General features: G+C 35.0%; 7 protein-coding genes and 4 long non-coding RNA genes across 47 annotated transcripts in view; 4 read left to right on the top strand and 7 right to left on the bottom strand.

The window, feature by feature from the left end:
• The first annotated feature begins 5,759 nt into the window (after positions 1-5,759).
• Positions 5,760-7,263, top strand: LOC147508272 (uncharacterized). The gene is made up of 2 exons (XR_015216335.1): positions 5,760-5,870; positions 6,623-7,263. It is a non-coding gene; the product is annotated as an uncharacterized LOC147508272 (long non-coding RNA).
• Positions 7,264-20,679: 13,416 nt separating this feature from the next.
• On the bottom strand, positions 20,680-22,722 carry LOC147508271 (deoxypodophyllotoxin synthase-like). Its single transcript, XM_086600841.1, has 4 exons — positions 22,583-22,722; positions 22,066-22,453; positions 21,270-21,591; positions 20,680-21,129 (listed from the first exon to the last, which is right to left on the bottom strand). The coding sequence occupies exons 2-4, from the start codon at positions 22,431-22,433 to the stop codon at positions 20,881-20,883; spliced, it is 939 nt and encodes a 312-aa protein (XP_086456967.1). The 5' UTR covers positions 22,434-22,453; positions 22,583-22,722; the 3' UTR covers positions 20,680-20,880.
• A 1,844-nt stretch (positions 22,723-24,566) lies between these two features.
• On the top strand, positions 24,567-28,280 carry LOC147508270 (vacuolar protein sorting-associated protein 32 homolog 2-like). Of its 5 annotated transcripts, none has more exons than XM_086600836.1 (5): positions 24,571-24,643; positions 26,058-26,143; positions 26,257-26,348; positions 27,776-27,890; positions 27,972-28,280. In XM_086600836.1, the coding sequence occupies exons 3-5, from the start codon at positions 26,290-26,292 to the stop codon at positions 28,191-28,193; spliced, it is 396 nt and encodes a 131-aa protein (XP_086456962.1). In that variant the 5' UTR covers positions 24,571-24,643; positions 26,058-26,143; positions 26,257-26,289; the 3' UTR covers positions 28,194-28,280. The 5 variants fall into 5 exon arrangements, with proteins under 5 accessions (XP_086456965.1, XP_086456962.1, XP_086456964.1 ...); XM_086600838.1 differs by lacking the exon at positions 24,571-24,643 and adding an exon at positions 24,671-24,694; XM_086600837.1 differs by lacking the exon at positions 24,571-24,643 and adding an exon at positions 24,674-24,710.
• Positions 28,281-38,250: 9,970 nt separating this feature from the next.
• LOC147508269 (uncharacterized) lies at positions 38,251-45,119 on the bottom strand. Of its 32 annotated transcripts, none has more exons than XR_015217986.1 (13): positions 44,773-45,084; positions 43,921-44,076; positions 42,407-42,512; positions 42,195-42,306; positions 41,970-42,115; positions 41,667-41,720; positions 40,585-40,685; positions 40,380-40,486; positions 39,659-39,836; positions 39,315-39,405; positions 38,876-39,221; positions 38,567-38,756; positions 38,251-38,482 (listed from the first exon to the last, which is right to left on the bottom strand). XR_015217986.1 is itself a non-coding variant. In XM_086600822.1 (13 exons), the coding sequence occupies exons 3-7, from the start codon at positions 42,622-42,624 to the stop codon at positions 40,468-40,470; spliced, it is 570 nt and encodes a 189-aa protein (XP_086456948.1). In that variant the 5' UTR covers positions 42,625-42,642; positions 43,921-44,076; positions 44,773-45,119; the 3' UTR covers positions 38,251-38,482; positions 38,567-38,756; positions 38,876-39,221; positions 39,315-39,405; positions 39,659-39,836; positions 40,014-40,137; positions 40,380-40,467. The 32 variants fall into 32 exon arrangements, 15 of the variants coding, with proteins under 15 accessions (XP_086456948.1, XP_086456952.1, XP_086456957.1 ...); XR_015217987.1 differs by having other exon boundaries at positions 41,970-42,094; positions 44,773-45,083; XR_015217985.1 differs by having other exon boundaries at positions 42,200-42,306; positions 44,773-45,083.
• Positions 45,120-45,850: 731 nt separating this feature from the next.
• LOC147508268 (uncharacterized) lies at positions 45,851-46,860 on the bottom strand. Its single transcript, XR_015218002.1, has 2 exons — positions 46,649-46,860; positions 45,851-46,200 (listed from the first exon to the last, which is right to left on the bottom strand). It is a non-coding gene; the product is annotated as an uncharacterized LOC147508268 (long non-coding RNA).
• A 1,738-nt stretch (positions 46,861-48,598) lies between these two features.
• Positions 48,599-50,963, bottom strand: LOC147508267 (replication protein A 70 kDa DNA-binding subunit B-like). Its single transcript, XM_086600820.1, has 11 exons — positions 50,838-50,963; positions 50,669-50,753; positions 50,461-50,582; positions 50,302-50,383; positions 50,091-50,223; positions 49,854-50,017; positions 49,651-49,771; positions 49,195-49,572; positions 49,000-49,089; positions 48,829-48,918; positions 48,599-48,677 (listed from the first exon to the last, which is right to left on the bottom strand). Exons 2-11 carry the CDS (start codon positions 50,716-50,718, stop codon positions 48,672-48,674), a joined length of 1,236 nt encoding a protein of 411 aa, XP_086456946.1. The 5' UTR covers positions 50,719-50,753; positions 50,838-50,963; the 3' UTR covers positions 48,599-48,671.
• Positions 50,964-51,194: 231 nt separating this feature from the next.
• LOC147508266 (uncharacterized) lies at positions 51,195-56,586 on the bottom strand. Its single transcript, XR_015217981.1, has 8 exons — positions 56,253-56,586; positions 55,501-55,744; positions 55,282-55,409; positions 54,984-55,148; positions 53,183-53,362; positions 52,735-53,073; positions 51,460-52,302; positions 51,195-51,362 (listed from the first exon to the last, which is right to left on the bottom strand). It is a non-coding gene; the product is annotated as an uncharacterized LOC147508266 (long non-coding RNA).
• Positions 56,587-58,430: 1,844 nt separating this feature from the next.
• LOC147508265 (leucine aminopeptidase 1-like) lies at positions 58,431-64,135 on the bottom strand. The gene is made up of 10 exons (XM_086600819.1): positions 63,717-64,135; positions 62,973-63,384; positions 62,674-62,868; positions 62,190-62,415; positions 61,490-61,616; positions 61,256-61,351; positions 61,069-61,146; positions 60,112-60,172; positions 59,732-59,919; positions 58,431-58,860 (listed from the first exon to the last, which is right to left on the bottom strand). Exons 1-10 carry the CDS (start codon positions 63,930-63,932, stop codon positions 58,732-58,734), a joined length of 1,728 nt encoding a protein of 575 aa, XP_086456945.1. The 5' UTR covers positions 63,933-64,135; the 3' UTR covers positions 58,431-58,731.
• A 689-nt stretch (positions 64,136-64,824) lies between these two features.
• Positions 64,825-81,409, top strand: LOC147508264 (uncharacterized). Of its 2 annotated transcripts, none has more exons than XR_015216333.1 (3): positions 64,825-65,032; positions 80,239-80,300; positions 81,166-81,409. It is a non-coding gene; the product is annotated as an uncharacterized LOC147508264 (long non-coding RNA). The 2 variants fall into 2 exon arrangements; XR_015216334.1 differs by lacking the exon at positions 64,825-65,032 and adding an exon at positions 78,298-79,066.
• A 9,629-nt stretch (positions 81,410-91,038) lies between these two features.
• On the bottom strand, positions 91,039-93,383 carry LOC147508263 (anaerobic nitrite reductase HB2-like). Its single transcript, XM_086600818.1, has 4 exons — positions 92,909-93,383; positions 92,695-92,809; positions 91,681-91,797; positions 91,039-91,375 (listed from the first exon to the last, which is right to left on the bottom strand). The coding sequence occupies exons 1-4, from the start codon at positions 93,001-93,003 to the stop codon at positions 91,214-91,216; spliced, it is 489 nt and encodes a 162-aa protein (XP_086456944.1). The 5' UTR covers positions 93,004-93,383; the 3' UTR covers positions 91,039-91,213.
• Positions 93,384-121,441: 28,058 nt separating this feature from the next.
• LOC147508262 (uncharacterized) overlaps positions 121,442-125,391 on the top strand; it is a 9,854-nt gene continuing 5,904 nt past the window's right edge. Inside the window, exons 1-4 of the mRNA XM_086600817.1 lie at positions 121,442-122,360; positions 123,053-123,393; positions 123,515-123,607; positions 124,483-124,609. Of these exons, the coding sequence (XP_086456943.1) occupies positions 121,524-122,360; positions 123,053-123,393; positions 123,515-123,607; positions 124,483-124,609 (1,398 nt within the window). The 5' untranslated portion in view covers positions 121,442-121,523. The remainder of the gene's footprint in view (positions 122,361-123,052; positions 123,394-123,514; positions 123,608-124,482; positions 124,610-125,391) is intronic.

The following is a 125,391-nucleotide window of genomic DNA, read 5'->3' as shown; positions in this document are numbered from 1 at the left end:
AATCTCCAGTCTCCTAAGACCTTTTATGCCTCCATTTGCAAAGATAAAAATGTCATCTGCAAAGAGCAAATGGGATGGCCCAGAAGAGAAAGCCATATAGTCCACATGCCCATTTGTATACATCCAGTGAAGTGCCCTGCTGAGGACATCCTCTGTTAGGTCAAAGAGGATAGGTGATAGAGGATAGAAACATTGTATTCTACTATTCTCCACCCTAATAATAATAAACCTGGAGAATATCACACTCTAGATTAACAATACAATTCGGAAGAGACTCACGATCCAGATTCTTCATAGCCCATTTTGATAAGCTGCTACTATTGAAGTCATTCTCCAATTCAGTTCAACATCTTGTGTTGGATTTGAGTAGTTCTGGATCACTGTTTGACAATCCCCTTCAATTAAGAAACAACTTGCTTGAAGTGAGGCTGCAACACTAATGACAGTTTCAGCCGCTACTAGTTCAGCTTCCTCTGCATCTTTGGCTTTGAAAATTATGTACACCACTGCTACTGCTTTTCCTGATTGATCCCAAGCAATGACACCAGCAGCTCCAGCTCCCCTCCCTCCAAACCTATCATATGAAGCATCAAACCTTAAGTTAATGCAATCTTCATTCACAATAGGCAAGTTATCTAGCATATTAATAGAATGAGGGATGAGTTCATAATTTTGAGAGGCTTCCTCTCTATCTCCATTCTCGTATGATGACATGCTCTTTCTCCACATTGCTACTGCTTCTCCAATGATGTCTGCTCCTGTTAAAAACCTTTTTATCAAATTTGTAAGCATTTCTTGCTTCCCATAGGCTCTGAAGCGCAAAGTATACAAGAAGTCCTTTACCAGCAACTTCCTCTATGCTACTCTTAGACCAATTGATCACTTCATCCGATCCAACCATTCTCTCATAGACCAGGAGTTATAGTTATCCATCCTAAGATTCATAGGACTTGAGAACCACATATGTCTAACCAATGCACACTTAACAAACAAATGCATTGGAGTTTCAATACATTCTTCGCACCAAGGACAACTTAAAAAACCAGTAACCTGTCTGGCTTCCAATAAGTCCCTAGTTGGCAGAGCTTGCATATACAGCCTCCACATGAAATGCTGCCACTAACCTGCTAGTTTCAATTTCCAAATCTGGCATACAGTTTTCTTATGAAAAGAAGAGGAGTTTTCACTCCACTTCTCACCACAGAGGAAGTTATATGCAGCTTTGATTGAAAATTTGCCATTAGAGGCAGGATACCAAATAAGTTCATTGTCATACACCTCTGGCCTAATATGAATGGTTTCAATCAAAGAAATAACATGCTCAGGTAAACAATCTTGCATTTTTGGGATATCCCGATTATGTCCTCCCTCAAGAATAATGTCAGCAACCATCAGATTCTCCATGCCCATTGGTACAACCAAATGGTCCTCAAGCACTATGACTTTCCCATTAATTTGTAACCAAGGGTCTTTAAACACCTTTATCTCATGTCCCTGACCAATATGCCAGAAGGGTCTTATTTGGTTTTATTATATTGTTTAATTTGGTATAGAATTATCTCTCTTGTGTAATTCTTTGTTAAATAAATCTATTGAAATTTTAAGTTTGTGACATTGTTGTTTGGCCATGATCTGCTACGATGTTATAGGTATAGGATATTTTTTTATTCTTCCACTCTTCCTCATGTATTTATGGTGTTTTGTCACAGATCTCTCTGTATGTATGGATCTCCCTCACAACACTCCTTTTCTACTTCACTTTGTATTTATATTCTTTTTATTAATAAAATTCAATTTTTAAAAAAAAGTTTGTGGAGAGACTATTCAAGAAATAATAAAGAAAATGTTAGGATCAATTTTGACAATAATTGTTATCTTCTAAATTTTTTGTTATAAAAAAAAAATGTTTGTGGGGGAGACTATTCAAGAAAAAAAAATGTTAGGATCAATTTTGGCAATAATTGTTATCTTCTAAATTTTTTGTTATAAAAAAAAAATGTTTGTGGGGGAGACTATTCAAGAAAGAAAAAAAAAATGTTATGATCAATTTTTACAATAATTGTTATCTTCTAAATTTTTTGTTATAAAAAAAAATATTTGTGTGGGAGACTATTCAAAAAAGAAAAAAAAATTGTTAGGATCAATTTTTACAATAATTGTTATCTTATAAATTTTTTGTTATAAAAAAAAAATGTTTGTGGGGGGAGACTATTCAAGAAAGAAAAATAAAATGTTAGGATCAATTTTTACAATAATTGTTATCTTCTAAATTTTTTGTTATAAAAAAAAATGTTTGTGGGGGAGACTATTCAAGAAAGAAAAAATAAAATATTAGGATCAATTTTTACAATAATTGTTATCTTCTAAATATTTTGTTAAATAAACTAAGCATTTGCATTCATATGAAATAATGTAAACAAATCATATCGATCTATAAGATGTAACAATTTTATTGAAACTTTGCTTAGGACCCCGATTACCTTGAGTCGCCCCGGCTTATAAAACACTCTTGTTTTCTCACTATCAAAATTTTCCTTTTTCTGAACATGTCCATTTTACCATCATTATTTGTTCAGATAACATAAAATAAATGTGTTGTTATTTCGTTCTTGCCATTTTAGGGTTTGGCGGCAGACAGTTACCACCATTGGATGTCGTTATAGCTAGAACTAAAATTAGGATGATCATCTCCTCTCCTGCTACTACTCGGATGACGTCGGAATGGCACAAAGCAAAAACAACAAGGGTAAGTCTTTCTCCGTTTAACTTTATTTCCGCGTGGCTGTTAGAATAGAAATCATTTTTTTTTAATTCCTGAAAATATAATACTTGAGAACCTACTCCTGGTTCTTAAAACAAGTAATAAAATTTTCTTTTGCAGGAAAACCGAACCGGAGGTATGAAATGGATTGGACCAGGATGCACAGACAAGGAAACTAGAGCTCAAAAGCTATTATTGGCAAAAGAAGAAGAACTCACAGTGGAAGAGCAATTATTGACAAAAGAAGAAGAACTCACAGTGGAAGTCCCATTATTAGCAAAAGAAGAATAACTCGCAGTGGAAAAGCTATTACTAGCAAATAAAACAAGAAGAACTCACAGTGGAAAAGCCAAAAAAGCTATTATTGGCAAAACAAAAAGTACTCAAAGTGGGTGGTAATAGAAATCCTGCATATTCTTTGAGCATTGGGGTGGCAAGGGGTGGCAGTCACCAGGGGACGACATCTCCCTTGAAAAGCTTGAGAAGGTAATGTATAGTAAGTTGGAATGCTTAAAGATTAGGCTTGTTTGTTGCTTTTGATTTTGCTTCAATTCATATTCGCTTGTTGTTGTTATGTAGACACTTGAAATGGTAGAGGAAAAAGAGAAGGTCTATTTAAAAATGAAATTTGAAGGGGTTGAAAGGGTCAAGGAGTTTTGCACAAAAAATAACAAAATAGGTATAACTAAAGAATCTAGTGTGATCGCTTCAATAGTTGTTGTCCTTACTTCTCTACTATATAATTATATACTAGATTTTGGACTCGGGCATACGCCCGGGATCTATTAAATATTTTGTGTGCCGAAAAGGCTTTACAAAATGTCTCACAAATTTTCGAATCATAATATATTTTTATTTAAAATAAATCGAAATATGTTAATGAACAGCGATTATGGTGCATAAGTACTTAGAAACTAAGGGATCAAAATGAGATAGCTTATTCACTTTGTGGTTTAGGATATTAATCCATAATTTTCAAATTGAATTATCTTAAACTCGATCTAGCTTGTATAATAGTTTTTTTTTTTTTATGTTTATGGTGATTTAGTGATAAATCATCACCGCTCGGCTTACGTACAAATTTGTACAAATCACTAAAATATCTATCAAATCACTAAAACAGATTGATTGTTTTATCATATCCTCAAAGAATACACTATTTCCACTTGTAAAGATTTATCACATAAACGTGTTCTACGATGAATTGATGAATACAATTTTTTTTTTCAAGAAAATGCGTTCACCTACTTAGAATACTCCTCCAAGTATTATCTCTTTTTCTATATGATTGTTTGTATACATGCAAAATATACTTATTCAATTCCAACATGAATAACAGAGAAGATCATGTCGTTCTAAATGTATCTTTATATATATATAATAGCAGTCCCTTTTTCTGCTCTCTGAGGGTGTCCACTAGGCAAATTTTAAGTACCCACTTTACTCACGCTAAATCAGGAGAGGAAAAAATAAAAAAGGAATTATACCCCGCGATTACAAGAAAGGGGAAAAAAAAACTGCCCGAGAAACTGGCTCAAAATAGAAAACTAAACCAAAAAAAAAAAACAACCCCGCGATTTAAAAAACCAAAACCTTTCTTCTTTTCTCTTCCGCCGACCCTAAAAAAAAATTCCCAGCACTCAAAAACCCAAAACCTTTTTCGAAAGTTCTCCATGTTCAGGAGTGGCAGTCCTTTTAGGAGCCGAAGCCCTGCATATCAGAGGAAGAGGAGCTTGAGTAGGGATGACGAGGTTGTTATTCATAAAATGAAGGTACCCGGTGATACTTGTTGAATGTGACAAGATTAACAAACTTCCGTAAGGATGGGCACCCATCAATCTACGGCAAAAAATGTGACTGATGGACGGAAGGTTTCTACAAGGCAATATTTGCGAGTCATTGGTGTGTTCAGTGTTCGATGCATGGAATGAATTGATATATGTGAGTCTCATCTTACAACAAACAACTCCACCAAATTTAAAGTAAAAGTTTTGTATTTGCTTGGCTTCTTTCTTTTTTCTTTTTTAATTATCACTAACAAAGGAAGAAAACATAAAAAAAAAAAAAAAAAGTCAACAAATGAAAGAACAGGAATCAGTAATTAATTGTAACCCGTAGCATATATAAATTTTGTTTAAACTTTTATCTTCTTTATGATCATGGACATATCAAACATAGTAGGGGGTGTGGATTTTACATTCAAGTATAAGTGAAAAGAAGTTATTCGATAAAAAGAACTCACTTTTAATTGTGGTTCAAAAAAATATAAATGTTCATGTATGGCATCAATTAGCATCTCAAAGGAATGTAATTCCTTCCTACCTAATCTTGTTTGCATCTTTTACACATTGAAGGGAAATACAGTTTAATGCAATTTTTTTTTTTTTTGCACTTATGTTAATACATGCTAATTAGAAATGATGAGTATATTATGAAAGCTTATTCGATGTATAATTCATTAATTAAGTCATCACCTTGGTCTTAATGGATCAGAACCGAAGTGTAGATGTTTATAAAGTCCACTTTTTTCACAAGAGATCTTGGGATTAAATTAGAATGAAAGGCAGATATGTTGGAGATTGTGATACCAATAGGATTATGATGTCGATCTTAGAAAGAACATCGTTGAGGTCTTGAGGATTATGGTACTAATAGAATTTGAGTCGGATGTAGATATACTTGAACCAAATTGAGCGTCTGATCTCATTGTCCATATCCAATCGTATATTAGAATAAGCTTTTCGAGTACTCTGTTGATTCCAGGTATGTTGTTCAATACTATGTGGCTTATGTATTTGACGTTCAAATATATAGCGACTTGATAAAATTGCCTGAGTTAAGGTACTGACTCTGTTCAGAATAATGGGTTTTGACTTTTGAATGTATCATGTATGTTGTTTTGTTATTTGAACTAATTTGATTATTTGTTTTTGAAGTAATTATTTTTTATGAATTCAAATTTATCAATGGAAATTTACTGATAGGTTACATTTTTTTCAATGTCTAGGTTACTGAAGAAAGCTTTTCAGTTCTTTGTAATGCGGATGTCGCTTTGATTGTTATCTCTACCAAAGGAAGAAAAACTTTTCGAGTACTCTGTTGATTCCGGGTATCATTCCATTATTTTTTACTCCCTTCAATTTTCATTTCTACTCGCTTGAATTTCATTCCATGGAAATGTATTTGGAAATGTGCCCATTATTTACTCCATTATATATGTTCAATGGATAATTAGTGCCACGCTGGCACTTAAATCTAAATGTTAAGTTTCTCTCTTTTTCAAATTCAGCCTCTTGATTACTTTACCAAGAACAAACCAAATCTTAGTTTCAAATTTGTAATTTTTAATAATAAATAGGTATGGCATGTGTTGAATGGAATTGGTCAAAGCGTTTGTTAAAATGTCTCACAGTCACTTTTATGTAGGGCTGGTGATGGTGATCCTTCACAACATTTGCAACAACTTTTTGCAACAACTTTAGGTTCGTAGTAACAAAAGTAATGGTTTGTGAATCACTATTGAATTGGATTGCACATAATTTGAGATTAATGAAGAAAACTTACTTTGATGTACTCATAGCTAAGGTAGTTACACTCTCCTCTCTTTTTATTCTTGATAGTGTGTAACCCCTTCATAGCGTACTTGCAGAGTTTCTGCTCCCAAGAAGCTCTAATATTGATCATGGATTCCAATGGTTCAAATTTAAAATTATACCTATTTTAGTGATTAGAAAACATGTTCTAAAATTTTAAAATGTGTGTCATAATTTTATCATCTAAGTTGACCCTTAATCAATTCCAGTATACAAGTTTGCTTTTTGATCAATTTTTTTTTTTTTTTTTTTTTTTTTTTCTATACAGGTCAAATAACAGATAGCAATGAATATTCTTAATGTAAGTTCTTAAAGATTTTGAACAAAAATATTCCACGTGAGCAGTCAAATATTCTAGCATTACTGATTCCTTGGCTTACGACATGATGTTGGTTCCATTTCTCGGCTTTCAAATTACTAAAACTATTAAATTTTTGTACATTGTCAACCTTTGATTTGAAGATTTTTTTTTTTTGATAGGCTACTTTGCTTTTGATCTTTATAGTATATATCTACTTTTAGGATAATGTTTTTTTACAATATTTCTTTTGGAATACTACTCACTATCTACAAGGAAACTAAGGCCATCAATAGATCTCCGAGACTTAACTAATAACTCAATGTTTTTCTAAACTTTTGGCATGAAGCCCTTCATAGGATCGCATAACCTATCTCCCTTCTGATAGAGAACCTATCCCTTTTGTCCGTCTTTCTCCCTTGCCTAAACTTAAGGTGACCGTTATATATGTGATTAGGCCGGATTCCTCTTTTCTTTGAATTCTTTTTCAATACCGAGCTCGCCTATCATTCTAATACCACTGAACAATCGGATTCTACCAAAAAGATGGAAGAAAATATTTAAATAGAGACGAAGTAGGATTTGAAGAAGACTTGGCAAGCGGGGGAATCGAATCAACCCGAACTTATAATGGGCATAGTGGGGGTGTAAACAATTTGGTTTTTTTATGAACATGGCAAAGTCTACAGGGGACAGTTGGAAGTCCATTTTATATAGCCCCTGAGGTATTAGCTGGGGGCTACAACCAAGCCGGGTGATATGGAGTTTGGGGTTATTCTTTACATTCTTCTCAGTGGGATGCCACCATTTTGGGGGAAGACTAAGTTGAGGATTTTCAATTCTGTCAGGGCTGCCAATTTGCAGTTTCCATCTGATTCTTGGGATCACATATTTGCATCTGCCAAGGACTTGATCACTGGAATGCTCTGTACTAATCCCGCCCAACGTCTCACTACTTCAAAAGTTCTAGGTATGTCATGTCTTAACTGCCTATTACGATGTAGTATCTGTTATAATGGATTCATATTTTAGATTCTAAAATTCTACTTTGGATTCCAAGAGAATTGAACTTGCTTACCTGTATTTAGTTTTTCACCTCTTGCACGAAGTAATCAAATGAATATCTATCTGTAAGAACTTCACTTGGACTATAGTGAATTAGCGATTGTTTGATCGACCTTCATTTTGGTATCTTCCCTCCTATGTGTTATAGGCCGATTGGTCCTTTATTTAGTCGTTTTTAATCAATACTAAAAAAATATACTTTGTCTTCTTATACTGAAAAATAGACGAACAAAGTAAAGAGAAACAGCCAATTACTATGGTATAAGACAATTTGACATCTTATTCGTTCGAACTTATATTTCCATTGATTTTGTGTTTTTAAACGTAGTGTTTGCTTCTTGGATTATCAAGTTCTTATACACTCTTGCGTTTTCAGTATCACATTTTTAATTGATAGACTATTTAATTTTATTTTGTTGTCAAGGATGATATTGTGTTTTGAGGATTGAGGACCGTATTTCAGGGGTGGACTTTTTCTTCCTAAGGGTATTATTGCTTCTGTCTCTCTCTTTAGATTCTAGGCCTCAATTTCATTTTGTTATATTGTTGTTGCCTTTGATCGTGTACATGTACATATGAAAAGATGTTCGTATACTTTACAGAGAATAGTGAGCCTGTGCAAATTATGCATTATGTTCATGAAGATACTAGAGAGCATCTTGATTACTATGGCGATATAGCTAGACTGGGATTTGACAAGTCATTGATGGCAATGATAATCTTTGTATCTATCAAATGTCTCTCATGGTGGCAAGACTTTCTTCCGTAAATCAGAGGTATGTGATTGGAAGGATATTCCTCAACACTACTATTTACTTATTAGCTATTATTCCAATTATAATTTCTGAATGACACAATCAGTATATTCTTTGCCACCTACAAACACCAACCGAAGGAAGATACATGGTCGAGTGTGCAAGGACAGGTTATGCCGTCAAACCACTTAAAGGGAATGCTCTTCTCTTCTTTAATGTGCAACCCAACACAGCACTAGATGAAAACAGCTCAAATGCTAGATGCCCCTGTTCTTCTTGGTGAGAAGTGGTGTGCCACTAAATACGTTTAAAACTTCAGTATCTTCTGGATAATTATTTATCAGTGGTTGTTTAGATTTTACATTTAAATAATTATTTCCATTATGGATTTAATTTGAGACATTGATTTATTAAAAACATATGTTGTTATAATTCATTTAACAAAATTCATAAATATAGAAATAACAGAACATGTTGGTAGGACTTGGGTTTTTGTAATTTTAATTTCTTATTTCGTGTTCGTATGCAGCAACTTGCAAGGTTAAGAATGTCGAAATTGACAAATTATGCGTCCACGGAATGATTACGTCACTCCTCTTTGGTGGCTGCATATGCTTTTATCTTTTCAATTAACATAGGTGAGGCATTTTTACTGTGTTTTCTTCTCCTTTCATAGTTAGATGGTTTAGTTAATTGTTTATTGCGGCATTTATGATAGTTTTTATGTATATCAAAATTTCTTTTAGTAAGAAAAATTTTCAGTAGGAAACATGAGCTATATATGACTCTTAGTTTAGGCTTGCAAATAGTGCTCCTACCACCGAAGGTACATAGCCAGACGATGGGAAGATACCAAGACATTGAGAAAAACCATGAAGAAGAGAGGAGTTAAGAATTCCCCGGGGTGTTGTTTTGTTGAGGTGGATGATGAGGTGGTTCATAACTTCATTGTTGGTGATAAAACACATTACACTGAATATAGTGCATCTATCACTACTCCAGAGTTCATACACACTATTGAGCTTGCAAAAACTTCAGCGTACCTAACATGCTCAATGGTTCACTTTAGAATTTGCTCTAAAATCTCGGCAGATACCATTACCAAGAGGACACCCTCCTTCACCCATTTACTCAAATGGTTCTGCCACACCATGTTAAATCTTTCCTCACTTAGTACATGAATGATATACCTTTTTAGTTTATCAGAAATTCCATATGTGCATATGAATATATTTATTTGTTTGGTAATTCAACATAATAGTAAACCTTCGGAATTAATTAGTCTAAATAAATCCAACCTGAACGGCATTTTCATGCAATAAATATTTCCTGTCGAGATTATTTAATATTTATCGATATGCGTGATTTAACAATGGGTCGAGATGTCCACGGGGAGTCCGTCGTGTGATATAAATATAATCGAGGTAAACAATGGATCGAGAGGCGTCCATTAGAGCTCAACATGCAAGATAACCAAGGTAATTAAAGTGCCTACCAAATTCATGTTCTTTATCTCCGACGTAACTTATTTTCAGGCCGTTAGATATTAATGTGGTTGGATTATCCAGATTCGTGATTGTTATACCATCAGCCATTGTCTTTGTTTCATGAGAAGTAGTTTTGTGTTACATCCTGAAATCTATTGTAAATCCACTTAAATAACCAAGGTAAAGTGCCTACCAAATTCACGTTATTTTTCTCATGGTGTAATTTATCAGCTCCATAGATATTAGTATTTATGACTATCCACAATATGTGATTGTTATACCTCTAGCCATTTCATTGTTTCATTAGAAGTGATTTTTATATTACAACCTGAAATCTATTGTAAATCCAATTTTCAACTTGCTGTGTGTTTGAAATTTATTTTCCAATCCAAATAATAGGAAATTGTCCGTACTACAAATCAATCAATCTACCTTTCTCGATTTCTTGCAGAGAAAAACAAAATAAGTATGGGAAAAGGTAGGGTTCAGTTGAAGAGGATTGAGAACAAGATTAACAGACAAGTTATGTTTTCGATCAAAAAGAAGGTCTGGGTTACTAAAGAAAGCTCATGAGATCTCAGTTCTTCTTTGATTGTTTTCTCAACTAAAGGAAAGTTTTTCGAGTACTCTACTGATTCCGGGTATAATTCCATTCGTTTTTACTCAATGAATATCATTTTATGGAAATCTATTGATGCCCTACAAAGAGTGCTAATTGGAATGTTTTGGATCATGGATTGAATGTATGTCTACGAGGAGCTTTTTTTTATGGGTTAAGTAGTATTAACACACACTCACACACACACACACACACACACACACACATGAGCCAATTAAGATTCCGCCCCCACTAGATGGGAAATTAGCAGGGTCTCCCCTCAAATACACAAAAAAAAAAAACACACATATGTCAAGCTATGAGGCGTTAGGGCAGGATGATCTGAGCATTCCAGTCATCAAGTCCTTGGAGGATGATCAAGTATATGGCAATGCAAGGCTAGAGTTGTGTCTACAACAGACCGCTTTACTTCTCATAGCTATGGTCGATAATGCTTGCTACCGAGAAATTCAGAAGGTACATTCGTCATTTCAACCACTATTTATGGATATTAAAGAGATTTGTAGTCAATCAAGAGAGTTAACATCAACTATTTTATTCTAATCTCCTTCTTAAGCATCTTCTATTGTTCGCCTTTGCTTTGATGATCGCAAGGTAACACTCTACTTTGTCCTCCCTCCTCCCCTAATAAGCCATTTGGTTTTTCCTTTTTATTGACAATTTGGGTGAGAGGCTATATGAAGGGTGCGACCAGGCTTACATCCTCAAATTCGATAGGGAGACAACCATCGTAGGACTGCCCGATTGAAACACAATTGTTAGAAGGGAAAACTGGTGTGCGATCGGAAGACTATAGCTTGATTCTGCAGGGGGAGGAATGGGCAGGTCAGCAGACCAACAACCTAAAAGAAACGCCAAGAACAAAGCAACCGGTGGCCAAGCCGGAGGAATTGGGAAAAATGGAGGGGGGAGAAGAGGTAATGTGTAGAGGGAAGGAATCATGCAAGGAGTATATCAAAAAAATTCTGGCTGCTATCCCAATTAGAGAATTGCAGGGTTGATATCAAGAAGGGGCTGATGGACTCCACACCTCTTCACCATCGACTTGGATCGAATTTCATTACACCGAAGTTTTTACAGCCAACTCCTTAACCACAAGCGGTTGAAGCCACGGGGGAGCTATGTTAGCAGTGGTACGGTTGTGGAGGCACGTTAGCAATGTTAGCATTGTTGATAGTACTTACTTTATATATATTTCTTTTCTCAACTGTGTGATAGGTTTTGGAAAAATTGGGTTCAAAGAAGAGCCCACTTGAGTTGCGTGACTTAAGTAATTAGGTGTTGTTGGTTCTATGTCTTTGGATAGGGAGTAAGAACAACTTATCCGTGTGTGATTAGGGGTTTTACGTGATAGGTCTAATTTTTTATTTCTTTTAACTTTTTTTTTTTTTTCTTTATAGGGGATATTGTGTACATGAGTGTGTAAATGTTTATAAGAATACTATAAGATAGAGTATGAATGTATAATGAAAATTATAATTTTGTTTTCATAAAGGTTTACATTGTGTATATGGGAGCTCCCACTAAGAGCACATATTCACCTCTAGCACACCACTAGACCATTCTAGAACAAGTTCTTGAGAACAGGTACAATTATTGCATATTAGTTAATTAATTCTTCACGTTACTTGGGAATTTCTCTACTTTTTTGTATCCCGATTTAATCACCTATGATTATTTTTTCTGTAGTTTTTATTTAGTTCGGTTAAACTTTTCAGATTCCTTGGTTCATAGCTACAAAATAAGTTTCAATGGATTTGCAGCCAAACTCATTGCTAGAGAGAGGAAAAAGCTTGACAATTAGTATAGTACTTAACTTCGATTTTAATAATTAAAGCATAGCATCTTACATGCTCTATTAGAGTTGCTACGAGAGCAACGTCATAGTGGGCGTCATGGTCCTCCACCGAAAAATGGAAGGGCAGTTGCGATGGAGGCAAAAATATTACATGCAACAAGTATAATCCCATTCTTAACTGACGTAGAAGTCTATCCAGTATAAGTAACTTTTGTCCTAATGTTATTTCATTCACGTTTTGCTAGGTATGAAGCTAATATAGCAAAACATTTTGAACGTTGCCCACCTTAATTTGGTGTAGAAACTACCATATCCTTTATTTAAGGGTTTCTAGCATTGAATGAGAGCTTATATATAATAATTAAATAGTTGAGGTTTTTCACATTGATTCATTGTAAATATTATGTGTTTTGATTTTCAACTCTATAAAGGTTGAGATTGACCCTATAATTGGTAGCGAAAAAAAACAAAGATTGGCCCAATAATTTGACAAATATCTTGCTTGGAACAGTTAGTAATAGGATACTTGATGTTTAACAAAATGGATTATTTTGCTCAATATCATTTTCTTTGGGGATATAGTTGTGCGTGGCGAATAATGATTATAGTATGGATCACAAAAGTGAGTAGTCGATGCTTTCATTTCCAATGCACTAGATCTGGGCAACTATTGGCGAATGAATGACTACAAACCAAAAGTTTTGCACTGCCAAGGATGGTTCTAACCCCAACTCCCCAAGATGTTGTATGCACCATTAGATTGGGCATGCGTTCGCAACATAGGTAACATTTCATCCTTAATAAACATTGATATTTTTCTTTTCAAGCCATAAGTAGTTACCTTCCTTGCAACGTTCTTATTGTACTATTGCTTATATTTTTCTTTATGCAAATATTATGAATATTTGTTATTCATAATATTGTTATTAACCCTTATTGATGTACTTTACCAAGCTGTGAAGGTGAATAGATTGTCCATAGGTTTATATTTCTCATTGTTATTGTCAATCCTGCTAGGCAAACATAATTCACTATCCTTGCAGGCTATGTACGTTATGGCGTCTATTCAACGACCACATCAGTTTCACCTACCCCGCCATGGGAAGGAGACTTTCTGATAGATGCAACACGGAGACTGCCCCTGAAAGGCTATTCATCGCTACTTCATTCACCGACTGCATAGTCTTCTGTCATCTAGAGATATTCTGCCACGCACCGCAGCATGGCAATGTTATCCGTACTTATTTCGAAGTTTATCCCATAACAAAACTTGGCAGCCAGTTCAAATGACTCTGCTCCACCAAGTATGTCAGGAAGAACAAGGACTCAGAATTATGGCAGAAGATGTCAAATATTATTCTTGCTCTTGGACCTCCATCTTAATTCTAATTCCTCCATTGCCTAATGAATGGCCCATATCATCACCATCAGAATTTATTCAGAGCCTTCAATGCCTTCAATATTCCCAATCTAACACGTACGAATTCTACTTATATGGGAATTAACATCTTTATATTCAACCCACCATTTCAATCTGATGGCCAACATATACCTCAACTATTCAACCAAGTGATCACCGAGGCCAACCTCGGTTTTCCTCTATATTCATGGAAATCTCTCGGCAATTGAACACTACTAAGTTTCATTAATAATGACGAAAAGAGCTCCCAAAAATCACCTCGGCTTGAAATATATGAACTCGATCCTCAAAATAGTCGACGTCCCCGCAAAATATTATACGGCTTCAGCCGACGGACCCATATTTCCCTCGAGTCAAGAGTTGCCATGGGCATGCACCCCTATTAATCCCTCACCTTCTTCAACTCTTCTCTACCAATGTATTGCATCACTACACCGTCATGAAGGAAATATTTTCTCCATTGCAAGATTGCATGGCGGTGTGTTTACGGGTTCGAGAGAGTAGTCACGAATAGCGGATGGATTTTTTGCGGAGAGGGGATACCTTTAAAACGAATTCTAGCTATGTTCGTGCCATATTAGCTTACGATAACATGCTCTTCACAACACACAAGGATCATAAAGTTCGGTATGGAGCGTGGATAAAAGATACAGTATTTATGTCCTTCAATTTGGTGCATTGTTAAATTTAAGTTTGATAGCTACTCCAAGAGCAAAACTGGCGAAGCTACTCCAAGAGGTGCATTGGTGGCAGTCGAGAGGGCGTGGTTCTATCCTTGATCGGACATAGATGATGTTGTTAACCGCTTAACTATGGGACCAAAGCGTGTAGGGATTGAGTTGGGTCATAAAGGGCAATGTCGTAGAGCAACTCATCGAGGGTTGGAACTGCAATGACATCTTATTCACATTGGCGGAATTAGAAACATGGCACTATAGAGGATTTTCTCAAGTCCAAGTCGCAGGAAGGTGTGAGGGTCCTGCTTTTGATATGGGATGATCCTACTTCAAGAAGCATCTTGGGTTTGATTCATTATTGTACCCGAACTTCACTGCCTGAGTAAGATCTCTCTGGACTAGCAACGAAGTATACGGTATAATTCCCAGGACTACATAACGACTTCTTCTACCAAAAGAATCCTATTTATACTTAACTTCCTAAACAAACATATCTAATAAGAATCCTATTAATACTAAACTTCTAATAACATAATAAAACCTAAACAAACCTATATAAAAAAAAAAAAACCCCCACGATCCTCCTAACACAAAACAAAAACAAAGGTAAACTTTCGGCTTTTTTCTTTTAGTCCTGATTTACATTAGTTTTACATATATAACTCGAAGTTTTTTTTTTTTTTTTTCATTGCATGCAATAGAAGATATTTAATCAAGGCTTCAGAAAGAGTTAACAAAATAGATAAGGTAAACAATTTCTTTTCCAGTATCTTATTTAATAATTTTGTTGATTTCTCTTTTATGATTCAACTGATGATAATATTAAAGTTTAAACACATGAGATATTAGCGTCTTTTAATTCAAAATTATATTTAACTATATTGAACTTAAGACCTGTATTAGTGTAACAACCACTCACTATTAACTGTTCGCGTGGATACGGATCTCCTGAGATTGATCCTTCACTCATGGACGGCTTCGATACTCAAAGAAAGATGTTCCGGTATGTCACATGAGCCCCCCTCTTAAGGAAGTAAAGTTCCCAACACCTATGAACATAAGCCAGGGAGGACCGCATTTGATGGGCTTAGTGCTCTTAGCTAGACTAGATTTCTGTAGTTCTTTCTACGTCCATCGGTACAGCTTCTTAGTCATCTCTGGATTTCATGTTACCATGGGCAGGACCGATCACTACGCTTAGAGTATAGGCACCACAGGCTGAAATAGTAATCACTTTCTTTTTCAGCTATCCTTACCTAAAGGCACCGGCCGGTAGGGTAAGTCAGACCTATACTAGGAGTCTCAGAACCAAAGAGATTTAGATGCATAACTGGCCGGGCCTCCGATTCTATTATCCGGGATTCAATCCAGAAGAAGGAGATACTATGAATAATAACAATGAGAATAAATATTATTCACCTTCACAGCTTGGAATCTATTAGTGATGAATAATAACTCTAGAAATCAAAGTTTACCCTTCATTAAACCCCTCCCCCAAACACTACAAATCAATTTCTTTCCTCTCTCTCTCTCTCAATATTTGCCGCTTACTTCTGTAAGCTTGGCCCTTCGTGATAAGTTTAATCGGACACCTAGAGAAGTCATTAATTTCTCTCTTCAAGCTCATTAAACTTTTGGGGTTTGGCTAGGAATTTTTTCAGGTGAGATCTTTTTGCTTCAAACCCCACCCAGAACTCTATCGTCTCAAATCAAGATGTTGAGAAACCCTTAACAGAACTTCCATGATCGCGAGGTAAAATCAAGCTATTTTATTATTAATATTATTTTGAAGTTGTTCTATTAGGAGTGTTGATTTTTATTTTTTGGGTTTGGTTCTGAATTTCTGATGGTGAAGATTAGTTCCTCATATTCGTTATATATTTCCAGAAATAGAATTTGAGATCTCTGCAATCGAAGGGTTTCCAACACTAATTTTATTGTGTTCAATCTTAGAAATCTGGTAAGTTATCTTTTCTTTCATGAACACCGTGATTCAGCTATTATTAGAACTGCACCAGTTTATTTTCTTTACACTGATTTTAATCAATGTGTTCTACTTTCTTAAAGCAATTTATCGTTTGTTAATTCGCCACACTCAACCACTGGAGTCTATCATTCGAAATCTCGATCTGCAAGTATATTTAGTATTTTAAGTAAATTAATTTGACGAGCATGCTACCCCTTCCGTTTGCCATCAATCTATACCAGTCAGGTGTTGAAACTTCTGACCTGTTAGACAAAAATTTTGAGCTTTTTAGTATTTTATTTTCCATTAGGTATGGTGTTGTAACGACATTAGTATTGAAATGAAGATTGATTTTATCAAGTTAGGTGTTAGTTGTTAGCTTAATTGTTTCTTCTAATACTTTCTATTTCATTTTGACTTTGTGGGCTGTGCACTATCTGTGCTATTTTCTACGCACCAAGGATACTTTAAATACTCGAGAGTTTAGATTGATACTTGATCATTAGCCAGTATTCTTAGCTCAAGTTATTAGCAATATGGAACGCACCGGGCCAAATAATTTCCAATAATTTTTTCGATATATGTTCTGTTCAATATTGCATTATGTGAACGAATATCTAACATAGTCTTATATCTGTGTTTTGCATGACCGTAAGACTTCATGAGGGAAATTATTCTTATGGTTCTGATTTAATGAAACAAGAAAAATGTTGTTTCATATATCTTAATTATTGTAAAAGCAAGCATTGGTCCGAAATCGGACCCAGAATTGAAATCGATTATTTTTATACAAAGCTTCCTTGGTTACATTTCATGTATATTCGCAAATAATTCTTTCTACTTATATAAGAGGCATCAAAAGCTGCCGTTTGTGCCCTTCGTCCTCTATTTTTTCGCTTTTCTTTCCTAATATCTAGATTGGCCCCACTGCCCCCACAAAACCTTCGCCACTGTTTTTTCTTTTGATTTCTTTAAATAAATGTTATATATATACGACAGGAAAAACATAAGTGGTGTTATTAATTATTGTCATTAGTTTTTCTTACCAATATTTGTTTTAATTAATTTTGAACCTGATGCATGTAAAATCAATTAAAAAATTGTTGATTCCTACCCAAACGTTTATGACTTGGGAAATGCTAAAATGCCACGAATTAAAATCATAAAACATACACAATTTGGAAATAGAATCACAAATTAGAGTATGACGCTATTACTTATCACATGTTATTATATCATTTCAAGGTATTTTTTTGGATCCCACAAAATTAGAAATCGGAAACTGGAAACAACTGGTAAACCACAAAAAAGAATAATTAACCGGAAATCAGAAATTGGATACAAATGCATTGAACTAACCTCAAAGAATAATGGATTAATGGGAAATCAGAAATCGGATGCAAATCCATCGTACTAACCTCAAAGAATAAATAGCTGGAAATCAAAATTTTGATGTTCAAATGCATAATTAACGAGAAATCAGAAAATAGATGCAAATGTATTGAACTAACCTCAAAGAATAATTAGTATAAAATCGGAAACTAGATGCAATTGCATTGAACTAATATAAAAGAATAATTAACGTACGGGAAATCAGAAACTAGATGCAAATGTATTGAACTAACCTTAAAAGAAATTAACGGGGAATCGAAAACTGGATGCAAATGCATTAAACTAACCTAAAAAAAATAATTAACGAGAAATAAAAAACTGGATGCAAATGTACTAAATAACATCAAAGAAGAATAATTAACGAGAAGTTGATAACTGGATGGAAATGTATTGAACTAACCTTAAAGAATAATAACTAATGAGAAATCAGAAACCGGATACAAATACATTGAACTAACCTTAAAGAATAATTAACTGAAAGTCGGAAACTAGATGCAAATACATTAAAATATCTAACCTCAAAAAATAATTAACGAAAAATCGAAAACTGGATTTGCAAATGCATTAAACCAACCTCAAATAAAAATAATTATCGAGAAATCAGAAACTGGATTTGCAAATGCATTGAACAAAACTTAACGAAAAATCGAAAATTGGATTTGCAAATGTATTGAACCAACCTCAAAAAATAATTAACGATAGATCAGAAACTGAATTTACAAATGCATTGAACCAAACTTAAATAATACTTAACAGGAAATCAGAAACTGGATACAAATGCATTGAACTAACCTAAAAAAATAATTAACATAAAATTGGAAAATATATGGAAATACATTGAACTAGCCTCAAAACATAGTTGTATTGGGAATGTCTCGACAAGTATAGTTTTACAGTTAAAATTTAGTTTATAATATCTATTTTCGTATGATTGAGAATGATTTGCCATTCAAATAGCTTCAATATGATCTTTGTTTCATTGGGTATTATTATTGAACTTTAATTAAACTTTTCTTATTAAACAACTATTAAACAACAAAAAGAAGTCAAAATGTTTTATTAAGGGTGGGTTCTTTCTTTTTTATTGAGAGTGGGTTTTAACGTTGCAAGAAATTTAGATGAGTGATTAATATAATATTCATATTTTATAACTATGCATAGTTAAAAATAATTTTTAAAATAATTTAATATAACAGTACCCGTTCGTAGGACGGGTTCGAAAACTAGTTGTTTATAAATAAAATTAGTTAAGTACATATACTTAAAATTTTGTTTACCAAGTGCCAAATACAATTTTGTTTTTGAGTTCATTTGTGTTTTCCGATGATATTGAATACAAAATCTAGATTGTTATAGTCAGCAAATTCCAGGTATATGAAAGAGTTATGCGAATAATATTTTGAGTGTTATAATTCGGTATATCTCACATAATCTTTAGAGAATGTGGGGAACTATTGGAAATTGATTTTACACCCTATAATAAGTTATTAACTAAAGAATATGTAGTGTTTTTGAGGTCACGTTAAGGATATATTCGAAATAAGTTGGTGCTTTATCATAGACACTAAAAGTGTATGATTTGTAATAGAGAATTAGCTTATACAAATCACCTATTTTTTTAGCAATTTTTTTTATTTGATCAAATATATAAGAATTGGAACACTAAAAGTGTTTGATTCGTAATAGAAAATTACTTTTTACAAATCACCTATTTTTTCACAATTTTTTTTTTATTTAATCAAATATATAAGAATTGGAAATTAACTCAAACTCTAAAAATATAAGAATTAGAAATATACTCAAACTCTCCAAAGAGATTACATGTACGTGAGATTGTAGGTTATTAGAAAGTACTATATTTGATATTATAGTGTCACATAAGAGAGAGAAAATACTAACTCTTATATTAGAGTGCCACATAGGAGAGAGAGAAAAAAAAAATATTCCACTGGATCTAGTATCTGCTTTAGTATATAGACAAGGGAGGACGCATCTTGTCGTTATTGTTAGAGCATCTCTAGGTGGTAGTAAATTCAATCGCATCCTTCAAATTTGAAGGAATGTGTTGGAATTTGCCGAAATTCCATCTCTAGGTGGTAGTATTCGTGGTCGCATCACCTGTTTGTTAACATTCTTGTTTGCAAATTTGGCAATTTGGATGCGGATGCGGAGCGACATTGGTAATGTCGCACACCATTGCAAATGTCGTCCAAATTTTTTTTTGATTTTGACCAAAGACCACGCTTTTTGATGAAATCTTGCTGGCCACTACTAATGTCGTCACGAAGTTTTTTTTTTTTACATTTTCAATTTTGTGCGACAGTGGGAATATCGCGTGAGTTTTTTTTTCAACTTGGGGGCGACATTGGTAATGTCGCGCGCAAGGTAGCCCTATTTCAAATTTGCGAATGAAATTTGCGACCACCTAGAGTTGGTCGAAATTTGCGACCAGTTTCTTCATTCGCATTCTTCAAATATGAAAAGTATGCTATACCACTACCTAGAGATGCTCTTAGTGTTTTTTTATAGCGCCCCGTTAATTTAGTTTTTAACGACCACAGGCTTTACAGTATGATTTTTGAACCACTCTTCCTTTTTTACTTATCAGATAACTTTATTAGCTATCAGCCTATTAGACTTTATTTATTCTTCAATCACATATCACTGTGAATTCATTTTTTTTTTTTTTTTTTATATTTTATTTATTCAAACATCAGAATGACACTTACACAATTTGGCAATAGAAATAGCCAATAAGTTTGAGTGTACTTGGTTCTTTTTCTAGCAATATTAAAAATATCCGAAAGGTGCGCTTCTGAACTTGTATTGACATCTCACTATCTCAGGATCCTGAATAGAAGGAAGAGTTCATAAAACCCTTACCCTTTTATTATAGATAAATAAAAATAAATAAAAGGAAGAAATAATTGTTGATGCAAGTACAGCATTCATGTTTTACAATCACGATAGTGACCATTATTTTCCACAGAGCATACATAGCACACACAAATCAGATATAAAATTGTTCTCTAGGGTGGAAAGGTGATCTTTATACACCACAGTAAGCTTTCATGGCAGAAGCGTGTTTTAGGCCTTTTCTGTCTTCTCCCACTATGAATTGGTGATACCCAAGATGATTGAATGGCTTAAAGAGCAAGGGGTGTTCTTCATCAACCAGCTCCTCTGGAGTTTGTGTTATACCCTTGGCGTATGAAAGCAATCCTATAGAGTATCTTATAGCATCCCCTCTCATCATTACGCGGTGAATAGGATTGTGTAATCTACAATTGCTCCATGCCTAGTGAGACAGCATTGCCAACTATTAGCGGATATAAATCTTGATTCATCAAATAATTTAAAATTTTCAATAACATTAATTGATATATAATATGCAATTAAACTTGATTGATTCAAAGATATAATGGCATGCAACCCCACCATGCAGGCGTCACCGATCATGACAACGTAGGAAGAAGGCGCTGGCTTGACACTAATCCATTCTCCTTTCTTGGTTTGTACCTCCAGTCCATGGACTTGATTTTGGTTGAGTATGGTTAGAAAACTTGCATCTGTATGCGTGTCTATCCCCAAATTAGGCTCGTTCGTCTTTGGTGCCATGTATCTCATGGCTCGAAGATGGTAACTTGTTGATTTTTCAGTGGCATTGAAGTCACGTTCTAAACCAAAGCTCTCGAAGATCATTCTCTTCACCATCAGCTCCAACTCAGATACTTGTCTTACGTAGGAACAAAGAATATCACTGAACCAAGAAACATATGACCAAGTTGAATCACAAGTAATAACACACTATGAGTACTGTTATACTACTACTGTACCAGTAAATAACTATGTATATGTGACATTGTGAGTGTGAGTGTGGGACTCTGGCCAATTGGAACAAACCCATTTGCATTTTGAGGTAACTCGTTTGTATTTTGCACCACACGATTTGAGTATTTGTCGGGCTCGCTGTGCGGATCAAGATAACTGACGAGTTACTCACTCAATGAAGGTGGACTGAACGCCTGGAAGGTTGCCTAGCACATTTTCTTTAAATTTTATTATTATATTGCAATTCGTCTCGATAAAATTTGAGTTGGGTATCTTGCAACTCGTCTTGAAACAGTTGAAAGTATACTGAGTAGTGAGTACTATCAAGTATCAAGAGGTTCTTAGAAAGAATCATGAAAAGATATAAAAAGGCAAAAATGTGAGGATTAAAATTGTGTTATACCAGAAATTAGAATTGCCCTCAGGCCACATGAGATCAGTGAAGCTCTGAAGTCGCTCAATAACCGGTACATCATCAAAACTAATGCTTTCCAACAGAGGCATATTAGAATAGGAGCCATTATAACCTTCGAAGACGTCATTGAGAGTGCATTTATTCTTGGTCTCCGAAGGGAGACCAAACAACTTTTCCAGTTCACCTAGCATTTCTGGGTGAAGCTGAGTACCGCCGAACGCTGCTTCAAAGCATCCATATAATTCAAGTGCCTGGCGGATCTCATCTCTGACCAAGCACCAAGAAGGTGTTCCCGGTCTCAAGTCTTTTCTGTAGAAAACTATAGCTGGAATCTTGTCTGATGATATTGAGCCCATTCTCCTTGCTCTTTTCTGAGCTGCAAGGTTGAAAATCCTTTTTGAAAAATACAATGGAACTTTATAACAAAAAATCTAAGGCATTGAGTTTTCTGTACTTCTGTTATCTCAAGGAGGAGAAAGGCCCATCTAATTTACCTGATACATACCTTAATATTCTCAGAATCAACGCCAAAAGACCTAGGTGGAGGAAGGTAGCTATACCACAGACTATCTTCAGAGGTTTATTGCACACTAATCTGACCTGCTCGGGGCATTATATATAGAAAAAAGAAAAGAAAAAGACATTAATTTGATCTATTTTATTGCTAATAGAATTGGGATCTATTCGAATAGAATTTGTTTCATATTGATCATGCGTCCTCTGTGCAAAAACATTAATTTGTTTCATATTGGTCATACGTCTCTATATGCCAAAACATTAATTTGTTTCCTATTGGTCATATGTCTATGCAAAAGTCACATCTTTCTATGCAAAAACATTAATTTGTTTCCTATTGGTCATACGTCTCTACCGATCCACATGGCAGAACAATTAATATAGAGAGGTGATAATAGAAATAAATAGTAGATATGCAAAGAGATTAAGGGGCTATTTGTTTTTTTGGGTTAAGTTATAAGAGGGTCTTATAAGACCATGTGTTATAAGAGGGTCTTATAAAGTGGTTTGTTTTTTATTTTAAGTTTCTCTTATAAGCACTTGTAAAAATAGAAAAAACAAATACATAACATCTTATAGATGGTTATTTGACAAATATAATCCTACTTTACATCACATTTAACATGAATAGATTAATTTGAAACAAAGATATAGTTTGATTTTCGATTTCAAATCAATTTTAATAATTAGAATATCGATTTTAGGAAACTACTTTAAATGGCAGTAGTGGTAGTAGTCTTAATAGCACGGTGGTGGTAGTAATGGAAGTGATGATATTGGTCTTAATAACATGGTGGTGGTAGTGGTAGTAGTAGTAGTAGAAGTGGTGGATATCTTAATAACATAGTGGTGGTGGTGGTGATAGTCTTAATAGTACGGTGGTAGTGGTGGTGATGGTAGTGGTAGTGGAGGTGATGATATTGGTCCGATTGGTAGTGATAGTGGTGGTGGTGGTGGGTTTTAATAAAGACGATGGTGGTGGTGGTGATAGTCTTAATAATAACTGGTGATAGTGGTGGTGGAGGTGATGATGGTGGTGGTGGTGGTGGTGGTGGTGGTGGTGGTGGTGGTGGTGGTGGTGGTGGTGGTAGAAGCGATGGAGTTATTTGGAGAAGAAGATAATGAAAAGAAAGAAGAGATAAATGAGGTTAGGGGTATATGGATGGAGAGTGTTTGAGTCATTTTTGAGTTATAAGACTTATAGAATTGAAGTAGATCTAATTTTGGAGACTTATAGAATTGGAGCCTCTTATAAGACATTTTAGTAGAATACCTCTTATAAGAATGAAAAACAAAACAAAAAATTTGGGCCACATCTTATAAGAGGTTATAAGACCTTTGACCTTGAAGTCTTATAAGAGGCAAAAACAAATGGCCCCTAAGTCTATAATTCCCAAAACAATAAAATTAAAATAGGTTATATATATGTTTCCAAAGTTCAGTTTTGTAAAAGGGGATGGTTATATGAACTCCACTTCAAGTGACTCCATAAAAACTCCACCACTAAATATAATGAATTAGAAGTTGATTTTTGGTGGAGATGTTCTCCACCCAATAGAGATCATTCTAGCAAAAAATCAGCTCATTTGAAGATGTACAACCTCGTCAAAAATCATTTATAATGTTATGGGATTATCCAACAGCCCATATTTTTTTAATTTCGATACAAGAGGTTAAATATATTCAATTGAGTTGATTTTTTGTGGGGGTGTTTTTCATTATGTGATGTATATCTCTACAAAAAATTAGTCCTCAATTAATCTTGTAAGTCCACTTTTAGGAGTGGAGTAACTTTGGAGTCACTATAAAGTGGAGTTCATATAACCATCCCCTTTGTAAAATCCTGTATTTTAGAGGTTTTACTGGGCCACATTAAACAATTTCAATTTTCAAGAGAGTTGGACCAACCCAGAATTAGGACCCATGATATATATACCCAATTTGGAAAGCTCAAGTGCCTTGAATTCTCTATGGCATATCATCACCCAAGAAGAAGAAATGAGGATGATTATTACATGAATTTTTCTGCACGCACTCACAAGTATTAAAGGCAAGTCTTCTCTACTTGTTTGCCTACTCTTCTAGGGCGTAGTGCTAAAATGTTCGTTTTTTCAGTAGTATGTTATTTTGGATTTTCATGTTTTGAGTGATATTTTTATTGAGTGGATGATGATGGAACTATGCTGTTTTGTGTTCAAGTTTAGCTTCGTCAATACTTGGATACTAGATTATGAGAATTGTTTGTTTAGGATGTTGATTTTGCCTTGTATTGCATATGTGCCGATGATGATTTGTATTATAAAATGTAGCGGTTGGAAATGCATACTAATATGTTGTATTAAGAATGTCTAGATGTCGTCGATCTTGAATTGATGTGCTTATATCTTGACTGATCAACTGTGACTATCCAAAAACAAATAGTGTGTGAATTGTGATATCTGAAATAGTTCGTAGTGTCCTTGATAGTGTTTTCGTGTGATGTCGTTCTGGTTAAGTATACTATTATCTTTGAAGGTGCGGTTAAATACAAACTTGTTGCTTGGTCATAAGAAGTGATTTTTATTTATATTTGTTGAGGACTTCTATTGTGTGAGTATGTGTTGCTTGGAGTGGTTGTTTAGTGCTGATTTTTCTTTTATAAAATTGCTTGTGCTGCGAGTTGTCAGTTGTATCAATATTAATAGATTGCAGTATATTTGGCATATGTATAATTGTATTTCCCCATGGGTTCGGAATACTGCCGAGACTATGTACCATAGTTTTGAAAAATTACATAAGCTGATGTATACTTGTATTTGGTGCTTTTAGTGGGTTAGTTGCTTTCTCCTGCTATTTGTGAAGTGCCCCTAACATGTTAAATCTTGCATCTTTGCACTAGCCCTATGTCCTAGAAATATAGACAGGCTTGTAGAGTTGGTTCGCTGGGCACGTGGTTTTTACACCCTAGCGAGAGAGTTGGCTAGTTTACTTACTTAGAGAGTCTGTGGACATGGACACTCAGAAGTTGACTTGGGATGTTTTTCCTATACATTTGTTTAGTTAGACATTGGAGTTGTAATTTTGTAACCTTTCATGTTGTATCGTTGTAATTTTATCATTGTAATGTTTCTATATTATTATATCAATAAAATATCTACTTTACTGATAAAAAAAATGTGGTACATGTTTATATAGTCAATTGAAAAAAGACAAGAGGGTATAATTAGGTTGATTGCGTGGAGTATTTTGGATATATCGTCAAGTGAAAGTTTGGTTTCTTCTAAGTTCTAATGGTAGCAAATTACCAGTACTGCCCTTACATTTTCTATAAAAGCAGTTTAACTAAATCAGACTCACCCCAAGTTATCACTGAACAGGTCTATTGTACCATTCATTAATTATAGTCTCAGTGAAGTGTTTCTTGGTATTTCCTTATTGTTGTTGTTTATTTTTCGTTAATGCTCTATTTTGTTGTTAACATGTAGCTGCAATAAAATGTCTGAAGAAGAAGAGGCATTATGAGTATCAAATCGAGAAACTTGGAGATTTACAACTACGTATTCATGAACAGGTTGCGATGTTAACTTTTAGCCGAGTTTATAGTTGTTTTCTCTAGTTCCATATATCCGGTACTCTTGGAAATGCTTGATGGATTATATTTTGAAAGTTATGTTTTCGGTTTAGATTATTTCTCTCGACGGTGCAAAAGCTACAATTATGTCTGTCGATGCTTTGAAAGCCGGTGCAGCCACGATGAAGCCTATTTTGAAAGCAGCGTATGTCCCGTTTAACATTGATGCTTTAATTTTTAACTTCAGTTTCCATGTATATTTTTCTGTTATTGAACGGCTCAATTAAGTGCAATGTTACTATTTTATCCACACAATATGAGGATGTTGTTCAGATTGTAGATAAACAACGTATACTTGAAACTTGCATGTGTCTACAATCATTGCATATCATTATCAAGTTTCGCTTTGCTAGGTGTGTATACGTCGTTGGTGCCAATGGTGTTTCACTGTTTTGGTAGGATGCCACATTTGCCACCTTAGGTTTTCAGTAAACCTTACCACTAGTGACCTGTTTGGATTTTAGCCGTTACTCTTTAACTGTTATTGTGGTTCTAGTAGAACCGTGCAACTAATGACTAACCTCATGTAGAGTGATCAGTGTAAGGGGAAAAACCCTGCGCGAAGATTGATCTAAGTCAGAGTTTAGAACTCTATTTTTGTGGACTTTAACTTATGATGGGCAAAGCATTGTTTGTTACTTGCTGAGCTGGTTTGTGTAAAGTTTTTGGCCTTTGGCCCATCTTTTGTTTTGTTTGCTTATGTATTATAGGGTATCTAATCCTTTAACTGTTTCCCCCTTCTCTGTTTTAGTACAAATTTATAACTTTGTCCCAAAAAAAATAAATTATTGGAAGAGGTTGATTAGATCTGATGATATGGGTCTACAAGTTTTATGAAGCCTGATTCTGATCTGTCTTAGTCACTCTGGTTTTGCTGCTCCCATATGCTGTGGTCTTGTACTCGTCTGGAAGAACTCTAGCATGTATCGTGAGTTTCCTCTAAACGATTTAGACATGGTTCCTTCTTTTTGTCTTCCTTTGGGTAGTAAACCATCTGAAGATACATCTACAGAAAAGTTGTCCAATCTTAGTACCCCCTGGCCTCTTAATGATTCAGTGTAACATCCTCATGCACCCTTCTACGTTCACACACCCACTCACATATTGACATACATATTGGCGTTGTGATAATTTGATCTATGAAGCAGTGGGGTGTAGCTCAAGCACTGTAATCTCTACTATCCTGGAAACACTCAATTGATTTGTTAATTACAATCTCTGCATTCTTGCACAGAGATCTTGTGATCAATTATTGTTTTATGGCTAATTATATCACAAGCTTAGAAGCAGACTATTAACCATGTTTATCCTCTTAGAGCAAGTTTAAGCAATTTCTTCCTTCATATTTATCTTGTGTGTGGCCAATCTCGCATCTTGAATACACTTCCACAATGTTTATGCTTCTAAAATTTTGCATGGGGTTACCTTTGGATGTTAAATTGTTAATAAATATCTCAACCTTTTAGTTTAGTAGTTTTTGTATTTTCAGGAGGTTTATCTGACGCACATATTTGTGTAGGTATTTTAAATAACCGTAGAGATTATAATCTTTTTTGTTTTCTCTTCCTCCAGTAACATTGATGATGTTCACAAGACAATGGATGAGATTAATGAGCAGACAGAGAATATGAAACAGATTCAAGGTGCATTGTCAGCTCCAATTGGTGCAGCTGCAGATTTTGATGAGGTTCTTCCATTCTTTAGTATTTTATACTTCATTTTGTATCATTTTGTCTGCAAAATATTCTAAAAGTTATCGTCATTACAGGATGAGTTGGAAGCAGAACTTGAGGAATTGGAAGCGATTGAGTTGCATGAACAATTTCTTCAGCTAGCAATAACCACCCCTGAAGCATCGGAGTACGTTCCGGCAGGAAGGCAACTAACACATCCTATTGCTCAGAAGAGGACAGCTGAGGAAGAGGAATTTGCTGTTTTTTACGATTGTGAAGAGGAATTTGCTGCATTACAGGCAGAGATGGCATCTTAAAGACATTTGTGCTTGTTCTGTTATACTTACTGTATGAACACATGGAAGAAGTCGATATGAAAATGTTGGATATGTTAAAAAACTTTGTATCTGATTATTACCCCCACTTAATCTTCTAATATGGTGAAAATCTTTTGAAAAAAGTTTTGAAATCATTAGCCATAGATTTTTTCACTTTTTTATCTGGTCACATGTTTTTCTTCATCATTTGTAGGAATCCACTTAGTTAAAGATATCGTGTAAAGATTGCTTCAATTGTGTGACTAAGTCTGCTAGTTGCTCAATTATTGAAATGTGTTTTTATGAGTTTTTTGTCTTTATATATATATTATAGCTCTACCCTCTTGAATTGAGAAAGTGTTTGAATTGAGAAAGTGTTTTTAGAGTGTCCACGTGTCAAGGCTAATTAAGAAAAAATAGGAGATAAAATAGAAAACAAATATTTATCTTTATTCTTAGATATATACTAGATTTTGGACCCGGGCATACGCCCGGGATCTATTAAATATTTTGTGTGCTGAAAAAGCTTTACAAAATGTCTCACACAAATTTTCAAATAAGAATATATTTTTATTAAAAATAAACCGAAATACGTTAATAAGCAGTGATTATAGTGCATAAATACTTGAAAACTAAAGGATCAAATTGAGACAGTCTTTTCACTTTGTGGTTTAGGATATTAATCCATAATTTTCAAATAGAATTATCTTAAACTCGATCTAGCTTGTGTAATAGTTTTTTTAGATTTATAGTTATTTAGCAGCAAATTTTCGAATCAGAATATATTTTTATTGAAAATAAACCGAAATACGTTAATAAGCAGCGATTATGGTGCATAAGTACTTAGAAACTAAGGGATCAAATTGAGATAGTCTCTTCACTTTGTGGTTTAGGATATTAATCCGTAGTTTCCAAATAAAATTATCTTAAACTCGATCTAGCTTGTATAATAGTTTTCTTAGATTTATGGTTATTTAGCGGCAAATTTTTTAATTAGAATATATTTTTATTGAAAATAAACTGAAATACGTTAATGAGCAACGATTATGGTGCATAAGTACTTGGAAACTAAGGGATCAAATTGAAATAGCCTCTTCACTTTGTGGTTTAGGATATTAATCCGTAATTTTCAAATGGAATTATTTTAAATTTGATCTAGCTTGTATAATAGTTTTATTAGATTTATGGTGATTCAGCGGTAAATTATCACTGCTCAGCTTACATACTAATGTGTACAAATCACTAAAATAGATTGATTGTTTCCATATCCTCAAAGAATACACGACTTCCACTTGAAAAAATTTATCACATGAACGTGTCTATGTGATAAATCTTTTCAAGTGGGAGTAATGTATTCTTTGAGAAGGCGTTCATGTGATAAAAATATTAGTAACTATGCATAGCTACAAGATATAAAAATTATATTAATTACTCATTTAAATTTCTTGCACCACTCTCTATAAAAAGGAAGCACCAAACATTGATAAAACTCATCGACTTCTTTTTATTGTTAGGTTTAACAATATAAGTTTGATTGAAGTTTTGTGAGAATGCCCAATGTGGCGAAGATAATATTGAAACTACTTGAATAGCAAGGCATTCCCAATCACAATAAAAGAATTATGATAAACACTACTTAAAATGCAAAACTATATTTGTCGAGACATTTATTCCCCCTACATATAATACAAATATGTTTTAGGGTTATTAGTTCAATGCATTTGCATCAAGTTTCTGATTTTCCATTAATTATTCTTTGAGGTTAGTTTAATGTAGTACGTTGCATCCAGTTTCCAAATTCTCATTAATTATTCTTTGAGGTTAGTTCAATGCAGTTGCATCAAGTTTCTAATTTCCCGTTAATTATTATTTGAGGTTAGTTCAGTGCAATTGCATCCACTTTATGATTTCCCGTTAGTTATTCATTACTGTTAATTCAGTACAGTTGCATCCAGTTTTTTATGTTTCGTTAATTAGTATTTGAAATTAGTTCATTGCATTTACATCCAAGTTTCAATCTCCCGTTAATTACTCTTTAAGGTTAGTTCAATACATCTGCATCCAGTTTCTGATTTCCGTTAATTATTTTTCCAAGTTAGTTCGATAGTTTACAATTTCTATACAGTTTGCATACATGTAAAAGTCTGTTTTAATAAACTCACTTTTGTTTTGGGTTCCTAATTACTCGTAATTACTCATGTGAGAAGGCTAAAAAAGCGGACATTTATGCTTTGAGGTCAGTGCAATGCATTCTGATTTCCAGTTAACTATTTTTTTAGGTTATTTCAATGCATTTGCATCAAATTTCTGATTTCCCGTTAGTTAATCTATGATTTTAGTTTAATGCAGTTGTATCCAGTTTTTGGTTTTCCGTTAATTATTCTTTGAGGTTAGTTAAATGCATTTGCATCCAATTTCCGATTTTATGTTAATTGTTCTTTGAAGTTAGTTCAATGCATTTGCATTAGGTTTCTGATTTCCCGTTAATTATATTTTGAGGTTAGTTCAATGCAGTTACATCAAATTTATAATTTTCCGTTAATTATTCATTTAGGTTAGTTCAGTGCAGTTTCATCTATTTTTCAATGTTTCGTTAATTAGTCTTTGAGATTAGTTCATTGCATTTGGATCCAGTTTCCGATTTCCCGTTAATAACTCTTTAAAGTTAGTTCAATACATCTGCATTTAGTTTCTGATTATTTATGCTTTAAGGTTAGTTCGATGCAATTATATCCGGTTTCTGATTTCTCGTTAATTATTCTTTGAGATTATTTCAATGCATTTGCATTTAGTTTCTTATTTTCCACCAATTATTCTATGAGGTTAGTTCAATGCAGTTGCATTCAGTTTTTAATTTTCTGTTAATTATTTTTTGAGTTTAGTTCAATGCATTTGCATCCAGTTTCCAGTTTCTCATTAATTATTATTTGAGATTTGTTTAATGTATTTGCATACCGTTTTCAATTTCCCGTTAAATATTTTTCAAATATTTGCATCCAATTTCTAATTTCCCGTTAGTTATTATCTGACGTTAGTTTAATGCAATTGCATCCAGTTTCCGATTTCTAGTTAATTACTTTTTGAGTTTAGATTATTGCAATTGCATAAAGTTTCCGATTTTCCGTTAATTATTCTTTGACGTCCGTTATGTATTTGAATCCAATTTCCAATTTCCTTTTAATTATATATCTAATATGGTGTGTAATACCAACTTCTACTGATCCATCTGTAGTGTCCTTGCAAACATGACATAAAAAGTCAATTATGTTTGATTACTATGTGGGATCATCGAAGATTATCCAGTTCCCGATTTTCCATTAATTATTCTTTAAATTATGCATGACTCATTATGTGAAATCTTTAAAGATTATCTACGAACGGGTGTTGTTATATTAATTATTCTGAAAAATATTTACAAATATGCAGAACTATTATATATTAATATTATATTGATCACTCAACCAAATTTCTTATAACGTGAAAACTCCACTCTCCATTAAAAAAAAACTCACTTTTGATAAAAACCCTTCACCTTTATTTTGTTGTTTAATAATAGAAGTTTGATTGAAGTTTTGTGAGATTGCCTAATAAGGTAAAGTTCATATATATTGAAGCTACTTGAATATCAAGGAGTTCCCAATCATACGAAAAAAGATAAGATAAACACCATTTTAAATGCAAAACTATACTTATCGAGACATTCCCACAACATATAACACAACTATGTTTTGAGGTTAGTTCAATGCATTTGCATCCTGTTTCTGATTTTTCATTATTTATATTTTGAGGTTAGTTTAATGCAATTGCATTCAATTTCCAATTCCCGTTATTTATTTTTTGAGATCAGTTTAATGCAATTGCATCAAGTTTCTGATTTCTCGTTAATTATTCTTTTCGATTAGTTCAATACATTTGCATCCAATTTCCAATTTCTTGTTAATTGTTAATTGTTCTTTGAGGTCATTTTGATGCATTTGCATCTAGTTTCTGATTTTCCGTTAATTATTCTGTGAGATTAGTTTAATGCATTTGCATCTAGTTTCCGATTTCTCGTTTATTATTTGATAAAGTTGCATTTGCATCTAATTTCCGATTTCCAGTTAATTATTATTTGAGGTTAGTTCAATGAATTTGCATCCAGTTTCCAATTTTCCGTTAATTATTTCTTGAGGTTAGTTCAATGCATTTGCATCCAGTTATTATTATTATTTTTTTTTTTGAGATTAGTTCAGTGCAATTGCATCCGTTTTTCGATTTTTCGTTAATTATTCTTTAAGATTAGTTTCACGCATTTGCATCATGTTTCTAATTTATAATTAATTTTTCTTTGAGGTTAGTTCAATGCAATTGCATCCAGTTTTCAATTTCCCGTTAATTTAATCTTTGAGGGTTAGCTCAATACATTTGCATTTTCCGATTTTCCGATAATTATTTTTTATGTTAGTTTGATGTATTTGCATCCAAGTTTTGATTTTCCGTTAATTATTCTTTGAGGTTAGTTTAATGCAGTTGTATCTATATTCCCATTTTATATTAATTACTTTTTAAGATTAGTTTAATGCTTGTATTTGCATCCAGTTTCTGATTTCTCGTTAAATATTATTTGAGGTTAGTTCGATGCATTTGCATCTAGTTTTCAGTTCCCCATTAATTGTTTTTTTAAACTATAGTTTCATTCAATATTATATATTTTTTAAAATATTTGTCATTATTGCTTTCCCGTTATTTTATTTATTTTTTCATTTTCTATTATATATTTTGTGATGTTATTTTTTGTATAATTGTTTTTAACTATGTTTTGAGGCCGTGTTAAGGATATATTCGAAATAAGTCGGTGTTTTATCATAGACACTGAAATTGTATGATTTGTAATAGAGAATTAGTTTATACAAATCACATATTTTTTAGCAATTTTTTTTATTTGATTAAATATATAAGAATTGGAACACTAAAAGTGTTTGATTCATAATAGGAAATTACCTTTTACAAATCACCTATTTTTTAACAATTTTTTTTATTTGATCAAATATATAAGAATTAAAAATACACTCAAACTCTCCAAATATAAGAATTAGAAATATACTCAAACTCTCCAAAGAGATTCCATGTACGTGGGATTGTAGGGTATTATAAAAGACTATTTTTAATATTATAGTGTTACATATAAGAGAGAAAAAACTAACTCTCATATTAGAGTGTCACATAGGAGAGAGAAAATCCTTCATTAGAGGTCTCTGCTTTAGTATATAGATAGTAGATTATAACTATACCCTTACAAAGACTCCAGTTTTTTTTAAACTCTATTACTAAATATAAAAGCAATTTTTTCTAAATTCTATTACCAAATATAAAAACAAGAAATTGGGCCCTAACACCCAATTTTGGAGAAAATGAAGTCTAGAGGACACGGTTTTTGGTGAGTAACTCACAAGGACAAATTCTACCAATTACTAACTCATGAACCCACGATTTCAAATTTTATAACCCTCAAGGACTAAATAAGTTGGCCCGGCTATTTTACTTTTTTTAAATGCCAGTTATACCCTTTCGTGAAAATAACCCTCAAGGACAAATGACCCCGATTTAAAATAAATATTTTCCAATTTTACCCTTTCTGTCATTTTACTATGAACAATGAGTGTTCATACATTCTGCTGGTATATGAACAATGATTGTTCATATCCAAATAGGTGAATGTACCTTATACAATATATTGATGTATGAGCATTGAATGTTCATACCCAAAGAACTATGAACATTGAATGTTCATACCCAATCAATGTTCATATCCAAAGACTATGAACACTGAATGTTCATACCCAAAAGGACCAAGGACTATGAACATCGAATGTTCATACCCAAAGGATTATGAACATTGAATGTTCATACCCAATCAATGTTCATACCCAAGGACTATGAACATTGAATGTTTACTATGAACATCGAATGTTCATACTTAAAAGACTATAAACATTGAATGTTCATACCCAATCAATATTCATACCCAAGGACTGTGAACATTGATTGTTCATACTCAAAGGACTATGAACATTGAATGTTCATATCCAAGGACTATGAACATCGAATGTTCATACCTAAAGGATTATGAACATTGAATGTTCATACCCAAGGACTAGGAACATTGAATGTTCACTGTGAACATTGAATGTTCATACCCAATCAATATTCATACCCAAGGATTGTGAACATTGATTGTTCATACTCAAAGGACTATGAACATTGAATGTTCACTATGAACATTGAATGTTCATACCTAAAGGACTATGAACATTGAATGTTCATACCCAATCGATATTCATACCCAAGGACTGTGAACATTGAATGTTCATACCCAAAGGACTATGAATGTTGAATGTTCATACCCAAAGGACTATAAACATTGAATGTTCATACCCAATCAATGTTCATACCCAAAGACTATGAACATTCAATGTTCATACTAAATACACCAGGTCGTTTCGTCTGGGACAGGCCGTTAATTATTTCGTGTTAGGGGTATACTTGACATTTCATCTACCCAATCCGTTTTTTATTTCGCGTCAAGGGTATACTTGAACTTTCATCTACCCGGTCCTTAAGAGTTACAAAAATAAAAAGGTGTCCTTGAGAGTTACTTTTTCGGCATTTTTGTCTTTGAGAGTCACTCCCTGATATAAAAAAGTAGGATATAAATAAAGAAACAATCCCATCTAGAGTTTCACATACTCTTTAACTTTTTCTAAACACTATAGCTAATTATGAAAAAACAATCACATCTAGAGTTTCACAAAATCTCCAACTTTTCCTAAACAATATAGCTAATTACGAAAAAAAAATAGTAACAAAAAAACTAAATTGTTAAAAACAATAATTTCCGCCGAAAACGATTTTTCTAAAACCCTTTCGATTTGATGCGACATCCACTGTATGATTTAGATATTTATTCATAGTTAAGGATTCAAAAAAACACAATTACGACCACAATAATTATGACATATTCTAATTATATATACTAGTAAACGGGCACGTGCGTTGCACGTGCTAGGAATGAAAAATGGGGCGGAAAAAAATGAAAGGAAAGAATTATGTATTATGTATAATGTAAAATATTACATATTAAATTTGTCTGAATGAAACTTCAATAAGCGAAAAAAAAAACACTTGAATACGTTAGTTTTATTTTTTGTTTGATACGATTTTTGCTGCTTTGCCATGCTGCGAATAAATATATTTGAAGAGGTATTTAACGCTGTAATTTAGTTAGTATGTAATTAGTATTGTATATGCCACAAACTAATTTACCTAAAAAAGGATATTATGTTGAGGAAATTCACCTTTGTCTTTGCTAGTTGTGTAATTCTCTTGTAGAGTATTTATATGTGATGGAGGAACATTGTTGGATTCATATGAGTGTACTACACAGAAGATATAAGAATACTACATCATGTTGTGCAACATAATGTGTATCCTTAACTGAAGATTAAAATATCTAAAGAAAAATGCAAGAAGAATAACCTTTTTCTTATTATTGTCTTCAAAATGATCTAGCGAATCCATTAGCAATTGTTTTTTTGTCGTTGAATATTTTGGTCTGATTAAATAAGTAAGTAGGTTGGACAGAGAAAGAAAATGTTGCCAGCTAAAAAAAGCCATTTTTTTTTTAAATTTAGAAACGTTCACATTTAAGTCGGATATAATATGTGGACTGAATTGAATGTGTAAATAATAGTTTTCGATAAGATGGCTATGTGGTAAGATGGCTATGTGGCAAGATTGAATGATTCAAATGATGGAGGGTTGAATTTTTTCAATCCATTTGTCTGGAGGCGCACAGAAGTAAGAAATTATGGTTTCTATTCTGCCGTTGAATTACATCTAGAGTAAGCGCATATTTGGACTGATTCCAAATATTTCAAGTTAGTACTCAATATCGTATCGATGCTTGATGGTTTCAAAATAAATTTAGCAATCTTGCCATTTGGAACTTTGTTGTCGACTGCCATTTGGTGGTGACGTTGTGACTTGGTTGGCGACATGGGTTTGTACTTGGTAGTGTGTCTTGGTTTTCCGAGGAGCATTGTGTATTGATTGCATTGGATGAATGGTCGTTTTATGTAGCATTGATTTCAGATATTGAGTACTAACTAACCTACGAATAATCTCTTGACATGGGCTGACGGTAGCATGGACAATGGCAATGATGCAGAGAATTATATAAATATTGAGCCAAATGGTAGTCTCGTTGAACAGTTTCGTCAAGAGAATGTAGGCAAAATATTAACTTTTCCATTAACATTACCATTACGTTGTTCCCTATTTGGTAATCGTTTGGTTTCATGCCATTTATGAGTATCTAATCCTTCATTCTGAGACTTTTTAATTTTTCTTAGCCATTTTGCTTTGAGCTACCAAGGCATGACACACCCAACAAAAGCTTGAACTGCAAGTTGATTGTGAATCAGGTTAAACTATATGATTCCTCACATACGGAAAAACTGCAATATGCATTATATTTTGTTTGTTTTATGTAATATATGTTTCCTAGGGGAAATGGAAAAAAGTTATTCATAACTGTCAATATTTTATAGATGTCAGGATAAAAAAATTCATAGTGCTCCTCACGACTGGTGAACCTTCAGATTATTCGTTAAACAAAGCGAGGAGCATCCAATCCACACACGTGGTATAGTCCATATATGCACTGGAGGAAAAGTGGGAATACTGTGATAGTGGGTGCACATTTGTTATTGGCACTGTGTTGCTCTCCTCGTACTACATGGGATGATGGGAAATGGAATTTGAATCTTGATGGCATGATGATGATTGCGTTTATAACGACCTGAGGAGACACCAATGATTGGACACTAATTAGGCAATTCGATAGTCACTTCCCAAGTTCTAATTAAAAGGTCGAGAACATGCTATAAGGGCATAAGTTAAAAACAGATTTAAAAGGTTGATTATAATGCGCGTAAAGGCTATTCGAGGAGAGGAAACACTCATACCAGAGATACATCGCATGATAATAAAATGAAACAATAAAAACATGATATTAACTCAAACAATGATTTTGAACAAAATTTTCAGTGTGGTGCGTGCAAAGAAGCTAGATAGAAACGAGCTCTAACGCAAAGCGAAGGGACTAATTTCCCCAATATTATCTAAGTTAAAGGATTCGGCCAAAGGGAGCATCTAAAGCACAGCTGAAGTGCATCGTCGTATTAAAGCGTTGCAATGGTAAACCGTTCCTTGCATTTTGTTGTTCACCAAGCACAATCCATATCCCATACTCTGCGACACCAATGATTCTATTGGCCTCGTCAGAGTCGCAATCCATTGTTAAGGGAAAAAAAGTCAGGCGGACTGACCTGCTTATTTTGAACAAACTGGGCAAAGTTTAAAAGAAAGAGGTTAAGACGTGGGGAATATAAGGAAAGCTGGTCAGATGATGTGCCAATAGAACTATACTAATTTGGACTCCAAAAGAGGTCAGTCCACATTTCGCAGGGAATCTGCATAGATCAATTTTAAAAAAAAGTCTTGTACAGTTTCAAGATGACATATTCACTACTTCATCTAACTGAGTTTTCCATTTCCAACGTGAACTCCTTACACTACACCATAACAGGACATTAGTAACGGATACACATCCGTTACAAAAAATATTAGTAACGGTTATCTTGCGTTGACACAAATGCGTGACAAATGAATAGTAATGGATATTAGTAACGGATATTATCCGTTAGGAATTTTACTAACGGTTTATAAGTGTTACTAAAATTAATTTCAACAACACATATCAACCGTTACAATTAATTAGTAACAGTTATTAATTTAGGTAAGGATTCGTTCCCAACATATAGAAGGGTTGGTAATTACCCCTCTCCAACGTTTGCTTTTCCGTTACTACAACTGTTTAGTTAAAATATTTCTAACAGTTTTGTATCCGTTACTAATACTTTTTGTTTTTTTTTTTATAAAAAATTGAATTTCCTCGCCCTTTTTTGTCAGCCCACCTAGAATGCTACAACACAATCTTTCACGAGCACCACATGCAGCCTTTTCACTCTACAATATATTAAAAAAATCTTCTATTCATCCATAAAACTAACAATCTTTACCATACATATATAGGATTTCCAATTAACATAGCCCAATCACAAATACAACATATGCAAAAGAAGACTATAAAATAGAGCTCCCATATATATACCACCATCTGCTACATCATCACAAGACATTTCTGTACACAGGAAGAGTGTCGATGCGTTGAATGCCATTATGGTAAGCTGCAACATGAATAATAAAAAAAAAATCAGTAGGAGATCAACAGGTATTGAGCAAGATTTTCCATCTGGAAACCTGAAACTCACTTATGTCAATTTGAAGATGTACACAAAACTGTTCCTCTTCATCCTCAAATATTCTCTTGTGATGCAAGCTTTTAAGAGTTCCTTCCTTCTTGTTAACCCCAAACTTCTTCATTGTCAAAGTTGCATGATGGCTCTTGCTCTTGTCATCTTTACGTACCCAATACTGTTTCTGATCTTTCTTTGAGGTCACCTAGCCATCATACAAACGAAAGTTCAATCTCAACCCCTAGTCTTTCTAAAAGACTCACATGGGATAATAGCAAATGGAAAATAAAGAAAAAGTAGGGTAGTTTTCTGAATGAAACTTACTTCTTGCAAAAAAGTCAGCAACTCCTTTTCTGTCAGGACATTGGAAGCCCATCAATCCAAAGAATTCAAGTACATTCTCACGTGGACCCTGGTACACAATCTGACCATCTGAGATTAGAATAATCTCATAAAAAAGGTCATAAGTCTCTAGAGCTGGTTGAAGGAGCGAGATGACGGCAGTCCCTTGGAGAATATGGATGGTTTGCCTCAAAGCATTCACTATCTGGAAAGTTGTTGAACTATCCAAACCTGTAGATATTTCATCCATGAACAATGCCTTTGCTGTCCAAACCTATAGATATTTCATCCATGAACAATGCCTTCGCTGCTCCAGCAAGCATTTCCCCTATAAAACATTAGGCAATAGGGCTTTAGAATAAATGGTTCAAAGGGAAGTCATATGAATGGAATTCTAACTACACATCAAACTATGTTCTACCTATTGTGACTCGCTTCATTTGTCCACCAGAGATACCTCTCAACATATCATTTCCCACCAAGGTATCAGCACATGCATCCAATCCCAAAATCTGAAGTTTTCAATCATTTCATAAAACAAAACGCTATATCTTAATCTAGGTACTTCTCAACATATTATTTATATTGTTTTTTTTTTAATTATTATTTATATTGTCAAGAATATAATTATTTATATTGTCAACATTTTAATCTAGGCTCATGCGTACCAAATTAAATTCCTTACACAAGGCAGGCGGCAAAACGCCAAGTACAAATCCATGCAATATTTTGTTTTATTTGTGGAAAGTAGTAGTTAGGTCTTACCAGAGTACCATTTGAAACGGGGACGCAGAATTCCCTCAGCACCAACAACTGTTTACCTATCACTAGCAATGGAGGGAAGGCGAGAACCCAAAATTGATGCATAACGATATACAGTGCTTAGGATTCTTGTGTGCTCAATCTGGCTATGCAAATCATTTAGCCAAGCATATGCTGTTACCTACAGAAGGAAAGAGAAACAAACATAAGACAATGACGAGTAATATCTCGGATTTGACAATTCAGCCAGTCGGCCCAAATCCTATGCTTACTCAGAAGTATAATGCTTCTGCTCATATATAAGGAAATAAGAAATAATAGTAATACATAAAGTCTAGAAGAATGGAAGTCCCAGTACAGAAAGCGCAAGTCATCTACTGAAGCAGCTGAAATGGTAGGCACCAAATCTGCTCCATTTACAACAGAAGTAATAAAGTGTTTGCCCGACTCTGCCAGATCCCATGTCATACAAATGCAAGCAGCTGCTAAGTTAAAATCTAATCAGTTATGAAGATGGTGAGAAAGTTGTTTCCAACAAACAACTTTATAGAGAGTGAGCTTCGATCTAAATTAAATCTAGAACAGAGCAAACTTTTTTCTTGGTTTTGTTTTGTTTGAAAGCTGTTGCAACTGGGACATGAAAAAAAAGCAAAAAAAGAAACAATAAAATAGTGTCTGGAACAATTATTACAAGTCAAACATATATTGCACAACGTACACATACCTGGAGAAAATACAACACACGTAGCCACTGAGAAATCCCGTTGCTCCCTTAATGCATATGTTAGAAGTGCTACAGTGCCTCCGCCTAGCTAATGAGTGTCCAACGATCTAAAAGAATCCATCAAAGAAATTGTCTGTCAAAGTGTACCTTTTCGAACAACTGAAAAATTGAAAAGAACCTACAGCAGAACTTTAAATTTTAAAACCTTAAGCTACGGGCGGGATAAAGTTTCTTTAGAGTGGGAAATCCATAACAAGTTATATCCCAGCTGCCACCATCTGTACATCCAGGCTTGGTACCGGAAGCCTAGGGCAGTTAACAAACCAAGGAAAAAAATTATATTTGGGACTTGGTATATTAGGGATACGGAAAAATTAAAAAGATTTGGACATAAATATTGAGCGTTTGCTGCATTTATTTATTCAGTTTGAACAACATGCTATCATGGGGTAACTAACAAGTAACAAGAGTCTTCCGGCAATCGTTATCTATATTTTAATAGATGGGAATTTCATTATGAAACTTCCGATTTTAGTAACAATATAAAAATCCCACCAACCCATGTTCTCCAATAACAGACCAACATAAAAGAGACACATGCACATCGTTTTACCCACAAATACCTATGTGACATGTTTATATATATTCCAAAGTCACCATGATAGTTCAGCATTCATCCGCAATCTTTGTATATTGCTAGAAGTACCATCAAGAATACAATGTATAGACTGAATACTATATATATTGGATGATAGCCCTCTCCATGTATGCACTCTGTCTGATCCTACACATTGAATAGTCAGACCTTGAAATATATACAAAGGAGTGATTTGCAAGAGTGCATCCAAAAAGTGTACAGTAACAGTACACACCACAGTTCAATTGAAAGATGACTGACATTCATGTGTAGTCATGTGTATTGAGGGTTGACAACCCATACCAAGCATCCCCAACAAACATAAATGCTAGGCCGATGGATGTGCAATATCTGTTGCATTCCAACTTCCCACCAAAAGAACTGTCAAACATATACCACCATCAATGTCGAGTCACCAAATAGAGAGTCAGCAACCTGCCCATTCTCAAGGACTGACACTTACTAATGTGGAGGACTAAACTATTTCACCAATTTAAGACTTTTAGAGAGCATACTTTCCATAAGCAATCCCATTTCTATGTTAATCCAGTGCTACCACATACCAAGCAAATGACACAAAAAGAGGACTGAATTGTATTACCATAAATAGTACTTCTAAAATTTTAACAAAATCGGGTAAAAGCACTGACCTCACCACAATAAAAATTGATGAGTTAACCACCCCCCTGGAAAACATAATTTGGCTACAGAAAAAAAAATATAAAAATTGCAACATCAAATACCAACATGAGACTGGATACTTGCACGGTATTTGAATATAAAAGAACCCTATGCGACAAGGCAACAACATCAACTACCAAAACTAATCAACAGGAGACAAGGCAAGTTTGAACACTATCAACTACCCAAACTTGTAACAATATGAATAGCTTCTAACACATGTTTACAAGAGCATCACATGTTAATAAGATTGTGCCAATTTTAATAGTTACCTCACCCTTCCTTGATATCATACAATGATAGTCACCAGCATTTGCGACAACAACATGGTTGTTCAGAACAATTGCAATACAAGTTGTGCTTCTAGAAGTTGGCCCAGAGAAATCTGAGTGGGAACCTGCAAAGTTTATTAAAAAGCCTAGTAATTAAATAACAAAGGTGTGGCAACCAAGGAATAAAAACCTCACAGATCTCACTTCAACAAGTTTAATAGTTACCTCACCTTTCACTACCCCACATACAATCCCCCCTGGAACTGCCATTGCTAATGCATGTGACAGACTCCACCAATTCATCAAAATATAGACACTAAATTACCATATGGCACATCTACACATTAGCAAAAAAAAAAAAAAAAAAAACTAGCATAACATTGATTCTACATTCAAAAAAAAAATGACAAGCATCACAGCCAGAATACCACCATTACCTTGATATATTAACCACCAGCCCAACATGTTGTATACACATATATACTTTGTTTAGAAAGAGACGTCCAAGAGACCCCCTCCTTCCTCCTTTGTTTGGGCTTGGAACTGGCAATGCAAAAACTTTCTTACGTTTGCATTGGCAGAGTAAGATAGGGGTAAATATACTCACAACCCTTGTCAATGAAAATAACATTTTCTCAAGCACAAGGATATTCATTCAATAATTTTATATTACCTAGATAAATAGTATAAGAAATTAGGTATGCGAGGCGTAACAAATTAAGTTTTAAATCATAAAGGAAGACGAGATAGAATTGGAAATTAACAACATGTAGAAGCCAATTTGAAGTAACTAAGTGGTAAACATGCCAATGAAACAATAAGCCTTGAACCATCTGACCCAGCTGGTAAGTGATAGGCAACAAGGCAAATAAAACAACAAAGATGAGACTAAAAGCTAAAATCGGAAGCTACAAGATGCATATGTCTGAAATCATGCTATACTATATATATTACTACTATCTATCCACTTTCAAGATGCACACCAACTATTTAGTAAAGACCATAAACTGACCACACAGTGCATACTGCAAACAAAAATCATTTCAAACAAAGCAGTCAGCAAGTTCTAACATAAAAGACTAATCTAACACAAATCGTATAACCATGAATGGCATAGCTTCTATTAATGATGACTAAGAAATAAAAATGTTACTTATAGAGCGTCGACTATGTTCCAAACTTATTTAGTTACCAATTCCCAACCCATAGTTGCACACAGAAAATGGGAACTAATAGTAAGCCCCTCCATAGAAAGAAACAAATTTGTGAATCACTCCTCACATGGCCCATTCTCCTTTGTATAGTTGAATATAAAAAAGTTGAGTATATGAAATGACCAGTTAGCATAAACCATTTTTCTATTAGCATAAACCAATTTTTTGTTGAATCAGTTTGTATATGTGAGCGGGCACCCAAGTTTTACTGTTGCAATGGTCTAATGGATCACTTCAAACCATAGTTGAAAAGAAAAGGCATTCTCAATTTTTACGCAACAAGAATCAGCAGTAAAGATGAAGTAAATCATGATTTTCCGACTTCAAACAACCATAAGCTTAAATGCCCATCTGAAGGGAGAAATATCAAAGCAACAACTGTTTTCAGCACCAAAATAAAAGTAAGGCAACTACCTTTTATACAAATGCACTGAGGTTCACTATGAGCACCTCCTAGCTTACCGTTAACAGAGCCTCCTCATTTGTTTCCCCTTCTTAATTTAGCAAGAGTTAAATAAATAAACTATCTTGACAATGACACTTATAACTCTACCCATTACCCCTATAACTACCCTCTATAATATGCTCAGCGTTGCTTTCGAAAACATTACTATTCTGTACAAACAGAATGAACACTTCACTCTCTGTAATACAATTGAAAAATACAAAAACATCATGAAAATATATGAGAAAAGGGGATAGGATTCTAATAAAAACATTTACATATAAAAGAGTACCTTTGCAATTTCCATCCATCTCAGAGGCATTCAAGTTCATCTCGGAATCAACTTGACTATCTGCTACATCAGATGGGTATGCAACTTTCGATTTGGGAGAGATATTAACGTTTTCCACAAAAGCTGGACCACCCAAATGCAACTTTAGTACAAAAGCTGTATAAAAAAAAAAATAACAGCTTATCAAAGTGAATAAACTAATGTCTTAAACTTTTCACTGCAATTCTACCACACTCATTAACTTCTAACTTTACCAACAGTTTGACATTGCAAAATTTAGAAATCAGTACAAAAGGGCATTCATTTAGTCATGGCTACTTAGGACAAGAAAACTTTAGGTTTGAAACCTCGCTCAGTGGGGCTTCAACGTAGGCCATGAATTAACAAGAAAAGAAAAATCAAACCCTACAATTCCCACACATTAATATACCTCAACAAATTGCTATAAATCAACAAAAGATAAAATAGAGTTCAAATACTTTACATATTTCCATAAACAAAAAAGATAAATCAAGAAAGTTATTTTCCTTGCCCTATATAATCCTAAAGTTTGGAGTGACATAAAAATGGAAATTTGCATGAAAGGGGTAAAATCAAACTAACCTAAAAAAAAAAAAAAAAAAGTCCTCATTTTAACTTTTACAAACAATATTATCAAAAACCAAAATCCCTAATTTATCAAAATCAAGCAATAAAACAATGTCAATCCATAAATAGAACTCCCGTGAAGGGGATAATTAGGAGCTGTATAGAACCATGACTCAGCAAATATATCTTATTAATCACAAATTGAAAAGGGAGAAATCGAGGAAGACAACAAGGAAGAAATCAGAGAGGAAGATGATTACTTACCGTGGCAGTCGCGGCGGCAACCCTTTCCTTCTTTTTGTTTATGTTTTCTCTTAGATAAGGTCTTAAGGGTAGTTGACCTAATGAGCGCAAGCTGAAAATAATCCCGCTTAAATTTCCGCCTTTTTTTATTTAGTCCGATATTGCTATTTGTTTTGTTTTTTAACAGTGGTAACACTTACGTATCCGTTAGTTAATAACTGATATAGGTCACAAAATTATTCAACTAATTTACTAACGGTTACATGACTTAGTAACGGAATACTAACTGTCATTAATTTACTAACGGCTGAGTAAGTGTTACAAATGAAAAAATGCAATTGTTAGAAATTCCTTCATATGGTGTAGTGTTAGTTGAGTTATTTTTACCCCCAATTACTCTATATTATCAAAGCAAAATCTGAATATTTGTTGCTCCACCATTAAACAATGTTGATAACTTAAGGCAATATATTTTGATATATTCAATAGAACAGTAACATACTAAGAAGTGCATCCCCCAAACTTGAAATAATTTATATATGTAGCCCAAGTATCTAGAAGAAGAGGCAAGAATGTGAAGAAACAATACATGCACATGCAGAACATACATAGACAAAGAAATTGTAATCCGAAAGATGCATAGGCAGAACAAATACAAACCAATGCATTTATTATGCATCTACTCCAAAAATACAAAAACACAAACAAATTTTATTTTAAAATGAAAGACACTTAGTATTACAAAAAGCATGACCCTTGGAGTCTATAAACAAAAGGTTAAAAAGAGCAACAAAGAACATCACCAAAATGAGCAACTAATAGAACCCAATATTTTTCATGCTCATTAGTAAACATCCATAGAAACCAAAGACAGTGGGCTTTAGTAAAACCTTAAGAAGGTCTTTGCGCGGAAGAAATCATCCAGTCTTCCTAGCATAAGCGAAAATCCCACCAAAGCATCAATAATAGACCCTCGCATCTCCGATAGGCTTCAACTTATATTCCTTTCCGGTAGTATGATTAATCGAAGGTTCTCCATAAGCTCAGCAAATAACAACATCACCAATAGAACACTCATCACACAACCTCCCTCGATTCGGTAGTAGAACACTCATCGCAACTGAATTCCTAAAGAATATCCTTGCATAAGACTCCTCCACAACCGCCTTGACCCCTGCAGCACCAAGTGCAACAGGGGCATGTTCCCTCGATGACCCACAACCAAAATTCTCTCGTCCAATTTAGATTTGAATTAACCTGTTTCAATGAATCGAGTTTCATAAGTAAAGGGAAGACCAATGAGGGCATGAGATCCAAGCTTGCGACATGCGATGGTTCTTTCGGGTGCTTATTTGAAGTTAATGCTGGATTGAAAACTGAAGCTGAAGTAGTCGCCACTGATTGATCGCTTCAGACAACGAATGAACTTTTCTTTCACTGTCTACAAACCTTTTGAAAAAATTCAGTATAAAGCAATGCTCAAGGAACAATGTTAGCTTTGTTAGACAAACAAAAAAAGAAAAACATAATACATGCCCAATATGCATTGAATACATTGCCCCAAACTTTGTCAACAGGTCGTGTGGAAATATATGGAAAAAGGAAAGGCATGCACAACGCTCTTAACTTTTAAGCATATTCTCTAAAGCTTACCAAAACTGCTACACAAAAGTTTTAGTACCTATTACACCTATACATTAGCATATCAGCATATGGTAGGTGGGATCGACCGAATTCAATATTGAATTGAATTTAAGTAGTCACTACTTACTCATTTTTCTTTCTTAATAATCTAGTGATTCAGTCTTCGCATGGGCAGTATACCCTTGAATTTGTTTAGGAAATGAAAAAAACCAATAAGGTAAACCAAGTATTGATAAGGTGAGAAAATTTGTACTTTGTACTTGATCATCGACAATGTATTGATAGGTTCTTCTTTAATAGTGATTATCCCCTATGATTCTATTCTTGTTGAGCATCATGCATCGTTCGTTATCGACGTCTGCTTTTGCTTATATCTCGTTCTCTAGTACTATGTTAATAAGAAAGCCAAACCTTTATGAGAACGAATTCAAAGCACGACAAAACTAATACCAAAAAACTAATTGCAACCAATATATTAGAATAGAACAGTAAGACTTGATATATAAGACTTGATTGCAACCAAGTTAAGAAGCAAGTATCGGCTTTATATATAAGACTTGATTTAATTCTTCTTAGCTTCATAATCTAGTCACAACAAATTGCAAAGATATTGTATGGATATTGTGCTCATTGAATGTCTTTCAAAGAAAATGTAGCATTATTTAAATTGAAACAATCCCTTAAAAACTAAACTCACCTTGGAGTATGATACTGAAAATGAAGCGCGCAACCACAGTAACCCTGTAACATGCAGAGTAGCGATATTAGCGAATACTTAAGATGGGAAAAGAAGCAAAAAGTAAAACCAAAAAGAAAAAAAAAAATCAGAGCAGTGAAATACCTGTATGAGGAAAGCGAGATTACCTAGATCCTTGCAGTGATTAATAGGAGTCGATGTAAGATCCCATCTAAACTGAAACCAAATCAGAACCTGACTAAACATCTGCTGAAATTAGTGGACTTCAACAATGAGAAAGCTCCCACTGTCTCCTTGATCTGGCTGTCCTGCGACAAACCAATTTGCGCGACCATCTGACCAGACATGAACAGAACGCTTCGGGTACTAAGAGGCTCAAATAGAGCAGCACGAAGATATTGCAACATGTCATGTCTAAGAATTCAGTAACAGCTGGGTTGCCTCCATAATATCTCCTACCACCTTTTCTTGCAAGTGGGGAAGTGTGCACATTCTGTACATGAGGCATGACATAGTGGAAGCATTTGTGTCCCTTCTAGCATGTCAGAAATTGGAAAACTTGTCTGCCAAGTATCTTGGATCTTTATCACTTAAATCTTGAGCTGGAATTCAGGGTGAAGCTGCAGTTATTTTTAATCACATCACACCATGAACTTGTAGTTCTGCATCGCCATGGTGTCCGCGGAACTCGGATAGTTGAGATGGTGTTAGAATATTGAACCGCCATGGATCCACAGAGATATGTATGAAAGCGTTGCAATGGTAGATCGTTCCTTGCATTTTGTTGGATCGAAAGCACAATCCATATCCCATACTCTGCGACACCAATGATTCTATTGGCCTCGTCGAAGTCGCAATCCATTGTTAAAGGGAAAAAAAAGTGGATGACCGCTTATTTTGAACAAACCGCAAAGTTTAAAAGAAAGAGGTTAAGGCGTGGAGAATATAAGGAAAGTTGGTGGGATGATGTGCCAATAGAACTATACTAATTCATGGTGCAACGCGACGGTGTTCATATGCATGGTACATCACCTTTGTGGCCCACATGCAAATTGACTTTAAACCGTAGTTATTTTGCATTTAGAGATCTTTTGTGCCAATAGATAGGCTTTTGGAAGACTGGAGACGTCGGGTCCTCCAAAATCCTTCAACACTGCCAGTGAGATTGCTAGATTAATTAAAGTTGTGCAATGAGTTCGACACCGTACCTTGATAAACAGCTACTCCTGCTGCAATAGTGCCTCCAGGTGACTCTAATGATTCAGCAGCAACATGGCTATTTTTGGAATCATCTCTGACAGGGTTTGATACAAAATAAAATGAACCATTGAACCCCCTTTTATTAATAAAATTGGCATACAACAATAACACAACAATAATCTTTTTTGTTATAAATCTAAACAGTACCACAGCACACATATATCGTAATAAAAGAACATCAACCATCAAAGGAGTTTTTGTAGTCTAATCTACTAAGTAAATATTAGGATGTAAAATTAAATAAAATGGAAAACGGACGATGCTGCTATTGATCTGACCCATCAGTAATTGCCTAAGAATTATTTGACGACTTCAATCTTCAGTCCTATAAACAAAGTGAATTTGGATATTGTTTTAGTTAGTACGAATAATCATGTAGAATAATAGTGGAATGATATATATATATATATATATATATATATATATATATATATATATATATATATATATATATATCTTAAGTCAAGTTTTAATACCTTAGATTCTTTTATCTTGCGCACCCTTTTAGAAGGAGTTCTTATAGCTGAAGTCTGGGAAGGTTCATTTGATATGCCAATCGAGTATGCCTTTGACAAATAAATAGAAAGAGTATAAGCGAATGTTTTTTTTTTGTTTAAAAAAGGAAAATATATATAGAAGTAACATACCATAGAAGCTTGCTTCTTGTACTTTCTCTTAGACCGTTTTTCTTTATTTGAGGGTTTAGGAATATCGGTTGACTTTTCCAAAGAAAGCTCCTGCTATACAAATGTTTAGAATTAGTATAAATCAGTGAAGCAAGGAAATTGGAAGCGAATATATACTTTTTAGTTTGTGGCAGTAGAATTAAGGTAAATGAGCACATTTTTTTTCAGCAGATCTGCAACGTTCTCATTCAAGTTGTTAGGTGTATGTTCTTGGAAAGTACAATCAACAATTTGTGATGCATCTGTCACCTGAGTGCACATCATAAGATTATGTAACGAAATTAATGTATGTAATGGATGCCAATGTTTAATAAGCATGTAATTGAAAGCTAGTGTAATAAATCTTATTACCTGTTCTATCTGATCTGGTACTTGGTCATACTCAAGTGTGTAATCCACCGGGAAGACCTTGTTAGCTGTAAAACGACTTCTGCCTTGACTTTGAAGGTTGTATTGGCTAATTTTTATCTCAAATACCACTGAAGAACTGATAATGGCATTTATTATGGCCTTAACAGTCTCAATACCATTTGTCTAATTCAATAAAAGAGAATTAGTATGTCACAATAATTTATTTGTAATGTGAAAACTATAATGTCGTAATGGCTATACCGATTTTATAAGCTTTTCCAACTCAGAAGCTGGATGTTTTAGTAATGCTTTAGCTTCTTCGCCAAATATTGTTATGAGGGAACTTTGTGTGTCATCTCGAATGCGAGCTTTCAATTGATATCTAAAATAAATGGCTATCAGAGTAAGTTCATAAATAATAGTGTTAAACGAATAGTATGGTAAAAAAAAATATTAATTCATACCTCACATCTGGAGACGGAATACTGTTATTGCAATTACCACACCAATAGTGATCATCTCTATCTATCAATTTCTTCCGACAACCAGTTTTGGTGCAAGACATATAGAATGGTTGATAATCATGAACGATATCATAAATGATTGCTTTGCATGTGCAAATCTGTCCCTGCACGGAGCGTAAGTACATTGAGAAAATTTAAATTAAAGTTAGACATTAGACAAATGTATAGTAAACTTACAACAAACTCTGCGTTCAACATCTGAATAACTTGTGAAAGAGTTTTTCTGTTTCTCAATGATCTGTCCTTCATATTACGTTCAATCGATGATGACCCTTGTAGCATCGCAATACTTCTCTCTTCAAAAGTGGAGCTAAAAAAAATATAAAACATTTTGTTAAACTTAAGCAATGTATAGTTAATGGAAGAGTTTTTTTTTTTTGTAAATCACCTAGTTTGCAAATCCGATACTTCTGGAATGTCCAAGTTGACATAGATTTCCGTTGTGCTTGTTGAATTAAGGAAACAGTTATCTGACAAAGAAAAAATTTAAGATTCAATAACCTAGGAAAAAATGTGCTATATAGATTAAAATATCCAATATAATCACCGTAATAGTTCCCAACAGTTAACGAAGTGACAACCAACACCGGTACGCTCTTTGCATACTTAATCACATTATCAAACAATTGTATTGCATTTTCCCAGGGATTTATTTTCAATTCAGTTCCACTACATAGATGATATAATGTTGTGTTAATATATAGATTTGGTTATGATTTTTTTAAATTCTAAATGAGCATACATAAAATGAAAACCTGGCATTCTTCAAGAAGATCTCTTTCAGCATGAGTCCTTTTCGAAACATCAACTCTGAAGCACCATCAAGTGCCCCAAACGCATCTACCACAAAATATTTAACAATTAGTTATTTCTAATGGAATTTGCTGAAGTAATTGAAGTAGTTATATCGTTGCAATTGATTACCTTTAAGATTTGTATTTGCTTTCGAAAGCAGCCTAACATTGTCAAACTCAACGAAATCAAATTTGTATAGCAGAATTTCCGGGTGAGCTTCGGAAGATCCCCTGAGAATAGTGTCCCATCTGATAAGTATAATAAATTCATGTTGAATCGGGCGATATGAATCTCTTCTAGTTTGCACACTGAAGTTTTCAATATGATATACGTGTCCTTCTTGAAGAACATTTAAGAATGTGTTTGAATGGTTTTTAGGAACAATTGCTTGAATCTGATCTCCCTGGCAAAAAATCAGAGCATTAAGGCAGTTTCATATCATGGAAAACTTAATGTGCGGAAATGCAAACTACTCAGACGACTTACTCGTTCATCAATTAGGACAACATCAAATCTCTTCCGCTTATCTTGCGAAGTCTTTCTTGCCTCTGATCCATCTTCCCGTGACACGAACTTTAACTTGACACTTTAGAGTTTTGTCGGTTAATTGAGACACTTTCGAACATATTCTTCTATGGCCATATCTAATTGCACCTCTGATGCAGATTGAAGCGAATTAGCATAGAGGAAAAATAATGAATTAGCAGGGGAAAAACTTGTAATATAAAATAGAAAAGATTTAGAAAGAAACCTTTTTTGAATGATATGGTTCTTTGTTCTTCGCAAGGATGCAATTGGAAATGGAAAGGCAGCAGAAGAAGAGAGGGATTTGAAAGTGCAAGACTCTCAGTATTTATAGTGATCATCATACCTCTTACAGGGATAGTTAGGACGGTTAACGTATAAAGTAACTGAATTTGTGTTCTGAACGGTTCGAAAGATGTATATCTGTTCAAATGTAGAAAACTGAAACTTCGATTCTTGGCTTTTAAGGGATGTAGTTAAGCAACTGCCTTAGATACTCTAGCAGCAAAGAAGTTTGGTCGGCCCTGTATCCAGCCCAGCCCATTTTTTCTAGATAAAAACGAAAAAGTATCCACCATTTGCTTCCGAAAAGATTTTTTGTTGTTAGGAAAATATTACTAAATAATCGAAGTGAATAACCTCTATAAATTTGATTTAAAAATGAATTATTACTGATTAAATACAAATAAATGTGAAAAAATATAATTCGAGTAATGAAATGGTTCACAAAAGCAAAAATAGCTTATAATCAAAGGTCTCGCCAATTTTAGTAAAAGTTGCAACAGCAAAATAAATCTAATATTGTGTTGAACGCCTTTGTGAGTGAGCATCCTCGCCCAGCTAGTGCGAGGAAGCTGCATCAGTAGCTCTTGATGAAAACTTGGTACCCGTGGCGGTGAAATGAACATCGGATTAGCCAGCAGTCTAGAAGCATTTTCTCGCAGTGTTGCCGGGATATAGCGGTTATGTTGGCCTTCATATGTTGTTATCACAATTGATGGTTTATGAAATGATCTCACAATATTGTTTCTTCATAGTGCTCTTCGGGCTAGTGCATCTGTAATAGCTACTGCAAAGGCGAAACAAAGGGCCTGTTAGACAATTAACTGAACAACAAAAAATAAATAGGGAAGAGAGGAATTGTAGGGGTACATTCTTAGTGGCTCAAGTCATCTAATTGAAGTTTCATTAACTTGTTGAAGAATCTATGATATGATGTAATGCAATTCTAGCTAGCATCAGACTATCAATCATAGTGTTTGCATTCACATTAAAGCATATAGAGAGGTATATATATTAAAATTAGATAAGGAATGAAGTTTATTGATGGATGATCTTACATCCATTTTAGAAAGTGTAAACACTACATATATATCAAGCTGAAATATTTTACTAATAACCCTAACAGTTATAAAGCGGGCACATGGTTTCACTATATGGATCAAATTCATCATTATTTGAAGGGAAAACGTAACTATTAAGCGAGAGATGGAAATCATACCTTTGATCATGTAAACTTTATCAGAATTGCTTAATGCTTTTGACATCTTGACGGCACCTTCAACATATGGTATATTGGTAGTCACCGTCTTGGAAACCGAAGAACTTCAAATAATTGTTCAGAAACAGAAATCTTGAAGATGTTGATCCAAGTTTTCTGTGCTATCCAGCTTGACATCAATAAGTGCTGAAGGCAAATTACTGGCCTTCCCTCCAGGTTGATCCTCATTTCCATCAGTCCTCACTTTAGTGTCAGGTTGCAAAGAGCATGGTGACGTGCTATTATCTGAATCTTGAAGAAAACGACTCTGTTGTACTTCAGTGGCATCATCACTTAAATCTACAACAGGAGGCTTTAACTTAAGTGACTCTGACGCAGTATTGATTTCAAGGTATTCAAATATTTATTAGTTTACCAATCAGCATACTAACAGAAGTCAAAATCCCACCTTCTTTGGTTCATACAGAATCAGAGGAATTCCACTTTTACTACATTCTATATATGACACGTGTTCCTTTGGAGTTGGTTATGTCAAGTTCCATTCTTCTTTGCCTTGCTCAGCCATCGCCAGAACGGTGCCTCTGCCTAAACTCTTGTTAGCTATGGCAAGCTCATTCAACAGTGATCCCTAAACACAATGACATTACTGGAATGAGAGACTATCGAGTCATGAAAAAAAAATTAATTTGCCAATTAGTATGCAAGAGTATTGAACATGGCTTGCTAGGTTCTTCTATCAACAAAGAATAGCAGTAGATTTTCCTTTTCCATAGAACATTCATAGAAACCAAAGAATCCAAAATAACATAGTAATCATGCTTATACGCAGTGTTTACTTTTCTCATAGTAATAATGCTTAATTTTGGAGTTCTTACTTGTTGTTTAGGGATGTTATTACTGCCACTCTCTTTCCTTTCCCAAGTTCAGGATTGATACAAAAGAAATGTGAACATAATAGTATAGTCATTTTGGATAACATTGGAAAGTGTGAAAGATCCCTCCAGCATTAGCAAGTCAGTTGCATGTGGGATATCATTTAGAGGAACATAATGATAGTTTACTGATTACATGAGAATGCTCTTTAACAAAATGGGTAGTTGTAATACTCTAATTGCAAACAACCTGGTTAAGCGGCTACTTTCGGACATGTGATATTCTTTGGAAGTTAAGCCATTAGGTTGAATGAGCTGATCCCTTATGCGTCTGAGATGACAATTTTAACCGAGCACCAAAATAAGATGTTTTTCCTTAAAACTCTACTTCTACCAGAAGGATCTGGATACTCAATAGTGTGTTTTAGCAAGTTAGGTTAAACTGATACTAAGTGGTTCAAGCGTTTAACAAATAAATGAACTCGGCTAGCTGTACTATAATAGCAATTTCTATACTGAAACTGGTTCCACCATGTTACCTAGCTACCAGCGGCCCTTGTTAGTATCAAATCTTATGCTCTCATTTGGTAGAAAGACCTGAAAAACGGCGCTCTGCACAATCTACTTTCTTTGGTGTAGTACACTGAATAATTCCAATTAAAGACAACCTTTTCCAAGCTAAGTTAATCTAATCTAATTTTATGAACTAAAATTTCCAACATAACAACAATAGAAAAAAGAGACAGCAGGAGAAAGAAAACAACAAAATAAATATAAAATGTGTAAACCAGTAACAAATGATAGTAGATGTAAAATGCATCATGGCATCTTTCAACAACACCCTATTCATGTTGAAAGGCTTCTTAATTCTATTTATATATTTTTTAAAACTTCTTGTGGCTGGATGTGATGTTGATAGATACTGTAATCTAAGGTCATTATACGAAGGGGTTTGAGGATTTCTAGAGCTTGGAAAGAAAGGTTCTGGCTGTCGTCTGATTTTTATTGTTATCTTAGGTTTCTCCAAGCCAAAGAAAATGGGCCATTTCAACGCAAAAACACTGTCCAATTTCGCACTGGAAGGATGTCCCTGACCAAATCAAGGTTATGATATGGAAGCTTGTTACGGTCTGTTTCAGGCTTCTTTCAGTGTGACCTCTTACTATTCCAATTACCATATATTTTATTGATCTAGTGTTTTGAAAACAAAATTATTATACTGTCTCTTCGACCTACAAAACTCAAATCCTCCAAAGAATTAATAAACAGTGGAGAGAGTTCAAGAGCAAACTTCGGTCTAAACATTATGATAAATATGATGTAGACTTGGAAATACAGTATCAAAGATTTAAAAAGAAGCATAAATCCAAAGTTTACCTCTGTCGTTCCCTTGCCCTCATCTCAGAAGGTTTCTTTCTGGTCTCCTCTGCAAACACAAATGTCTGCTCCCGGCCATGAAGAACTTGTCCATCCATTTGATATTTCGCTTCTGCAGCATCATCAGGATCCACATATGGAACAAAACCAAAGCCACGTGGCTCCCTGCGGCAAAGTATAATTTAGCAACAATAGACACTATTGAATCAACAATACATATGATCAGCAAGTAACTTCTAACGCTAAGATAAACAGAATGAGCCTGGAATATGGGAGGGTCCAGAGTTTGCGAAAGTACCTGAAGCCTCATAAGTAGATCTGAACTATGTTTCTTCTCAAACCGATGATTCCTATAACCTTGGAAACAGAGAATTGTATCGAAGAATAATCGGCTGGTGTCAGAATTTTTCTGATTCTTTGTAAAATCTGGAAATGGTGTTGAAACGGTGCAAAAAATTAGTGTGGTTTCCTACAAATTGGAAACAGAGAATTGTATTGAAGAGTTTTATTTACTCACTTGCATTTATAACGAAGCAAAGAATGCCACCGGAATAATCGACTGGTCATCTTCATAGAATTGGTTGTGCAATCATGCGTGAATGTTTGAGAGAAATGTCCACCGAAAGCAATTATTGTAGGGGTTACCTGCAATCTATGCTTTGAATCTTACAGCACTCCATCATATCAAGCAAATGATACTCCAGTTGTGTCCCTCTTGACATCATATCAAGCAAATGATACTCCAGTTGTGTCCCTCTTGACTTGAATGAAACCAGAATGAATGAAAATGCTAGTTATTCATAAATCACAGGATAGTGACACACGAAAGAAAATATAGGATATGGAGTAATTAGAATATAAAGAATTAGTAGTGGGATATATGGAGAGAGATTTACATGAATTAGTATCAGCGCTATGAAAAAAGGACCATTATACGAAATTGATGGACATTACACTGCATAAATGTATTCGTAGTTGTCTTAGTCTAGGAGTGCACATCAACACCGTACTCAATGTTTTTAAGTCAGACAGAAATAAATAAACTACTAATAAGAAATTAAGAGAAACTAAAATAAAATTTTCATAAATAACTGAATTTGAAAGCAGAGAAGAACATGAAGGAAAATATTAAACATGATGTCAACAGATGATACGCCCTGACATAATTAATCCATAAATGCCTGAAAACATCCAGAAACTTGATCTTACCAGCCGGTTGGAAGAGCAGATTTATAGAAAGAGAAAAATGGAGAGGAAAAAAGTAGCCACCTCCAATGGCATGAATTCAGACTGCTATCTAGATTGTGAAAAGGGAAAATATAAGGTTGATTGGCGATTAACGGGTTTTAATTGGGAAGGAACGGAGAAGACACGAACGGTTAATTTTTTTTTTGTTGGGAAACCGCGAAACGGTGTCTCTATCCGTTTTGACGTTGAGTTTTATAGTGTTGGGAAATTATTTAAATTACCAATTTACCCTTCGAACGTAAGGTGAAGAAAATTTGGTAGGTGAAACTTTTGGGTACCCTTTTTGACCAAAACATTGGGTTAAAACCGAGGATACGGGGACTAATAAACGGCGGCTGGTTTTCCCATTATATATAAGATAAGATATATATATATATATATATATATACGGGCCGGCTACGTCGACATACTATGTTGACATACTATCTTGACATACCAAGCCAACCATCAGATCTTATTAAATCTAACCCTCCAGACATCTAAAAAATAAAACCAAACAAATAAAAAAATGAATAAAATTGACATTTTCTTTTTCCACAAAAGAAAAACCCACGTCTTCTTCTTCATCTCCCCCTTCACAATGTTTTTTTCACGGAAAACCTTGTTTACTTCGTTCACGTTTTTTTCCTCCCCAAAAAATAAGACACTAAAGAAAAGAACAAGTCATCTCTCACCAAAAAACTGTGTTTATCATCTTACCCTTGTGTAGAAGTCTGGTGGTTAATTAAATACTAGTTAATTAAATCAAAAAAGAGAAAAAACGCACAAGGGTTGGAATAGAACACCAAGTTGAGAATCCTTCCACCTCATGGTCTCTGGCAATCTGACATCAAATGTTGCATTCATTGTACCACTTCTGAACAAATACCTTCCACCTCATGGTCTCTCGCAATCTGACATCAAACGTTTGAAAAGATTGGGGGGCACCATACATTTTACATAAGAAGGATAGCTTAGCTTTTGTAAAAGCCCTATTTACAATTTACATATTAATTGCATTAATAGGACACGTATAAGTAATAATTAGCGCTATCAAGAAATCCAAAGCATTTGTTCTTATAAAACCTCACTCATTTTTCAATGTGATTCGGTTTTCTACTAAATTATAGTTTATCCTATTCTATTCTCCAAAAAAAAATATTATTAAATTTATAATCATAAAAACACGGTTTTTTTAAGTTTTTCACATTCTCTTCAGTAAGTTTTTTTTTTTAATCTATGTGCAGAGCACGTGCATTTATGATTAGTATATATAAATGTCCATCAGTGCATGTTGGAGATAGTCTCACTTTGAGGCTGAGTCAACGATGCACAGGCAGAACTTTCAAGGGATTTGAGAAAAAATCTGCAAACCACTAGGACCATACCTGTATCCTACCTCTCATTAAATTTCTTCCACGTGTGTAACTCAAGTTATACCACACATGAAGGGGATTGTTCAGAATTGAGGTATATTTTCGGTGGTGGAAAGTTTTGAATTAACAGATATAGAATCCTGAGATGCTCCACTCATAGCCAATTGATTTGAGTCAGATGGAAAGACCATGCACGGATATACTTAAGAGTTAAGACAAGTATTCTTTTGTTTGAAAAAAAAATCCTTCTAAAAAAACCTACTTCCAATGAAGTGGTAAATTTTTTCGACTCGTATTTAATGGACATTGTGTAACACTTGTCCTAGTCTTACTTTCCAAAACATGTGACTTTCCAAAATATAGTCACATACTTTTGCGTTCAAGCTTGATATAGTGTACTTTTGCAGTTCGGCTTCGTCTACTGTTCACTTGACTACAATGGCAATCTAGTCGCTCTAAAATTATAGGATGCAGGTTTAGGGAGAAGGAAGATTTGGCAACCCTCAAAATCACCATGGTCTGAAAGACTACCAATCTGGACAGTGGAAATATCTTCGTAGAAGGTGTTGCCAGTTGCCACTCACAAAGCATGTAAAACCGAACCCTACCCTGCATATAGGATACTGATTTGTGCATAATCAGCATTGCTTTCGAGATGATAAACTCACACCTGCCAATGGAATTGAACTTTCGAACAGTTTCCATTTGATGTGGTCGGCAAACTTGGCAGAAACACCAGATACTACTACCGATCTTGAAACCAAACACTAAAGGACATTTTCTGTGAAAATCAAACATCTTAATCTTACCTTTCATTTCGAATCAACATAATTTAGCAATGAAATACCATTCTAACTTGTCTTTTGCTTTCTTTCTTTTTTTCCTCTAATTCTTCTAATAAAAATATTCTGAAATCCAAATATTGTTGCAGACACAACACAAGACCATCATAAAAAATTATTCACTGAAATAAACCTTAAAAACACAAGAAGACATCTCAACATCTCTCCTCCAACCTATTATCCCATTTTATTGAATTACAACTGAATCTGAATGCACTGCAATGAAGTACAGCTTAGAGTTATCTCTCACATCTGGTCCTTTTGTGTTTTGAACAGTTGTGCCCAAATAAATCTCAACCAACACTAAGAAGAATTCTTCAAAACCCACTCCACCAAAGTCGACACACCAAACCCTGTTGCTGCCCGTTTCTTATCATTCCAGACGGGGCCTGCCATGTCTATATGCATCCATTGAACCTTCTCATCAACAAACTGCAAGAAGAGTACAAACAGTTTCAGAATTAAATATTACCAATTACCAATTTTCCTGATAAATAAATGAAGAACACCAAATAAGCATGATACATGGACACACCATACTTTGAAAAAAAAAAAAAAATCCATGTCGAATACATAAGCACGTGTCCGTGTCGGACACATATCGGACACATTTTGTATGCGATTTAAGTAAATATTTGATATTTCGCCGTGTCAGACACTTTGTATCTGTGTCGGACACGGACACACCTATCCATGTCAATGTAACTTAGCAAATAAGAGTACAAACAGCACTAGTCCGCAGAATAAAGCTGCGTACAACTTACTATAAGCTCAGACCTAATACCGTTTCAAACCTAAACAGCTGTTCACATCCTATGCAATGTGATTTCCTGACCTCATGAAAGATTGTAGGCCTTGTGAATTCACCAAATGAGTAAACCATACCGAAAGACAAGGAATCACAAATGTGAAGGATCCCAGAATAGGCTTTTCCTATTATCCAAAGATTGTAGGCCTTTGTAGGCCTTGTGAATTCACCAAATGAGTAAACCATACCGAAAGACAAGGAATCACAAATGTGAAGGATCCCAGAATAGGCTTTTCCTATCCATAGAATGGATGTGATAGATACGTATGGCGACACTTCAGAATTCCAACTTTGCAAACTATGCTCAAAAGAGATAATGTTTCGATGAGATAGGTGCACATCATACATGCTCAAAAAGAAAATTAAATAACTTCGTTTCAAATGTGGACCCATTGTGCTGTCAAATTGGCATTAGTTTAATGCGTTTAAAACTCAATTACATTAATCCTTGTTGACTCTGGATAAAAAAGAGAGGAAGACTGATCCAAGATATACCTGTTTTAAGAATAGTGCTGCAGTGATAGCACCGCCTTGACGGCCACCTGTGTTAACCATATCAGCTACCCCTGATTTCATGGACTCCCAATAACTGTCTTCCAAAGGCATCCGCCAAAACTTTTCTCCACTTATCTCTGACGCACCAATTACCTCCTTTGCCAAATCATCACTTGGTGTAAAGAATCCTGATTTGTTTAAAAAATATGCATTAGATATATAAGAACCCAAAACTCTCTTCCTCTATGGATTATTCTACATTATCAGGTAATATATATTTCAGTGGGTAAAATTTACCAAGAAATTCATCAACAACTAACTAGAGTTAAAGGATTCTGACATGAAAATGAACAATTGGAGCAACTGAAAATTGTACAAACCTGCAATCGAAGGCCCAAGGGCAACTACACAAGCCCCAGTTAGTGTTGCAAGATCAACTATCTGCATATAACAGTTCAAATAGATGTTAGCAATAACACAAAATTTTGTTGCTGTAAACCAAGTGACCATCAATTATCTGTAATGGAAAATATACCAAAATTTTAGAATATTGAAATTTTCATTAGTGTCCAAGCAGAACAACCAAATATAAGGATTATTTTATTCCTGGGAAAGAGTTTCTGTTTCAAAAGACTTTCTTCAAAATGCATTTCTCACAAAGAACAAAATTCTAAGATTCAAATCAGATTTATCCACTTTTGAGGGTTAAGAATAAAACTTCCTTGCTTACACCAATTAGTCAATTTTTCTGTATCTGTGTACAAAAATTTCCTGAAGTATACATGCAAACTACTCATAGACCTCGAGATGTGAAATAGAAATTAACAAGCTTAAGAAACATTTGTGCCAACCTGGAGTCATGCTTATTCATTTGGAGTATACTTATACGAAGTAGATTTTTTTCGATAGTGACAGACGTGAAGGATACCAGTAAAATATCGAAATTGAGGGTTTGGAAGGATGAAGTCGCAGGAAATTTTAAACTCAAGGAGCATGGTTCAAACGTTACCCATTCTAGAGTGGCTATGGGATTGGGTTATTTATGAACTATTAACGGAGTTCAATCTAGGAGTCCATTATTTTGTAACTTGTGTTCCTACATTATAATTGCCTACTTGCTTTACTTAGATTTTTACTGGTAAAAATTAATGAAGCGAAATTTAGAAATTGGGTGCTTTTTGGTGATGATGGTTGCGTCAGGATCCTCCCACCATGTATGGGCCCTTAGATTCATTTATGTGACTTCATGTTCTGCTGAGGAATTTTATGGAAGTCATACCTTTCGGAGTAAATTCCATAAAAGCGAAGTAATCTGATAACTAATATTTGAAAAATACCTTGTCTACACCTTGGTTGCAAGTATACACCAAAGCATCTGCAAGTGTCAGTCTGCCTTCAGCATCAGTATTGTTCACCTGGACAAAGATTGATGGAACCATGCATACACACGAACAATTAGATGTCTATTCAATGTCAACAAGCCTCAAACATAATTGTAACACAGTACATGAATACATTTAGTACCTCAATTGTCTTTCCATTAGAAGCTGTGACTATGTCTCCAGGTCTCATGCCGGTGCCACTTATCATGTTCTCACAAGCTGCAACAATGAAATGGACCTGTAGAAAGCCACAATTAGAAACTATGTTCAAAACATGCCTGGCCTACTACTCACTAGACATAGTATAAAGCGAAAAATCTCTCGGTCTATAAACTCTACAAGGATATTGATCCAACAACATAAGCACATGACATACCTCTACTCCCAAAGGTTTGATTTGGCCAATGGCTTTTGCTGCACCTAGAACAGCTGCGGAGCCTCCCATATCGAATTTCATGAGCTCAATTGAACAACCTGGTCCGGTCTTGATATTGTAGCCGCCACTGATATCACAAGTAAAGTATAATGAAGACAAGATTTTATACACAATGCAGACACTCATATTTATAGATGAACTAAAATTTATGATATACGCATTATAAAAGCTCTACCAAACAAAAATTGCATGTCAAAAAGATTAAACCCTTTCTAACAGAACCGCAACTAAACTTTTGACGGGCCAAAATGAAAATATACAATTATTTATGTAGTATAAATATTAACGAGTAGGAAAACTTTGACAATAGAAGGTTTTGACAATGAAACATATTTGTGCATTATATATTAAACGTTTACAGATAGATATACAAAAATACAAAACCTTGTTCGGGTAATTATTTTCATTTATATAAGGAAATAAGCTGACTCGAGTGGCTGAGCTAATCTGAGGACAAAGGTATGAGGCATCAAACAACCATGGGATTTTTAACTTTTGATCCTCTGAAACTGCACACCAAGGCTCTTCCATCATATACTTTCGGGAAATGAGCTAATAAAGGAATATTTTCAATTCCTTTTTTCAAAACGAACAGGCCATAGAAATACAGTTAGGATTTGTTTAGAAATGAAAATCTTACCTGTCAAATGTCAAACCCTTCCCGACTAAACCCAACTTAGCTTTGACAGGCCCAGTAGAAGGTTTATAACACAAATGGATAAAATGAGGTGGATTTGAAGATGCAGCAGCAACACCCAAATATGAACCCATTTTCAATTCTTTGCATTGTTCAGCATCCAATATTGTTGCTGTAAAAACATCACTGTATGTAGATGCAATCTTTGAGGCCTCTTCTGCTAGTACACCTGAGTTAAAGTGAAACAAAACAATAGTAAGTTACTGAACTATCTTTACAACTCCGACAGAAACAGAGAGAATGTGCTAATGATTTTGATGTGGACCACATGGCCAACAAGGATTTGATCAACACAGTGAATGGTCTCATAAGATGAACTATTGGATAACTGAGATACATTAATTAATGGCACAGATGCTTGTACATATATAGTTTTACAAAACAAGAGATGTATTGTAAATCAAAAACAAGGAGAACCGCGACTAACCAGGAGTGAGAACATTTGCCGGTGCATTGACAAGCTCTTTTCCAAAGATCACTCCAGAGCACACATCGCTTGCATATTTGAGCTTATTCTCTAGATCAGGTCCAGCACCAAGACCAAGAATATCCACCGATTTGAGCAATGGCTTCTTCGACTCAGACTTGAATCTGTTATCTTCATAAACTCCCAAAACGGTTCCTGCATCCAAAAATCATATCACAGGGTTCAAGAGACATATTAAAAAATTAAATAAATAAAAAGCAAGAATCTCAAACGCAATTCGTCACAATTCACACACATACCAGAGGCAATAGCTGAAGCAGTGCTAAGCTTTGAATCAGCAGTGAGTCCCTCAGCAGAAGCGAGTGCAACAGCCACATCACTTGCTTGGACAGCCTTGGCTGCTGCAGCAACAGCTTCACCGAGACTCCTATAAGCAGCGGTAGAAGACGACGAGCCAAGCCCAATCAAGCCAATCCTTTTTGAACCCAAACCGGGTAACCTGAGCACAGTGGACTGCCCAGCCTTCCCAGTGAAATCCTCCTCTGATGATGATTCGGCCAATAGACCACCCAGCTGAGCATCTAGTTTCTTCAATATCGAATTAGCAAACTTTGAGTTCTCATCCTTAGCCATGTCTTTTTCCGATACTCCCACTGCAAGTATGTCTCCCTTCCATTGCACCAAATCGATCTCTTTTGCAGAAAACACAATCTATACCGAGTTTTTCACAAACCAATTAAACATACATCTCAGAAACAAATAAAAAAACATAATTCACCTAATATATCATCAAAAATCGCAAATCATCGAAGATATCCACTGCAATGAAAACCAATAAATCACACATATAATAAGACTACAGCTTAAAATCTTATACCCCAAACAATCTCATATAATCTACCTAACATATCATCAGATACACCAAATCAATAAGTCATACATTTTAGACCATAGATACAATTCTTTATAGAAATCCAACATACCCAAGTCGAGATAATCAGATAAACACATATAAAATTAGTCAAAAGAGAAAAAGAAGAAACCTTGGGAGCATCAATGTTGGAAGGGGTAGTGAGACCAAGAGTGGCTTTAGTGAGAGAGTGAGCCATGCGTAGTCTTTGTTTACAAGAAGAAGAAGAAGTGAAACAGATGCGGAAAAGAGATAACTTATTATGATAGAATAAAGAAGCGGTGGACGAACCGAGGAAGAGATGATGCGAAGAATTTAGAAAAACGGCACCACTACTACTACTAGCCATTGTGCTTGTTATAGAGTTTCACTATTTATGGACACTCTTTTTTTAGAGAGAGAGTGTGTAAAGTGCTGTGAGCTACTTCAGCTGCTGATGGATGCATTGACATCATCATATATTCCTTTATCCTCTTCTTTTTTTCATCAATTATCTGGACTAGATAAGTAGATCACTAGATCTGTAGATGTAATCATGTACTACATTGTTGTGCATCAGTGCATGACATTGTCCTTGCATGGACAACTTCACATTCTTTTTAATAACAACCGTGTGTGGTCACCAAAGGATTTTAAGGGAAAATAATGTCGTGTATGTACATTAGTTCAAATCAATTGAGCAATAGAAGACAGTAGTTACTAGTTTGTTGTTTTGGTGTTTTGTAAGCATTACATAGGGGCTGGTTATAAGTTACCAGCATTTCCAAATCTCTTATTATGTGCCAAAATTAATTAAGAATTCGTTTATTAGTTTATGTCACACTGATTACAAAAACTAAAAATTGTGTTTTCTAGTCTTCTAGATTCCAAGGCAAAAAAAATAGCATACAGACACGTTCCATAGCATACGAGACGCGTTCCCGTAAGTTATTTCAACAAGATACACCGGGATTCTTGTCCTACCTACATTAAATCTGTTCGCTCATAGTGAGCCACGCCGCTCATAGTGAGCTACGCCATCAAAGTTTTTAAAAAATCCCCACTTAAAAAATAATGAATATGTTGTTTACCAAATTAGCCTCATTGTTGGTGTGTTTAGCAATTTATAAAAAAAAAATTAGTCTTTTCACATATTTAGGAAATAAAAAACCAAATACACGCACTTATTTGAATAGTACATCGGGGGTAATTAAGTAATTAAAAACAAAAAAAGAAACCATAAACCAAAGCCTTTTGGCCTCTTTCAAAAACTCTCTTTTTCTCAAAACTCACCTTGATAGTGAGCATTGCCTCTATTTATATTGATATTGAGAAGAAAGAGTCTAAGAAACCAAGAAATCCTGCTGCAGATTTCAAGGTCTCCTCCATTTCAAGTAATGTAACTTTGTTATGGCTATCGTGGTGTATATCCTATGCTCAAGCAAAAACTCACGAATGCAAAACTCTAAGGTCTGTGATTCCAACAAATTTTAAATTGTGAATATCTGAAGATTTATCAATTAAGCCGTAGGAACACACTGCACTTGGTACAAAAGCGTTGTTTTCATGATCACCAATTTTACAGAATGGGTGATTGTTTGCAATAGGTATATTTATGTAAATCTGATCTTTTTTGCAGTTGAAAATGACACGGTTTTTGTATAACATTAATTATGCTCCTATTGCGTTTGCAAAAAAAGTTTGATCTATTTTGAGGCAGAGTACTTGACCTTTTTTTATCACCCTTTTATTTTTTGTTCTTTTTTTGTTTTTGAGTACAACTTCCATATCTATGCGAGCTTGAAAAGAATTGTTCTGTATAAAACTTGCACTGTCTTTTCCTAAGTGTCCTAACTATTTATCTTTAATTTCCGCTAGAAGATGAGCGTTATTATGCAATTCTAAGTGAAATATGAGAAAAAAAATCAAGGTCTGAAGTTCAATGAAAGTGGTGACTATTACAAAAGGTACATGCACCATCAAACTTGCAACGGTGTTCTAGGACGTTCAAAACGAATCATATTTTGGTGTAGTTTGTGGAGGGCTTATCAGATTCTAAATGATGAAAAGGGAAAGGAGAAGGAAAAAGAACAATAAATCTTGCTCTCTCACCTCTGGAAGCATCTTTCAAGACATTTCCACTCCACTCTCCTAGAGGTCTCAAGAGACTCAAGAGAACTGTTCTCACGTCCCTTCTCAAGATCAACAACAAAAGCTTTCCTACTATTGGAGAATGTCTTTTCCCAAGTTTTATGGAGGAAGTAAGAGATATTGGACTACGCAAGCTAGATAGAAATTAAAGTAATACTAATGTTTGGTCATTACATATCACATTTCAAACTTTAGAACCATTTCAAATTGAGTTGGGATTGCCTTATGCTTAATGCACTTCAAGACCAGTTTTGACAGGACTCAGAGAGGGGAAATAGAATTACGCTATTACATTTTCTTTTGGTGGAATGAAGTTATTACTGGTGCAATAGTGCTAAATCGTATTAGAATTGCAGAGTACCAATCAAAGTCATATGACGCATAGCAACATAGCTACTTCCAATGAAATATATTTGTTGGAATCTTGAATGAAATTGTGTCCTCATGGGTTTGAACCCATGACCTTATGTCTCTACTACCCTCTAATGAAACCAGGAGCTTCTGAAACTCATTCCACAAGCGGTTACAGATCAGCAAAATGAAATGCTCATAGCTATACCTAGCAGGATAGAAATAACAGACACAGTCATGGGTATGGATCCACAAAGCTCCCCAGGTCCGGACGGCTTTCAAGGCATGTTCTACCAGAATTGTTGGAGCATTGTGAGCACTGATGTTTGTCGAGCCATTATATCATTCTTCACTGATCACATCATCCCGCAAGGAATGAACGCAAATTTTCCGGTGCTAATTTCGAAGTGCACAAACGCCCGGGAGATTGGTCAGTATAGGCCCCTATGTTTAAGTAACTTCCTTTTTAAGATTGTTACTAAAATTTTGGCTAACCGGCTAACCTCTATTGTCATGAACATCATCTGTTGTGAGCAACATGATTTTTTGAAGGGGAGAATAGGAAGTACGGCAATTGCAATGGCCTCAGAACTCATTAATGATATGCATATAAAAAGATGGGGTGGGAATGCAGTCATCAAATTGGACATATCTCAAGCATTTGATTCTCTAAGCTGGGATTTCCTTCTTATGGTGCTGGAGAGCTTTGGATTCAGCCCAAAGTTCCGCGATATGATCAAGGCCATTCTCAGCAGCGCAAAGATCTCTATTTTGATAAACGGTGGACCATGTGGGTTCTTTGGCACTGGCAGAGGTCTTCGGCAAGGAGACCCTCTATCCCCGCTTCTTTTTGCTATTGCGGAGGATACTCTTAGCAGAAGCGTAGTGAGACTACAAACTTCATGCAAAACCATCCCTATGGCTTTTGTTGGGAATACATATTCTCCATCACATCTGCTGTTTGCGGACGACATCATCCTTTTTGCAAATGGAAGCTTAAAAGGACTCAGATACTTGAGAAATTGCCTCAATGACTACCAACTAGCGTTTGGGATGACTCATAAATAGGGAAAAAAGTAAGTTGTTCCTCGGAAGCATGACAGCCACCAAAAGAAGAAAGGTGGAAGCAATTTTTGACATGAAGGAAGGCTCCTTGCCTGAAGTATACTTGGGGGTCCTGTTATTTAAAGGTCGTGTCACTCAATCCAGCATGCAAATTCTAGTTGACAAGATCAAAAAGAGAGCAAGTGGATGGGCAGGAAAGTTACTTTCTTTTCAGGGGATAGTGGTCCTTGCACACTCTATACTGAACAGCATACCAGTGTACAACATGGGAATCTACAAATGGCCGATACAAAGCATAAAGGAAAGGGAAAAAGCCATCAGAAACTTCATATGGTCCGGAAACCCAAAGAAGAAGAAAAGACTATCACGCTAAAATGGGTGAAAGTGTGTAAGTAAAAAGGCGAAGGGGGACTAGGCCTTAGACCCCGAAAGAGTTGAACCCTTGCGCTTTCATGAAACGGCATGGCAAATGATCCACGACGGACAACCGATGGTCGCATATATGGTGCGAAATACAAATTGAAGCCACGGAAGGTGGTTGGCTAGCCACAAATGCTCATCCATTTGGAAAGGGCTGAAATGGTATTTGGAAGAAATGAAAGGGCACATGGGCTGGTCTATTGGATCGGGTAGCTCTCTAGACGCCACGGAAAGATGATTGGGCTGGTCCAAACTTCGGCAATAGCCCCGCGATCCACATTTTAATTTGGAGCAATCATTCTTCAAAAGTTCGAGACTTGATAGTGAACAATCAATGGAGCTTTCACGATAGTTTGATCGATGTTTTCGCTCTTCTAGGGATGGATCTCAACTCTCTGCTGCCTCAAGTACCGAAATTGAGGATAGTAGAATATGGAAACCGGATAAGGAAGGCAAATTTCGGTGTCCCTCGCCCGACACCATCGAGAGAATGGGGCATTTGTTTGGTGGGGTACAATCATTTGGAACGACTATATGTGCACCCGGGACACCTGGTATAGCATGGAAAATACTGTAAAGAATCATCCCGACTGATGATAAGGTGAAGAGTAAATGCATTCCGATTGTTTCCAGGTGTGATGGATGCAAAGAAGAGGAGGAGAGTTACGACCATTTGTTATGGAGCTGTCCCACCACTCAAGCACTTTGGGAATGGATTCTTCATTTATTTCATTTGAATCCGCAATTAGTAGCAAGAGAGGTAGACATAAAGGGACTTTTCAAAGCAAAAAGACTTGCAAGTCCTTTGATCAGAGAGTTGTGGACTGCGGCAGTTCTAAGCATGCTAGTAGCTATTTGGAAGATGAGAAATTGTCAAAGATACAATGACGCAAGATTCAGCTCCAGACACATAAAGAACTAGGTAAGGAAGGGCATTCAAGTCATTCATCGTCGTCTATGAGCTACATGTACAACACCGCTTTGCCGAACTTGCTATTCTACACTCATTAGATATCGAATGCAAGCCAAAGCCGTGCGGTCTGATTCAACAGTCATTTGGTACCCTGAACAAGGAGAAATTAAAATCAATTGTGATGGATGTTCACTTGGAAATCCGGGAAGAGGAGGGCTGGTTTAACATTCGAGAGATTACCAATCCAACTTACTTGGAATTCAGGCACAAGGTCTCGGGGTGGTCACCAATTATGAGGCAGAAAGCATTGCGATTGTATTAGCAGCAGAGATAGCAATTGCGCATGGATGGAGGGTAATATGGATAGAAACTGACTCCCAATCGGTTGCTCAATCTTTTGCAAATGGTCACATTTCATGGAAACTGAAGACTAGATGGGAAAGAGCCACTCAAAACTTGATATCCTACAGGATAACACATAGTTGGAGAGAAGCTAACTTTAGTGCGGACTCGGCATCAAAGCATAGGGCGACTCTGGATTTAGATGCATCGGAATGGAGTGCATCACGACCATCTTTTGTACCCAAAATTGAGAGTCCTGATCAGGTGTACTTTAGATTTAGCTAGAGTATGTTCACTCCTTTTGCAATATGGTGGGATCCTTGTATGTAACTTGTTAAGGTTGACTCATCATGTAACCTTATATTGATATTAATATATTCACATTTTGCCTGCAAAAAAAAATGGAGAGAAAGCCTACAACTTTCTTGAGAATTTAGCTAAAGACACTCAACAATGGAGTAATAGCAACGAGGACGTAGCTAGAGTGGAGGGGGTGCCGAAGCAATTTGGCAACCAAATTCAAGAAGACCCAAATCAAGCAATGCAATCAATTATAGCAAGCCTATCAACATGACTTGAAACTCTAAACAAGAAGTTTGATCAGTTCTCCATGAATCCTCCAAAAGCAAACAATTTCCAAGCTAAACCTCAGCCATCCAAACCTTGTTATGCCATTTGTGAGCTATGTACTGATAAAGGCCACACCACTGAAGAGTGTTCGTACTATCTGTATACTAATGCAGAGGCATATAGTATCAACTCTTTAGGAAGAAATAACCAGTTTAATCAAGGACATAATTATTGGAAGCCACAAAATACAAATCAGAGGAATTTTCCTCCAGGATTCCAAAATCAGTCAAATCAGTTCCAGAATAACCAGTATCAATTCCAAGACCACCAGCAACCATACATAAATCAACAGTCATAATAGAACCAGCAATACCAAGCCAACACAAATAGAGAGTTAGTATCAGATCTTATGAGTGGATACATTGCTCCTACGCCTCAGTCGAGTAAAGCAGTTATCCCACATCTGGAAGAAGTTATCACCACCATTGTCAATGAGCTGAAACAGACAAATCAAAAAACCCAGAAGTTAGAGAATAACTTTAGTGTCATTCAAGGCCAGATAGGGCAAATCGCTGCCGCCTTGACAGAGAGATCAAAAGGAGCATTACCAAGCCAGCCGGAGTCAAATCCGAAAGGAAGAGGTGTCTTGCGGGTGGATAACCTGGAGATTACTCATGACCAAGTTAATTCTGTCTCCACTCTGAGGTCAGGCAAGAAAGTTGATAACAAGATTGTCTATGAACCAGGAAAAAATTCTGCAGAGCCTAAGGTAACTTATGTCCCCACCATCCCACCCAATTCTAACATTCCAGATATATCTAGTGCTGTGCCACCTGCTGAAGAAACTATTGCAAAAGAAGTTGAAGGAACTACTGTGGAAGTAAGTAAGAAGAAGTCATCACGAGTGACTCCACCTGTCACTCCACTATCTGTTACCAAGCCAACCGAAGCCGAAAGAAGAGAACCAATATTGAAGAATCCACCAGCACCGTTTCCTTCGAAACTAGTGAATACCAAAAAGGATGACCAGTACAAGGAGATTTGCGATGTATTTCAGAATTTGCAGATTAATATCCCATTTCTGACCGCCATCAAGCAAGTTCCCTCGTATGCCAAGTTCCTGAAAGATCTAGTGAAGAAGAAGACCAACATTCCGAAAGAAGCTTTTATCGCTCAAAGATGTTCATCGTACCTACAGAATCTAGCGGTTGTGAAACTGAAAGATCTTAGAAGTTCAACTGTTACATGCAAAATTAGAGATTCTTTGGAGGAGCAAGCTTTATTAGATTTGCATGCCAGTGTGAATCTTCTACCATATTTCGTCTACGAGAAGTTAGGCTTGAAGGATCTAAAACCTACTGATGTTACTTTACAGTTGGCAGATAGATCAGTGAAGATACCTAGAGGAATCATTGAAGACGTCATAGTCAAGATCGAAGATTTCTATTATCTGGTTGATTTCATAGTACTCGACACAGAACCTACATCTGGTAGGTAAATATCAATCATTTTAGGTAGACCATTCTTGGCCACTATAAATGCACTCATCAACTGTCGAAACGGTAATATGACGTTATCCTTTGGTAATATGAGAGTCGAGACCAATGTTTTCCATATGTTACACAACAACCAAGGAGGTGTGTGATGTGAACGAGGTATGCATGATTGAAGCATTAGCACAGGATTATCTGACTCATTCATATCCTACTGATGAGTTGTTGAAAGCTCTGACAGACTCAGATTATGAGGAACTTAGTGTCGAGGCAATCAATGCGATTTTGGATTCATCACCTGTCATGAATGACAACAAGTTCAAATAAAAGTTTGAATTGCCTATGCTTGATGAACCATCTAAAAAGCTTAAGAAGGAGCCACCTAAGCTAGAATTGAAGCATTTGCCGTCTACACTCAAGTATGTTTTCTTGAGAGATTTGGGAACCTACCCAGTAGTCATTGCATCAGATTTAACTGAGGAGCAGGAATCCAGGTTAGTAGCACTTTAAAAAAAATACAAGTCAGCTATAGGTTGGACAATTGATGATATCAAGGGGATCAGCCCTATGATAGTTCAACATATGATTCATTTGGAAAAGGATTCCAAGACTTCTAAGCAACCACAAAGGAGGCTTAATCCGAAGATACTCCTTGATGCCGACATTATCTACCCTATTTCTGATAGTCAATGGGTTAGTCCAGTTCAAGTTGTGCCGAAGAAGTCCGAAACCACAGTGATCGAGAATGAGAACAATGAGTTGATTCCAACCAGGATTCAGACTGGATGGAGAGTTTGCATCGATTACAGGAAACTGAATAGTGCATCGAGGAAATATCATTTTCCATTGCCATTCATCAATCAGATGTTAGAAAGATTAGCTGGACAAGCTTACTACTGCTTTCTTGATGGTTACTTAGGATATTTTCAAATCCATATTCACCCTGAGGACCAAGAGAAGACCACATTCATATGTCCGTTCGGAACATTTGCCTACCGTCATATGCCTTTTGGTCTATGCAATACACCGACCACTTTTCAGCGATGCATTATGAGTATTTTTGACGATATGGTGGAGAAATATATGGAAGTTTTTATGGATGATTTTTCAGTTTTTGAATCATCTTTTGAGAATTGCCTACACCATCTCTCCTTAGTCCTTAAACATTGTTGTGATACCAACTTAGTTCTGAACTGGGAAAAGTGTCACTTCATGGTAAAGGAAGGGATAGTGCTGGGTCACCAAGTTTCAAAAGAAGGAATTCTAGTGGATCGAGCGAAGATTGATATTATAAAGGATCTACCCAAACCGAACTGTCAAAGATATACGTGCCTTCCTAGGTCACGCTGATTCTATCGTCGATTTATCAAGGATTTCATTGAGAATTGCAAGGCTGGCATCACATCTATTAGGGAAAGATATTGTCTTTGATTTTGATACCTCATGTGTCGAAGCTTTTATGAAGTTGAAGGAAGCACTCACTTCAGCACCAATCATTCATGCGCCCGATTGGAGCCAACCATTTGAGATCACGTGTGATGCATCTGATTATGTTATAGGAGCCGTTCCAGGACAAAGAGACAAGAAAGTGTCGTACGCAATCTATTATGCTAGCAAGACTCTAAATGGAGCTCAGATTAATTATTCTACCACTGAGAAGGAACTCTTAGCCGTTGTCTATTCTCTTGACAAATTCCAACAATATCTGATAGGTTCAAAGGTGATTGTCTATACTGACCATGCTGCTTTGCGTTATTTACTCACTAAGCAGGATGTCAAGCCTAGGTTGATCCGATGGATACTACTTTTACAATAATTTGATTTGGAGATACGTGATAAGAAAGGAACAGAGAATGTCGTTGTTGATCACCTTTCTAGATTGCTAGTGGAGAATGTGGAAGACAACTTACAAATCTGTGAGACTTTTCCTGATGAACAGTTGTTCAGTATATCAGAAGTACCATGGTACGGCCACATCGCAAACTATCTTGTGACCAACAAGCTAGGTACCATCGCATTGGAGCAAGCAAGAAAAAGATTTATTCTACTCAAAGGCCAGATATTATTTTTGGGATGATCCATACTTATTCAAGAAGTGTTCGGATCAGATTATTCAAAGATGCATCCCAGAATCGGAACAGGAATCCATTCTGTCACGATCAGCCTTGTAGAGGACACTTTGGCCCGCAGCGTACTGTAAATAAGGTATTACAAGCTGGTAACTATTGGCATACTCTTTTTAAATATGCAAATGTTTATTGCAAAGCATGTTCGAGATGCCAATTTTTGGGTAAGACCTCGAAAAGATTCGAGTAGCCTCAACAACCGATCCTTATCTCAGAAATCTTTGATGTATGGGGTATATACTTCATGGGACAATTTCCGCCTTCTTTTGGTTACAACTATATTCTACTGGCTATGGACTATGTTTCAAAGTGGATTGAAGTAGTTCCTACAAAGACCGCCGATCATAAAGTCGTCGTGGACTTTCTGAATAAGAACATTCTACCAAGATTTGGAACACCAAGAGCCATCATCAGTGATAACGGTTCTCACTTTTGTAACCGTGTATTTGGGAATCTTATGGCAAAGTATGGAGTAATTCACAAGCTAGCTTTACCATATCATCCTCAAACTAATGGTCAAGCAAAAGTTTCGAATAGGGAAATCAAGAGTATTCTAAAGAAGACAGTTAATCCTTCTAGGAAAGACTGGTCTCTTAGACTCCAAGATGCACTATGGGCATACAAAACAGCATTCAAAACACCCATAGGGATGTCACCCTATCGCTTGGTATATGGAAAGGCGTGCCATCTACTTGTTGAGTTAGAACATAAAGCATATTGGGTAGTAAAATAGATGAATTTCAGCCTAGATCAAGTAGGAGAAAGGAGGAAGCTTTAGATCAGTGAATTAGAAGAATTGAGAAGTGATGTTTATGATAAGTCAAGGATTTACGAGGATAAGACTAAAGCATTACATGACAGAAGAATTCTGAATAGAGAATTTGAACCTGGACAGAAGGTTCTGGTCTATAACTCTCGTCTAGAAATTTTCCCTGGAAAGTTGAGATCTAGATGGACGAGACCGTTTATAGTAAGACATGTCACACCTTTTGGAGCTATTGAAGTAGAAGACATAAAGAGAATGACTCATTTCAAAGTCAACGTTCATCGACTAAAGCCTTTTCTGGAGTTACCTACTGGAGACGTGGAGGCCGTTTTCTCAAGGATCTGGTTTATCAGACCACTGTTGAAACGAAAAATTGGGGTAAGTTACCTACACACCTTAAATATTACATTATATGTCTTGCTGAACCTGTTACTCTGTCTAATTTAAATTTTTTGCATGACGAAGCCAAGCGTCGTAAGCTTGACTCCTTAGGATCTCATTAGTATAAGTGTCATTGATAGTCGGGCCCTCAGATTTTCATAACTTCATCATTTACTGAGAGGAGTTGCAAGCGCCAGAGTCAAAGTCTCATAACTCTAGTAGACTGAGTATAAAATGTCTACAAGAAGTAAGCATGTTGTTGAGAGATCAATTTTGAGGTGGGAATACTAGTCTTGAGGATCTTACTATAAAGGACTCAAAAGTCTTGAGAATCTGACTTTAAAAAACTCACATTACGTCTTGGGGATCGAAAAAAAGACCTAAAAATTTGTTTCTTGAACTAATTATTGATATTCGACATCAATAGTAATATCCTACATTTTTCTCATCCATTTCATTTACTTCTTTATATATTGAGGTCAATGCATGCATAAGTATGGGGAGGGTGTACTTGAGAAATGAATTTCAAAAATTAGTTTCAAAAAAAAAATAAAAAAATTAAAAAAATTAAAAAATATATATATATATATATATATATATATATATATATATATTTATATTATATATATATATATATATATTTGTTTCTATATCAACAGCATGAGAAAAATGAATTTTAATGATGAGTCTGGGATATATATTCTATACTGCTTAGTGTTAAGTTTGATAGATAGTTGATATTATTGATTTCATTACCGCTTAGACTATTTATTATACTTGAACATAATTCTTGTTGATAGAATTCTTTATCAAGGTACCACCATAGTACTTGGTCAGTTTTGTGTACTTTTGCTAGAAGAGAGATTTAAACCCCTAGTAAACTGGAAGTAGAATTTTTAGACTTAGCCCGTGAGATTTGAGCTTTATACCAATTCTTTGGAAAGTTCTTACAAAAAATCCGAGTCTTAGTGACTCAACATCTTCCAGTTCTTTATGTCGTTGTAATATAGTCTCATTATTTGTTGATTTGGTTAATCACGAAGTGACATAAACTGGGGAGATTGTCATTAGGTCTTGTAGTCTATTCGAAACAGAGTATCATACTGATAAGTCAAGTAGTGAACTCATTCAGCCTTTATCCCACCTAGTAGGACCATCATGTTAAACCCTTTTGAGCCTTACAATAAGCCATTTTCTTTCATAAAACCCTTTACCATTTACCCAACTCCAGACAAGGAGTATAGCCAAAAACTTTTATCAGCCATACCCATATGTTTCTGAGAATACGAGGGGAACAAGGAGGAAGAAAGAGCACAAAAGGAAGATTACAAGGAAATATCAGAGAGATGCAATGAAGACCATAATTCTGTTCAAAGTGAAAGAAGCTAGTGGAAAATAAGCATATCCAGTACTAATCAAGGATATACTACTGAGCTTTAAAAAAAAAGTTGAACAGAATGGATAGAAAAACTAAGACAAAGGAAGAATTTTCTCTGCAATACAGAATTTGAAGAAATCTTCTAAAGAATGAAGCAAAATCTTTAGTATTTCAGAAACAACCTTTGAATCCTTTTTACCTTTCCTTCATAAACCAATACCCAAGCCAAGTTACAACCCATGCCTTATCACTACAGTATGGTACGAAGTCTAGAATAGGTGAGAGAATGCTAAAGTGAAGGACCCGACACTTCATATGTGATTGACATTTTTTCCATGAGACTACTGTCATCTAGAAGTCTGTTTTTCAAGGTAGTATGTGGGATGTTCGTATTCATTATTCTTTTCCCCACATACATAAGGTAAAATAGTATACCATCTTCTGAGAGATTCTTTTCTGAGAGTATGACCGGTGAGGATTGAAAGTCGAGATTATCTATCTAAAGGTAAACTAGGGATTCCATTTCTTGGATAGGAGAGTATAGGAGATTGACTAAGTACACACATAAGCCTTGATTGAGAATTTTGTCAATTTTTACTATCTCCCATCATAATCTATAAGTCTTTGCAACAATGTAGTTAGCAATGGAGACCGTCTGTTGGAGTAAGCACTAAGTGGGTAAGGAATTTCTTTCTCTGAAAAATATTATCATTCTTGAACATGCTATTAATTGATTTTGTGGGTATATCACTTGAAAACCCTCACAAGACTATAACTCGTCCTTTTTGGAAAACTTAAAGGTTTAAAGCCTTGTTGCATATGGTAAATGCAATCACGATGCCTGTGAAAGTGAGTTAGGATTTTATTTTTGTTATTAGGATGTGATTTTGATCACTTATCTTTTTTTTATCTTATTTGCTAAAAGACTAGCAAAAAGCTAGTTGGGAGTTGTGATAAGTGCTCAAAAAGTATAATTTAACTCTCGATTATGCCTCTTATTTAGCCATCTTGGTTTACTAATAGTGTTTGTAAGTTATGTTTTATGATTCTACAAGTGAAAGAGAGAGTTTTGTAGAATATTAGAGAAAAAGGGGTAAAATAGAGCAATTCAGAGCATTAATGATCACATGGGAAGCCCGTGCACAATCATGGAGAAGGCCAAGGAATTGAAGCTATTAAAGATACGATTTGAACCTATTTTAAAGCCTATTTGGAAGCCCAAGGCCAAAGGATTCGTTGCTTGGACCAAAGCCCATAAAAGAGGATAGAAGGATAAAGCAAAATAGGCAAAATAGACTTCCGCGTCTGGGACGCATGGATCGTGTGTCCAGACGCAATGCTCGTGGTTCGAGGCGTAAGGATCAAGGCGTCGACGCATGAAACGCATTTCTTGTAGCCACTTCCTTCTCAGTTTTGGAGACGAAGTTGAACTCTGAAAGAAGTTGATTTGTATTAAGAAACAAATGGCGGTTTGGAATGCTTATAGAACTCATTGTAACCCCTATAAATAGAGGACCTAAGTGCCTCATGTAATTTGCCAATTCACTTATACTCTTATCTCCAGAATTTGAGGCAGAGAGAGATTAATAATAAAAGATTCGGTTTTAACTAGTCGAGTATTAATAAATTAGTCTTTCTAGTCTTATGTTTTTCAACTATTCTTCTTCTCATTCTTCGTGTTCTTCCTTCTTTATGGAAGGCTAATCTTCTCCTTCAAGGGAGAATATGAAGCCGGTGCTTAGGGTTCGTTGATTCTTCTGGTTCATGGTATTCTCCAATCAGGTTAGTTATTTATGTTTTTAGTTATTAGTTCCATTGCCCAGACCAGGGGATGGAAGTATAGATTAAGGTTTTTATTTATTGCAATCGAATATCATGCTAGTTTAGGGTTTTATTTATTGCAATTGAATATTTACTAGTGACATGATTTTATTTATTGCAATTGAATATAATGCTAGAATAGGGTTTTATTTATTGTAATTGAATATTATAATATTATTCTCTACTTTTCTTCTAGTTATGTAGTGTTTTAGAGTAAGAGAAGTATTCCTTGTGTTTGCTTTAGATGGTGATTCATTGAATAGCTGCCCAAACTCACATAAAAGGAAATAAGATATTAATAGCATAAACATAAGAACAACCTTAAGTAGAGTTATTCGTTAACGATGTTTTGTTCAAGAGGGCATCGGCACTCGCTCGATTATCTAATTGTGAGAACAACCATGAATCAAAAGGTCATTGAATCAAAAGTATTAGTGGATTCTAATCTCTTGAATTCCCTCTCTTATAAATTTTCAATAGTTTAGTTAGTTTAGTTTAGTTTAGCATTAGAATCTAAAATCTCTACAGTCATAGTTTTTAATCCCTCAAACCCTTTCCAGTCCTGTCATTCCTATAACATACACTTAAAAGTGGAACGATACCCTACTCATCTTTTACTTATTGAAGGATAATTAGGTTTTGATTCGCTTCTATTTTGTTCAACGACCATCATCTATCTACATAATACATATGTCATCTCATAAACACACAAAAAGAGCGAGTGTCAAAGGCTTTTATGGAATGATCGTAGATTCTTGGCTGGTGCTGCATCGGCAACTACTTGCAAAACAGTATGTGTATATTACACCATTTTTCATATTGAGACATTAGACAGTAGCATTCTACCAAATTAGAAATTAGGTAGCTGTTTAACTTTTCCCCGGTGTAATGAATGCTTAGAGGTTGTGTCAGAAAATAGCTAAGATTTTCTTTCTGATTACTTTTCTTAGTTGCCAAATAAGAATAGAACTATGACAAATCTTTTCTACATGGTTTTGAACATCAGTAAAGTTCTTAATAATTTCTCAAAGAGTTATAGGGCGAAAATCTTCGGTTGCATTATACGAAATTACCTTACCACACTTCCCACACTCCTGCACAACATTAAACACAACAAGATATATGCGCATGGTACGTGAATGTACATACTTAAATAGGTATGCACACATGTTGTTTGTGGTATGCACATAGATTACCTATTTTAGGTATTCAAACTAATTATTGTACATACCACATAGGGTTGGAAATGGAGCGGGTTCGGGTCGGGTCAAACCTCTTTACCATATTAGGATCCATCAGGTCTCTGGTCTCCATATCCATTAAAAAATACAAAAAATACACTATTTTAATGATTTTCATATATAAATGTACGATATAAATTAATTTTTAGGCATCAAATTATGAATCTTGTTAAAATGGTTCGGATTCTAGTCACAAACATAGAAACCATATCCGTTAAAATGGATTCGGGTTGAATCCCGTACCATTTCCAGCCCTAATACCGCAATAGGTATGCACACATGTTACTTTGTCGATTGTCCTTTTGCAAGGGCCCTTTGGTTTGGTATGGACGTCCATTATATTGTTTATAGTGTATCATCCTTATCCTTCAAGGAGTAGCTGGAAAATGTCCTTTGCAGATGTAGCAGACATCAAGAAGGACAAGAACTTCTACAAAAATTGGCGATATCACTTTGGTGTATTTGGTTGGGTCGTAACACTGCCAGGTTTGAATCTACTTCTATTAATCATGTCAGTTTTCTCTTTAAAGCTAATAATCTCTTTACCTTCTCTTTGAATGCAAATGAGAATAATATAAACAACATTGCACAAGATAAGGTACCTATCTGGGTTGGTTGGTCTCTGCCACCAGTCGGTTGGTATAAGTTGAATAGATAGCTTTGCTTTAGGATGTCCTGGACCAAGTGGTGCTGGTGTTATTGTTAGAAATGATTATGGTGGTTTTGTATGTGGTTTATCTGTTCCTTTTAAGCGCGCAAGTGCCATGTTTATGGAGTTTTACACATTGAGATGGGGTCTCAGGGTGGCCAATTAAGAGTCTGAAATTTGAACGTTTAATTGTGGAAGTAGACTCCTCCTATCTTTGTTCCGCTGTATTGAATGAGCTGGAAGACATACCAATGGAGGTTGTGGTGTTACTAGATGATATTAAACATTTAATGAATGCAATTCCTGAAGTTAAGATGACGTGGAATTACAGAGAAGGGAATTGGCCGGCTGATGCATTTGCTAGATATGCCTCCAACCAAGCTAATGATGAAGTATGGATGGGTGACCCATTTAATTGTGAAGGGGGTATTGAATTTCCTGAGGAATCATTTTATGGATTTTTAACATTTCTTGGATCCATTAAAATGATTTTTGTACGTATTATAATTATGATTAAAAAGAAGGTTTTGGTAATTTGTTCATTCTGCAGTAAACAAGGTTTAATTACTTCTTATTTAGTTATGTGTGCACCGAAACACCAATGATATAATGGACATCTCTTCTTCAATATTTTTTTTTTCTATTTTTGATTAATTGACTATTTTAAGACCCCTCATCTTATTGCTGTTTGGGATTAGGTTATTTAATTTTTGTAGATAGTGCTCATAAACCTAAATATGGCTGATGTTTATGACTGTCCGAACGCAATGACTCGGCTTTTCTTCCAACAAAAGATGTCATTCTTAACTTTGTTACGTTGCTTGCATGCTTTTTATAATCATTTGGTGGCGTTCTTTTTCTTTTTTATCATTATTATGAGAAGGACAACAACTGGGCTACTTCCGATTTCTTTATAATCACTAACATAAGATCACGGGTACTTTTAATATTTGCTTAAGTAATTAGTGTAGCACTATCACTAATTTTTCCATGTATATTTTCATGGAAGACACAACATACTTTAAAATTCATCGGGCAAGGGTTGGAGATCGAATTGTGGCAGATATCCAGGTATGTCTATAGCTAAACTCAAATTTGAGAAGTGAATATCTTACAAACTTCTAAATTATTTCATAGATGAATAGATGTATTGATTATTGTATATCCTGCTTTTCAAATTGCTTTGGCTATTTCACTGTTAGCAGTTGCATTTAAGACTTTCAAGTGCTTATTGTTACATGATCATATTTTTTTCACTAAACCAAACTCTCCAACTTGCGTATCTAACATTGCACACATCTTTGGTTGGGTTCAAATAATTCTCTTCATATCAGGATTCCATCTTTAGCATGTAGTCAAGCGTTGTGGATTAGTGGAATTTTATTTTCATTGTAACCATGTTTATTGTATCTTACTCATATCAAAATTTATAAATATTTTGTTAGCTTTTATTCAATGAGTTACAGTGTTAATGCCTTCCACGGACGTAAGCTCCAACTGCTAAATTTTCTTAAAGTAATTCGCAACTCACCAACACGACCACAAGTTAACTAGACATACATTCAATACACACATTTTTCTCTTCTTCATGTGTGTGTGTGTGTGTGTGTGTTTTTTTTTATGCAGTCAATTATTTTCCGTTGTATGCAGATTGCTTCACTGTCTTAAGTTTTGTATTTATTATATGTTCTAGAGATATAGATCATCTGATCATGAATGGTAAACTTAACTAATAGAACCACATTATGATATTTACTAAATTATGTGCTTTTGTTATTGATACTATTCCAATAAGTTTAAATAAATGTCATGAAAATGTCTTGAGTTCTCTACAAAATATTTGTAAATGGTATGTGTTAAATATGTTGTTCAAGTCATTCAAATAATGTTTATCATTGGGTAATTGTTATGCCTAAGGAGTAGCTTTGTCAAACAGTGGACGTACCTGACTGCTCTGTCAAAGCAAGGAAACAATATATATAAAAGATGAATTTCCCCACCACATGATACGGTAAAAACTATCACTGTTTGAGAGATGCATTGGATTGGGATGAGAGTAGGTATCAATATTGGGATGAGAGATGCATTGGAAAGCGCAGGGCATAGGTAAAACTTTCGCAATCTTACAAATTCTATGGCAGAGATATGGGCATATGCTTGAGGTGGCACATGTTACCAGTAAGGAGAATTGGTTATGGAAACTTATTAAAGAGTGTAAATTGCTAACGGGTGGTTTTTGAGGAAGTTGATATTTGTTTTGGGGGGGTTAACAAGCAAACAAGGCAGCTCATTTGCTAATGTTTGTTCGCTGTGGTTGACAAGCAAGTATATAGTTGTTCTCTCAACTATGTTTCAGTGCAAATTTTGTAATTTTGATTTTGTGAAATATTAGATGTCTTGCTTCATTTTGTAATTCCATTACGTCAGATTTTATCTTGGTAGGTTTATAACATGATCCAACAGAATAAAAAGAAAATGTTAAGTTACCACATGTTTATCATACAAAAATGGGCTTATGTATTAAGCATATAAAAAGTGACCTTCTTCTAATGAAAAGATGCATTTGGCCCCACTTTCTATCTGAAATTATGAATAATTCGAAGTATCAAACAACTGACGGTAAATTGTTACCGCGTGTTCATTATACAAATGTGCTTTTGGAGTAAGTACATCAACCAAAATACTTTAGCCTGAAAATTAACATGCCCCGACAAAATAAGTTTTTTAAATAGGGCCACCACAGGCCGACTGCATGGCTAGTTCTCTCATAGTAATTGATGTAGACATCCGATAATCTATATAACAAATAAGGAAAGTGTAGGGCCCACAAGGCCTCTCATCCAATGGCTCAAACTGCTATTCAAGTTTTCATGTTGATTAATAAATTTATACTGGCTCATAGGATTGTCTCATTTTCTTTAAGTCACACCAATAAAGTAGTGGTCAACAAAAGTTGTATGGACTTGACACTCTAACCATTTCGGCTGGGATTTTTACATTCACCATTTGGGTTGTTGCAATATCGATCTCCTAAACACTTTGTGATGGGACACTCCAACCATTTGGTATGGGTTTTTAAGTGGACTTGGGCTAGGCTTTTTACGTCTTTGTCGTACGACACGGGCAAATACTTGTATATACACAAAATTAGGCTAATTATTTTAACTTATAAATGCACCAACGATTTTGAGTTTTTTTACGTGTTTTTTTAACATATGACCCTAGAACCCCTCCCATATGATATGTTCTTCACTCCCTCCTATGGATCTTCTATTGAATCATAGACCTATCCAATTTACACTCAGTATGATATTTTTATTTATTTTATATGTTACTATTGGTTGAAGACTAAACACAAGTAGTTAGCCCATAGTGCTATATGGACCTACTTTTTAGACATACTATTGTCACTCACTATTTGGATAACGTTGGTTTGTATTGCAATACACACATACACGTATCTCTATGTAAATCAAGGATTAAAACTTTTGACACATCAGTAGGTCAAAATAATAGGTCAAATAAGTGGGTCGGTCTAGCATTATTGGTTAGCCCATAACACTTACTTACAACTTGGAGAAAGACAGTATAGAAAAGATATATCTATACATGATGTATTTAGATAATACCATAAATAGTGCTTAGAAAAATTGCACATGTGTTGTTTAGGGATAGAGAGAGAGTATAACATATAAAGTTTTGAGAGACAGATATATATTTTGTAGTTTATTTTGAATCGTTTTGTTTATTTTTTTCCGAATATTAACGAATGAAATTTTATACCCGTTTTTTATTAAAACCGATCTCATTATTGCTTTTGTAATCTCTATTTTGTTTTTCATCTGCGAGTTGATGTTTTGGATTTCATTAACTTTGTTGATCATGTTTTTTTTTCCGTTGGATTTAGATTTTTACAAATGACACTGATTTGGACATTTGGTACAGCGGTTGCTTAAAATGTTTGGTAAAAACCAATTTATATTCGCTTAATGTTTTTTTTAATAGTAATTATCTATATATTTATTTTTTATGTGATAATTCAAAACACTTTAATTAATACTAGAACGTGAAAAAATAAATTACAAATATTTGTAGAGTTGTATAAGTGAAAACTGATAAGGAACCATTGAATTTTTCCAAACCATTGATTATGTGATTGTGTGAATGTAATACCATAGAGCTAAAAAAAAATTTGATGAAAAATAAAAATAAAGTATAGGTTTGCTATTGAATATTGTTGTTGTGTCAGATAACATACCTACGGAAAACGGACAATGTTGTTGATTTATGTAGTTGAAATAAAATAGAACGAGACGCCCCAATATAGATAAAAACGCCCCCAATGCTAACTTAACTTGGCAAAATTAGACTAAGCGAGCGTAAAAATGTTCAATTATAAACTGACGAAGTTAAATGTAGTAATTTGGGCTTAAATTTTGTCGAGCGATAGTAACGTACTAAGTGAGCACAAAAACGTTTAAACTTAGACTAACGAAACTAAACGTGGTAACTTCATCGGATTTTGTCGTAGTGATAGTAACGAATTAAGCGAACGTAAAATCGTTCAAACTTAGACTGACGAAACTAAATGTGGTAACTTCGTCAGATTTTGTCGGAACGATAGTAACGGACTAAGCGAGTGTAAAATCATTCAAACTTAGACTGACGAAGCTACACGTGGTAACTTCGTCAGATTAGTCGTAGCGATAGTAACGAACTAAGCGAAGTAAAAGCGTTCAAACTTAGATTGACGAAGCTGAACGTGGTAACTTTATCAGATTTTGTTGTAGCGATAGTAACGAACTAAGCGAGTGTAAAATCGTTCAAACTTAGAATGACGAAACTAAACGTGGAAATTTCGTCAGATTTGTCGTAGCGATAGTAACGAACTAAGCGAGCGTAAAAACGTTCAAAGTTAGACTAACGAAACTAAATGTGGTAACTTCGTCATATTTTGTCGTAGTGATAGGAGCGAACTAAGCGAGTGTAAAAGTGTTCAAACTTAGACTGACGAAACTAAACGTGGTAACTTTGTCAGATTTTGTCGTAGCGATAGGAGCAAACTAAGCGAGCGTAAAAACGTTCAAACTTAGACTGACGAAGCTAAACGTGAGAACTTCATCAGATTTTGTCGTAGCGATAGGACCATACTAAGTGAGCGTAAAAATGTTCAAACTTAGATTAACGAAGCTAAACGTGGTAACTTCATCAGATTTTGCCGTAGTGATAATAACGTACTAAGCGAGTGTAAAAGCGTTCAAACTTAGATTGACGAATCTAAATATGGTAACTTCGTCAAATTTTATTGTAGCGATAGTAACGTACTAAGCAAGCGTAAAAGCGTTCAAACTTAGACTGACAAAGCAAAACGTGGTAACTTTGTCAGATTTTATCGGAGTGATAGTAACATACTAAGTGAGTGGAAAATCGTTCAAACTTAGACTGACGAAGCTAAACGTAGTAACTTCGCCAAATTTTGTCGTAGCGATAATAATGTTGCGATGGAAACCAAATTATATCATTAGAACTGAAGTGAAAAAAATACTTTATTGATCACCAAATCTTGAAAAGTCCAAAGATAATAATGGAAAAGAAACTATTGAACTGAAAATATACTACCAAATTGTTGTCCGGTTTTTCATTCAACTTGTCTATTTTGTCTGCTCATTTAGTAAAATAATTTGTTACGATGAGCAAGAAACGAACACTGCCAGGGGCTATCGGAAATAAACCATTATTGTCAAGGCCCCATTTTTTAAATGGCCAAGGTTTATGGATTGGATGACGCTTCATCGCGGGAAGTTTGACCCATATCATATATCTTGTTTTTGTCAAGGCATACAATTCTCTAACAAACACTTAACATCCGTTGGCATGTATGACCACCAATACCATTGGGTCATTGCTATGTGAGCGAGACTTCCCCCCAGGAGTGGTATTCACATAGTTCCTGAATGAATTTCTTCAAGGCCTAGTAAATCGTTCATTCTGCCCAAACAACGAAGGAGAGAATTGAGACTTGTGCTACTGCGATAGAGTTTTTGGTCATCAGGAATTCCGAATCATCGTCAGCTACATGATCGTCGTCGGTAGATACCGAGACATTATCAGTGCCAAGCTCGTTGGAATCATCTGATAGCATAAGTGGTTAATCTAGTGTTGTTTTGGCAGCGACGACTTGATTTCCACAAATAAGTTGCGATAGAATCAGGATGTCGTACATCACAACATGGATACTGCACAATACTGATAGATGTACAATTTCATGCAAGTCGTTGAATTAAGTCCAGATAAACGACCATTCTATTATCGCGAGCTGCATATTATCATTCAAAGTGGCTGGCGACTAACTTATAATAATTAATCATAACTTAGTTGCCCCCAGCTGAAGAGTTGTGCGTATACCGTAAATGACAATTTCGTACTCGGCCATATTATTTGAAGCGTCAAAACCCAAACGTAGAAACCTCTCAATTATGTCTTCATTTAGCTTCAAGATGACAAAACCAAGAGCGAAGGCAGACTTATTATGCGAACTATCAGTGTAAATCTAGCAATCAGCTCATATATCTGATAAATATTTCAAGTCATCGCCCCCGGGAGGTAATGACAATTAGGGATCAACGTTTTCCTCATCGAGTAATGTGTTTTACATTGGAATATCATCAATAAGAAAATCAGTCATTAGCAAAATCAAAGTTTGTCTCTGTTTAATTGTACGAGTGTTAGAGACAATGTTGTAAGCGCTAAGATAACTTTTCCATTATGCGACTCAATTTGTAGACATTGCGAAAAAACTTTGAGATGGATAGTCGATATAAACCGATGATTCCATTATGGAAATAAGCTTTAAGACGTCGACGAAAACAAACAAAGGCAATGCAATTTTTCTCAATGCAAGAATGCCTCGATTCAGCTGATATAAGAGCTTTCTAACAAAGAATATGAGACGACTATCGGCACTATCAAACGACAATGAACATATATGAATTGGAAATGTTTTGCTGAGATTCGTGAAAAGTAGCTAGTGCGAATTATGTATTTATCGTCTTGAACTCGTGGGTAACCATTGCGAACAACGAGAATCTAATCATCACCACATAAACAATCTCGCACGCAACTATGTTATTGGCGTGTGTTACGTTGAGGTGTTACAAATACAACACCATTTTCGAGAACTCATGGATTACCGAACATTGGAAACAATGGGAATCACATACTCACCACATAAACGATCCCACACGCTACGATGTCGTTGGCGTGTGTTATGTTATGGTGCGATAGATGTCACATCATCTTTGAGAGAAATGGTTCATTTTAGACGATGCTTGTAGTAACTATTATATTTTCGATCCGTACACGCTTAAACTTTCAAAGAAGTGCTTCTCGAGGCATTTGATTTATATTATCCGCATCAGAGGATGGAGAATCATCAAAGGCAATAATCTCGCGCTGAATAATTTGGCGTATTGGTGGAACGGCAGTAGGGTCGTGTGCAACCTGATTGAGTGAAAAGTTGTCTTGGCGGATTGCTACGGATAACTTACTGATGAACTTGAAATTAGCTTTCTCATTCACAATGACTTTTTCGCTAGTTCCCTACAGATGGCGCCAATTATGTTTCGACCAAATATGATCAAAACACTAAGTGGTGACGAAAGAGATGAAGAACGTAGAAAAGTAGTGAAAAAGCGATGGTGATCGAGTGAATGATGAGACTATACCTTTCGGTTGCCTACGTACCCAAATTATCGATGAGGTCAAGTCTCAAGAACGAGTTATTTATAAAAAATAGTTTGGTATTTATATAGGAGTAGAGATTTCTTGTACCTCAAGTAATTGTAATTAAATATAACTCTTAATTGATAATTATCTCTTTGATAAGAAACAAATCTGGACATAAATTAATGTACGTAAGTGGCAAGCCATGTGGCTAGGGTTCAGTCCTAATACATGAGTTAATGGGTCTATACATCAATCCATGATATTGCAAATTGGGCTTTAGCCCTGTCGATTAAACGAATAAAAATGGAGACCCCTAATAATAGACGTTCACCACGTAGGTGGGGGTCGAAATACTCTTTTCAGGTAGCAGTAACTATAATGCTAACCTAGCCGTAGGTATTGCTCTCTCTGTTACTCTTAGTTCTATGTGGATCATAGATATAGGTGCAACAAACCATATGTGTCATTCCTTTTCTTTGTTTACTTCATATACATCTTGTTCTATGCCATATTATGTTCAATTGCCTGATGGTACTCATGCTCCAATCACACATATTGGTACAATCATTTGAAAATGTCTTTTACATTCCGTCGTTTAAGTTCAATCTCTTGTCTGTTAGCCAAATCACAAAATCTCTCAATTGTCTGTTAATTTTTTATCACAATCAATGCATTTTTCAAGACCTATCAACGAAGAAAAGGATTGGACAGGGTAACTATCATGAGGGGTTATATTATTTTCAGTCTCCATCTGCTTTATCAGTCATTAAACCACCTAGTATCGATCTCTTACATTGGCGTTTGGGGCATTTATCTTATCGCTCTTTGCAAACTTTAAGTAGAGATATTCCTTTTATTTCATGTTCCAATAAAAGCACTTGTGAAATTTGTCCACAAGCTAAGCAATATCACTTGCCTTTTCCTTCCAGTGAGATTACTACTAGTTATCCTTTTCAACTAATTCATTGTGATATCTGGGGTGGTTTTTCCCATCCTTTGACGAATGACTCTCGTTATTTCTTAACCATTGTTGATGATTATAGTCGTTGCATGTGGATATATCTCATGCATGTTATATCTGAAACAAAAAGAATTTTGCAATCTTTCTTTGCCATGATTAGAACTCAATTTAACACTCATGTCCATAATCTTTATTCAGGAAATGGTCCTTTACTTTTCTCACCAATTCAAAAAGTTCATTTTGACAATGGCACTGAGTTCCTTTCTAACGACATGTATCACTTCTTTTATGATCTTGGTGTCATCCACCAAAGGAGTTGTGTCTCAACGCCACAACATAATGGTGTTGTGGAACGTAAGCATCGTCATTTGCTTGAGGTTGCTAGAGCCTTAAGATTTCAAGCACACTTGCCGTTAAGGTTTTGGGGTGAATGTATTCTCACGATAGCTTATCTTATCAATAAAATGCCATCACCTATTTTATCGGGTAAAAGTCCTCATGAACTCTTATTTAAATCTATACCAAGTTACTCACATTTACAAGTCTTTGGTAGTCTTTGCTATGCTCACAACAGTAACATTAAGCATAAATTTGATCAAAGAGCTAAGCCTGGCATTTTTGTTGGTTATCCCCATGGTCAAAAGGGATATCGAGTGTTTGATATTGCAAGTAAAACCATATATGTTTTTCGAGATGTTAATTTTTTTGAAGGAATTTTTCCTTTTCGTGATGTTTCTAAATCTACTTCTACATCTCCCTATGTTACTCCCCTTCCTTTAAATGATAATGATAGTATGGAAGTTTTTTCTCATGATCTTAATGAAGTCAATCATCATACTATCGTGGAAGGGAATAATGGTGGTAATCCTGGTTCTCCTAGTTCAGAAATTATTCCTATCAATGACGCACCATTGTCTCCTGCTGGTCATAACTCTCCAACACCCATTGTTCTGCAGCAGTATCATCATCCACAGCGTGATCGACATCCTCCTATAAAACTTATTATGCACACGGGTTACTCATGATAGCTCACCTCCTCTATCCAATTTCAAGTTGACAGGTAATCCATATTCTGTTCATAAGTACCTTTCCAATTCTAATATCTCTGTTGCACATAAGGGGTTTCTTTCTAGTGCTTGTTCTAGAGATGTGCCTACTTCTTTCAATTAAGCAGTTAAGTGTCCTAAGTGGTGTGAGGCAATGCAAAAGGAACTTCAAGCACTTGAACAGAATAATATATGGAGTCTCTGTCCTCTTCCATCCCACAAGAAACTCATTGGGTGCAAATGGGTTTACAAAATCAAATACAAATCTGATGGAAGCATTGAACGGTATAAAGCACGATTGGTCGCTAAAGGATTTACACAATTCGAAGGGATAATGGATTATCACGATACCTTTGCACTGGTTTCTAAACTAGTCACAGTTCGAACTTTACTAAATGTCGCTTCTGTTAAGCAATGGCCACTATATCAGCTTGATGTTAATAACGCTTTTTTACAAGGTGACCTTGAAGAAGAAGTTTATATGAGAATACCACCTGGCTTTCCCGTCAGGGGAGAGCATCGAGTATGCCGCCTAAACAAGTCCATATATGGCCTGAAACAAGAATCACGCTAGTGGTTTTCAAAATTTTCTTCTGCTCTTCTTGAAATCGGGTTTTCTCAATCCAAAGCAAATTATTCTTTGTTCACTCATATCACAGGTCAATCATCCACTTTTGTGTTAGTTTATGTCGATGATATTATCATAACAAGTAATGATGATTCCGTTATCAAGCATCTCAAGCACTTTCTTGAGAACAAATTCTTTATCAAAGACCTTGGACGTCTAAAATATTTCCTTGGTATTGAAGTGACATGTTCATGCAAAGGCATATTTTTGTCCCAAAGGAAATATCTTCTGGACATCCTGAAGGATATTGGTCCAAGTGGCGGCCGTATTTCAGCATTTCCCATGGAACAAAATTTGTGATTATCTCCAACTGATGTGACGCCTTTGCCTGACCCGACTATTTATCAACGCTTGATTGGCTGACTTATTTACTTGACAGTTACTCAACCTGATATCACTTATTAAGTTCATATCCTTAGTCAGTTTATGCAATCTCCAAGGAGCGCACATATGGATGTACACCGTGTTCTTTGTTATCTCAAAGATTCGGCTAGTAAGGGAATCCTTCTGTCATCATCTAGCTCTCTACATCCTGCCCATCTTCTCGTCGTTCTACAACGGGATATTGTGTTCTTCTTAGTAATAGTCCTATATCTTGGCGAACAAAGAAGCAAACCACCGTTTCCCGCTCTTCCGCTGAAGCAGAGTATCGTGCTATGGCAACCTTAACTAGTGAGCTCCAATGGCTGCACTATTTGCTCAAAGATTTTGGCATTTATCACTCCTCCCCTGTCACAATGTATTGTGATAATCAGGCGGCTTTGCACATTGCTAAAAATCCCGTTTTCCATGAACGTACAAAACATATTGAAATTGATTGTCACTTTGTCGTGAAAAGATTCAGAAAGGCCTCGTTAGTCCTCGGTACATTCCTTCCTCCAATCAGATAGAAGATATTTTTACAAAATGCAGATCCATTTCATCGTCTTATGGAGGGAGAGTGTTAACGTATATACTATCTTGGTGTATATTCTCTAATCTCCTATATATTCGTTGTACATCTTTTGTATATATTCTCCTTCCTAGTATAATTAGATTTTCTTCTATATGTAAATTCTTGATGAGAAAGTCTCTCAATTTGAAGGAAATTTTTTTCTTCCTGTGCTTGTAATACGATTATAAATATATTGAAGTCTTATGTCTCATAGCATAGTAAAGTGAGGACACCAAAATCGTCTTCATTCTTTACAAATATCCTAGCTTTGTGTGCTGTCTTTTTATTTAATTTGTTCAAACTTTGGTATTGATACTAAGTACAAAAACAAAACAGCATCCATTTAAAAATTAATCCAGATGACCATTTTCTGTGACTTGCTACGACCATGCAGTTTGTGAATGATCACCACTACTTAGTGTCTGGTGTAATTGTCGTTTGTCTGGTTTAATTGGGTCGTTTGTCTCGTGTAATTGCGCACCTAGACACTTTTCTGCCCAACGGAAGTTGGAAGCTAGAAGAATCTCTCATCTAGATTTAATAATGAAAACAATTCATTGCGAAAAAAAAAACAAGGATCTTTAGTCTTCCAGTATAATCATGCAGCACAAATCGTTTTAGATCAAGAAAAAAAGGGCAAAAAGGAAAGAATCGAGCCAATCCTTGTGAAGGCGTAACGATTGTAAATAATCAAGTACTGGTGTGGAGCTGAGCTGCTGCCTCTTCTTTCATCTCTGCCTTAATAGCTGCAGCCAACTGATCATAAGCTTCACCCCATGCACTACACATCTCTTCACTCCACTTTTCCCCTAGTGCATCTTTTATTGTCCTTAATAAAGCTTCCTTCACAACCTGAAACAGTCGAAACATTTTAACACACTTACCGAATTAAATGAAATTAGTCGAGAGTGTTTTCCCAAATTGGCAGATAAACAGGCACGGGTTTGGCTAGTTAAATCGTTGGCTATCGGTCTATGTTCCATTGTTCCTAACTTAATCGGCTCTAGCAATTATATTACAGTTAACCTATGAGCCATGACCAAGTATGGGTCATGGACCCTTAGGCATACCTATGAGCAGCCTTAAAAATTTATACACACACACACAAATGGTTCACTTTTCTGAATTAAATGTCCCTAAAATTCTTAAGTAATTACCTCGAAATGGGGATCGATAACACCCTTCTTAAGATGAACAGACCCCAAATATTTGAGAGTGCTCTCTGGAATGTCCACTTTATCTTTCTCCCGTAGTTGAATGGCTGCCTCGCAAGTCTGTTTCAGTCAAAATATTACTTAGTTTTGCTATAGTACAAAAAAAAAAGGTTAGTGGGAGAAAAGTAAGAATCAGTAACACCTCTAATTAATTAGAGAAAAATAAGAAAGTACATAAAACAGAATTTATGAAAAAACCAAATTAACAGTTTTTAATGTTTGAATCATAATTAATGAAATTTCTAGTTAAGTAATCTGAAGATACGTGTACTATGGACGACTAGATTCGGCCTCGGCCGAGAAACAGGCCTGGAAGGCTATGGTTGTGTAAATGTGTATTAGTAGACATTTTTCTTTTGTTGAGATAATAAAGGCAAGTTGCCTTTCCACTAAACAATAAAATGATTGAATTGCTAAAGATTGAAAACAAATCATTGAAGCACGACAAACACTGAATACAAAAGTTATTGGATTATCTTGTTTATTATGGTATTTTTCTGGTAACTTTCACGGCTTCCATGATCTGATACTCTGCTCACATTCACAAATCACAATTAACTTTCAAGGCCAAACATTTGTTCCTGCTAAATATTTCAAGTGAAAGCGTCTTGTTCCTTACAGTAGTCACGTATCAAGATGATTGAGCACCATTTGAAATATTGTCCCATTGTTGGTAATATCCAAGGGATGGCCCCTATTTCTTCTCCTTTTCATTTTTACAAATCCTTATTAAGTTCGATCAAAATTCTGTAAGAACGCCGCAGCTTGCAATATGCAATATTCACTAGTGAATATTATAATTTATAAATTAAACCTCTAATGAATATAATTGGGTTCTCCGTAATGTCAATTAAAGTTCCGGTTTCAAAGACCAAATAGTAACTAAAAGTTTAAAACTGACGCTAAACTCTATAATAGTGATAGGATGCTTGATTACAAGTTTAAATTGTTACTCACCATTTTGAACACTTTGACAGCATGGGACTTGAGCTTGGGATTGTTTTGAGGGATCTCATCTGAGTCCTTAAGAAAAGAGAACATCCCTTTTGCAGCTGGGGCTATCTCCAAGATGCTAATTCATCAAAATACAACACAAGATACAACATCTTATAATCATCCCAACATCAAACATCAAACATGAAAAAAAATGCAACACATATATAATGCTTACGTTGTAAAGAACTGAAGGCTTAATTCGGGTACGTTTTGCTTCATGGCCTCCCATGATTCCTTCACCAAAATTTCTTGATGCTCTGTGAACACCATGCTTACCGAAGTCTCACAAATATTCTACTTTGTGGCCTTTTTTGTTGTTGTGGAATTTAGCTAACTGTTACCAGTATATATATTCTACTCTCTTGTGCGTGTGTTCAATAATATATAGTATAGTGTGCTACTTCTAGATGGGCTTTCCAATTGACCCACGAGATTTGTGTGGGAGTGGGATGAAAAAAGATTTATTGTGTTACATGTGACAGCCACAACTTTTCTCCTCGAATACTATTGTGTGGGAGTGGGATGAAAGAAGATTTATTGTGCAACATGTGACAGCCACAACTTTTCTCCTCGAATACTATTAGAACTTTTAGAAGGGAACTAGATTTTGAACCGGTCTTACGAACGGTACCGTTAAATAAAACCAGCGTGATGCCGTGATGCAGCACATGGATGTTTTTATGCACAAACTATATGATTAAGACAATAAAAGTAATATTGTAAATATAGGAAAATAACGTGAGCAAAACCGTCCTAAAAAATATGACCAAAAATCACAAATCATATAATAAAAAAATAATATAATACTGTTGTGGGACTATAGCAAGGGTTAGGATTTTTAAATTAGTAAAAAATTTGTTATAATAATGTATTATTTAATATATTATTTTTTGAGTTTCCTATATGCTTGAACGATGTAAGAGACTATGAGTATTGTAGGAGTTTAAACTTTAAGGATTATTTTAAGAATGTTACTTGACAATGTATTATTTGCATTTTATTTTTTATATATTTTTAAGTAAATTTGGAAAGTGAATTATAACAACATTTCTTTTATTTACTTAAATGAACTCAATTAGGGCAATCAATTATTTATAGGTAAACATTTGTATCTGGTATCATTTCTGTGGGACTACTATTTTTTTCTTACTTTTAAGTTATATTTTCGTAGGAGAAAAAATAAGTAAAAGAGAGAAGGATAGATTATTTTTGTACAAACTGCAATGAAAGTCAGAAAAAAATAATGAAGCCTGAAAGAAACTTGTTTTACGTATCAACAATTACTTCATCAACCTTTCTAGTATTCATTGGAAATGATCACAATGGAAATTAACAAAAAAAAAACACAATAACACTGAAAAACAAAAATCAATAAACAAAATAATATACATAAGCTAAGATTAAACATTTCCAAAATTTTCCAAGTTTTGCCGATGCAGTACACAAAGCTTAATCTCCCCCAATTTTTCTAGAGACATTACAAATACATTTTGAAAATTTATAGTATAAAAAGATATTCACCTGATTAATATACATTCATAAAAATCACTCGGTCCCTTGCAAAGGGATTGGCAAAATCCTTTATTTTTATTAAGTGAAATCTCTGTCGGCATTGTGCATTTAAAGTTTTAAACCTTCAGGGTTTGGAACTACGATACTTAACAGTTGACAATGTCAATGTTTTTGCAAAGGCTCCTACGGTCCTAGACCTTATAGTTTCTTCTCTCCATGGCTAGAGTTCAATTTTGCCCCGCACCTGAAGTTTTATATCATATTGTCCCATGGACTGAAAACTCATTTTCTGATTATACGAAACACCTTCCAAATGCTACGATAAGCAAGCCAAACAAAAATTTGTTCAAAAAAGAAACTCTTACACTATATACATTATAACATGAGTAATACTTTAATAGATTTATTCTAACCTGATTTACACTATATACATTATTTTCCGCTATGAATCTAAAGTAGAGGACGAGAATGAATTTGTGGTAGATTAAAAAAAAAAAAAAAAAAAAAAAAAAAAAAAAAAAAAAAAAAAAAAAGAGAGGAAGGTGTGGCCTATAGAACATAAATAAAAAAAGGACAGGAAATTGAATAAAAACAAAAATAATACCTCATATAGAGTTAGAGTTGAAGAGAAGAAGAACAACAAAGAGGCAATGAGGGTAAAATAGATTGAATATTTTGTAGGTTTCGCTTGTGTGGAAATTTTGCTAGGCAGTTGTATATTTATTTTCTAGATACTTGTATTTTTTTTTCTCATTCCTATTTATCGTGAGTAAAAAATAACGTGTACACTCTCAGAGAGCTCAAAAAGGGCATGCTATTATAGTGTTTAGGAAGTATTATTTTCAAAACTATTTCCATTAGTTGTTTTATTTTTACAAAGAAAATGAAAGAGATACAAGAATAAAGAGAGTCAATATTTTTCTTGATTTGTTTGTACGTGTAATGTGTATATCTATATTAGTTACTCTTGTGGAGTGCATATGAAATGCTTTTATTTTTTCCTTATCATATGAGGAGTGGTTATATGTGTAATATGTTAATTATTGACGGATTTGATCAAAATGATGTGTGCTGCTATAGTGTGGTTTTGTTGTTGGTGATCATTTTCACGTAGAGTATGGATTAAGTATGACAATCTGTCTGTGAATTTTGTATTTGAGTGTTATGTTATTATTTAAGAAATAATAAGATATTTTAATCTATATTGAATGAGCTGCATTAACTGTTGAATGAGTTGTATTATCTGATGACTTTGTGACGTACTAAGTAAGGAACTAATTGCCTCGGTGTTGGAGGAACTATCTCGCCTCACTCGTACACTTTAATGGATGAATAGTATTTTGAAGTATAAGAGATTAATTTGTTAGATGTGATTAATTATATATAGAAAAAATATATATATATATAATAAAATATACGTGTATTCTTTTTGAGATGTGTATACCTGCGTATACACGTGTATTCTTTTTTAGATGTGTATATTTGCGTATACACGTATTTTCCTTTTGAGATGTGTATACTTACGTATACACGCTTTCTTATATTATTGTATATGGATGAACTATTACCATGTATATATGATAATAATATGATTTCACCAATAAGACATGCATGTGTAGGTTGTTTTCTTAATGCTGCGTTATTAATGATTAATTAAACTAGTCGTGATACTTAGTAGTTGTAAACCATAATTGGATTAATTGTTCTTAATTAATATATTGAACTTTGTTCATGCCGATATAAATTGTTGTTGCTGATATATTAGAAGTGAGTTTATATTATCCTAAAATTTTTAAAATTCGTGTCATACGGTAGCAAGCCTTATGTTAATTGTCATTGTATATGGAGATTAATTTTTGAATCTTTCACCGTTTAAAATAATTAGTAATAATAATAATAGCAATGAGCGTCGAGTATTTATTCTTAATTGTTTTGTTTCAGTCTATATGATTTGGATAGATGAATATGAAAAATTATTTTTGATACGTGCTATATGTGATCCAGTTGCAAGCATGAATTAGGATTCAAGGGTTGTTTTAAATTTAATATTTTTGATAGCATGACTAAAGTAAATATAAAGTTTTATTGTAGTATCAATGACATGAGTGATTTTTATTTTGAGTGTATTAGGGCACAAATTTTTCTTTGGTGCATGATAATGAAAACTCCATAATGTTTTATACAGGGATGAACTTCCCCCATATTATTGGTTAGTTAAGTAGAATATTAATTTTCCTAGAGTTTGCTACGTGTTAAGAAACTGCATACTCATGAGAGATGATGTATTTATCTTGCGTTTAAGTGACAATAATAATGTGTTTTAATATAGACAGTTAAACTGTAATAGATTTTGTAATGGCATGAGGAGATATATTCTGGAATTAATTAAAATAATTAATATTAATGTTATCTTGTTTAAGTTTAATCAACGTGCATTCTTGTATAGGTTCTAAGTTAATAACCAACGTATTTGTTCGTATAGCTTTACTTCCGAATCTCGGGACGAGATCCTTTTGAGATGTGTATAGCTGTAATGCCCGTATTTTTAAAATACGTTTTTATTTATTTATTAATTAATTAAATAATTTATTTTAAAAAATTGGTTGGATTAGACTCGGGACATGTGGGCCTGGTTTTTGGGCCCGAGTCCATTTTGGGCTTTGGGTTGGACCCAAGTATATAAACACACTTTTCTAGATAATAGGGTTTTAAAAAATAATAAAAATAATGAAAATGGAGGCAGAGAGAGAAGATGGTTTGCTGGAGAGGTGGAGCGCGACGGTTCAGACTACGGAGGATTCGTCGGGTTTTAATTCAGGTGAGTAGCTATTTTGCTATTTCACCGATTTGTAGTTTTATGTATGTCGATAATCTTGCTTCAATCGTTTTTGTTTTATACTACTCTTTTATATTGTTTTATTATTCGTCGCCCCGTATGTTGTTAAAACTCTGAAAGCTTTGTGTTATGGGGTTGGGAGTATATGAGTTTGAACTGCTGGAACAGTTCAAAACTCTTTGGAACTTTGTCAATGGGAGGCGCCGCCATCAATTTCGAACGCCCCTCTAACCGTGTTGGTTTGTTTCGTGGGTTGGGTTGTTGGTTAGAGGGATTACGATTGGTGGTGGTGGGAGGTTGTCAAGGTGCCGCCAAAGCTTTGAGGGGAAGCTTTAATAATGTCAACGCCTTTCTTGTGTTCTTGAAGGATGCGATTTTTGTCTTTATTTTTCATTGTTTTGAACTGTTTTCGTTAGTGTTGTTTGGGGTTTGATGAATGGTGGTAGTTAGGTTGATGTTGGATTGTGTGGGGCTGTCGATTGGAGCTTGAAACAAGCTTTAATGGTGGCCAAATTTTATCTAGATCTAGTTTGGAGGTAGGAGATGGAGTTAGCAAATCGAGGTGGAGCTTTCATTAAAGTTATAGGGTTTGTGATTTGGGTTAAAACCGCCTAGTTAAAAATGGGTGGTGTGTGGAGGAGTGGTGGCCGGATTTTTGGTGGCTGGTGGAGCTGCTGGAGAAAGGAGATGACGACTTGGGCTTGGGCCTGGGTCGGTTTCTCTTGGGCCTGAGGTTTGGGCCAACTTCATTTCTTTTGGTTTTTGTTGCTTGGGCCGAAATGTTTAAGTTTTTGGGCCCGGTTTGTTTTAGTTGGTTTGGTCCATTTTCTTTTAAGTCTTTGGGCCAGAACTTAGATTGTTTTGTTGGGCCGGTTTCAGTTTAATTTTCGGGCCGAACTCAGTTGTGTTTTGGGCCAGTTCAGTATACGTTTTTGGGCCCGTTTCTAATATTGCTTGGGGCCAGTCCATAGGACTTAAAATAGATCTAATTGGGTCTTTAAATGTTTGGACTTTCCGGTTATAAGGTTTGGGCTTGGCCAGTTGGGTCCGAACCATTACCTTGGTCATGAGCCCATGAGCCATGCACCTTTGACCTTAGCCACGAACCATGGCTATAACTATGAACCTGTTGAACATAGAAACAACAGTTTGACTTTGACTTTGACCGTTGACCATTGACTGTTGACTTTGACCATGACGTGTTGACTTTGACTTCGACCGTTGACCATTGACGGTTGACTTTGACCTTTGACCATGGCATGTTGACTTTGACCATGACGTGTTGACTTTTTCCAGTTTTTCACATATTTGATTTTATGGACTATTGTAATAATAGAATGTTGTCGAACATTATATAACGTTGTTTGTCATTATCTAATTAAGATTTGACGTTGATATTGTGACACTATGTAATATGTTGGGATATATATATTGAATGCAATAGTTTTGGAGACATAGATGTATAAAAGCTTTATTATTTTATATGTGAGATGCTACTATGAGGTAGTATAATATGTGTGGATATTTTCCACGGGTTTGTGGCGTAGTCTTGATAATAATATTTGGCACGTGAAATAATGAAAGTGGTTATGAGATATAATTGAGATATTTCTAAATATTGTAGCTTAGTGCGCAATAAGGTAATTGACCGCGACGATGATATAGTGGAATGATTGTGAGTCATTAATGTATGACACTTTGAATAAATTATGTAACGAAAATCCTAGAACCCGACTATCACAACTCATGTGATGCATGCGTATTGGCATTATGTGATATATAAGATGTTGTATATATAAGATGTTGATTGACCCATGTGTTGGGCAATAAATGGTTAGCGAATAGTGGTTTGATTATTCCGTTCGCAAATATTGGAAGCGAGACGCGAGCGATATTTTATGCGAATATGGGCATTACTTATATAATGGCTTCCATGTGAGGATTTATCCGTGTCGCGGCATCATTTCGGGGAGGTGGTTACATACGGAGTGGTACATTATATAAGGGGAGGCATGTGGATGTACATCCGGGCGTTGGGTAGCGATTGTGGTAGCCGGGAAACTAGGTAAGACATAGATCTGACGTGATTTTAGGGACACACAAAGAAAGTCTAAACTAATATAATTATGGCAATATGTTGGTAAATGATATATCTCTAGATAGATGATTGTATATGTTTGGTGGTTAGTAGTTTAGCTAGAACTAAAAGGCGCTCGTGGAGGAACTAAATGCCTTTTATTATCGTATGGTATGTTGTATTAGTTGTTGGAAGTTAAAGGCCTCGATTGGAGGAACTACCGCCTAGATTATTGAACTTAAGGATGTTATATTAGTCGATTTGAAAGTTAAAGTTCTCGGTGGAGGAACTAATCGCCGTATGGTTTGTGTATATATTGGTATAAGTATATGTTGTATTTTAGGGCTACTCACACCAGCATTTTTATAATGCTGACCCGATTTGCATGTTTGCTTATCGGGTGTGTTCAATAAATGAACACAGTTGATAAGTCTTAACAGGTTTAGTGTTGAAGAAGATTGATTGCTGCTTGTGGTTTGCGTTTGCGTTGCATCTCAGGATATGTTTTGTGTCACACCCCGAATTTCGACAGAATTCGGAAAAACATTATTTGTTCCCGACTCTTCGATCTCCGAGGTGTGATGCACTCTCCACTTCCAAAAAACCCATAAACAGTTTAAATATGCGGATAATTTAAAAACCAATAAAATTTTTAACTTAAACCAAAGTCTTCTTCATTACAAAAATTTACAAATGAAAATACAAATAACTTTGTCTCGACTGAAACTCTATATCACCTCGAGGGAAAACAAAACATATCCCGACGAGATCGCTAACGCAAACCACAAGCAAAGAACCAATCTTCTTCAACACTAAACCTGTCAAGACTTATCAACTGTGTTCATTTAATGAACACACCCGATAAGCAAACATGCAAATCGGGTCGGCATTATAAAAATCTTTGGTGTGAGTAGCCCTAAAATACATCATATACTTATACCAATATATACACAAACCATATGGTAGTTAGTTCCTCCACCGATATTTTAACTTTCAACGACTAATATAACATCCTTAAGTACAATAATTAAAGGTAGTTCCTCCATCGAGGCTCTTTAACTTCCCACTAACCACGCAACAAATTATACACATAATAAATAAAGTGTAGTTCCTCCATCGAGGCACCTTAGGTTCAACTAAACAAATAACCAACATATTACCATAATTAGATTATTTAAGGCTTTCTTTGTGTGTCCCTAAAATCACGTCGTATCTATGTCTTACCTAGTTTCTCTGGCTACCACAATCGCTACCCAACGCCGAACATGTACATCCACATGCCTCCCCTTATATAATGTACCACTCGTGCGTAACCACACCGGGCGGGATGCGCGACACTGTAAATCCTCACACGGAAGCCATTATATAAGTAATGCCCCTATTCGGCATAAAATATCGCGCGTCTCGTTCCAATATTTGCGAACGGTATAATCAAGCCACTATTCGGCTACGATTGCCCAACACATGGGTCAATCAACATCTTATATATACAACATCTTATATATACAACATCTTATATATCACATACGCCCACACAGGGCAGATCACATGATTGTGGTAGTCAGGTTCTAGGATTTTCATTACGTAATTTATTCAGGTGTCATACATTAATGACTCACAATCATTCCATTATATCACGTGCAGGTCAATTACCTTATTGCACTAAGCCACAATATTTAGAAATATCTCAATTATATCTCATAACCACTTTCATTATTTCACGTGCCAATATATTATTGCACTACGCCACAAACCCGTGGGAAAATATCCACACATATTATACTACCTCATAGTAGCATCTCACATATAAAATAATAAAGCTTTTATACATCTATGTCTCCAAAACTATTGCATTCAATATATATATCCCAACATATTACATAGTGTCACAATATCAACGTCAAATCTTAATTAGATAATGACAACCAAAATTTATATCAGCTTCCACAGCATTTCAACATTTGATTTGTCCATACAATTTAGAACATAAAATGTAGCAGAATTAAACAGTCTACAGTCCACAATCAAAGCCCAATATATATATGTTTTACACACTACTCACGTCAAATCATAATTAGATAATGACAAACAACGTTATATAATGTTCGACAACATTTTATTATTACAATAGTCCATAAAATCAAATATGTGAAAAACTGAAAAAAGTCAACGGTCAACGGTCAAAGTCAAAGTCAACATATCATGGTCAAAGTCAAACTGGCATGGTCAAAGTCAAAGTCAAAGTCAAACTGTTGTTTCTATGTTCAACAGGTTCATGGCTAAGGTCAAAGGTGCATGGCTCATGGGCTCATGACCAAGGTAATGGTCAAGGTGGACTCGTGACGCCGTAATGGTTCCAAACCTTAGAACCCAAAAGTCTCAAACCGACTTATTTATTCTACCTGACCCAATTAGGGACATAAGGACCAGCCCACCTAAATTAGAAACCGGCCCAAAGAAACTAATTAAACTGGTCCACAAACTAATTGGGTTCGACCCAAGCTAACGAGAAAATAAAACTAGGATCGCCCAAAACCTTAAATTGAACGGTCCACAAATTTAAAACAAAACCGGGCCCAACATCAACTGAACTGGCCCATAGGCTAAGCCAAATTAGTCTGGCCCCAAACAAAACAAGCTAGGGCCCAAGAACTTAAAACAAAACCGGCCCAACAACTAAACAAACTAGAATCGGGCCTAAACAAAACCGACCCACTTGGTCTTGACCCAAGCCCAACCCGAAATTTACTGTTCATCATCTTCTCACCAGCAGCTCCACCACCAGCAGGTCGCGCGCCGCCAGCCACCCCTCATCTCCTCCTCAAGTCAGTTTTGATTCCCACACTAAAACAAACAACATTAATGAAATCGAAAACCCCAAATTATTCACTCTAACCCTCACCAAACTAGATCTGGAAATCATTCCCACCGCCATTAATGGCTCCTCAAGCTCTCAAACAGCCCCCCATCAAATTCCAACATTCACACATACATCAACAACCCACAAATCAACCAAAAACAGTTCAAACTGTTTTATCATGGAGGTTTGGTCGAATGCCATTAATGGAGCGAGCTTCGAAGCTTCAATGACCCTTTCCAAAGACTCCATTCGACAACACGCCATGATTTACAACCCGGTCAACAACCACCACCAATCTCCAATACTTAACCCCGACCTCCAATCCACCAAAACCATTAACACTAATCAGTTCCGCGAACTTATGGAACGGGCTCTCAGGACCCCATTAACGAAGCTCCCCAACTTGAAATGTTCCAACAATTTTAAGGAAGGGCTTCAATGACCCAATAAGCTAACGGTTTTAACAATAACCGAATGGAATGGCAGACGATGAAGAGCAGAAAACTTTAACATAAACCTTGTACTCTAGAAAAACTGTTATCTCCATATAGACACTATATACTATAGACGAGAAAAAGAAGAAAACTAAACTACTCACAAAAACAGTTTATATGAACAGAAAATTCGTAAATTCTAAACAGATGAAAATCATAGTTTTAGTAGTGGTGAGAGTTAACTCTACTCACCGGTCTTAACAGCTCCACGAATCCTCCTAGTTCGAATCGTCGCGCTCCAACACTCGAGCCTCCATTTTTATTATTTTTTTATTCTCCAAGAACCCTATTCTCTAGAACAATGTGTTTATATACTTGGGTTCGAAACCCAAGCCCAACACATACTCGGGCCCGAAAACCAGGCCCGCATATCCCAAATCCAATCCAAGCCGATTTTTAAATAAATAATTAAAATAAATAAATAAATACGTATTTTAAATACGGGCATTACAGCTATACACATCTCAAAAGAATCTCGTCCCGAGATTCGGAAGTAAAGCTATACGAACAAATAACATTGGTTACTAACTTAGAACATACCCAAGAATGCACGTTGATTAAACTTAAGCAAGATAACATTGGTATTAATTATTTTTAAATAATACCCGAATATATATCCTCATACCATTACAACACCTATTATAGTTTAACTGTCTATATTAAAATAAATTATTAATGTCACTTAAACGCAATATAAATATATCATATCTTTTTAGCATGTAGTTTCTTGACACGTAGCAGTCTCTACGAAAAATAATATTCTACTTAAATTAATCAATAATGTGAGGTAAGTTCATCCATGCATAAAACATTATGGAGTCTTTCATTATCAGGCATAAAAGAAAATCAGTGTCCTAACACACTTAAAACAAAAGGTTACTCATGTCATTGATACTACAATAAAACTTTATATTTACTTTAGTCATGCTCTCAGAATTATTAAATTTAAAACAACCATTGAATCCAAATTCATGCTTGCAACTGGATCAAATATAACACGTATTCAAAAAAATAATTTTTCATATTCATCTATCAAAATCATATAGACTGAAACAAAACAATTAAGAATAAATACTCGACGCTCATTGCTATTATTATTAGTACTATTTATTTTAAACAGTGAAAAGATTCAAAAATTAATCTCCATATACAATGACAATTAACATATGACTTACTACCGTATAACACGAATTTTAAACATTTTCGAATAATATAAACTCACTTCTAATATATCACCCATAACAAGTTATATTCTCACGGTAATATTTATGAACCATAAATCAATGTATATATGTAAGAATACTCGAATATGCAAAATCAATGTGAAACTAATTTAACAATATTAATCTATCATGCCATGTTGGTGAAACACTATTATCATCATATACCCGGTAATAGTTCATCCATATACAATAATATAAGAAAGCGTGTATACGCAAGTATACACATCTCAAAAGGAAAAGACGTGTATACGCAAGTATACACATCTCAAAAAGAATACACGTGTATACGCCAGTATACACATCTCAAAAATACACGTGTATACGCAGGTATACACATCTCAAAAATAATATACGTATATTTTATTATTATTCGGTCTATTTCTAACTAATTACCTCTAACATATTAATCTCTTATACTTCAAAATATTATTCATCCATTAAAGTGTGCGAGTGAGGCGAGATAGTTCCTTCAACACCGAGGCAATTAGTTCCTTACTCAGTACGTCACAAAGCCACTAGATAATACAACTCATTCAATATATATAAAATATCTCTTTGTTTCTTAAATAATAACACAACATTGCAATACAAAGTTCACAGACATGTAGTCGCACTTAATCCATATTCCACGCGAAAATGATCACCAACAACAAAACCACACTATAGCAGCACACATCATTTTTATCAAATCCATCAATAATTAACATATTACACATATAACCACTCCTCATATGATAAGGAAAATAAAAATCATTCCATATTCACTCCACAAGTAACTAATATAAATATACACATTACACGTACAAACAAATCAAGAAAAATATTGACTCTCTTTATTTCTATATCTCTTTCATTTTCTTTGTAAAAATAAAACAACTAGCGGAAATAGTTTTGAAAATAAAACTTCTTAAACACTACCCATAAACCACGATCCGAGAATCACCTAGACTCACCTAAGTCTAAGCTAACCAAATGCTCTGATGTTAAACAAAACTTGTCGAAAAGTGTAAACATAATTTGGGTGAGCACACTTACAATTGACATTATGTCTGAACAGACCCACTGGCAGCCGTTTAAATTTTGAATTGAATGGAACTCCATTCCTATTTGATTTTCAGACATACCTAAGCAATAAATTTTTAAGTATAGCTAGCTCAAAAATAACATGTACTTTGAGCCTCTCATCACAGCAAGTGCACATTGCAACGACAAAGATAAAAAGTTAGTGCATCAAAAGCACCTATGTAACGTTATTCACTGAAATCAGTATCCAACTGTTAGGTAAATAGGTAATATGCAACTGTAAGTATTGAATTGGAAGAATGGGACATACACTCCAGAGTTGAGTCATTTGGTTTGTTAATCAATCATCCAAAATGGAGTTACAATGGCATATGCGGTACAATGACATACTCAGTCTACATAGGATATTACATCAATATAAGAATTAAAGTACACCAATAACAAAAAAAAATAGGTCACTCTGACTTGTCCTCCACTATAATAGCTGGTATGTTGCAACCATCTACTCGCAAGCAGATAGGCGTAGGTAGAGTGAGACGGGTGGATAATCTATGGAAGTACATTCTTCTTATTAGTGTTCATGCATTGGGCGTTGGCTTGAAACTGGGCCCCAGATACGGCCATAAACTTAGCAATTGTCAAAAGGAATGATTCTTGTATAGTAACTGCATTATGAAATGGAATGCATCATACTCACATATATGCAAGAAACCATCAAGAATACAACCCATTGAATTCATTGATACTCCAATATTAACCGAGTATCTTTGGGATGAACTTAATTCAGTTATAAAAAATTTCTTTACTCATTTAAGTTGAAAATTATGTCAACAGTCAAGTCACAAATAATAATTCAAAAACTAACGAAAATGCAAATTCAGTAACAGAAATCACCTTCCTCACGACAAAATATAAATTCAAATAGGAAATATTAAGTTTTTATAAATCTAATGATTTCGGCAATGCCGATAAACTTTTAAAATTTACTAACTTATTGAAACCTAGAGTTCCAAAATTTGTTGGTATGTTTATACAGTGAACAAATCGTATATGAATTATACTAAAAAGATTATAAACACAAAAGCATATATTCAGGCCAAAGACAAAAATCACTAAGTGGAATTTATTATTACTATAATCTACACCAAGTTTAAGCAATTTTTTCAACGGTGTAACTTTTTATATTTCAATTACACATAACGCAAATCAGCTAAATGAAGGTGGAATTATTCACTCCAATCAAGTTGATGAGTCCCAATTCTAATAGCATAACTACATGTTGAGCCAAGAAAGAGAACTATTTTTAGAGGAAAAGTTTTCACCAAGTGATTCAAAGTATAAATATGATTAACTAATAGGTTCAAAACAATAGAAAACTTCAACATAGAAGATTTGATTTCGATACACACACAAAATAACTAAGATTATAAAATACGCAATGTCGCCAAGCTAGGTAGCTGACAGGTGAGTACCAACTTACAAATGTGCATGGAATTCGCAGTAAGTCAAGTGGTCTTATTGTACTTATTATTGTGTACACTGCAGAGATAATTGACTGGATTTCACGACTATCTACGGTTGAGGTTTGTGGTTTACTGTTTAGTAATAGAGTTTACAATGAACCATTAAGAAAAGTCATCAAGATGAACTTAACACCAAATTCCATCAAGGTTTTATATATATATATATATATAAAATAATACCCCACATATTCAACACTAAACTGCCCAACACAAAACATGTTCTAAAATCAGTCTTAAATCCCATCATTTAGAAATATGTACCATTAAAGTTCATTTAACATAAGGAAATCAATAAATAGACACTCAACATGAAGATGAACTTACGGGAGTTCCGGTTTGCCGATCCGTCAACCATATTCTCCTTTCAACGTGCAACCTGTGATGTTTGTGCACCTCCTATCTTTTTGCCAATTTCAAATTTTTGTTTGGCCACCTCAGCAGTTCAGCCACAATCCCTATTCACACCAAGCTGACAACTAAGGTCAACAATGTTGACTGACATTAGAAACATGAAACAAAAAAGAAAAAATCAACTAATAATGTAACCCTAAACGATATCACACCTCGCTATTCATTGCCCTTCTCTGGGAAAGTGATTTTGGTCCAATCCCTATTCACACCAAGCTGACAGCTATGGCCAACAACGCCGACTGACATTAGAAACATGAAACAAAAAGGAAAAAATCAACTAATAATGTAACCCTAAACGATATCACACCTCGTTGTTCATTGCCTTTCCCTTTTGGTTCCCTTTTTCCAACCTGGTCTGATCTCTATTGTCAGGATTTCCTCTACTGGTGTAGGTCTCCTATAAATGCAAAGCAGAGCACACAATTAGATCAAAAAATTTAGGAAGTTATCGATCAATATCATCATCACATACAAACATCTTCTTTATTTTTTTACTGGTAGATGTTTTTATTAGTATATATTAGCAGTAGAATAGTAGATTCATTACAATTAATCTCACCAAACACAGAATTCAAGCCGTTAATGTAAAAAACAACGAAGTTCCGTATAAATTTATAAAATGCAGCCTTCCAATTACCTCCCCCAATCTTCTCCAAAAAATAATAATAAAATTAAAAAGATAGAAGAAGAGAATGAATGAGGAGGGCATCAACGCAAAACAACTTCTTCAATGCTAATAATCTGAAAAGCCCACCTCCTTCACTAAGCTGACTAAATATTCTAAATGAACATCACTACTTTCGTTTCCTTGACCTTGAGACACTGTCCGTTCTTCCACTGGTAAACTTTCAGCATTACTTACAGAAATTAGAGCGCCTGTTTGCTGACCAACATTTTCTAGCAAACCATCCTGTTCCGAAAGCGATTAAGAGTTACTACACCCTTGTGATGTCTGAACACAAATAGGCATCCCCTACATGAAAAGATTTCTAGAAGCACTGGCATTGATTTCAGCAGTATCTACTCCCCCCACCACCAACAACGATGCCTCTTGTGTATTTCCGATATATTTATCAACCATGTCAATTTCTTTGGAAGAAGTAATATGTTCATCTTTACCGCATCAACAACCATATTCTCGGTGAAATTAGAATCACTACTCAATTCTGGAACCTACGGCATAGATTCAACCTTCTCCACCTAACTGGATGGGTTACCCATATTTTTGTCGTGATCATGATCCACACGTCCTTCAAAAGTTTGATCTTTCAAGTTCAGGAGATCCAAAGAAAAGCGCCGAGGTCCAACATTTTAATCTATTATAATCGTTTTTTTTAGTATTACTCTTCTTCAACGGACGGACACAAAGCGTACTAAAACCATGAGACCAAAGTGCAAAATGAAAACTTTGTAACAAAGTTCATAATAAAGATAAAGTTTTACCCGAAGCGAGAGATAGTAGAGTTCACAACCACAGCCAAGATGCAAGGATATTGTCGAGAAACAGCATAGTGACGGAAATCTGGTTTTGCAATGTGTGTTGGTTTGGAAGCACCCTCTCTTCAAAGTTCTTGAGCAAAGTAATCTGCAATCACCGCATGGATAGGCGGTGTAGTCCTTTTGGAGTAGTCCTTGAAGCAAATTTGAACAAGATAGCTCTTACGGTTTTTTTCGTAATGGGACTGTTCTTCAACATTATGGGTCATTGCACGAAGTTTAGTCGCCATGGAAAAGCGGTCGGGGTAAATACGACCTGCTTTGCAAAGGGATGCCTCCATGGATTTCATTTTCTGCAGCTAATCGACAATCTTCGGTTTTAGATAGATGATTCAAACATTTATCTCGTCCTACTCATTTTCAGGTTACTTACTTATAATTGAAAACATCTTTTCAATTACACTAAGCATTAGCATACCTTCTTGACAAATCTAAATCCTTGGATGCTTCACCAACTACTTGTTCTATCTCTTTTATCCGCAATCTTAACTATTTTACTAAGTGAGAATTGCTGCCTAGAGACGCAAATTCAAGTACGCCTTGGCCCCTCGACACGATCTTTCATCTCTCTTACTTTTTCATCACTTCTTGTCCGGTGAGGCCCATTACTTACTTTTCCTACTGTTTGATTATGTACCTGCATCCAAAATCAAAATAGTTGGTAAGCAGACGGCTAAAGTAAACAACGCCATCTCCTCCACTCAAAATTGTAGCAATCAAATATAAATTTAAAAAATCCCAGCACTTAATTTCTTTTCAGACTTTGTAACTTTAATTATTTAAGCCCAAGTCAAATACATTCAGGATATATGCTGGGCCACCATTTCAACCGATAAATGTGAAACTTGAATGTAACTTCTTTTCAATTAATAGAATCCATTTGTTACATGTAAACATGTTAGAACGTCTTACTTATCCTGTATATGCTTAGTCATCGCTCTCTTGTTGTTACTTCATACCTCACTTCATCATCATGATATTTAAATCTTAAATTTGACTTAAAATTATCTCCTCACTCACCACAGATTTCATCATTTCAAACACATCTCCCAATACAAACTTCAAACGCACTGCAAACTTTGGTTTTCAAATCAATATTGATTGTTGAGATATATAATAGTTGCTTAGTAACAGGTACATCTCTCGTTCCCTTTCAACGATTTGCCAAACCAATACCACATTCTTAAAATTATCATTGTTACAATAGTACATTGTATATATATCAAATCCATCATAAGAGCTTTCATTTCACCTGAACTACAGTATGATACTTTAGCCTCTCCCTCCCTCAAAATAAACAAATTAAAGAGGTATGTGGCCCTGCTTCCAAGATCAGTGATTTTGTTTCTTATGCATACTGAATTTTGCTTACTCATAATAGAAATCTGTAAAGAGAGGGTGGTCCTAAGACATAGGTTTCTTTCAGAAAACTATTTTCCATTTCTTAGTTGTCTTTGTACATAGTCATACCAGAATTTTTTTTTTGAAACTTAAAATAAAAAAGGCTCCACAAAAATAAGCTTGATTGGATGTAGATACCTTGTAATATTTTTGACAGTCACCAAGGCCACTCAAAAACAAAAATCAAGCAGAATGAATTAGAGTTGAGTTTATAACAAAAAAAGATAGAGAAATAGAATAAGGACCAACTTCCTACAAATATCAGTTATCGGGACAATGAAAAAAAGACTCAACATAGTATATTGTCAGTCCTATCTATATAAAACAGGTGTGGTAAGCTACTAAGCTTACGACTGAAGAAATCAGTGGTCATGCAAGCAGAAACATAGAGACCTAAGTGCATTTGCACAAACCACACAGAGATTTCAAGTTATGAACGAGAACCTTGGCGATTACTGTTGAAATTGTCGATGTCCTCTTTTGCGGCGCCATATAACCATATAGTTGACGCTTCCCACCGGGGTAGAAGAGTACATGATTGGTCTCCCATGTGTGTCTGTCGGTTCCTTGATCAAGCAAAATACTTGTGCAAACGCCTCGAGATAGCCCATTGCAAATGTGGTCTCAAACGAAGGAGACTCAAACAAAATTGAATAATGAAAGAAACAGGGTATCATGAACAAATAAAATTTGGAAAAAAAAAATCGAAAAAGAATTAAAAATCTTACCTGTTGATTTGAAGAAGTGGCCTGAAAATTGAAGAAGCATAAACATTAATAATTACGTCACGAATCTGAAACGCAATCTATTAAATCAAAAAGATAAAACAAATTCATTTTTTTTTTCATCTCGATTGAATGGCTGAAAATTTATTGTAATGAGAGAACTCAAATTGAAGAGAGAGATGGCATAACCTTCATTTTTCTTTTTTTACTGTTGAGAAGTGAGAGACGTAGAGTGGGATTGAGAGGGAGACGGAAAGAGAATTATGAGAAACAGAAGAGATGGGAGAGAAGGGAAAAGAATCGGTTCGTATTCTCTGATTACACTTTTCTTAACCTCTTATTAAATAACCCAATAATTACTAATTAAATAGTTTATAATTATTGCTAATTAAATGATATTTATAGTAGGCGTACAATTGAGAATGGGCGTGGATTTGGTTTTCTAATATATTACCACATGAAAAGACTGATTGCTCCTATTTAAAGGTGTTAAGCAATATTTTTATTTAAGGACAATATCGGAATTGAAAATTTATAAATACATAAAAAGACAAAATAGTCCTTATTAATAAATATTTAGGCATCTGATTTAATTATTCATCAAGGGTATTATGTGTCAGAAAAAGACCCGGATGAATTTAAGAGGCCACAATCATTATAGGCTATACTACTAGTAGAGATAAATTAAAGTGATGAATGACATCATGGTTGAAGTGACAGTCGTCTAGGCTCTCGTTGTTGCCGCCTAACTTGCAAAAAATTGAAACTCGATAATCTTTTAATTGTTCACAAATTATTTTAAAAAGTACTTGGAGCAAATTGTGCATTTATGATGGTTTAGTAGGCTCTAATTGTTGAGCATAACTTGCAAAAAAATAAAAACAAACAATTGAGACTCGATAGTCTTTTAATTGTTCACAAATTATTTTAAAAAGTACTTGGAGCAAAAATGGAAGTTCAAGTGGCGATCACTTCTCGATTATTCTTGATTTTGAAAATTAGACATCACAATTCACAAGGCGTGCACTTTAACGAGATCACCTTTCTCATAAATATTTCCTGGAGGTTGAAACCATCATCATCGAAAATTCATTCCAATACTTTTCATTTTAAACACAATAAAAGTTGATCTCAACAATTTTAAACTATAGTTTTCAATTTCCTCCAATAAAAGTATTGCATACATAAATCAAAAGTTGATCCAATATGAAATTTCTATTGTATACGGAAAACAAAGCTCCATCTCTCACTAATATATACTGAAAACCTAGTCATTCATCCAAAATGTTTGACTCCAGACTCGGTCAGTCGGTCACGTGGCAAAATCCGAACGAGGAATAAGTATCTCCACGTCAGTAAATCGAACGATCGAAAAGTAGCAATAGTAGGAATAAGTATCTCCACGTCGTAAGCTTGACTCCTTAGGATCTCATTAGTATAAGTGTCATTGATAGTCGGGCCCTCAGATTTTCATAACTTCATCATTTACTGAGAGGAGTTGCAAGCGCCAGAGTCAAAGTCTCATAACTCTAGTAGACTGAGTATAAAATGTCTACAGGAAGTAAGCATGTTGTTGAGAGATCAATTTTGAGGTGGGAATACTAGTCTTGAGGATCTTACTATAAAGGACTCAAAAGTCTTGAGAATCTGACTTTAAAAAACTCACATTACGTCTTGGGGATCTGACGTAAAAAGACCTAAAAATTTGTTTCTTGAACTAATTATTGATATTCGACATCAATAGTAATATCCTACATTTTTCTCATCCATTTCATTTACTTCTTTATATATTGAGGTCAATGCATGCATAAGTATGGGGAGGGTGTACTTGAGAAATGAATTTCGAAAATTAGTTTTCAAAAAATTAAAAATTAAAAAATAAATAAAAATATATATATATTTGTTTCTATATCAACAGCATGAGAAAAATGAATTTTAATGATGAGTCTGGGATATATATTCTATACTGCTTAGTGTTAAGTTTGATAGATAGTTGATATTATTGATTTCATTACCGCTTAGACTATTTATTATACTTGAACATAATTCTTGTTGATAGAATTCTTTATCAAGGTACCACCATAGTACTTGGTCAGTTTTGTGTACTTTTGCTAGAAGAGATATTTAAACCCCTAGTAAACTGGAAGTAGAATTTTTAGACTTAGCCCGTGAGATTTGAGCTTTATAGCAATTCTTTGGAGAGTTCTTACGAAAAATCCGAGTCTTAGTGACTCAACATCTTCCAGTTCTTTATGTCGTTGTAATATATTCTCATTATTTGTTGATTTGGTTAATCACGAAGTGACATCAACTGGGGAGATTGTCATTAGGTCTTGTAGTCTATTCAAACAAGCATATCATCTTGATAAGTCAAGTAGTGAACTCATTCAGCCTTTATCCCACCTAGTAGGACCATCATGTTAAACCCTTTTGAGCCTTACAATAAGCCATTTTCTTTCATAAAACCCTTTACCATTTACCCAACTCCAGACAAGGAGTATAGCCAAAAACTTTTATCAGCCATACCCATATGTTTCTGAGAATACGAGGGGAACAAGGAGGAAGAAAGAGCACAAAAGGAAGATTACAAGGAAATATCAGAGAGATACAATGAAGACCATAATTCTGTTCAAAGTGAAAGAAGCTAGTGGAAAATAAGCATATCCAGTACTAATCAAGGATATACTACTGAGCTTTAAAAAAAAAGTTGAACAGAATGGATAGAAAAACTAAGACAAAGGAAGAATTTTCTCTGCAATACAGAATTTGAAGAAATCTTCTAAAGAATGAAGCAAAATCCTTAGTATTTCAGAAACAACCTTTGAATCCTTTTTACCTTTCCTTCATAAACCAATACCCAAGCCAAGTTACAACCCATGCCTTATCACTACAGTATGGTACGAAGTCTAGAATAGGTGAGAGAATGCTAAAGTGAAGGACCCGACACTTCATATGTGATTGACATTTTTTCCATGAGACTACTGTCATCTAGAAGTCTGTTTTTCAAGGTAGTATGTGGGATGTTCGTATTCATTATTCTTTTCCCCACATACATAAGGTAAAATAGTATACCATCTTCTGAGAGATTCTTTTCTGAGAGTATGACCGGTGAGGATTGAAAGTTGAGATTATCTATCTAAAGGTAAACTAGGGATTCCATTTCTTGGATAGGAAAGTATAGGAGATTGACTAAGTACACACATAAGCCTTGATTGAGAATTTTGTCAATTTTTACTATCTCCCATCATAATCTATAAGTCTTTGCAACAATGTAGTTAGCAATGGAGACCGTCTGTTGGAGTAAGCACTAAGTGGGTAAGGAATTTCTTTCTCTGAAAAATATTATCATTCTTGAACATGCTATTAATTGATTTTGTGGGTATATCACTTGAAAACCCTCACAAGACTATAACTCGTCCTTTTTGGGAAACTTAAAGGTTTAAAGCCTTGTTGCATATGGTAAATGCAATCACGATGCCTGTGAAAGTGAGTTAGGATTTTATTTTTGTTATTAGGATGTGATTTTGATCACTTATCTTTTTTTTTTATCTTATTTGCTAAAAGACTAGCAAAAAGCTAGTTGGGAGTTGTGATAAGTGCTCAAAAAGTATAATTTAACTCTCGATTATGCCTCTTATTTAGCCATCTTGGTTTACTAATAGTGTTTGTAAGTTATGTTTTATGATTCTACAAGTGAAAGAGAGAGTTTTGTAGAATATTAGAGAAAAAGGGGTAAAATAGAGCAATTCAGAGCATTAATGATCACATGGGAAGCCCGTGCACAATCATGGAGAAGGCCAAGGAATTGAAGCTATTAAAGATGCGATTTGAACCTATTTTAAAGCCTATTTGAAAGCCCAAGGCCAAAGGATTCGTTGCTTGGACCAAAGCCCATAAAAGAGGATAGAAGGATAAAGCAAAATAGGCAAAATAGACTTCCGCGTCTGGGACGCATGGATCGTGTGTCCAGACGCAATGCTCGCGTCTGAGACGTAAGGATCGTGTTTCCAGACGCATGAAACGACACTGTAGCCACTTCCTTCTCAGTTTTGGAGACGAAGTTGAACTCTGAAAGAAGTTGATTTGTATTCAGAAACAAATGGCGGTTTGGAATGCTTATAGAACTCATTGTAACCCCTATAAATAGAGGACCTAAGTGCCTCATGTAATTTGCCAATTCACTTATACTCTTATCTCCAGAACTTGAGGCAGAGAAAGATTAATAATAAAAGATTCGGTTTTAACTAGTCGAGTATTAATAAATTAGTCTTTCTAGTCTTATGTTTTTCAACTATTCTTCTTCTCATTCTTCGTGTTCTTCCTTCTTTATGGAAGGCTAATCTTCTCCTTCAAGGGAGAAGATGAAGCCGGCTTAGGGTTCGTTGATTCTTCCGGGTTCATGGTATTCTCCAATCAAGGTTAGTTATTTATGTTTTTAGTTATTAGTTCCATGCCTTGGACGGGGGATGGAAGTATAGATTAAGGTTTTTATTTATTGCAATCGAATATCATGCTAGTTTAGGGTTTTATTTATTGCAATTGAATATTTACTAGTGACATGATTTTATTTATTGCAATTGAATATAATGCTAGAATAGGGTTTTATTTATTGTAATTGAATATTATAATATTATTCTCTACTTTTCTTCTAGTTATGTAGTGTTTTAGAGTAAGAGAAGTATTCCTTGTGTTTGCTTTAGATGGTGATTCATTGAATAGCTGCCCAAACTCACATAAAAGGAAATAAGATATTAATAGCATAAACATAAGAACAACCTTAAGTAGAGTTATTCGTTAACGATGTTTTGTTCAAGAGGGCATCGACACTCGCTCGATTATCTAATTGTGAGAACAACCATGAATCAAAAGGTCATTGAATCAAAAGTATTGGTGGATTCTAATCTCTTGAATTCCCTCTCTTATAAATTTTCAATAGTTTAGTTAGTTTAGTTTAGTTTAGCATTAGAATCTAAAATCTCTACAGTCATAGTTTTTAATCCATCAAACCCTTTCCAGTCCCGTCATTCCTATAATATACACTTAAAAGTGGAACGATACCCTACTCATCTTTTACTTATTGAAGGATAATTAGGTTTTGATTCGCTTCTATTTTGTTCAACGACCATCATCTATCTACATAATACATATGTCATCTCATAAACACACAAAAAGAGCGAGTGTCAAAGGCTTTTATGGAATGATCGTAGATTCTTGGCTGGTGCTGCATCGGCAACTACTTGCAAAACAGTATGTGTATATTACACCATTTTTCATATTGAGACATTAGGCAGTAGCATTCTACCAAATTAGAAATTAGGTAGCTAAGCGAACTTTTCCTGGTCGTGTAATGAATGCTTAGAGGTTGTGTCAGAAAATAGCTAAGATTTTCTTTCTGATTACTTTTCTTAGTTGCCAAATAAGAATAGAACTATGACAAATCTTTTCTACATGGTTTTGAACATCAGTAAAGTTCTTAATAATTTCTCAAAGAGTTATAGGGCGAAAATCTTCGGTTGCATTATACGAAATTACCTTACCACACTTCCCACACTCCTGCACAACATTAAACACAACAAGATATATGCGCATGGTACGTGAATGTACATACTTAAATAGGTATGCACACATGTTGTTTGTGGTATGCACATAGATTACCTATTTTAGGTATTTAAACTAATTATTGTACATACCACATAGGGTTGGAAATGGAGCGGGTTCGGGTCGGGTCAAACCTCTTTACCATATTAGGATCCATCGGGTCTCGGGTCTCCATATCCATTAAAAAATACAAAAAATACACTATTTTAATGATTTTCATATATAAATGTACGATATAAATTAATTTTTAGGCATCAAATTATGAATCTTGTTAAAATGGTTCGGATTCTAGTCACAAACATAGAAACCATATCCGTTAAAATGGATTCGGGTTGAATCCCGTACCATTTCCAGCCCTAATACCGCAATAGGTATGCACACATGTTACTTTGTCGATTGTCCTTTTGCAAGGGCCCTTTGGTTTGGTGTGGACGTCCATTATATTGTTTATAGTGTATCATCCTTATCCTTCAAGGAGTAGCTGGAAAATGTCCTTTTGCAGATGTAGGACATCAAGAAGGACAAGAACTTCTACAAAAATTGGCGATATCACTTTGGTGTATTTGGTTGGGTCGTAATAACCGCCAGTTTGAATCTACTTCTATTAATCATGTGGAGTTTTCTCTTTTAAAGCTAAGAATCTCTTTACCCTCTCTTTGAATGCAAATGAGAATAATATAAACAACATTGCACAAGATAAGGTACCTATCCGGGTTGGTTGGTCTCTCGCCACCGGTTGGTATAAGTTGAATAGATAGCTTTGCTTTAGGATGTCTGGACCAAGTGGTGCTTTGGTGTTATTGTTAGAAATGATTATGGTGGTTTTGTATGTGGTTTATCTGTTCCTTTTAAGCGCCAAGAAGTGCCATGTTTATGGAGTTTTACACATTGAGATGGGGTACCGGGGTGGCCAATTAAGAGTCCGAAATTTGAACGCGTTTAATTGTGGAAGTAGACTCCTCCTATCTTTGTTCCGCTGTATTGAATGAGCTGGAAGACATACCAATGGAGGTTGTGGTGTTACTAGATGATATTAAACATTTAATGAATGCAATTCCTGAAGTTAAGATGACGTGGAATTACAGAGAAGGGAATTGGGCGGCTGATGCATTTGCTAGATATGCCTCCAACCAAGCTAATGATGAAGTATGGATGGGTGACCCATTTAATTGTGAAGGGGGTATTGAATTTCCTGAGGAATCATTTTATGGATTTTTAACATTTCTTGGATCCATTAAAATGATTTTTTAATGCATTATATAATTATGATTAAAAAGAAGGTTTTGGTAATTTGTTCATTCTGCAGTAAACAAGGTTTAATTACTTCTTATTTAGTTATGTGTGCACCGAAACACCAATGATATAATGGACATCTCTTCTTCAATATGTTTTTTTTCTATTTTTGATTAATTGACTATTTTAAGACCCCTCATCTTATTGCTGTTTGGGATTAGGTTATTTAATTTTTGTAGATAGTGCCCATAAACCTAAATATGGTGATGTTTATGGTCATCCAACGCATAATGACTTCGGCTTTTCTTCCAACAAAAGATGTCATTCTTAACTTTGTTACGTTGCTTGCATGCTTTTTATAATCATTTGGTGGCGTTCTTTTTCCTTTTTATCATTATTATGAGAAGGACAACAACTGGGCTACTTCTGGTTTCTTTATAATCACTAACATAAGATCACGGGTACTTTTAATATTTGCTTAAGTAATCAGTGTAGCACTATCACTAATTTTTCCATGTATATTTTCATGGAAGACACAACGTACTTTAAAATTCATCGGGCAAGGGTTGGAGATCGAATTGTGGCAGATATCCAGGTATGTCTATAGCTAAACTCAAATTTGAGAAGTGAATATCTTACAAACTTCTAAATTATTTCATAGATGAATAGATGTATTGATTATTGTATATCCTGCTTTTCAAATTGCTTTGGCTATTTCACTGTTAGCAGTTGCATTTAAGACTTTCAAGTGCTTATTGTTACATGATCATATTTTTTTCACTAAACCAAACTCTCCAACTTGCGTATCTAACATTGCACACATCTTTGGTTGGGTTCAAATAATTCTCTTCATATCAGCATTCCATCTTTAGCATGTAGTCAAGCGTTGTGGATTAGTGGAATTTTATTTTCATTGTAACCATGTGTATTGTATCTTACTCATATCAAAATTTATAAATATTTTGTTAGCTTTTATTCAATGAGTTACAGTGTTGATGCCTTCCACGGACGAAGCTCCAACTGCTAAATTTTCTTAAAGTAATTCGCAAAACTCACCAACAACCGACCACAAGTTAACTAGACATACATTCAATACACACATTTTTTCTTCTTCATGTGTGTGTGTGTGTGTTTTTTTTTTTTTTTTTTTTTATGCAGTCAATTATTTTCCGTTGTATGCAGATTGCTTCACTGTCTTAAGTTTTGTATTTATTATATGTTCTAGAGATATAGATCATCTGATCATGAATGGTAAACTTAACTAATAGAACCACATTATGATATTTACTAAATTATGTGCTTTTGCTATTGATACTATTCCAATAAGTTTAAATAAATGTCATGAAAATGTCTTGAGTTCTCTACAAAATATTTGTAAATGGTATGTGTTAAATATGTTGTTCAAGTCATTCAAATAATGTTTATCATTGGGTAATTGTTATGCCTAAGGAGTAGCTTTGTCAAACAGTGGACGTACCTGACTGCTCTGTCAAAGTAAGGAGACAATATATATAAAAGATGAATTTCCCCACCACATGATACGGTAAAAACTATCACTGTTTGAGAGATGCATTGGATTGGGATGAGAGTAGGTATCAATATTGGGATGAGAGATGCATTGGAAAGCGCAGGGCATAGGTAAAACTTTCGCAATCTTACAAATTCTATGGCAGAGATATGGGCATATGCTTGAGGTGGCACATGTTACCAGTAAGGAGAATTGGTTATGGAAACTTATTAAGAGAGTGTAAATTGCTAACGGGTGGTTTTGAGGAAGTTGATATTTGTTTTAGGGGTTAACAAGCAAACAAGGCAGCTCATTTGCTAATGTTTGTTCGCTGTGGTTGACAAGCAAGTATATAGTTGTTCTCTCAACTATGTTTCAGTGCAAATTTTGTAATTTTGATTTTGTGAAATATTAGATGTCTTGCTTCATTTTGTAATTCCATTACGTCAGATTTTATCTTGGTAGGTTTATAACATGATCCAACAGAATAAAAAGAAAATGTTACCACATGTTCATCATACAAAAATGGGCTTATGTATTAAGCATATAAAAAGTGACCTTCTTCTAATGAAAAGATGCATTTGGCCCCACTTTCTATCTGAAATTATGAATAATTCGAAGTATCAAACAACTGACGGTAAATTGTTACCGCGTGTTCATTATACAAATGTGCTTTTGGAGTAAGTACATCAACCAAAATACTTTAGCCTGAAAATTAACATGCCCCGACAAAATAAGTTTTAAAATAGCAGGCCCGACCACAGGTCGGGCTGCATGGCTAGTTCTCTCATAGTAATTGATATAGACATCCGATAATCTATATAACAAATAAGAAAAGTGTAGGGCCCACAAGGCCTCTCATCCAATGGCTCAAACTGCTATTCAAGTTTTCATGTTGATTAATAAATTTATACTGGCTCATAGGATTGTCTCATTTTCTTTAAGTCACACCAATAAAGTAGTGGTCAACAAAAGTTGTATGGACTTGACACTCTAACCATTTTAAATTTTGGGATTTTTACATTCACCATTTGGGTTGTTGCAATATCGATCTCCTAAACACTTTGTGATGGGACACTCCAACCATTTGGTATGGGTTTTAAGTGGACTTGGGCTAGGCTTTTTACGTCTTTGTCGCATGCGACACGGGCAAATACTTGTATATACACAAAATTAGGCTAATTATTTTGACTTATAAATGCACCAACGATTTTGAGTTTTTTTTTTCGTGTTTTTTTAACATATGACCCTAGAACCCTCCCATATGATATGTTCGTCACTCCCTCCTATGGATCTTCTATTGAATCATAGACCTATCCAATTTACACTCAAGATGATATTTTTATTTATTTTATATGTTACTATTGGTTGAAGACTAAACACAAGTAGTTAGCCCATAGTGCTATATAGACCTACTTTTAGACATCTTATTGTCACTCATTTATTTGGATACGCGTTGGTTTGTATTGCAATACATAATGCATTACACGTATCTCTATGTAAATCAAAGATTAAAACTTTTGACACATCAGTAGGTCAAAATAATAGGTCAAATAAGTGGGTCGGTCTAGCATTATTGGTTAGCCCATAACACTTACTTACAACTTGGAGAAAGACAGTATAGAAAAGATATATCTATACATGATGTATTTAGATAATACCATAAATAGTGCTTAGAAAAATTGTAGATGTGTTGTTTAGGGATAGAGAGAGAGTATAACATATAAAGTTTTGAGAGACAGATATATATTTTGTAGTTTATTTTGAATCGTTTTGTTTATTTTTTTCCGAATATTAACGAATGAAATTTTATACCCGTTTTTTATTAAAACCGATCTCATTATTGCTTTTGTAATCTCTATTTTGTTTTTCATCTGCGAGTTGATGTTTTGGATTTCATTAACTTTGTTGATCATGTTTTTTTTTTCGTTGGATTTAGATTTTTACAAATGACACTGATTTGGACATTTGGTACAGCGGTTGCTTAAAATGTTTGGTAAAAACCAATTTATATTCGCTTAATGTTTTTTTTAATAGTAATTATCTATATATTTATTTTTTATGTGATAATTCAAAATTAAAGTGATGAATGACATCATGGTTGAAGTGACAGTCGTCTAGGCTCTCGTTGTTGCCGCCTAACTTGCAAAAAATTGAAACTCGATAATCTTTTAATTGTTCACAAATTATTTTAAAAAGTACTTGGAGCAAATTGTGCATTTATGATGGTTTACTAGGCTCTAATTGTTGAGCATAACTTGCAAAAAAATAAAAACAAACAATTGAGACTCGATAGTCTTTTAATTGTTCACAAATTATTTTAAAAAGTACTTGGAGCAAAAATGGAAGTTCAAGTGGCGATCACTTCTCGATTATTCTTGATTTTGAAAATTAGACATCACAATTCACAAGGCGTGCACTTTAACGAGATCACCTTTCTCATAAATATTTCCTGGAGGTTGAAACCATCATCATCGAAAATTCATTCCAATACTTTTCATTTTAAACACAATAAAAGTTGATCTCAACAATTTTAAACTATAGTTTTCAATTTCCTCCAATAAAAGTATTGCATACATAAATCAAAAGTTGATCCAATATGAAATTTCTATTGTATACGGAAAACAAAGCTCCATCTCTCACTAATATATACTGAAAACCTAGTCATTCATCCAAAATGTTTGACTCCAGACTCGGTCAGTCGGTCACGTGGCAAAATCCGAACGAGGAATAAGTATCTCCACGTCAGTAAATCGAACGATCGAAAAGTAGCAATAGTAATAGTCCTACCTTCTTCCTCAAGTCAAAATCAAAAAACTTACTCATCCTCGTTATTATGTACCCAACCTTAAAACATCACTACGACTAAAATGGCATCACGTGCACTTATCCGTCGCAGAAAATCTCTCTTTGATTACACACGTTCATTTCACTCTTCTTCTTATAACCATTTCGATTCAACATATGTCTCAAATGTTTCATCATCACTAGATAATCATAATCATAAAGAGGATAAAGTTTTTACGATAAATCGAAATATCGATACGAATATACCGATATTTGGGAGGAGTAATTGTTACTATCAGACGTTAGGAAGCAAATGGATTACGTCGTCGCAGTCGCAGTCGCAGTCGCTGTCCACAGCGGCGGCGGCGAGGGAACAAAGAAAAGAGGATGTGACTAGTGGGAGTGAGGAGAAAATGGTTAGTAGTAAAAAAGAGGCGTCGCCGGAAGATTGTGATCAAGCAGTAGAAGGCCTAAGTAGTGCCAAGGCCAAAGCCAAGGCGAAACAGATGTTGGATTCGCAGAAAGCGGCTAAGACTATAATGCAGAGAACTTGGGCTATTGTTTTGGGTTTTGGACCGGCGTTAAGAGCTGTGGCTGGAATGAGTAGGGCAGATTGGGGGGTGAAGTTAAGGCATTGGAAGACTGAGTTTGTGGAAACGTTGAAGCATTATTGGTTGGGGACTAAGTTGTTATGGGCTGATGTTAGGATTTGTTCTAGATTAATGGTTAAGTTAGCTGGTGGGAAGAGTTTGTCGAGGAGGGAGAGACAACAATTGACAAGGACTACGGCTGATATTTTTAGACTTGTGCCGTTTGCGGTGTTTATTGTGGTTCCGTTTATGGAGTTCTTACTTCCGGTGGCTTTGAAATTGTTTCCCAACATGTTGCCTTCTACGTTTAAGGACAAGATGAAGGAGCAGGTAATCATACTTGTTCTGCCTGTTTATTGCTTGAAATATATTGTTGTTTTGTTTGCGTATGCATTAGTGAGTTTTACCATCTCTTTGATTTGTGGTTTTAAACTGTGGGTATTAGTTTATTTTATGGATAAGTAATATTCGGTTATTGGAAATGGGAACCCAATATGAAGAAATAACTCATGGACAATCAGTTTTCAACTATTTTCAAGCCACTATTTTTTAAGTCATACCAGCTAACTAGCATAGCTAAGACAATCAGAAATAGTTGTTTGAAGTAAATCATAGGATAAGTATAATATTAGTATATATAAAAGGAGGACGGGGATGGGGGTTGAAGCGTTGAACTATCAAAATTGTTTTCTACAATCAAGTGTTAAAGTTGGCCATTATTTTTGGTGAGGGAGATAATGTCAAGGAAGTGTTAAAGTTGATCCATAAAAGAATTTTGGAACTCGCATCTGTATCAATTATAATAGGCTTTATTCCTTATTATAAAGTGGTGTGTGTTAGGTCAGACATGACCCTCTTTTCGACTCAAGCGATGTTAATTCTAAAGGATCATTGTGCCCTTGCCTTTGGATCCAATTCCGAGTGCCTGAAAAATCTTAGGGGATTGCGTTATAGTAAGTTGCTTACATTTATTGTTGCCTGTCTTTGGCAGATGTATCTCATTCTATTTGTTCAAATTGTAGGAAGCGCTTAAAAGGAAACTTACTGCAAGGATAGAATATGCAAAGTTTTTACAGGATACGGTTAAAGAAATGGCAAAAGAAGTTCAAAATTCGCGTTCTGGAGAAATTAAGAAGACTGCTGAAGATCTGGACGACTTTTTAAGCAAAGTACTGATTTCATTGTATTTTGATTTCAGACAGTTATTAAAGGGGTTGGTTAATCTATTCATTGATGATGATCTCACATATAAGCACACATTCTGTTTATGTAGGTCAGGAAAAGGAGCCCGTGTTTCAAATGAGGAGATTTTAGGATTTGCAAAGCTGTTCAACGATGAGCTTACTCTTGACAATATAAACAGGTTTGTGTTAGTATTCTTATTAATTATTCTTTTCACACTAATTTTGAATTGACTATGGGTTGCCCTTCCCCCCATCACACACACAGAGATTGTATTTATTATCTTATTCTGTTGGTTGCAGACCTCGGCTAGTAAACATGTGCAAGTATATGGGAATCAGCCCGTATGGAACCGATGCATATTTACGTTATGCTCTCCGGAAGAGACTCCAATGGTAAGGTTTATCATGAACTCTGATTCATATTTTTGTATGAGTGAAAGTGAATCTACTAGAACCAATCAAAATATGTAGCCTACAACTATTGGGAAAGATGGATATGAAACAAAACAAAACATAACAGCCGCAGCCCGCATGACACCTAAATGAGCAAAAGACATGGATATAAGAAACATTACACTAGCAAGGGAATACTGTCTTCCACTAAAACTTCTCAACACTTTATCATTTAAAAGAGTTAAATGCTGCATTGAGGTTGGTATCAGTCTTGTTTTTTGTGTCATGAAATTATTTTAACTGGTCTTTTGATTCTTTATATTCTAAAACTTCTCCTCTCATGTCTTTCTCAAAATATATCCTTGCTCCTTGCTACTGTTATTAAAAAAAAAGAATTGTGCTTTGAGTCTTAATTTGCTTCATATTCCTTTTCTCCTATAACCTCTCTCTCGACTCCCCCCCCCCTAGAACCAGTAAAAAAATAATAAAAGCATGTAGAAGAGACGATTGGTTGGGTTACCTATTAACATTAAAAAAAGGTGCTGCCAAAATATTCCGCCTTTCTTACAGCCTCACAGGATATCCCTCCATCTGTATATTGAGAAAACTTTAAGGTCCTTTCATTACCGAGCTGAGACCATTTAAAAGAAACCCCACCCCTTGATTTTAGTTAGTCCTTTGGGTTGACAACGTATCTGCTATGGTCTTTACAACTAAAGCAAATGAAAATAAGCGTGAATATTGATTTTTGTTCATGTTATTGTGTTTGTCTAATCTATGCTACTTCTTGATCATTAGGGAGATCTTACTCATGCACATACATAAACCATATTGAGTGGATTGAATGTAATGTTTTCTGATTCTTGGTTTTTTAGGATTAAGAATGATGACAAGTTGATTCAAGCAGAGGGTGTGGATTCCCTTTCAGAAAGTGAGCTGCGTCAAACCGTTAGAGAGCGAGGAATTCTTGGGTTGCTTTCAGTAGAAGAAATGCGACAACAGGTCTTTATTAATATTTTTCTTTATTCTAATGATACATTTAGTTGAAAATATATAGTTTGGATATGGTATCTGTGCTCTTGAGACATGGGTTCTGGTGAGGTGTTGGGGGTGAGCCTAGTCTTGAAGCACAAGGATGGTGTGAGCTTGTTAAATTCTCAAAATATGATAAGTAAACGTGGAAGTTTCTGAGTTGCAACCCTCCCAGTTTACCTTATGTGAATATGAATGGAATTATTCAAGCAGTATATTTTAGTGGAGTTTAAAGGTAAAGTGCCCTTGCTACCTATGGTGGATTGATATTTGATATGATGATGACACGGGTTCTGACATGTGTATCAGTGTATGACATGTCAGACACCTTGGAATCCTGATAGGCAACATGTCCGTACCATTGTGATTGTACATATTTACAACATAAAAGGTAACAAATTGGAATAATTCTTGATAGCAAATATTGAAAGTAGAAGATTTCTCTTCATCAAGAGTTTAGGTAGATCTTCGTAACTTAGCTTCAAAATATTAGTGTGTAAAGGACATATTACACAAATTCTCTTTCACAAGTCACACCAACATCATGTTTGATGTGGGCATTCGACATGGTCACGTGGCTAGACTTTTGAAGTGGAGGTTTCGTTGACCTTCTTGCCGTTTGAGGTGGTAAGTCTTGCAGTGTCAATGGCATTGATGAACAGCTTAGACCTTGATAGATCTTGGGGTATTTTTTGAATTGCCTCACATTTCAGCATCTAATGTGCCACCTGTACAACCTCAAATTGTTTTTA

This window comes from Coptis chinensis, chromosome 3, assembly GCF_015680905.1.
Source record: "Coptis chinensis isolate HL-2020 chromosome 3, ASM1568090v1, whole genome shotgun sequence".
Taxonomy (NCBI): Eukaryota; Viridiplantae; Streptophyta; class Magnoliopsida; order Ranunculales; family Ranunculaceae; genus Coptis; species Coptis chinensis.
The sequence above is the reverse complement of the archived record's forward strand: the minus strand, read 5'-3'. Positions and strand labels throughout refer to the sequence as shown.

Coding starts and splice junctions, on each gene's coding strand:
- LOC147508269 (XM_086600822.1), bottom strand. CDS start 42,624: ATGAATATCCTTGTGCTTGAGAAAATGTTATTTTCATTGACAAGGGTT. Junction 42,286..42,406: donor CTGGTGGTTAATATATCAAG/GTAATGGTGGTA, acceptor ATGGTAATTTAG/TGTCTATATTTTGATGAATT. Junction 42,116..42,199: donor TGTATGTGGGGTAGTGAAAG/GTGAGGTAACTA, acceptor TTTAATTACTAG/GCTTTTTAATAAACTTTGCA.
- LOC147508263 (XM_086600818.1), bottom strand. CDS start 93,003: ATGGTGTTCACAGAGCATCAAGAAATTTTGGTGAAGGAATCATGGGAG. Junction 91,798..92,694: donor CTGTCAAAGTGTTCAAAATG/GTGAGTAACAAT, acceptor TGACTGAAACAG/ACTTGCGAGGCAGCCATTCA. Junction 91,376..91,680: donor TTATCGATCCCCATTTCGAG/GTAATTACTTAA, acceptor CGACTGTTTCAG/GTTGTGAAGGAAGCTTTATT.
- LOC147508270 (XM_086600836.1), top strand. CDS start 26,290: ATGTCTGTCGATGCTTTGAAAGCCGGTGCAGCCACGATGAAGCCTATT. Junction 26,349..27,775: donor AAGCCTATTTTGAAAGCAGC/GTATGTCCCGTT, acceptor CTCTTCCTCCAG/TAACATTGATGATGTTCACA. Junction 27,891..27,971: donor CAGCTGCAGATTTTGATGAG/GTTCTTCCATTC, acceptor TCGTCATTACAG/GATGAGTTGGAAGCAGAACT.
- LOC147508265 (XM_086600819.1), bottom strand. CDS start 63,932: ATGGCTAGTAGTAGTAGTGGTGCCGTTTTTCTAAATTCTTCGCATCAT. Junction 63,385..63,716: donor CCAACATTGATGCTCCCAAG/GTTTCTTCTTTT, acceptor AACTCGGTATAG/ATTGTGTTTTCTGCAAAAGA. Junction 61,147..61,255: donor CTAATGGAAAGACAATTGAG/GTACTAAATGTA, acceptor ATCTTTGTCCAG/GTGAACAATACTGATGCTGA.
- LOC147508271 (XM_086600841.1), bottom strand. CDS start 22,433: ATGGGCTCAATATCATCAGACAAGATTCCAGCTATAGTTTTCTACAGA. Junction 21,592..22,065: donor GAGGGCAATTCTAATTTCTG/GTATAACACAAT, acceptor TTCTTGGTTCAG/TGATATTCTTTGTTCCTACG. Junction 21,130..21,269: donor TGATCGGTGACGCCTGCATG/GTGGGGTTGCAT, acceptor CTGTCTCACTAG/GCATGGAGCAATTGTAGATT.
- LOC147508267 (XM_086600820.1), bottom strand. CDS start 50,718: ATGTTTCGAAAAGGACTCATGCTGAAAGAGATCTTCTTGAAGAATGCC. Junction 50,583..50,668: donor ATCTTCTTGAAGAATGCCAG/GTTTTCATTTTA, acceptor TCATCTATGTAG/TGGAACTGAATTGAAAATAA. Junction 49,772..49,853: donor ATTCCGTCTCCAGATGTGAG/GTATGAATTAAT, acceptor CATTTATTTTAG/ATATCAATTGAAAGCTCGCA.